Here is a 116,454-nt window from a genome sequence, read left to right as displayed (position 1 = left end):
TGCATCACCTCACACTTTTTATTTATTTATTTTATTTGGAGACACAGCACTGAAACAGGCCCTTCGGCCCACCGAGTCTGTGCCGACCAAGAACCACCCATTTATACTAACCCTACAATAATCCCATATTCCCTACCACCTGCCTACACTAGGGGCAATTTACAATGGCCAATTTACCTATCACCTGCAAGTCTTTGGCGGTGGGAGGAAACCGGAGCACCCGGCGGAAACACACGCAGTCACAGGGAGAACTTGCAAACTCCACACAGGCAGTACCCAAAATTGAACCCGGGTCCCTGGAGCTGTGAAGCTACGGTGCTAACCACTGCACCACTGTGCCGCTCTAATTTCTCAGGGTTAAATTCCATTTGCCTCTACTCTGCCCATCTTACCAGCCCACCTATCTTCTTTGGCCTCCTTGTCTCGAGAGACAATGGGTAAGCGCCTGGAGGTGGTCAGTGGTTTGTGGAGCAGCGCCTGGAGTGGCTATAAAGGCCAATTCTAGAGTGACAGACTCTTCCACAGGCGCTGCAGATAAAATTGGTTGTTGGGGCTGTTACACAGTTGGCTCTCCCCTTGTGCTTCTGTCTTTTTTCCTGCCAACTGCTAAGTCTCTTCGACTCACCACTCTTTAGCCCCGCCTTTATGGCTGTCTGCCAGCTCTGGCGAACGCTGGCAACTGACTCCCACGACTTGTGATCAATGTCACAGGACTTCAAGTCGCGTTTGCAGACGTCTTTAAAGCGGAGACATTGTCGGCCGTTGGGTCTGATACCAGTGACGAGCTCGCTGTACAATGTGTCTTTGGTGATCCTGGCATCTGCCATGTGACTCACATGGCCAAGCCATCTCAAGCGCCGCTGGCTCAGTAGGGTGTATATGCTGGGGATGTTGGCCGCCTCGAGGACGTCTGTGTTGGAGATACGGTCCTGCCACCTGATGCCAAGGATTCTCCGGAGGCAGCGAAGATGGAATCAATTGAGATGTCACACTTGGCTGACATACGTTGTCCAGGCCTCGCTGCCGTAGAGCAAGGTACCGAGGACACAGGCTTGATACACTCGGACTTTTGTGTTCCTTGTCAGTGTGCCATTTTCCCACACTCTCTTGGCCAGTCTGGACATAGCAGCAGATGTCTTTCCCATGCGCTTGTTGATTTCTGCATCGAGAGACAGGTTACTGGTGATAGTTGAGCCTAGGTAGGTGAACTCTTGAACCACTTCCAGAGCGTGGTCGCCGATATTGATGGATGGAGCATTTCTGACGTCCTGCCCAATGATGTCCGTTTTCTTGAGGCTGATTGTTAGGCTAAATTCGTTGCAGGCAGCCTCAATCCTGTCAATGAGTCTCTGCAGACACTCTTCAGTGTGGGATGTTAATGCAGCATCGTCAGCAAAGAGGAGTTCCCTGATGAGGACTTTCTGTACTTTGGTCTTCGCTCTAAGACGGGCAAGGTTGAACAACCTGCATCTGATCTTGTGTGGAGGAAAATTCCTTCTTCTGAAGTCTTGAACGCATGTGAGAGCAGCAGGGAGAAGAAGATCCCAAACAGTGTAGGTGCGAGAAAACAGCCCTGTTTCACACCACGCAGGTTAGGAAAGGGGTCTGATGAGGTGCCGCTATGTTGAATTGTGCCTTTCATACTGTCATGGCATGAGGTGATGATACTTAGTAGCTTTGGAGGGCATCCGATCTTTGCTAGTAATCTGAAGAGACCACATCTGCTGACGAGGTCAAAGGCTTTGGTGAAATCAATGAAAGCAACATAGAGGGGCATCTGTTGTTCTCGGCATTTCTCCTGTAGCTGACGAAGGGAGAACAGCATGTCAATGGTGGATCTCTCTGCTCGAAAGCCACACTGTGTCTCAGGGTAGACATGCTCAGCCAGCTTCTGGAGCCTGTTTAAAGCGACTCGAGCAAAGACTTTCCCCACTATGCTGAACAGGAAGATTCCACGGTAGTTGTTGCAGTCACCGCGGTCACCCTTGTTCTTATAGAGGGTGATGATATTGACATCGCGCATGTCCTGTGGTACTGCTCCCTCATCCCAGCACAGGCAAAGCAGTTCGTAGAGTGCTGAAAGTATAGCAGGCTTGGCACTCTTGATTATTTCAGGGGTAATGCCGTCCTTCCCAGGGGCTTTTCCGCTGGCTAGAGAATCAATGGCATCACTGAGTTCCGATTTTGTTGGCTGTTCGTCCAGCTCATCCATGACAGGCAGGGACTGGGCTGTATTGAGGACAGTCTCAGTGACAACATTTTCCCTGGAGTACAGTTCTAGGTAGTGCTCAACCCAGCGGTCCATTTGCTTGCGTTGGTCAGTGATCCTGTCCCCTGATTTAGATTTGAGGGGGGCGATCTTCCTTATGGTTGGCCAAAAAGCTCTCTTCATGCCATCATACATTCCTCTGATGTTTCCGGTGTCAGAGGCCAGCTGAATATGACTGCATAGGTGTTGCCAGTCGTTATTTGCACAGCGCCTGGCTGTTCTTTGTGCAGCGCTTCAGGCTACTTTAAGTGCTATGAATGTTAACTCGCTGGGGGCTTTCTTGTATTTCAACAGTGCAGTGCGCTTAGCGGCTATGACAGGTTCCAGCTCTTCAAAGTGAGATTGAAACCAGTCTGCATTCTGCTTCACACGTTTGCCATAGGTGGTCATTGCTGAGTCATAGATGGCGCCTCTGATGTGGGCCCACTTGGTCTCTGCATCCCCTGTAGGAGTGTTTTGAAAGGTGTTTTCAAGTGAATTTAGAAACTTATGTAACAGCTGTAGATAAGAAATTCTGTTAGTGTTGATGTGCGGGCGGCCCTTCCGCTTGGAGTGATGCAGCGTCTTTGGTTTGAGGCTAACCTTGCTGCACACCAGGGAGTGGTCGGTGTCACAGTCCGCCCTGTGGAAGCTGTGTGTGATTTGAACGCTGTTTAAAGAGGCTTACCTTGTGACAATGAGGTCCAGCTGGTGCCAACGACGTGATCTTGGGTGCCTCCAAGAAACTTGGTGACAGGGTTTAGCATGAAAGAACGAGTTGGTGTTGCAGAGGTTGTGATAGGTACACAACTCAAGCAGTCTCTGTCCATTCTCATTCATCCTTCCAATGCCATAGCGCCCAAGGCAGGAGGGCCATGAGTCCCCCGGCAGGAACAAATGTTCGGTATTGGGAATGCTACTAATGATATTATGGAGTTCATTGTAGAACTGGTCTTTAACTTCAGGCAGGGAACAGAGTGTTGGAGCATATATGCTGAGTAGGTGCACTGGACCAGAGGAGGTGAGCAGTCGGATGGACAGTATGTGTTCCGAGCCATTTGAGGGAGGCTCTATCAAGCTGAGCAAAGAGTTTCTGATGGCGAAGCTGTCTTGGTTCTTCAGGATCCCTACCCTGCCAGAAGAAGGTGTAGTCTTGCTCTCTTCGAGATCTGCTCGCAGGGAGGCGAGTCTCCTGAAATGCTGCAATGTCTACATTGAGTCTACTGAGCTCATTGTTAATGATGGTGGTCTTCCGAGAGTCGTTGATTTGTGTAGGGTCTTCCGACAGGCCAGGACACATAGCTCTGGCGTTCCAGCTTGCAAAACAAAGGGCTGGTACCTTCTTTCCTTTTTTTGTTGTGCTGTTTGGTGCGGTGTTACAGTCCACTTGTCGGGCAATGACCCTGAGCTCCAAGCACCCATTGAAGCAGGTGGACTGTGACGGGACAGAACCTTACTGACTGGGGGCTGCCCGGTTTGAGGCGGGCGGGAGCTGTCCAGTGAGATGCGATGACCTCTCCCACCGACAAAGGCAACCTGTGGCACCCAATCTCTACGCCAATTGAGCTGGGCTTATCACCCGTAACTGCTGCCTTGCATGTTGTTTAGGTTGCTGTGAGGTGACTATGGAGTGACCTCTCCATGGCGCACGCCTGGGCGGATGTATGGAGGTTGTGAGTTGCCCAAGCATCAAAATCCCCCTCTCGGCCTTCCTGGTGGGGTCCAAAGGAGTGCAGAGCACAACGTTTGGCACCAGTATGGCTGCAGGAACTGCTGGAAACATGCCAAAGGTGACACATGACCGCCTTCAGGGTTCCGCTCCGGATTTTCTGTTAAGGTTTACTCCCTTAGCCTTGGTCTCTCCCGAGATACCCACAAGGCAGTGGGGTTGTTAGGGCCCCTGCTCAGGGATAGGTGGATGCCGGTGGGAGGAGGTGGGGGGGAAGGAGGTGTGGAGGGGTGCGAGGGGGAGGGGTGTGTGGGGAGGTGGGGGAGGGAACTGGGTGGAAGGAAGGAGCAGTGTGGGGGGATGCAGGGGGGTAGGGGAGGGGGTGCAGGGGAAGGGGGTGCAAGGGGGAGGGGGTACAGGGGAGGGGGGTGCGAGTTGGGAGCTGGGAAGGGGTATCTCGGGTGTTACAATGGCGTCCCCCATCGAGGAAGGAAAGGTAAACCAGTGCAAACCCGGCCCTGCTCCTGGACTCAATATCCAGGGCTGTGTGGCCCATCCTCCGCTGATCCACCATGGCATCAGCGGCTGTGACCGAGCTGAGCCAGAACCCGGAGCAGATCTTCCTGGACGCTTCTGAGTTGCTGCTGCGATATGCCAACAACATCCAACGCCTGCCGACACTGAGCGGCTGCTCATTCGCCTGATCAACTCGCTGCAGTAGACCAGGGAGTGCAAGTGGCTGAGCCTCTGCCTGATGGCTCAGGAGAAGATGGAGCTGGAGCTCCCGGTGCCGCTGGTTCCGTGCGATGGCGGCGGCAGCCTGCGGAGATCCAACAGCGCGCCCATGATCAACGGCTTGAGTGCCCATCTATATCGTCCTGAAATCCAAGGCTTTCCTCCTCACTATTTACGACACCACCAATTTTCATGTCATCTGCAAATTTACTGATCATACCTCCTATATTCACGTCTAAATCATTAATGTACACTACAAACAGCAAGAGTCCCAGCACCGATCCCTGCGGTACACCACTGGTCACAGGCTTCCACTCGCAAAAACAATCCTCGACCATCACCCTCTGCCTCCTGCCACTAAGCCAATTTTGGGTCCACTTTGCCAAATTACTCTGGATCCCATGGGCTCTTACCTTCTTAAGCAATATCGCATGCAGGACCTTATCAAAAGCCTTACTGAAGTCCATGTAGACTACATCAACTGCTTTACCCTCATCTACACATCTAGTTACCGCCTCAAAAAATTCAATCAAGTTGGTTAGACTAGAGGGGTCTCAGGCTCCCCTCTGGCCCCTTTCGAAGCTTGGCCGTAACAGGGTTTAACTTTTAAAACGCAGTGTTTTTAGTTTCACCTCAGTGAGTCCTTGCTTGCTGCTTTCTAACTGTAATTGTAAAGGGACCAATCAGAGAGGCTTTCTCAGACAAGATAGGTTTATTAACTTTAAAACTCTAACTTAGTTGAAACTACTAAAAATACACGACGCAACCCCGCTAGCATGCATACCCGATAAACACACAAACAAATAGATACAGAGGAGGAGAAAGAGTTAAAGGGGAATGTTTGAAGTAGTGGATGAAATTCAGTTACCGTTTTTGGTTTGCATGTAAAGGCCTTGATTGGAGTTAAGTCTTGCAGTTCTGGTTGGGGCCCGGTGCACACTTTTAAACTTGTTTCAGTGATGCCAGAAGACTGCAGGGGTCTTCTGTCTTGAGGCTTAAGTTGCTTTCATCAGTGCCTGGAACTTTGCATGAGAGAGAGAGACAGAGAGAGGCAGAGAGAGACCTTACTTCTCTTTGGTCTTCAATATTGCAGTCTGTCCCAAAACATTTCAGTAATGCACAATTCAATCAATCCCCAGGTTGGCCAGCAGGTTAGTCATGTGACCAGCTCTTTGTTTCACACAGCATCGCCTGTGAGGGTTGTTGATTCTTCAAAGCTTACTAGACACACTGAGTGGGGGTGGGGTGGAGTGCTGGCTCTTACTCAGACAATGACTCCCAATATCTTTTGACACTATTGACAAAATCCATCTGGCAAATTGAATCAGGGAGCACTCTCATTGTCTCTCTATGCAACTGTCTTTAAGAATGAAAATGTGCAGCCATGTTTTCAGCCACTGCTGTCTGGTCATTTTAAACAAATTATGTTCAATGTCCAGTAAAAGTTCAAATAGTGTTCCGTATGCCGAAATTAATATGTTTCCATTTGGCAGGTGTGGTTTCCGTCACATTCTCCTTATTTATTAAAATCCCTCATCAGATTGCACAACACTATTAAATCTTCCCTTAGCCTTTCCTGCTCTAAGGAGAACAATCTCAGCTTCTCCAGTTTCTCAACATAACTGAGGTCCCTCGTCCCTTGTATAATTCTATAAATCTGGTCTGTTGTATTTTGATTGTATTTCAAAGATTTGACACGACAAGGTTAAAGCCTGGGCGTGGAGTAGACCCAAAAAGTTAGACTTTGACATTGATTATCAAAAATAGAAAATCAGACTGTTTATGCCTATATGAAATATAAGATGAAGAAAGAAAGATTTGCATTTACAACCACCAGATGTTCCAAAGCACTTTACAGCCAACAAGTACTCTTTGAAGTGTACTCACTGTTGTAATGTAGGAAATACAGTAGCCAATTTGCACACAGCAAAATCCCACAAACAGCAATGTGATAATGACCAGATAACCATCTTTTGTGATGTTGCTTGAGCGATAAATATTGGCCAGGACAATAGAGATAAATCCCCTGCTCTTCTTCGAAATTGTGTCATGGGACCTTGTACATCAACCCGAGAGGGCAGCTTAGCCCTCAATTTAACATCTCACCTGAAAGATGATACCCCTGACAGTGCAGCAGAATCTCAATACCACACTGGGGTTTGAGCCTTGATTTTTATGTTTAAGTCCTGGAGTGGGATTTGAATCTGGATCCCCATAACTCAGAGGTAAGAGTACTACCAACTGAACCACAGCTGACACCAGGGCCAGGATTTTATCCAGGTGACGGGGGTCTCGACCACCGGCAAAAACGCTGGTTAGAGCCCCGCGTCGCCTACTCTGGGGAAAGCACACTAGATCGTGCCAACTAGGCACTTACAAGGACAGGAGCAGGCTTTTCCAGGATCAGGGATCCCGTGGCAGAAGACCCGCCTGCTGAGAGCTGCTGGCCAATCAGAGGCCAGAAGCTCTTTAACTGAACAGCGCCACCACGGAGGCCATGGCTACTGCCGGTGCAGCACTCACCCGAGGCCCAGGACCCAGGCCACAGGCAAGTCTCAGTGGGAGGGCTTTTGCGGGGTGGGGGTTGTGGGGGAGGGCTGTTTAGGGGGGTCGGCACCAAGGGCAGGGAGGTGGCTCTCAGCAGGCCCTTCTTTCCCGATGCTGGGTTCCTCATTCAGGCACTAAGTCCTTTTTAACGAAGGACCCTCCCTGGAGCAGCCAAGCAACCCACAAGGGTTTACTTGACCTTCTCCCTGTGCGGTGACAGGCCAACCTGCCGCTGGGCTAATTCGACAGCGGCGGGATGAGGCCCTTAATTGGGCAATCGGGCCTTCCCGTCCTGGACTTAATTTGGGTGGAGGCAGGAAGATGGCAGGTCCCCCTGCCACAAGCCCTGACTGATTATATGCTCTCCCCACCTCCAAACCCAATGCGGAAGCGAGCATAAAAATCCCCCCACCCCACCCCCCGAGCTGTGATAAATGATGTATAAATGAGAGGGAAGGAAAGAGAGTGAGGGAGAGAAACAGCCAATGCCACTAACTTCTTATTTGACATCAACAAGCACTGATTCAGATGTGTTATTTGAACTAAGGCTGAGTCATATGGGTTTACTTTCTGAGCAGGAAACATATTTCATTAGAAGAGACAAGGTTATGTGGCCCACCCTGTCAGATTGTTTTAATTTTAACCGTTGAATTTTATTTTTCTACAACACATAATGAAGCCAATATATACAGTTGAAATATCGTTACCAGTAACATCCTTGACAATGAAACAGTAGCTCCATTCGTATGCCCAAATCCTCGGATTCAAAATATTAAACAGAGGAGATGTGGCTCCATGAGTGCTGAAAGTACAAGTCTGTGAATCTCACGGACTGAGGGAGAAACCGTGCAACGAAGCACTAATGACCCTCTTCAGTGAGTACCAATGAAGCATTTATCCAATTTTATATTTCTTTCAGTGCCCAAAAATATCAATGTAATATTCATAGAAAACTAGAACCATCTGTTCTAGAATTTCCATCATATTAACATGGTTTTTCCAAAAAGAAATTTCTGTTTGCAAACCAGAAATTCTGGACAGTACAGTTTTCAATAGTTAAAATTTACCTTAACCATCTGCCCTAACCCTATTGTTACTATTAATCAAACACCATGTTTCTGAAGCATGTAACAATATAGACATTTACACTAACAGCTTTCATATTAATGTGTGTTCCTGTAAATGTTATGCAACCAAAAATATACAGCACATAAAAATCAGAAAATATAACAGCCTGGATTTTGTAGTCAGCAGTGAAGGGATGACATTTACCATCCACATCACGGACAGGTTCCCACACAATTTTTGTGGTTTTTAGAGCAGAGACTTGCTCTCATGCAGCAAATCTTTGAGCACAGTGCTTATACAGAATATCCACGAGCAGGAGAAGAAACAGCAAGGCTGTTCAACCATTCAGATTGAGAATTCTTCACTGAGACACAAAAAGTATAACGCAGGAAATATAAATCAGATTTAAATCAGGTACAGAGAATGAAATAAAAGTTTGAGAATACAGATGGGATTAAGGGAGAGAGATAAAAGACATAGACAGAAAAAAATATTTTTTTTAATTCTCGAACATTACTTATATTCTGAGAGAATGAGACTCCACATTTGTAAAGGAAATTTTTCAGGACCATACAGTAATTTGGCAGTAATTATCACCTAGCAAATTGTTAGAAACTCACTTACTCTTGAAAGCCCCAGCCCTAAATTTCTCAGCTGTCTTTAGTGGGGAACTAGTAGGCAAGTACCCCAAGTTCACACTGTTGCATTTGTTTAATTATCAATCCTATCAGCAAGGACTGCAACAGCATACCTGGTGAGGAGTAGGGTAACTCTGACAGCAGCTTCAGATTTTTTAACTGTCCGTGTGTGTTCTCCAGAAGTTGCTGTCCAACTTAACCCATTATAGCAGTGAATGCTGTTAGCCTCACCTTTTATTCATATTTCAAAATCTGGCCCAATGTTAAATTAAGCACTGAGATGAATTTTTAAGAAAAAATATTGAACGCAACACTAGAGTTGGTTTAAGAATAGCACAGAGAGGCACCCAGTATAGATAAGTAGTTTTTAAAATCCTTTCTTATTCGCAAGCTGAGAAAAGATTTTTCTAATCATGTCAGTCAATGCTGATCTCCCAGACATAGACTGTGTCAGTTCATGCCTGTGAACAGAAGCACTTACTGGTTTGACAAGTTGATTCAGTAAATTACCTTCTTTCCTACAGCCTGAAGTCAAACCATTTGCAATTCTGACCAAAAAAGACAGATTTTCTGGGACTGAAGCTGTTTCCTTCCATGTCCTCTCATTTCCATACTTCCACCACTTTGGGAGCTGACACACGTGCTGACATCAGCTAATTCTAGCAGAATGTAGTGTGTATTTGAAAATGGGCGGAACTCTAACATAGCTGACAAAGTCCACAGATTTCAGCCATCTGCATTGTGACTACATCACTTCTGCCTCTCGACAAATCTCAGAATTTTGGATATCATGTATTTTCTGCCAGCAATGAAATGGGAATTTGAGCAGAAATCTGGGTTTTGACAATTTTCTCCCAGTTTCTGTCTCCAAACCCTGACTATTTGGGCAGAAATGTGTTGTTGCAGAGTCCTGACTGGGATTCACTTAGTGTTAGAGGTCTAGATGGAGCAGAATTTGTAAGGAGCATCCAGGAGGGTTTTCGAGAGCAGTATGTAAATAGTCCAACTCGGGAAGGGGCCATACTGGACCTGGTGTTGGGGAATGAGCCCGGCCAGGTGGTTGAAGTTTCAGTCGAGGACTACTTTGGGAATAGTGATCACAATTCCGTAAGTTTTAGAATACTCATGGACAAAGATGAGAGTGGTCCTAAAGGAAGAGTGCTAAATTGGGGGAAGGTCAACTATACCAAAATTCGGCAGGAGCTGGGGAATGTAGATTGGGAGCAGCTGTTTGAAGATAAATCCACATTTGATATGTGGGAGGCTTTTAAAGAGAGGTTGATTAGCGTGCAGGAGAGACATGTTCCTGTGAAAATGAGGGATAGAAATGGCAAGATTAGGGAACCATGGATGACAGGTGAAATTGTGAAACTAGCTAAGAGGAAAAAGGAAGCATACATAAGGTCTAGGTGGCTGAAGAAAGACGAAGCTTTGAAAGAATATCGGGAATGTAGGACCAATCTGAAACGAGGAATTAAGAGGGCTAAAAGGGGTCATGAAATATCTTTCGCAAACAGGGTTAAGGAATATCCCAAAATAAGGAGCAAGAGGGTAACTAGAGAAAGGATTGGCCCACTCAAGGACAAAGGAGGAAAATTATGCGTGGAGTCAGCGAAAATGGGTGAGATTCTAAACGAGTACTTTGCATCAGTATTCACCAAGGATAGGGACATGACGGATGTTGAGGTTAGGGATAGATGTTTGATTACTCTAGGTCAAGTCGGCATAAGGAGGGAGGAAGTGTTGGGTATTCTGAAAGGCATTAAGGTGGACAAGTCCCCAGGTCCGGATGGGATCTATCCCAGGTTACTGTGGGAAGCGAGAGAGGAAATAGCTGGGGCCTTAACAGATATCTTTGCAGCATCCTTAAACACGGGTGAGGTACCGGAGGACTGGAGAATTGCTAATGTTTTCCCCTTGTTTAAGAAGGGTAGCAGGGAAAATCCAGGTAATTATAGACCGGTGAGCCTGACGTCAGTGGTAGGGAAGCTGCTGGAGAAGATAATGAGGGATAGGATCTATTCCCATTTGGAAGAAAATGGGCTTATCATTGATAGGCAACATGGTTTTGTGCAGGGAAGGTCATGTCTTACCAACTTAATAGAATTCTTTGAGGAAGTGACAAAGTTGATTGATGAGGGAAGGGCTGTAGATGTCATATACATGGACTTCAGTAAGGCGTTTGATAAGGTTCCCCATGGTAGGCTGATGGAGAAAGTGAAGTCGCATGGGGTCCAGGGTGTACTAGCTAGATGGATAAAGAACTGGCTGGGCAACAGGAGACAGAGAGTAGCAGTGGAAGGGAGTTTCTCAAAATGGAGACGTGTGACCAGTGGTGTTCCACAGGGATCCGTGCTGGGACCACTGTTGTTTGTGATATACATAAATGATTTGGAGGAAGGTATAGGTGGTTTGATTAGCAAGTTTGCAGATGACACTAAGATTGGTGGAGTAGCAGATAGTGAAGGGGACTGTCAGAGAATACAGCAGAATATAGATAGATTGGAGAGTTGGGCAGAGAAATGGCAGATGGAGTTCAATCAGGACAAATGCGAGGTGATGCATTTTGGAAGATCCAATTCAAGAGTGAACTATACAGTAAATGGAAAAGTCCTGGGGAAAATTGATGTACAGAGAGATTTGGGTCCATTGTTCCCTGAAGGTGGCAACGCAGGTCAATAGAGTGGTCAAGAAGGCATACGGCATGCTTTCTTTCATCGGACGGGGTATTGAGTACAAGAGTTGGCAGGTCATGTTACAGTTGTATAAGACTTTGGTTCGGCCACATTTGGAATACTGCGTGCAGTTCTGGTCGCCACATTACCAAAAAGATGTAGATGCCTTGGAGAGGGTGCAGAGGAGGTTCACCAGGATGTTGCCTGGTATGGAGGGCGCTAGCTATGAAGAGAGGTTGAGTAGATTAGGATTATTTTCATTAGAAAGACGGAGGTTGAGGGGGACCTGATTGAGGTGTACAAAATCATGAGAGGTATAGACAGGGTGGATAGCAAGAAGCTTTTTCCCAGAGTGGGGGATTCAATTATTAGGGGTCACGAGTTCGAAGTGAGAGGGGAAAAGTTTAGCAGGGATATGTGTGGAAAGTTCTTTACGCAGTGGGTGGTGGGTGCCTGGAACGCATTGCCAGCGGAGGTGGTAGACGCGGGCACGATAGCGTCTTTTAAGATGTATCTAGACAGATACATGAATGGGTAGGAAGCAAAGAGATACAGACCCTTAGAAAATAGGCGACATGTTTAGATAGAGGATCTGGATCGGCGCAGGCTTGGAGGGCCGAAGGGCCTGTTCCTGTGCTGTAATTTTCTTTGTTCTTTGTTCCTGAAATTAAGCAATCACTGAGATAGAGAGCCTATTAGAGCAAGAATTTGTTACGAATCCACCATGGTGAAAGTCTTGCACACATGAGAATTCTGACATATTACCATTAACTCACCATCAGGTATAACGATAAGCAACTTAGAAAGATCCCCTTAATTAGATTAGATTAGAGATACAGCACTGAAACAGGCCCTTCGGGCCACCGAGTCTGTGCTGAACATCAACCACCCATTTATACTAATCCTACACTAATCCCATATTCCTACCAAACATCCCCACCTATCCCTATATTTCCCTACCACCTACCTACACTAGGGGCAATTTATAATTGCCAATTTACCTATCAACCTGCAAGTCTTTTGGCTTGTGGGAGGAAACCGGAGCACCCGGAGAAAACCCACGCAGACACAGGGAGAACTTGCAAACTCCACACAGGCAGTACCCGGAATCGAACCCGGGTCCCTGGAGCTGTGAGGCTGCGGTGCTAACCACTACACCACTGTGTGTGTATTGTTTGCAGGTTTTTATCCTATCATCTGAGGGAATGCTATTTTATGAGATTTTGATAAGGTTTTTATTTGAGGTCAATTCTTCTTCATGTGCAGACTCAATAAAGGAAACTGCCAAATGCTGTCAATGTAATGCTATCAAAGCTGATAAGACACAACAATTACTAGCAAGAAATACTTGAAATGCAAGTCTAAATCTTTTCTATATTTAATCCAGCTGTTAGAGATGATTGGTCATGAAATGATTACTGAATTCTAACAGAGTTCCACTGGTAAGCTGTAGTTAACAGCAGACTGTAAGGGTTATTGTTTCCACTATGCACCTAACTAGCACAGAACATGGTACATACCAGGCAGTTGCCTGTCTTAACATTGTTAACATGGCCTGAATTTTATTCGGGCACCGCGCTCTGCGGCGGTACCCTTTGAACTCGGTGGCATGCCCGCATTCAGTGACTGCCTCCGAGCCCCGATATTACGCGCAGGGGCTCATTAGTATCACTGCAATGAGCCAACCCCCCCCCACCCCCCGCCCCCATATTACGTGGGGAGGGGTGGGACACCCGACGCAGTGAGGAGCCTTTTGACAGCTGTGTAGCAGGGGCTGGGGCCCTATTTAAAGCACAGCAGCACCTGCTTCCTGACAGCTGTCAAAGAAATACTTACCTCACTGTTGAAGAGTGGGGCTGCTGTCAATCTGGCAGCAAAGCAGAAAGTACTGGAGAAACTCAGCTGGTCAGGCAGCATCTGTGGAGAGCGAAGCAGAGTTAACTGTGACCAAGTTCACAGACCTGAAACGTTAACTCTGCTTCTCTCTCCACAGATGCTGCCTGACCCGTTGAGTTTCCCCAGCACTTTCCACTTTGCTGCCACATACTTACCCTGCTGTGCCCCAGTGTCCTGTGAAGTTGCGATCCTCTTCTCCCCATCAAGTGTTAAATTAGTTCTTGTAGGTGTTCCACACCTGGGCAAATAATCTTAATTTTGCACATTTCAGGACGTAAGACTGAAATGGCTAATATGCAGGCTAATATGCATTTGGAATCTGTATTCATTTCTCTGCTAACTGTTATGTGAAAAGACATGTAACTGCAATTAAACAATCTTTGTTAAAAACCAGGAAAATATGTTCATATTCTAGCTGCATTGCTAACTAGAAATATTACACCAATAACTATGATCAGCTGCTTCAGAAGCAAAGCATTCTTGAACATGTATCGATGTGTAATAGTTGAAAAACCATGACAACAGCATAGATTTCCTCACTAGTCCTGCATTGGTTTTCAAACATGTGCAAGACAAACCTCGCAGCCAGAAGTTAGAGCAGTTACACGGTGGAGTCACCTTTGCATTTAAAGGACCACACCAAAAGCCGAGGATGGCAGTGAGGTGCTCTTGGGTGGCCCCACAGTGCAGTGAAGCCTCCCTGCTCACTTTGCTCCAGGCTGTGCGGGCAAGACAAGAGGTCCTTTTCACCAGCAATGATAAGAAGAGGCCCTCCCGCTTGAACACGGCAGCTTGACTGGAGATGGCAGAGGAGGTAGTAGCCATGGGGCCATCCTGTGTCAAAGGGTCCAATGCTGGAAGGGAATGAACGATCACTCTCCCAGCCAGCTGGGGCACTCTCGGCCTCGTGTGCACAGGATACAACCGCCAAAGGGCCATCATATCAGCAGCCTTCCTACAGTCAGGCTGCTAGCGTAGAAGTGGCACTGCATAGGAAAATCCGCAAGCATTTCCAAAAAGCATTGCAACACAAATGGGTCTGCGTGGGTGACACAACACTGTAGAAAAGCCGAAAAAAAACATGTCCGTTGCTTTTACTGTGTGAATGACGTGTGCCAGCATGTACTGATCGTGTCTCCTCCCATTACATCATTGGCCTTTCAGAACTGCCAATGTATGGAATAACATCATTGCCATGCCAGTATCACTCATGTGCATCTCCACGGATGCAGTAATATTGACAATGACTCAGTCTGCTGCTGCCAGTAATGGTGGATGCAAAGATGTTGCAGATGCGGACTGCCACACAACAGGTGAATGAGGGTGCTGTGTGGCATGTAGAGCTTATGGTGGTTCCTATGGCGTAAAGAACCTTTGATCAATGAGGCACTGCCGTGCATCCCTAGCTCGCTGCTCTCCCTGCATGCGGTGCCGGGATTCTCGCTGTCCTCCCATGTGCCTTCCCTGCTGTAAATCCTCAGGGGCCTCATGGTCCTGTTCATGTCTCTCCTCATCCTGCAAGGCCTCCCCCCTACTGAGTGTGTAATTGTGCAGAGCGCAGCAGACAGCAACGATGCGAGCTGCCCTTTCCGGCTCGTACTGCAGGGCACCACCCGATCTATCCAGGCAGAGGAATTGCATTTGAAGCAAGCCGATCGCCTGCTCAATGGTGGCTCTTGTAGCTCCATGGCTGGCATTGTATCTCTCTTCTGCAGCAGTGCTGGGGTGTCTCAGTCGTGTCAGGAGCCTTGTCTGCAAGAAGCCACCCCTCCATCTGAGCCATTTCAGTGAACAGCAATGGCAGCTGGGACTGGCGCAGGATGAAGGCATCATGACAGCTGCCTGGAAAGCAGGCACAGATTTACATGAATCATTTCCGGTGATCACATACAAGCTGCACATCGAGTTGGTGATGCAGAGGTTATGATAGGTACACAACTCAAGCAGCCTCTGTCCATTCTCATCCATCCTTCCAATGCCATAGCGCCCAAGGCAGGAGGGCCATGAGTCATGGTCGGCCCCAACTCTGGCAACTACCAGCAACTATACCCAATTTGGCTTCTGTTACACCCCCCCAAACTTACAGGCTGAACAATTTAACAATGACCTTTGCAGGTAATGCCAACATGCTAATCTCCTGTGACCCACCATCCACAGTACTGCACAGCTGTCAAATTAAAATTCAATATATCATAGTTTTCTTCTTGATGGTTATGACACTGACCTAGTTAATGAGTTTGTCCCAACTTGCTTTCTTGCATATAGATTGTGGCAGAGCTACACATTGCTATCTGTACTTCTTCGACAGTCAGATTCACCGCGGTGTTAGTCAATTGTATATTTTTGGTTTGATTTTTCATCCAGCCTCTAAAGTTTCTGATCAACTCTGAAATGTTCTTTTCCTACTGGGCTCATGACACTCGTTTTCTGCTTGTTAAGGCGCTTCTTTACTGGGTCTGGTTAAGTAGATTTTTATAAACAGTGGGCTGCGTGGGGATGCTCGAGACCATATGTTATTCCGCCTCCTCCTGTACCAAAAGTGGCATTTGGCACTTTCACCAGAAATGATGTGATTAGATTTTCATGTGTCCATAGGCAACGAATGATGGAAAATCATGGATTATACTGTCTGGGATTTTCCATTGCTTAACTGATTGTAAATGCTTTGTTTAGGAAGTAATCCTGTATAAGTTGAAGAAAGAAATAGCAGAAAAGTAAGAGCAAGATCAAAAGCAATAACAGGACTGGGTTTCAGATAAAAGCCCACAATTTGCTGGGAAACTAATGGCGAGTTTAATGCAGAAGTTATTAGTCTATAATTAACACAATAATTTGTGGTGAGGAAGAGATGTGGCATGGGAAGCGAATCACCACAACTTGCTGGACTATTTGAGCGGTTCCACCATTAATCCCATGACAAGGTGTTCATGCCGTCAATCTGCCAGTGAGTTTCAAGAAAGTTCTGCATTTGTGCTTTTAAACAAACTAAACACACCACAGAAAGTAAGGGCTGGTACTTAATGGCGTGAGGACCCTTGTAATTATGAAATTTATGAGCCTGCAATATCCCTCAACATCTGGGGCAGGAAGAGAACAATTGAAACTGTGGAGTTTTATCCCTGCAGGTAATAAATTGTTCCTAGAGGTTCTTAAAATTTAAATTTTACATCTTTTTTCTTACTTTTGAACTTTCAGGCTGTTTTTCCTCTCTTAATCCAATTTTTCATTCCCTCTCTTTATTTCTCTTTCTGAATCTAATTTGACTCGAATTCACCCTATTTCCTTCTCTGTTATCCCTCTGTTTCTTTCTCTATCCTTAAATCTTATCAGTTAGGGAGTTGCTGGTCCTGTTGTTCATCGATGTCCCGGATGCCTCTCTATCAGCACAGACTTCCAGAATTTTGCAGTGCAAAAATTCTTTGAGTTGAAGAGTGAGGAAAATAATCTAACAAAAGGGATATGCCATAATATGTCCTAATCCAGCAAATTCAGGGCAATTATATAACATCTTCAAATTTCATTCATTATCTTTTTACCTTTCATCAACAAAATTATACCATGAATTTGTCTTAAAGTAGCATCTTTACTCACTTTGTAGAGCACATGTGAGTCAGAGGCCTGTGGGTTCAGGTCTAATCCAGGATTAGAGCACATATTCTAAACTGCCACTTCAGTGTAGGACCAAGGGAGTGCTGCTTTGTTATAGATGCTAGATTTCAGATGAAATGTTAAACTGACCCCCTTCCTCCCATGCTCTCCCAACCCCCACACACCTGCACCTATTCAACTGGCACTATTTAAAGAAAGGCAGCGGGGGGCGGGGGGGGGGTGGGGGGGTTCTCCTGATCTCCTCGCTAACAGTTATTGCTCAACCTCCATCATAAAAAGGGGGTTAATTAGTTATTTATCTCATTGTTGTTTGTGGGACCTTGCTGTACACAAATTGATTGCCCCATTTGCCTACAAGGCAATAGTTACCACACTTCATAAGTATTGCTGAAAATAGAGACATGTTGTCGAAGCTTTTCGTCTTGCACTCATCGGGACAATTCGCAAGAATAATCAATGTAACGGAAAACAACTCACTTGTGCATACTGGAAGCTACATATATTAATACACAGAGCCTTGTTCTTTGCAGACTGAAAGAACATGTACACACATTGTGCCTGTTTCAGCTGAGCAAAATAAGTGACAGCCATTCACTGGTTCATTCTTCAGGGCAATGCCTTGACCAATCAGAGTCAAGCTGCATGGTTTAAATTTCAAACAAAGCTTGGCAGTTAACTGTCAGTCATTGTAAACTGGTGCATTCTCCATGGCAACGCCTCTACCAATCTGAGTTCACTTACCAACCAATCAGTACTTTTTTCTCATGCAGTATAAGTTGTTGTTTTATATTTGTTATTCTTGCGGATTGTCCTGATGAGTACAAGATGAAAAGCTTCGACAACATGTCTCTATTTTCAGCAATACTCAAGCTCTGTACTACTAAATGACTACTTCAAAAGTAATTAACTGACTGTACAGAGCTTTGGAATGTTCTAATAATACAAATTTTCTCATTCGTAAAGTTATTATGATCTTATTAGGAAGTTGTGAAGAGTCAGTCTATAGAATTATAGAGCACAAAGTTTAGCCATTTGGCCCATTGTATCTGTGCTGTCTCTTTGAAAGAGCTATCCAATTATTCCCATTCTAACCACTCTGTCAACTTGTCCTGTTACCTTCAAATATTTCTGAAACAATATTTTGAGATTTCTTTGAGGGTTCTGATGAAAGGTTATCGACCTGAAACGTTAGCTCTGTTTCTCTCCCTGCAGATGCAGCCAGACCTGCTGAGTATTTCCAGCGTTTTCTGTTTTTATGTTTGAGATTTGTTACTGCTTTGACTCATTGACAAACTTTGAACTGTAACAGTTACTGGGCTGCATTTTACGCCACCCCAGCAGGTCAGATGGTGGCGTGGGGGCGGATAGGGGCGGCGTAAAATTGAGTGGGAGCCTCCAGGAGGCCTACCTGCCCTGCTCCTACCTCCGGTTAATTTTTATGGCGGTCGTGTGGGTGGGTGGGGGGGAACGGCCCGCCCGTCCAAAGCCAATCTAGGCCCTTAAATGGCCACTTAACGGCCATTTAAGGGCCCTCACCTACCTCCATGAGTATTTTATCCATGGCAAGCCACCGACCAGTGATAGCTGCCGGCCTTTCCGTGTGCCGGGGGGTGGGGGTCATGGCAGTCGGACACAGAGTGCCCGATTGAGGGCTGCCCGCACCTCCCAACCCACCCCCGGGACCCAAGACGCCCCCACCCCCCCCCCCCCCCCCCAAATGACCACTCTAGGCTCACCAGGGCATGACCGATCCCCTTGGTGAGGCATGCCCAACTTAACTTCCCTCCTAGTTCCCTGGCGTCGGCTGGGCTGCAATCCCAGCAGTGGCTGCTGCTCCCGGTGGTGCTGCTGGAACTAAGAGCTGCCAGCCCGCTGGTTGGCCGGCAGTTCACTGAGGCGGGACTTCCTCCCTCAAACGGGTGGAAGTCCCACCTCGGGACAATTAAAGCCGGGGGACCCATAAAATATGATGGATCCCCAGGCTAGGCGGAAGTGAAGTGGCGGTGAATTCCCGTCCACCTCAGGTAAAATCCAGCCTAATGTCTCTGCCGCATTATTACTTTTTCATTGGGTTTTTAATTTTTCATATCACAATCAGTATTAAAGGGTAAGAACTCAGGCATGATAAATGCTGAGATAACCTCAGTGTGAGTGTTCTGTCATGGAAAGACACTGGTGTAGTGGTAATGTCACTGAACTAGTAATCCAGAGGGCCAGGCTAATGCCATGGGGCAACGGTTCAAATCTCACTCTGACAGCTGGTGGAATTTAAATTCAATTAATTAATAAAAATATGGAATTGAAAACTAGTCTTAGTAATGATGCCATGAAACTATCATTGATTGTTGTAAAAACCTATCTGGTTCACTAATGTCCTTTAGGGAAGGAAATCTGCTGTCCTTACCTGGTCTGGCCTACATGCAAATGCAGACCCACAGCAATGTGGTTGACTCTTAACTGCCCTCTGAAATGGTCCAGCAAGCCACTCGGTTGTCAAGGGTAATTAGGGATGGGCAACAAATGTTGTCCTTGCCAGCAACGCCCACATCCCATGAAAAAATAAAAAGCTCATCCATGCAGAACTAAGGTTGGCTGTCTGATAAACGCATTTATCTTCACTACCCCGTTCTTTCAGAATATAAAATTTCCCACTCAGTAATACCGTACAGATTTCACCACCCGATCTCCATCACAGACTGAGGCAAAGCTCAATAATGTGTTTCGAACACATGTTCTTTGTGCATTGTGTAAGATATTATTTACCCAGAGAATGTTTATTGAGAACACACCCAGTCAATGTTCTGAAACTAATCCTTTAAAGTCTGCAGCAACTTGCAGCAAATCTCAGCAGGTCTGGCAGCATCTGTGGAGAGAGAAGCAGAGTTAACAGCCGGAACTTTAGGCCACCCTAGCGGGTCGGATGGTGGCATGGGGGTGGCGTAAAATTGAGCGGAGGCCTGCCCGTCCCAATTCCGCCTCTGGACAAGTTTACGGAGGCCAGGCGGGGGGAACGGGGGTGGGAAACGGCCGGCCGACCCGAAGTCAATCAAGACCCTTAAGTGGCCACAACGGCCAATTAAGGGCCCTCGCCCACCTCCACGGGTGTGCTGGGGACGTGAAAGGCTGTCCAGTGATAACTATTGGCTTTCCCCCCCCCCCCCCCCCCAGGGCATTGCAGTCGGGCACAGGGTGCTCGATTGAGGGCCGCCCCCGCCTCCCAACCCACCCCCGGGGCCCAAGACACCCCCCCTCCTCCCAAAGGACCACTCCAGCCTCACCAGAGAAGGACCAATCCCCCTGGTGAGTCATGCCCCTACTTACCTTCCCTCCTCGATCCATGGCGTCGGCTTGGCTGCAGTCCCAGCAGTGGCCACTGCTCCCGATGGCACTGCTGGGACTAAGAGCTGCCGGCCCGCTGATTGGCTGGCAGCTCACTGAGGCGGGACCTCCACCCTCAAGTGGGTGGAAGTCCCGCCTCAGGACAATTAATGCATGGGGAACCGTAAAATATGGGACGGATCCCCAGGCTAGGCGGAAGCAGGTTCGCCTCCGACTTTCACGTCAGTGTCTGGCTCCCGTCCATCCACTATAAAATTCCAGCTAACGTTTCAGGTCAGTGACCCTTCTTCAGAACTCAGTGCTGATGAAAGGTCACAGACCTGAAACTTTAACTCTGTTTCTCTCTCCACAGATGCTGCCAGACCTGCTGAGTTTTTCCAGCATTTTCTGTTCTAATTTCAGACTTCCAGCATCCGCAGTATTTTGCTTTTACAGAATTATAAAGAGGCACGCAACAAACTGTGTGGGGTTACATTCGGGAAGGAAAGCCCAGATCCAGTCTTGGCTCATAAATATAAACGGATGATTTAATTTACATTGTGATTTTAAAGTTAAAGGATGAAAATACAAAGTTGAACATGTCTCAGTGAGAGTAGGGGCAGAATTTCACAAGCCCCCAGGAGGTGAGCTGCAAGGCGGGAGTGCCAGTAAAAAGTGGGGAGTTGTGGTGGGATGGCTCCCTGATGCATGGGGAATTTTCCCAGTGATGGGCAGCGAGGTCGATCAGCTGCGCTCTCCAAGAAGCCGGGCAGCTGATTTGCGTAATTAAAGGCCAAATGAAGGGCCATCTTATGGGACCACCAAAATTTTGCCAAAGATCAGACCGCACCCCCCCCCAACCACCTCACCCCTCCGTGTGGGGAGCCTACCAGCTTCAGAGAGGTGGCTTCCATGTGGCAACCCAGAAAGGGGGTTGAGGCCATTGGAGCCAGAGACTCACTGGAGTGCAAAACTAGGAGGTAGTGGATCGACCTCCCCTTACACTCAAAGCCAAGGGGAGGTGACCTGCTACTACGTGTTTTGCCCTCCTTCCTAAGTTAAATTTTACCTGCACACTATTATAAGGCGCTGGCACAGCTATTTAATTCGCCATTTTCAATCCAATTTCTAACATGTCTGAAATAAAATAAGTTGTGGGCCATTCACTACAGCAAATGAAATACATGAATCTCAGCAGCTTTGTAATAATGTTGGAAAGGTAGGATATCTTCCTGCATTAATCTTCACTAGATACAGGGGAGGTGACAGAGGATTGGACAGACCTTTATTTCTGAACCCCAAGCTCCCATGTACTTTGCTAACCACTCTCTCAATATGTCCTGCCACCTTCAAAGATCGATGCACATGCACCCCCAGGTCACTCTATTCCTGTACACTATTTGTACCCCCTGCATGTTCAATTACCTCAGCACCGACACAGCCTCAAAGCATTTACCCTAAACAGTTTGCAACTTTGCCTAGTTACTTTCTAAAATGATATTTCCACAAGTCTAACAACTCAGGACCCATAATACTCCATGGATTATGCCTTTAAAAATTTGGACAGCACAGTTAGCTTACAAGAAAAGTAATGTGATAATTGAGCCTTAAAATAAAAGTTGAATAAATTGTCTTTTAATGACCAATATGAATGATGTTTCTGTGTAAATGTGAGTGTAAGGACATTCCTAGCAACTGCAGGCCGGTTAGTTTAACATCATGGTGGATAAGGTTTTAAAAACAACAATCAGGAAAATTATCAACAGACATTTAGAGAGGTTCGTGTTGATTAAGGAGAGCAGCACAGATTTGTAAAGACAGATCATGCTTGAATAATCTAATTGAATTTTCCGATGAAGTAACAGAGAAGGTTGATGAAAGGAATGTGGTGGATGTTGTCTATATGGATTTTCAGAAAGTGTTTGATAATGTACCACATAAAAGGCTGGTTAACAAAATTGAGGCTCATGGAATAGAAGGGTCAGTGTCCAATTGGATAAAAATATTGGATTAAGGACAGAAAATAGCGAGTCGTGATAAATGGTTGTTTTTCAGACTGGAGGATGGCAGACAGTGGTGTTCCCCAAGGGTCAGTGCTGGGACCACCGTTTTTTTTGCTATATATAAATGTCTTGGATATTAGAATACGGAGGAAAATTTCAAAATTTGCAGAAGATACCAAACTTGGAGGTGTGGCCAACAGTGAAGATGATATGAACCACCTGCAACATGACATAGATAGGTTGGTAGAATGGGCAGACAAGTGGCAGATGGAATTTAATACAGGCAAGTGTGAGTTGCTACATTTTGGCAAAGGGGATAGGGAGAGGTAATATAGACTTAATGGCACAGTTCTAAAGTGTGTGCAGGAACAGAGTGTCCTGGGGGTGCTTGTGAATTGATCTTGAAGGTGTCAGGACATATTGAGAGAGTGCTTAGCAAAGTACATGGGATCTTGAGGTTCAGAAATAAAAGCATAGAGAACAAAAGCACTCTGTCAAGACCCCTCAAGGGCTTATATGTTTCAATCAAGTTGCCTCTTACTCTTCTACACTCCAACAGATACAAGCCTAGCCTGTCCAACCTTTCCTCATAAGACAACCCACCCATTCCAGATATTAGTCTAGGAAACCTTCTCTGAACTGCTTCCAACGCATTTACATCCTTCCTTAAATAAGACCAAACTGTACACAGTACTCCAGTTGTGGTCTCACCAATGCCCTGTATAACTGAAGCATAACCTCCCTACTTTTGTATTCATCTCCCCTTGTAATAAACAGTAATATTCTATAATAAAAGCAAAATACTGCAGATGCTGGAAATCTAAAATAAAAACAAAAAATGCTGGAAATACTCAGCAGGTCTGGCAGTATCTGTGCAGAGAGAAGCAGAGTTAATGTTTCAGGTCAGTGACCCTTCATTAGAACTGGCAGGTATAAGAAATGTAAAAGGTTTTAAGCAAGTAAAGTGGGGGTGGGGCAAGAGATAACAAAGGTAAAGATGTTGATAGGACAGGGTCACAGAGAATAACTGACCAGAAGTAAATTTGCAGATGACACTAAGGTCGGTGGAGTTGTGGATAGTGCCGAAGGATGTTGTAGGGTACAGAGGGACATAGATAGGCTGCAGAGCAGGGCTGAGAGATGGCAAATGGAGTTTAATGCGGAAAAGTGTGAGGTGATTCACTTTGGAAGGAGTAACAGGAATGCAGAGTACTGGGCTAATGGGAAGATTCTTGGTAGTGTAGATGAACAGAGAGATCTTGGTGTCCAGGTGCATAAATCCCTGAAGGTTGCTACCCAGGTTAATAGGGCTGTTAAGAAGGCATATGGTGTGTTAGCTTTTATTAGTAGGGGGATCGAGTTTCGGAGCCACGAGGTCATGCTGCAGCTGTACAAAACTCTGGTGAGACCGCACCTGGAGTATTGCGTGCAGTTCTGGTCACCGCATTATAGGAAGGATGTGGAAGCTATGGAAAGGGTGCAGAGGAGATTTACTAGGATGTTGCCTGGTATGGAGGGAAGGTCTTACGAGGAAAGGCTGAGGGACTTGAGGTTGTTTTCGTTGGAGAGAAGGAGGAGGAGAGGTGACTTAATAGAGACATATAAGATAATCAGAGGGTGAGATAGGGTGGATAGTGAGAGTCTTTTTCCTCGGATGGTGATGGCAAACACGAGGGGACATAGCTTCAAGTTGAGGGGTGATAGATATAGGACAGATGTGAGAGGTAGTTTCTTTACTCAGAGAGTAGTAAGGGCGTGGAACGCCCTGCCTGCAGCAGTAGTAGATTCGCCAACTTTAAGGGCATTTAAGTGGTCATTGGATAGACATATGGATGAAAATGGAATAGTGTAGGTCAGATGGTTTCACAGGTCGGCGCAACATCGAGGGCCGAAGGGCCTGTACTGCGCTGTAATGTTCTAATTCTAATAGAAGGTCATGGAACAAAGGTGAACGGTATGTTAATGGTGTGCTGAAAGACAAAGCATTAGTATAGAGAGGGTGCGAATGACTGTAAAGCACAGAGCACTCCAAGTGCAAACATAAAAAAACACATTAAAAAAACAGTGGGTAAGCACTGTGGAAGCAAACTAAACAAACTGAAAAACCTAAAATAAAATAAAAAACAATAACATTCTATTAGCTTTCCCAATTACGTGCAGTACTTTTTGTGATTCATGCACAAGGATACCCAGATCTTTCTGCATCTCAGAGCTCTGCAATCTCTCACCATTTAGATAATATGCTTCTTTTTTATTCTTCCTGCCAAAATGGACAATTTCACATTTTCCCACATTATACCCCATTTGCCAGGTCTTTGCCCATTCACTTAACCTATCTATATCCCTTTGTAGCCTCCTTATGTGCTATTCACAAGTTACTTTCCTATCTATCTTTGTGTCATCAGCAAATTCAGCAACCATACCTTCGATCCCTTCATCTAAGTCATTTATATGCCCCAGCACAGATCCCTGTGGCACACCACTTGTTACATCTTGCCAAACAGAAAATGACCCATTTATGCCTACTCTATTTCCTGTTAGCTAGCCAATCTTCTATCCATGCCAATATGTTACCCCCTGCGCCATGAGCTTTTATTTTCCACAATAACCTTTGATGTGGCATCTTATCAAATGCCTTCTGGAAATCTAAATACAATACATCCACCGGTTCCCCTTTATCCACAGCTACGAGGATTGAGCAGGGGAGAGAAACTGATTGGATTGCTCCATGAGAGCTGGTGGACTCAATGGACTGCCTGGCCTCTTTTTATGCCATAAATAACTCTATGACTCCATCATATTAAGAATGAGCCTATCTTGGGGTGGAAACTAAGGCAAAAATATAAGCTTTATTCTCCTTCATGTCCAATAAGACCAGTGCATTGAAGCACTTCATATTACTTTTTGAATATTATCAATACAGCATAACACCTTTGACATCCAGATGGATTAACAATGGTTTATTGTTTAAATATGGAACTAAAGAATAATCTTTGCTAAAAATAAGACCCAGATCTGTCAAGAGGCTCAACCCTATTTGTTTCTATATTTTGGTTATTAAATCAAAGAATGAAAGCTCTTCTTAAAGCCTTCAAAAAATCTAATCAACAGTAATGTGTTAGGACAAGCCTTGTACCTTTGGAACTTGGATTGCAACCTTATATAAACAGACAGGAACGAAACTGCACAACACTGGCCTTAAATGTAACCTGCAATAGTGTTTCTCAATTTAGAACATAGAAAATAGAACATAGAACATTACAGCGCAGTACAGGCCCTTCGGCCCTCGATGTTGCGCCGACCTGTGAAACCATCTGACCTACACTATTCCATTTTCATCCATATGTCTATCCAATGACCACTTAAATGCCCTTAAAGTTGGCGAGTCTACTACTGTTGCAGGCAGGGCGTTCCACGCCCCTGCTACTCTCTGAGTAAAGAAACTACCTCTGATATCTGTCCTATATCTATCACCCCTCAACTTAAAGCTATGTCCCCTCGTGTTTGCCATCACCATCCGAGGAAAAAGACTCTCACTATCCACCCTATCTAACCCTCTGATTATCTTATATGTCTCTATTAAGTCACCTCTCCTCCTCCTTCTCTCTAACGAAAACGACCTCAGGTCCCTCAGCCTTTCCTCGTAAGACCTTCCCTCCATACCAGGCAACATCCTAGTAAATCTCCTCTGCACCCTTTCCAAAGCTTCCACATCCTTCCTATAATGCGGTGACCAGAACTGCACGTAATACTCCAGGTGCGGCCGCACCAGAGTTTTGTACAGCTGCAGCATGACCTCGTGGCTCCGAAACTCGATCCCCCTACTAATAAAAGCTAACACACCATATGCCTTCTTAACAGCCCTATTAACCTGGGTGGCAACTTTCAGGGATTTATGTACCTGGACACCAAGATCTCTCTGCTCATCTACACTACCAAGAATCTTCCCATTAGCCCAGTATTCTGCATTCCTGTTACTCCTTCCAAAGTGAATCACCTCACACTTTTCCGCATTAAACTCCATTTGCCATCTCTCAGCCCAGCTCTGCAGCCTATCTATGTCCCTCTGTAACCTACAACATCCTTCGGCACTATCCACAACTCCACCGACCTTCGTGTCATCCGCACATTTACTAACCCACCCTTCTACACCCTCTTCCAGGTCATTTATAAAAATGACAAACAGCAGTGGCCCCAAAACAGATCCTTGCGGTATACCACTAGTAACTAAACTCCAGGATGAACATTTGCCATCAACCACCACCCTCTGTCTTCTTTCAGCTAGCCAATTTCTGATCCAAAGCACTAAATCACCTTCAATCCCATACTTCCGTATTTTCTGCAATAGCCTACCGTGGGGAACCTTATCAAACGCCTTACTGAAATCCATATACACCACATCCACGGCTTTACCCTCATCCACCTGTTTGGTCACCTTCTCGAAAAACTCAATAAGGTTTGTGAGGCACGACCTACCCTTCACAAAACCATGCTGACTATCGCTAATGAACTTATTCTTTTCAAGATGATTATAAATCCTATCTCTTATAACCTTTTCCAACATTTTACCCACAACCGAAGTAAGGCTCACAGGTCTATAATTACCAGGGCTGTCTCTCCTCCCCTTCTTGAACAAGGGGACAACATTTGCTATCCTCCAGTCTTCCGGCACTATTCCTGTCGACAATGACGACATAAAAATCAAGGACAAAGGCAATCTCCTCCCTGGCTTCCCAGAGAATCCTAGGATAAATCCCATCTGGCCCAGGGGACTTATCTATTTTCACACTTTCCAAAATTGCTAACACCTCCTCCTTGTGAACCTCAATCCCATCTAGCCTAGTAGTCTGTATCTCAGTATTCTCCTCGACAACATTTTCTTTCTCTACTGTAAATACTGACGAAAAATATTCATTTAACGCTTCCCCTATCTCCTCTGATTCCACACACAACTTCCCACTAATATCCTTGATTGGCCCTAATCTAACTCTAGTCATTCTTTTATTCCTGATATACCTATAGAAAGCCTTAGGGTTTTCCTTGATCCTATCCACCAATGATTTCTCGTGTCCTCTCCTCGCTCTTCTTAGCTCTCCCTTTAGATCCTTCCTGGCTAGCTTGTAACTCTCAAGCGCCCTAAATTTCCTTTAGATAAACTACAAGAGTAGAGGGAAATACTTGTCTAAGAGTAGGAGTCACTGCGGATCATGCAAAATCCCCAATCTTTCTTTATTTTGTTCCAAAGATTAATGCTTCCAGTGTGACCAGGAAGATATCCCTGATTATAGGAAGCACTGGCTCATATCCTGGTAGAATGAAAGCAGCAATATTTCAATAACATGGGCAGGTCAGGTAATCCAGCCAAGAGGAAGGTGAGTTGCCATGCTGTCTCAGTGTAGAAACATTGTGCCATTAGTTTATCTGAGGTACAGGTTCCAGATTACAGGGTGGTGCAGTGGTTAGCATCGGAGCCTCCCAGCTCCAGTGACCCAGGTTCAGTTCTGGGTACTGCCTGTGTGAGTTTGCAAGTTCTTCCTGTGACCGTGTGGGTTTTCGCCGGGTGCTCCAGTTTCCTCCCACAGCCAAAGACTTGCAGGTTGATAGGTAAATTGGCCATTGTAAATTGCCCCTAGTGTAGGTAGGTGGTAGGAGAATGGTGGGGATGTGGTAGGGAATATGGGATTAATGTAGGATTAGTATAAATGGGTGGTTGTTGGTCAGCACAGACTCGGAGGGCCGAAGGGCCTGTTTCAGTGCTGTATCTCTCTATGACTCTATTACTAGTACTGCGATTAAAAAGAAAAATAGTGAATGCTGGAAATCCAAAATAAAACAGAAAATGTCGGAAGTTGACAAAAGTCAGTCAGCATTTGAAAAAGAAAGATAGGTTGGCATTTAATTATGGGAGCCTTTATCGTGTTTCAAAATAAGTCAGCTTTGAGAGTCACCTCCTGTCCTAGATTTCCATGTAATATGATATTGCTATGATGGTGTGCCCTTCCAGTGTGTTATTGTTGTTTTGCATAGCTGATTAGAAAAGCTCAAAGATACTGATGACAGACACAATGTCAAGGTGTTTCAGTTATTTATCTATAGCAGTAGGTGGGATTTTGGAAGCTGCCAACATTAGTTTGGACATAATTCTTGGGGATGAGCTGAAAAGGGACAAAGGGTCCTTTGGTCTTTATTCAATCACAACAAAGTTCCACTGTGGATATAGCTTGTGGCACAAGGCAAGAATTCAAAGACTCCATCATGTTGATAATTCCAAAATGTGTATGTTGTTAGTGAGAACAGTGTGCAATGGAACTGCTGCCTGGCTTCAGACTTCAGACTTTAACTTTGGCTTCTCTAATACTGTCTCCACCCTATCCTCTGCATACAACCAGGGCTTACAACTCTCTGAATCATTACCATCAATATGTAACTTGAATTACCTCTGTGTCCATTTTTGTGCACATTTTGGCTACCGCTCTACTGCACCCACTACATCTATCTTCTATTTTTCTTTCCTCTTGACCTCTTGCACTATTCTGTTCTCTCGTTCCTGTCACCAAGTCATGCCACCTTTTATTTCTCCCCTCTCAGGTACTTTTCCCTCTCAATCCCTAAGCTCAACCCATCACAACTCCTCTGCCTCCTCATTCTCCTTAGAAAGCCCATAACTATCTTCTGTTCCTTTGTCAGCATTCTCCAAAGGACCCATCAAAGCACCATCTCTACCTCCTTCTGAGAAACCCAAATGCCTCACCCTCCTCTCTTGCTGACTTTCTTGCTGAGGTATATTCTTGCCAACCTCTTTCCTGACCTACCTACCTGCCCCCCTCCTCCCTTATCAACAGGCAAAAAACTTGCTAGCTTTTAGTGTCCACGTTAATGGATGGTCAGAACTGGGCAGGGATTCCAAAGGAATGCAGGGAAACTGAGGGCTGCAGCCTAAAGCCTTAAATTGCATTGATTTTTAATATCTAATAAAGGTCTTGCAGATTCTGTCTGACAGCAAACAACACTTACAACAAACCAATATGCAATTCTGTATAGTACACATTACAAGCAACAAGCCAGCAAATTCAGCAATTCTGGATTTGGAGATCCACATGCAGCCAGTAGCTGTCGGTGGAAATTATCCTATGGAACTTTTATCTTATGGTACACAACTCTTAATGACTCGATAGAATGATTTCCATCCGTCTATGTACAAGATCTAAGACCAAACTACGAGGCTGATTTGTGGCAAATACAGACACTGAGGGAGAGCTCTGGCTTTTATACCAGCTGGAGGGGCTGACAGCCTCATGGCAGTTTCGAAATTTCGAAAGCCCATTTCCTGACTCCCTGTATTGAGCAGTTTCTTGATGAATAAATGTGATGTACAGTGCTGGACTCAGACATCTAGAACATTAAGATGGCTGACATAGTGAAAACTGTCCTATGTAGTACTTTCACCAACTGGAAAGCAGATGTCCTTCCTATAGATGCAGAAACACGGAGGCTTGGGACAACAGCTGCTGGAAGTCTTTTCCTGGGGAAAAGATAGTATGGGAACTGCTCATATCTCCATGTTAGATAACTGGGCATCTCCCCACTTCAGTACAGTATGAATTCCATAACAGGTAAGCAGAAACTCTATATGTGTGGATTTTTCAGTTGCTTGGTTTGGCCACTCTTAACCATGGTGATCGGTTTCCCCAAGTGTCAGACATGTGACTGACAGAAAACAAATGCAAATGATTTTGCTGCACCAGTGTGTATGTCCTGACATTCTGAATGAAAATGGTGTCAGATTTGCATTATGATGCACATGGATGTCATGTTATAAATGATACATTCTCAAAGACAACGCTCTCCCCACCCACATTGTGTTCACTTACACATCCCTCCCACACATTTGCAGTGTTATTTTCAAAGAAATAGGCTGTATGATGATCCAGGGATGAGTCTAGCTGTATACATGTTAGAATATGAATGGGGAAAGCAATTCATAGATCCCTGAATCATGATGCAGTGAGCAGGGTTAGAAAAGTACAGGAAAAAACCAATATAATTATCAATAAGTCTCAAATTGTTCAATCAACTATTTTATCGTAAACCATGAGATATTGTATAACTCCTGGTCATGCGCCCACATTTACGCACAGCATCTTACACACTTGCCAAATAGTGGTTTAATATTTTGGGTGTAGTCACGTCTTTAATCTGAGATTGTCAAACATTTCTGCACATTCTTATCTTGTAAAGAATTTACACAGCTCAGATTTTCCTGCTTATAATTTTTTTACAAGATCTTGTAATATTGTCTAATTTTAAGAACCAGTGGCAGATAAGTAAGATTTTTCTTTCAGTTTATACACAGGGGAAAATATATCCCACAGTGGGTACAATGTGCAAATTTGTTTTTCTGTAAGGTTCTGAAGTTGAATTAAAAAATGTACAGAACAAATTAAATATTTCTGAATTCATAGAATCCTTGGATTCAGTCAAAGAAATGTATTTGCTTTTGATGTCTTTTCTAGAAATGTTACTCCAAATCATCAATTGGTTTATTTTCATCAATTTCTGAATATGGGAAATGAGAACAATTATCAGCTGGAGTGTAAAACAGGCTGTAGATTTGTGATTGTCCATTATGAATGACTGTTAAAGATGAATTTCACCTCAAAGAGTTTGCAGAATTAAAATGTAGAATTTAACATAATTTCAGTTATTTTTATTGTTAAAAGTTTCAAAGCTGTGGTCTTACAATTGATGAGCATTTGATAAATGACAGACCTCTTCAGTTCTCTTAAGACAGTGGATAGAATAGCATAATGGCCTTGTCACTGAGCTTAAGCATTCACATTGTCTGGTGTACATTCTCACTTGCTTTGAGGTGCTGCACTTAAGTGAAAAGGCCAACCTGCTGTTTGAATCATCCTGAAGTATTGTAACCAAAGGCAATAGTAACAAGTTCCCAAAGCAACCCAACTTTGGATTGGTACATTGCTTTTAAACAGTAATATTAAATCTGAACTGTTTACAAACCTTAAAGTAAGTGTTGACTTTGATCGATGGTGTAAAACAGGTGACAGTGCATCAGCAGCCCAGGTTACATATTGTCCCATTTTTATATGCAGTTTACTTTCATTGCTGACTCGCTACTGTCCAATTTATACTATCGCACAGAGTCTTTATGAGAGTTTGAAGAATTGGGATTCGCTGGATTTCACATCTGGAGCTGTATAAGTGAATGAAGGAATCCAACATCGTTTTGTTGTTTTTATAAGAGGTAAACTTTGATATTGTCTAGAAAACATACATTACAAAAAGTGAAGGATGGACACCTCTGAACTGATTGTAAACAGTTAAAGAGATAGAAGCTTGTTCTTGTAATGGGTGTTTTCTGGATGGAAATTGGTATTAAAAAGGACCAATTTTAGGATTACACCTGGTTAGCACCAACGTTACGAGTGCTGCCATATTAGTGTATGTGACTTCACAGGCTTATGCTGTGTTAATTACGACCTAATATCTGTTATAGGACGTCTCTGTAAAATTTGATCATTATGAGCAGAGAAGGTCCTGGTCCTGTCCCATTCAGAATTTTTATCAGCCCCTGTGGCTGGCAACAAATGGTACATTTTTAAACATTTTATTTTTAAAATAACCTTCCTGTGGAGAAGGAGGAGAAGGAGTGTTTCCCTTCAACTTCACAATCGCAATCACTCCCTCCAAATGCTGCTCCACCCCACCAATTGCATGCTCCAACCCCCTCCTGGAGCCTACCTTTAGGCTGCTGCCAGCTTGGCAAGCAGTCCAACATTTAGCACCTGCACTGTGTGATCTTCCTGTGAAGGCGTGACAGGTGGTGACAGCTCCCACATAATGAAGCCTGAGGCCCAATGTTGGGCCATCCCTGGGCCTCCCGGTTGGGGCGTGTGCTGCCTCCACAAATTTCTGTCCTATATCGTCACTGAACACACTCTGATCTGAGAGATTCACTGTCCAGGAGTTTACAGTGAAACTCCACTGTCACCTGTGCCACCAACATACGAAGCTATAATGTCATTCCAATGTCTACAGTCCAATAGTAGATATCATACAGAACATTATACTTGGAGATTGCTGTATTTATTTTGAAATTCATTGCAATTAGTTTGCTTAGAACGTGAATTGTGTGAATAACATTTTATTGTATTTAAAATGTAGGAATTATGAGAAACAATATTATACGATTTATGGTGACAATCTAAGAGGATACATGAAATACAGCCATCAGGGTGGGAGGGATGGGTGGGGGGTGGAATTTCTGCTTGGATTTTTCCTGCACACCTGCTGTGACTTTGGCAGAAGAGTTGCAGAAACTCTGGAAAAATAGCAGTTGAGCTGGAGAAATGGTGCAGAAATACACCCCCATAGAATAAACAGTTAGTTCAGTGGCTGAACAGATTGTCCCATGACTTGGGTGCTATGGAATCTGTTAATGAACAAAGAACAACAAATATATAATGGTATATGGTCAAGGAAAGTGTTGTATATGCAATAATAAGCACCAATGTGGAACTGCTTATGCCTTTTTATAATGTCCAAAATACCTTCCACTTGAAAAATGTTATACCAGTTGATGAAAGCCGAAAGCAATTTTTAATATTAACGTGTTCTTTCTATTTTCCTGCCTTTCGTGAGCTTTTGTTATCATGCAGCCCTTTGGCTGGTGCACAACTTCTCCACAGCTTCCAATCTGATGCTGCAATCGAGTTAAAATCAAACCATAAAGTTCTCTTAGCAAGAAAAGATGCTCCACCAAGAATACAATCTGTTGGTTGTCCCAGCCAACAACAACTTGTGCCATTAACGTCTGAGTAATCAGACAAAAATTGACACTGATCCAAAGAAGGGGATTTTAGGAGGGTTGGGTAAAAGCTTGGTCAAAGAGTTAGATGTTAAGGAGCGTCTTAAAGGAGGAAGGAGAAATGGAGAAGCGGAGAGGTTTAGGGTGGAAAAAGTTTTAAGAAATGTAAATTAAGATAACAGAAAAGGTTTAAGTTTGTAGTTTCACTGTGGTGGAAGAATGATTCCTTAAACTAAAAATCACTATAAAGTAAAAATTATATCTAAAGGAGAAGCAGTAGAAGTGGATCCTGCTCATGTACAAGGGAAACACATTAACGTCAGATTAGCGACATGGTAAACTCAGATACATCAGAATGGGATTTGAAGATAAGTTTACAGCTATAAAATAATCCTGGCATTATGTGTAGTGAAATCTGCAACTCAGGACATCTTGACCTGAAAAGTGGAGAATAAGAATATTGCACGCAAAAATATGGTCAAATAAAGTGGAAAGATTCTGTTTTTGTAAAAGATTGCGTCAAAATTGCAGAACTAATATAAGATGGGGTTTCTGTTGTTAAAGCGCAACGTCAAAATTCCTCCATTCTGGGAATGTCGTCACCATTAACTGGGAGGATGGGAATGGAAATGGAATTTGGGTCAGAATCAATTGTGCTCTCGTTGCCCGATCAGACATTTTGAAGGTTTTGGCGACAGGCTCATCATGTGCTTACCCATTTGTGATGGGCATATTATGACTCCATGCAAATGAGGAAAATACAAAATAGCTTCTTCATTTACACTCTGAGCAATGCTGATAATGGGGATGCTTCTGTACCCTTACACCCAGTGTTGCTAGGGTGGCAGAGGCATTTAAATTTTAAAAGACCCCAGTTTTCCCACTGCAGTCAGTTGGAGAGCAGTCAATTCCAACACAGAAATGCAGACTCTCAAAAAAAAAGGGCCAAATATTGACTTTCAATTTCTTACAGCCAGTTTCATTGTGCTGTGACTTAGCTCTGACAACATCCTTCCTGAGGTGGGTATTCCAGTTGTGCTGTCGATGGTTCAGCTCACATTGATGCAGGATGAAAATTTGCAAAGCATTTTTTGACATCCTCTTGTTAGTTTTGAGGCAATTTTTGATGTTTACTAAGCACACTAAAATCATTTCTCCAATGGCAGAATGGTGTTTAAGTTGGTTTATTCGTACTTGATTTTACATGACCTTATTTCTAAGTAAAAGGAGAATAAAAATGCAAAGATATTTAATTATCTCTGTTAATGGCAGTGGGTGATTGAGGATCAATGTATATGTATAGAATATTCTGCCAGATTTAGACAATGTTTTTGGATCTGTGTTGATGATGTGAAAGATGATGACATTGAAGAATCGAATTCCCCTACATCCCCCACCACCATCCTCATCAAACACTCCTCAGTGAGGCAAAGCACAAAGCAGATACAATGCAAAACTCCAGGAACATTACCCTGATAATATAGCTTATCTGCAGCTTCACCAAGCAGTATATCCCCCAGTTCCACACTGCCTGTGGCCCATGAGGATTATTCAAATTCATGTAACAGGGTTTCTTACTCTGAACTGGGTTGAAACTTGACTCCAGCAATGATTAACACACAATCCCCTCACAGTAAGATATTAAGCATAGGTTTACTGATCAAATTTTGTTTTATTAGTAGTCTATCTGGTTAATTGGTTCCACGTTAGATCAGGAGAGAGAGAATCTTCTGGAATTAATGTTCATTTTAGTCACTCCAATGTGTTTGAGCGGTGTGGAGAGAGTGAATACAGCTTTCAGGGGAATGTCCAAGAGTAAGTCAGACTCCTCCTCGCATTCCTCCAGTCCGTACTTCACATCATCCAACATCTCCTTGTGCTGATGGCAGACCTGCTCCACCTTTAGTCTGTGAATCTCTCTCCTCAGGCAAATGAGCTTTCGGGCTAGCTGATGATCGAAGGACTGCATCTCTCTCTGAAAGAATGATGCAAATCAATGAATAATTACCAATAAAAAATGTATTTACCTTTAAGAGACAAAGTCAAACTGAATGAATAAAATGATAAAATTATTTAATTTGGAAGATGGTTCCATGAACTGTTAGTATTCAGGTACAGCGAGTGATTAGAAAGGTGAATGGAATGTGGTTGTTTATTGCAAGGAGAATGGAATATAAAAGTAGGGAAGTTCTCCTACAGTTGTACAGTGAGTACATCTGGAGTACTGTGTACAGTTTTGGTCTCCTTACTTAAGAAAGGATATAAATGCATTAGAAGCAGTTCAGAGAAGGTTCACTCGACCGATTCCTGGGATAAAGGGGTTATCTTATGAGGAAAGGTTGGACAGTTTGTGCCTGTAACATTTGGAGCTTAGAAGAATGAGAGGTGATCTTATTGAAACATATAAGATCCTGAGGAGACCTAACAGGGTGGATGCTAGAAGGATGTTTCCCCTTGTGGGGGAGTCTAGAGCTAGGGGACACAGTTTGAAAATATGGGGCCTCCCATTTAAGATGAGGAGAAAATCTTTTCACAGAGGGTCATTAGTCTGTGGAATTCTCTTTCCCAGAGAGCAGTGAAGGCAGGGTCCTTGAATATCTTTAAGCCTGGGTTAAATAGATTCTTGATCGACAAGGGAGTCAAAGGGTATCGGGGGTAGACAGGAAAGTAGAGTTGAGGCCACAATCAGATCAGCCATGATCTTATCAAATGGTAGAGCAGGCTTGAGGGGCCGAATGGCCTACTCCTGCTCCTAATTCACATGTTCATATGTTACTGTTTAATTTAGCAGTATCATAACTTTAGTCAAAGCCAGATTAATAATTAATTTAATCTTTTGGAAATCAAAAATACAGATCACTATATCTGTGATCTGCAGTTAGAATGATTGGATTTTAAAGCACAGGAGACCATTTTGTTCGATTTCTCTGTGCTGCCTCTCTGAATATACTAACCACTTAGTTCCATTCTCCTGCTCTTTCCCTATATCCTTTACAAATTATGATTGTTTTGTTTTAATATTTATCCACTTCCCTTTTAAAAACTGTTAGATTTTCTGCCAGGGCATTCTATGTCATAACAAGTCTGCATAAAGAAACATTCTCTTACAACATCAACAATGACAACTTGCATTTATATAGTGCCTTTAACATAATGTCCCAATGTGCTTCATAGGAGTATAAGAACACAGGAAATAGGAGCAGGCATGGGCTATACGGCCCCTCGAGCCTGTTTTGCCATTCAATAAGATCATAGCTGCTCTGATCTTGGTCTCAATTCTACTTAGGTGCCTGTTCCCCATAACTCTTGACCCCCCTATAGTTCAAAAATCTGTCTATCTCAGCTTTCAATAAATTCGTAGGAGCGTAATCAGACAACCATTAACAGCAGGCAAAATAAGGAGACATTAGGGCAGGTGGCCAAAAGCTGGGTAAAAGGGGTCTGTTTTAAGAAGCATCTTAAAGGAAGACAGAGAGGCGAGGCAGAGAGGTTTACAGAGGGAATTCCAGAGCTTAGGGCCTAGATAGTTGAAGGCTTGGCCACCAATGGCAGGGTGAAGAAAATCAGGGATACACAAGAGGCTAGAATTGGAGCAACACAGATTTCTCAGCAGACTATAGGGCAGGAGACAGGGAGGAGTGAGGCCTTGCAGCAACCTCTCCTATTGTTCTTTTGGTAATGATCTTAACTTTATGCTCTCCAGTTATCAACTCATAGACCAGTAAAAATGTTTTTTCTTATTTATGTTATAATTTTGAACGCCTCTACCAGATCATCTCTTAACCTTTATTGTCGAGAAAACAGTCCCAGTTTCTCTAATGTCTCCTATAACTAGAACCTCTCATCCTTGATTTCATCCAAGTAAATTTCTTCTGCATCCTCTCCATGACTTTGACATCTTTCTTAAAATAGAATGCACAAAACAGGGCACAATATACTAACACAACCTATTAATAGATTTAGCATTACTGTTTTGCCTTTGTATTTAATACCCCTATTTAAAATAACGAATCTCATTTTTCAGGACAGCTTTATTCATTTCCCCCACTTTTAAAGGTTTGTGTGAAAGGGTAGAAATCATTTCTACTTCTGGGGAACCAAGAACTAGGGGAAATAACCTTAAAATTAGAACCAGGTCATTCAGGAGTGAAATCAGGAAGTTCTTCTTCACACAAAAGGTAGTACAAATAAGAAGATAAAAAATAGGAGCAGGAGTAGACCATATGGCCCATTGAGCCTGCTCCGCCATTCAATATGATCATGGCTGATCATAGGCTTAAACTCCACTTTCCCGCCTGCTTCCCATATCCTTTGATTCTCTGAGAGACCGAAAATCTGTATATTCCAGCCTTAAATGTATTCAGTGATGACACATCCACAATACTCTGGGGTAGAGAATTCCAAAGTATCACAACTCTTTGAGTGAAGAAATTTCTCCTCATCTCAGTCCTAAATGATCAGCCCCTTATCCTGAAACTGTGCCTCCATGTTCTAGATTCCCCAGCCAGGGGAAGCAATCTCTCAGTGTCTACCCTATCCAGCCCCTTCAGAATCATGTATGTTTCAATGAGATCACCTCTCATTCTTCTAAACTCCAGAGAGTTTAGATCCAATTTACTCAGCCTCTCATTATAGGACAACCCTCTCATCCCAGGGACCAATCTAGTGAACCTTCGCTGTACTGCCTCCAATGTAAGTACATCTTTCCTTAAATATGGAGACCAAAATTTCACACAGTATTCCAGGTGTGATCTCCCCAAAGCCCTGTACAATTGCAATAAGACGACTTTATTCTTGTACTCCAATTTCCTTGCAATAAAGGCCAACTTGTCATTTGCTTTCCTAATTACTTGCTGTACCTGTTTGCTAATTTTTTCTGTGCCTTGTATGAGTACATCCAAGTCTCTATGAACATCAACATTTACAAGTTTCACACATTGTAAAAAATATTCTGCTTTTCTATTCTTATGGTCAAAGTGAATAACCTCACACTGCCTAACATTATAGTCCATCTGCCATTTTGTTGCCCACACACTTAACCTGTCAATATCACTTTGCAGCTCTGTGTGCTCCTCACAAATTACATACCCACCTAGCTTTGTATCACCAGCAAACTGAGCTACAATACCCTGTATCTTCATCTAAGACATTAATATAGATTGTAAATAGCTGAGGCCTTGCAACACTCCACTAGTCACAGCCTGCCAACTTGAAAAATGCTCTATTTATTCCTACTCTCTGCTTCCTGTCCATTAACCAATTCTCTATCCATGTTAATATATCACCCCCAAATCCATGAGCCCTTATTATGTTTATTAACCTTTTGCGTAGCTCCTTATCGAATGCCTTTTGGAAATCCAAGTATATTACATCTTCAATAAACTCTCATAAATTTGTCAATCGGGACTTTCCTTTCCTAAAACCATGTAGACTTGTTCCAATCATATTGTGCTTTTCTAAGTGCATTGTCAATACTTCCCTAATAATAGATTCCAGTACTTTCCCAAGGACTGATGTAAGGCTAACTGGCCTGTAGTTCCCTGTTTCTCCTCCCTCCTTTCTTGAGTAGCAGTGTTACATTTGTTAACTGCCAATCATCTGAAATGTTCGCCCCCAAAACACTATTGTATACAAGAACAATTGAAGCTTTCAAGACAAGACTTTTGTTCAGTAAGAGTATGAAGGGATACAAACCAAAGATGGGAAATTGGAGTTGAGGGGCAGAATGGCCTTCTCTTATTCCGAATTTTCCAATTATCTAAATATCTGAGTCACTCTGCTCTTCTACTCCTTTTAAAGTGTTACAATTGGGGGTATACATCCCCTCTGTATTGTTCCTCTGAAACTATCTCATCACATTTGTCTCTGCAAAAAAGTTCATCCAGCATCCATCAGCTCAATCTAGCAAACTATGTCCTCTAGAAATCATTTTCCGTTCTCCAAGCAGTTAGCCATGCTCCCTACTTAAAGGTTATCTTCACATTCTGAAATTGAACAAATGACAGTCATGTCCAGATTATTTTTATATATTGAAATCAATGATGCTAACACAGATCCTGGGGACACAACTCTTTATATTCATGCAGTCCAGAAAACATACTTTAATCATTGTGTCAGCCAGGGCTCAGTTGGTATCGCTCCTGCCTCAGAGTCAGAAGATTGTAGGTTCATGTTCCATTCCAGAAACTTGAGCACCAAGTCATGGCTGACACTCCAGTGAGGGAGTGCTGCAGTGTCGGAGGTATGGTACTGAGGAACGCTGCACTGTCGGAGATGCGGTACTGAGGAATGCTGCAGTGTCGGAGGTACGGTACTGAGGAAAGCTGCACTGTCGGAGGTACGGTACTGAAGAACGCTGCACTGTCAGAGGTACGGTACTGAGGAACGCCGCACTGTCGGAGGTACGGTACTGAGGAATGCTGCACTGTCAGAGGTACGATACTGAGGAGCGCTGCACTGTCGGAGATGCGGTACTGAGGAAAGCTGCACTGTCGGAGGTACGGTACTGAGGAACGCTGCACTGTCGGAGGTGCAGTACTGAGGAGTGCTGCACTGTCGGAGATGCGGTACTGAGGAAAGCTGCACTGTCGGAGGTACGGTACTGAGGAACGCTGCACTGTCAGAGGTGCAGTACTGAGGAACGCTGCACTGTCGGAAGTACAGTACTGAGGAACGCCGCACTGTCGGAGGTACGGTACTGAGGAGTGCTGCACTGTCGGAGATGCGGTACTGAGGAACGCCGCACTGTCGGAGGTACGGTACTGAGGAACGCTGCACTGTCGGAAGTACGGTACAGAGGAGCGATGCACTGTCGGAGGTACAGTACTGAGGAACGCCGCACTGTCGGAGGTACGGTACTGAGGAATGCCGCACTGTCGGAGGTACGGTACTGAGGAACGCCGCACGGTCGGAGGTGCAGTACTGAGGAGTGCTGCACTGTCGGAGGTGCGGTACTGAGGAATGCTGCACTGTCGGAGATGCGGTACTGAGTAGCGTCGCACTGTCGGAGGTACAGTACTGAGGAACGCCGCACTGTCGGAGGTACGGTACTGAGGAACGCCGCACTGTCGGAGGTACGGTACTGAGGAACGCCGCACTGTCGGAGGTACGGTACTGAGGAACGCCGCACTGTCGGAGGTACGGTACTGAGGAACGCCGCACTGTCGGAGGTACGGTACTGAGTAGCGCCGCACTGTCGGAGGTACGGTACTGAGGAACGCCGCACTGTCGGAGGTACGGTACTGAGGAACGCCGCACTGTCGGAGGTACGGTACTGAGGAACGCCGCACTGTCGGAGGTACGGTACTGAGGAACGCCGCACTGTCGGAGGTACGGTACTGAGGAACGCCGCACTGTCGGAGGTACGGTACTGAGGAATGCCGCACTGTCGGAGGTACGGTACTGAGGACTGCCGCACTGTCGGAGATGCGGTACTGAGTAGCGCCGCACTGTCGGAGGTACGGTACTGAGGAACGCTGCACTGTCGGAAGTACGGTACTGAGGAACGCCGCACTGTCGGAGGTACGGTACTGAGGAATGCCGCACTGTCGGAGGTACGGTACTGAGTAGCGCCGCACTGTCGGAGATGCGGTACTGAGGAACGCCGCACTGTCGGAGGTACGGTACTGAGGAACGCCGCACTGTCGGAGGTACGGTACTGAGGAACGCTGCACTGTCGGAAGTACGGTACTGAGGAACGCTGCACTGTCGGAGGTACAGTACTGAGGAACGCTGCACTGTCGGAAGTACGGTACTGAGGAATGCCGCACTGTCGGAGGTACGGTAGTGAGTAGCGTCGCACTGTCGGAGGTGCGGTACTGAGGAACGCCGCACTGTCGGAGGTACGGTACTGAAGAACGCTGCACTGTCAGAGGTACGGTACTGAGGAACGCTGCACTGTCGGAGATGCGGTACTGAGGAATGCTGCACTGTCGGAGGTACGGTACTGAGGAGCGCTGCACTGTCGGAGGTACGGTACTGAGGAGCGCTGCACTGTCAGAGGTACGGTACCGAGGAACGCTGCCCTGTCGGAGATGCGGTACTGAGGAACGCTGCACTGTCGGAGGTACGGTACTGAGGAGCGCTGCACTGTCAGAGGTGCAGTACCGAGGAACGCTGCACTGTCGGAGATGTGGTACTGAGGAGTGCTGCACTGTCGGAGATGCGGTACTGAGGAACGCTGCACTGTCGGAGATGTGGTACTGGGGAGTGCTGCACTGTCGGAGATGCGGTACTGAGGAACGCTGCACTGTCGGAGATGCGGTACTGAGGAGTGCTGCACTGTTGGAGATGCGGTACTGAGGAACGCTGCACTGTCGGAGATGCGGTACTGAGGAGCGATGCACTGTCGGAGATGCGGTACTGAGGAACGCTGCACTGTCGGAGGTACGGTACTGAGGAGCGCTGCACTGTCAGAGGTGCAGTACCGAGGAACGCTGCACTGTCGGAGATGTGGTACTGAGGAGTGCTGCACTGTCGGAGATGCGGTACTGAGGAACGCTGCACTGTCGGAGATGTGGTACTGGGGAGTGCTGCACTGTCGGAGATGCGGTACTGAGGAACGCTGCACTGTCGGAGATGCGGTACTGAGGAGTGCTGCACTGTTGGAGATGCGGTACTGAGGAACGCTGCACTGTCGGAGATGCGGTACTGAGGAGCGATGCACTGTCGGAGATGCCGTACTGAGGAACGCCGCACTGTCGGAGATGCGGTACTGAGGAGCGATGCACTGTCGGAGATGCGGTACTGAGGAACGCCGCACTGTCGGAGATACGGTACTGAGGAACGCTGCACTGTCGGAGGTACGGTACTGAGGAACGCCGCACTGTCGGAGATACGGTACTGAGGAACGCTGCACTGTCGGAGGTACAGTACCGAGGAACGCTGCACTGTCGGAGATGCGGTACTGAGGAACGCCGCACTGTCGGAGATACGATACTGAGGAACGCTGCACTGTCGGAGGTACAGTACCGAGGAATGCTGCACTGTCGGAGATGCGGTACTGAGGAACGCTGCACTGTCGGAGGTACAGTACCGAGGAACGCTGCACTGTCGGAGATGCGGTACTGAGGAACGCCGCACTGTCGGAGATACGATACTGAGGAACGCTGCACTGTCGGAGGTACAGTACCGAGGAATGCTGCACTGTCGGAGATGCGGTACTGAGGAACGCTGCACTGTCGGAGGTACGGTACCGAGGAACGCTGCATTGTCGGAGATGCGGTACTCAGGAACGCTGCACTGTCGGAGGTACGGTACTGAGGAACGCTGCACTGTCGGAGGTACGGTACTGAGGAGTGATGCACTGTCGGAGATGCGGTACTGAGGAACGCCGCACTGTCGGAGATGCGATACTGAGGAATGCCGCACTGTCGGAGATGCGGTACTGAGGAACGCCGCACTGTCGGAGGTACGGTACTGAGGAATGCTCCACTGTCGGAGGTACGGTACTGAGGAACGCTGCACTGTCGGAGATGCGGTACTGAGGAATGCTGCACTGTCGGAGGTACGGTACTGAGGAACGCCGCACTGTCGGAGATGCGGTACTGAGGAATGCTGCACTGTCGGAGATGCGGTACTGAGGAACGCTGCACTGTCGGTGATGCGGTACTGAGGAACGCTGCACTGTCGGAGATGCGGTACTGAGGAATGCTGCACTGTCGGAGATGCGGTACTGAGGAACGCTGCACTGTCGGAGGTACGGTACTGTGGAACGCCGCACTGTCGGAGATGCGGTACTGAGGAATGCTGCACTGTCGGAGATGCAGTACTGAGGAACGCCGCACTGTCGGAGGTACGGTACTTAGGAATGCTCCACTGTCGGAGGTACGGTACTGAGGAACGCTGCACTGTCGGAGATGCGGTACTGAGGAATGCTGCACTGTCGGAGGTACGTTACTGAGGAACGCCGCACTGTCGGAGATGCGGTACTGAGGAACGCTGCACTGTCGGTGATGCGGTACTGAAGAACGCTGCACTGTCGGAGATGCGGTACTGAGGAATGCTGCACTGTCGGAGGTACGGTACTGAGGAACGCCGCACTGTCGGAGGTACGGTACTGAGGAACGCCGCACTGTCGGAGATGTGGTACTGAGGAACGCTGCACTGTCGGAAGTAAGGTACTGAGGAATGCTGCACTGTCGGAGATGCGGTACTGAGGAATGCTGCACTGTCGGAGGTGCAATCTTCCATGTGAGGCATTAAACTGAGATCTGCCCTCTCAGGTGGATGTAAAAGATCCTATTGCACTATTTCAGAGGAAGTTTCTCTCTGGTGTCCTGGATCCATTATTTATCCCTCAACCAACATCAGAAAAACAGATTAACTGGTCATTAACCCATTACTGTTTGTGACACCTGGCTTTGTGCAAATTGGCTGCTGTGTTTCCCACACTTCAAAAGTGTTTTGTTGGCTGAAAGGTGCTATATAAATGCAAGTCTTTATTTGCTTGCTTTCACTTATCCAACTTGCTGCCAATGCTGCCAATTTCCCTTTCATTTATTTTTATTATTGAGAACCCTGTGGAATAATCTAAGAAAGATCAACAATATCATATTAATTATATGGTTTCTTATTGATGGTCAGAAAGTGCAACAATGGAATGGAGGAAGGGGGAGAAAAACTGAATCTTAGGAAAAGAACCCCACAATAACCATCCCTTGCCCAGAGTCTAACTGTGATCACTCTGTTTCTCCTGCTTCCATATTTACTCTGATCTTAACCGTGTTCAGGTCATTAAATTAGAACAATTATCAGCAGCCAATGCAAAAAAAATCTCGGCATTCCTGACAGTTTATATCGATGGTACATCTCATGTTCTGTATACCTGCACCTGCTCAATGCAAATCACTATTCAATGTTACAACCTATTTAATACAAGTGTTCACTACAAGTGTGTACTGACCTCCTAAAATATACCTGGGACTGTACAAATGTTAATAATAAAAACAATATTAAAAGGTAGAGTTAGCTTTGCAAACCTCACATGAAGCATAAACTGACTGGAGATACTGCCTTGATCTGCTGAGTGTCTGCAACATGTCCTTGGAGAGATCATTTTTGTTCGAGCTCAGGATGGATTGGGTACTGGGATGTCTCACTGCCATTCATGCACCAGCATGCCTGCATTTGATACTGACAACTGGAATTTTTGTTACTTGGTCCAGCAAAATTCAAGCCTCTCTCCTCTCAGAGCTGTTGCTAAGAAACATAAGAAAAATAAAAATTGGAGCAGAAGGTGACCTTATGGCCCCTCAAGCATCCTGCATCATTTAAGATCATAGCTGGCGTTCTACACCAACTCCACTTCATGCCCTTGATTTCCTTACAGTCCAAAAATCTATCAATCTCCACCTTGAATATACTCATCGACTAAGAATCCACAGCCTTCTGGGGTAGAGAATTCTTAGAACTGACATCCCTCTAAGTGAAGAAAGTTCTCCTCATCTCAGCTCAAAACGGCCAACCCCTTATCATGAAACTATTGCCCTGATTTTAACTCTGTCTAAGTGAATGGGTTATGAGTAAATTAAAATCTTGTCCATATTATGACCCCTAGTTCTAGACTCCCCAGGCGGCGGAAATATCGCCCCAGCATCTACACTGTCAAGTCCTCTCACCTCTCATTCTTCTAAACTCCAGACAGTCTCGGCCAGTTCTGCTCAGTTAATGGAAGCAGTCCTGGCCTCTGCGTATTGTAGGTGGGAATTTTTGCAAGGGCACGAATTCCTGCTTGTTTTTTGTAGCAAATAGAATCACTTTCAGCAAAATTTGATGAGAAGCAACTCAAAGAGGAGTGGGATGAAGAAGGGATGAATGGATAGCAAAGAAACAGCATGAGGAGAGGGCAGAAATCGGGAGTTGTGTTTGGAGTGAGGGAGAAAGGAGAGTGTAAGTAAAGGGAAAGAAAGTGGCAACATGAAGTGCAGTTGGAGGAGCAGTGTCAGCACAAACTAACGGGGACAGGAAATGAAAGGTTACAGACTTGAAACATTAACTCTGCTTTTCTCTCCACTGATGCTGCCATACCTGCTGAGTATTTCCAGCACTTTCTGTTTTTATTATAGATGAAAGCCAGCTTGAATTGAGAATATTGGAGAGGGAAATGAGTGTGGACTTGAGCTGGGTGGAGAAGGAGAACGCTGCCAACATCAATGTGACAGAAGGAATAAGATTGCCAGTTTGAATTGTGCTCAAAATGTCCCCTCCACTGTAAATCTAAACCAGTATCAAATCATGGATTCACATCAGATTATCTGAAGGCTCAAGTATCAGGTGCACTGAATAAATAAGCAAGACCATACACCCATTCTGAATGTTATCTGAATTAATAATATGGGAGTTGGCACTCGGCAATCTAATAACAATAATGCTGATTTAAAGGATTTGACAAAAGCTTTCGTGAATCATACATTAAAACTCAACTTTAGCGGGCATGAAAAGCTCCTGTTATATACCCCAATACCCAGCCTGGTGTAAAGCTCCTGTTATATACCCCAATACCCAATACCGAAAGCCATTTCCCTTTCTATGAAAGTCATTGGAATGGAGAATCGGGCGGGTGTATGACAGGGGGCAGATCTGCTACTGCCTGTCCACACCATACCAAAGTTGAATTTTACCCCAATGCTCTCTTGCATTGGTAGAGGAGATAGGATTCAATGGTAATCATTCTTTTACCCATTGAGATGTTAAACTGGTTGAATGCAGCCAGTCTCTGAACGCTGTGCCAAACACAGCAGGAATTTGGAAGATTGGTAGCTATTCAATGGGCACTAGAGACTTCATTCCCAACTTCTCTGTAACTGAAGAAACACAATTGTCAATACTCCTTCCCTTCATCTTATAACTACATCCTATCCCAGTTAGTCAATCTGTCGCCTCTGAATCACAAGGTTCTGGGTTCAAGTACCACTCTAGGGCTTGAGCACACTCTAGTGCAGTTCTGAGTAAGTGCTACTCTATCAGAGGAGAGGTTAAACCAAGGCCCCATCTACTTGCTCGGGTGGATGTAAAACATCCCATAGCACTATTTTGAAGAAGAGCAGGGGAGTTCTCCCTGGTGTCAGAGTCAATATTTATCATTCAACCAACATCACTTAAACAGATTATCTGTTCATTATCACATTGCTGTTTGTGGGATCTTGCTGTGCACAAACTGGCTGCCACATTTCCTACAACATCAAAAAGTACTTTATTGTATGAAAAGTGCTTTGAGGTGTCCGGTGGTCATGAAAGGCGCTATATAAATGCAAATCTTTTCTTTTATTCCCTCCAAGCTTTGATTTTCTTGTTAAATGAGCGGCTGTTACAGCCTCGTTATCCGGGGACTCCTGTAAGTGTGCGGAGATCAAAGAAGAATCAAACACAGCAGTTAAACAGCCCTTAACAGCAACTGAAAAGAGAAAGAAAAAGAAATTCAGAAATGATACTGAGATGCAGGCAGTTTGGAAATGTCCCAGAAGTGAACACACAGTGGGTCCACATATAGTCAAAAAAAATCAAAGTGCCAAGTGACGGTATAACTTCGGGTTCAAACCCTGATCTGAGTCAGCGACCTCTTGAGCCCTTTTATAAAACTTAGGGTGTTTCTTTAAGAGTGTTGAGAATTCTGAAAGCTCTCAAATGCGCTTTTAAAATCCTCTGAAAAGCAACTGGGAGCAGAGTTGTGGGATTGTGTGTGTGGAGAACTCTCTCCTGACCCACACCAAGTAGCAACCTGCAAACCACAATGGAACTGCATTGACATCAGACTAAACAGTAACAGCAGTGTGTGTGAATCAGTGTGCAAAACAGAGATAGATTTACAAATGACAAAGATTTGTCTGGCTGGGGAAAGACAATGAGATTATTCATTTCCCACTGATGTTCCAACAGGTAGGATATGAAAAGGTGCAGACACATTGTGTGAATGCTGGAATAGGGCAGATACAAAGATACTGCAAAGGTTTAGTTTTTAAAAGTTTTTTTAAAAATCAAACGCCTTCAGAAAGATTATTAGGTTCCAGGTTAGTAAATCCTATTCCCACTTTCATAAAATAATACTTTTCCCAAAGTCACAATGGGTAATGTTATCGCATTACTTACAAGTTCTTTTCTAAGCCAATCTAAAGCTTCACCAATGTTTGCAAAACCACAGATTTTAGTGAGAGAGATGTCACTTTTGTTGCTGACACTCTGTCCCAGTGACAGGTTAATATTTCGGTCACTTGGTGTTCCCGAGTGAGGCTCATATCCCTCAGCCACTTTCCAGGGTTGACTCTCCAGCTTTTCTTTCCATTCTGTGAACGAAGGTCTCCTGGTCTGAAGTTTTAATTTTGCTGTCAGTGCTTTCACTCGGCTGAGGTGATCGTCCGGCTCCAAATCCGCCTCGTCCCTTCCCGCAGGTTCAGGATTGAGTGCTAGAGACATCAGCCGCTGGAAACAGGCTTGTTGTATTGGTGTTGGAGATTGTCAGAATGATGAGAAAGCTGAGACCCGGCTACACTTTTATAGCTGTCTGTTATTATTTAACAGAGCCGCCCAGTCATCTTAAAGGGACCATGCAGAGTCTTTGTAGCGTGTAACCAGCACCAAATAAAGATTCATAAAGAAATCATATAATTTTACCTTCGATTTTCTATACTAACCCGATCATTTTTCTGGCATTTGTTCCAAAAATCCGGTCCTCACTTTTCCTTCTTTCTCTCTTATGTTTCTGTTTTGTTTGTCACCAAAATTTGTCACCATTTGCATTTCATATTCAAATAATTTATTCACCACTTATCTCTTATATATCCCCCCCCCCCCCTTTGGTTAAGCATGTTACTGTATTTTTAGTGAAATATTGAATATCTTAGTCCAATTTTATGTGATTTCCTTCTACAATGAGCTGTAACCAAATAATGTCGGAAATATTCCTCATTAAATTATCCAGTTTATGTTTTATCCTCCATCTGATTTTAGGAGTTGACAGGTGAGTGATGCTGTCTCCCTTCCACTCTCAGTCTCCCACACAGTTTACCCACTAACTTGGTCACTAAATGGAGATCAGCTTTTTTTAATTCATTCATTGGTTGTTGGGTATCACTGGCAAGGCCAGCATTTGTTGTCCATCTCTAACTGCCCTGGAGAAGATGGTTGGGTGCCGCCTTCTTGAACCGCTGCAGTCCGTCTGATATAGGTACACCCACAGTGTTGTTAGGGAGGGAGTTCCAGGATTTTGACCCAGCGACAGTGAAGCAACGGTGATATTGTTCCAAGTCAGCATGGTGTGAGGCCTGGAGGGGAACTTGCAGGTGGTGGTGTTCCCATGCATCTGCTGCCCTTGTCCTTCTAGGTGGTAGAGGTCATGGGTTTGGAAGGTGCTGTCAAAGGAGCCTTGGTGAGTTGCTGCAGTGCATCTTGTAAATGGTACACACTGCTGCCACTGTGCGTCAGTGGTGGAGGGAGTGAATGTTAAAGGTGATGGATAGAGTGCCAATCAAGTGGGCTACTATGTCCAGGATGACGTCGATCTTCGTGAGTGTTGTTGGAGCTGCAGAAGTGCGAAGAGAAAACAAAGGAGAAATAACCGCATGTGAGCCGCCAATAACAAATCCTGAACCAAGTCAGTAGCTCGGATCTGCTCCAAGTCATCTTGGCTTTATTGGGGAATTATGGAATCCAGTCCAGTACTTTTTACAAGATGGTGTTAGATGCACCTGGTACAAGCAACACACAACGGGCAGTGCATTTGCTCACCAAGCATTTAGAGGAGCTGATTTTCCTAAGCTAACTTTAGCTTTTCTGCAGCCCCCGGCAAACTGTCTGAACAATGGGCTTAGATGCAGATTCTGCACAGTTCTAAAATTGATCCTGTTTCCACTTGATGAACTTTCATTCACTATCAGCTTCACAGCTACTTATGTAGAAGAGCAGGTAAAGATTAAATTTGGTTAAAATGAGTCAGTGCTCCAAACTGATCTCAGCCAAAGTGATTATGGGTACATTATAATTGGACTCAGTGCCCAGGACTAGCGAGAAGAAAAATTATCCTGAAAGCTCTTCCCCTGACAGCCAACATTTCCCAACTTCATGTGACAACCTCAATGAGCAGCCAATTCCCTGGAATGTCTGCTTGTGACTAGAAAACATTCTGTTTCTATGACAACTCTCCTTTGATCCTGGGATTATAAAAATGTTACAATGGTTGTCTGAAGCACTCACATCCATATTGACAGTGCTTCCTTAAAATGATAACAGAATATTGAAATAACTGAATAATGCAGAGCATTTGAGAGACTTTCCACCTGAACTTGTAAATACAGAGCTGTCATCAGCTGAAGGATCTCTATGTACAATGGCAATCAGTCAGTATCTGTGATTATATACTTATAACAAATCTCTCGTTACAAAAAGATGCTTTTAGTAAAATGTCAGGTAGCAATGGAGTTTACATCTTGGCAAGACGGATGCCTGACTGTTCAAACTTTATTACTGTATACAGAATATACTTAACAGTAACATTCCAATATCGCGTGAAATGTTCCATTTCATCAATTGAGCAAATACTATATTATGTATAGACTATGAACCAGTGTGTATGGAAAGTCCCCTTTTAAATTAGGGCTCTCATTAGTCAGATATCCCTTAACGTATGAGACACTAAGCAGGTTTAGATTTTGTGCAGTTGAAAGAATTCTGACAGTTTATAAACTTAAATTAAATAGATTACTGCATGTACTCACAGGAAATGAAACAGATTCTCTCTCACTCTCTCTCTCTCTCTCTCTCTCTCTCATATATCCATGTATCCACATACAGGATTGGAACAGTGAGAGCAATGTGCAACACATCAATGCTTTTGTAAAGCTCACCAAAACCATACTGCTACTGCCAAAGGAAGAAAGGTGACCACATCTCCACATCTATGGACACCGAGCACTCACACTAATCAGACCACGGACACTGACTGTGGACAATCACCATGGACACTGACCATGGAGACTGACCATGGAGACTGACTACAAAGACTACAAAGACTATAACCACATTTTTCTCTACCACTAGCCAAACTGGAGTAATATCTCGCACCCTGCAACATAGCAATAACATGGAAAGACACTCAGAGACAGCAAAGTACCATGGAAACACATCAACATCACAGGATCGAGATGCCACCCAGTCAAAGTTAAATAATAAATGATATTTGACCTACATGGAGACTTTACACTATAGTTAAATTAATCAAATTTAGGGGAAATGTTGCTGCTGGTGATGTTTTCCATTGTCTGGAATAATGGAATCAGGAAGCACTATTCCCCTGTAATTTGCAATGAAATAAACTAAACACTACTTCTGTTCGAATCACAAGGTCAGGTTAATGCAGCAAGCAGTCACTACTATCTGGAAGGACACCAACCACTGCAAAAAGAAAACATCTTGCAAAAACAGAACAGAACAACCCTGCAAATTGTGCCTGTTCATATTATAAAGCACTTAAATGTATTTACATTTAAAATTTATTGTTACACTAGTATTGGCATGTACAACATTCTGCTTTATCACAGAATGTAGAATATAAATCTTTCTTGCCTCTTTTATGTGCCTCCAAGTGCTATAAATCATTAACTAAATACTGCAGATGCTGGAAATCTGAAACAAGAACAGAAAACACTGGAAATACTCAGCAGGTCAGGCAACATCTGTGGAGAAAGAAACAGAGTTTATGTTTCAGGTCAATGACTTTTTCAAGTTCTGATGAAAGGTCATCAACCTGAAATATTAACTCTGTTTCTCTCCACAGATGCTGCCTGACCTGCTGAGTATTTACAGCATTTTCTGCTTTTATGGTATAAATCACTCCCAGGTTGCGAAGCTAGGCAGCACCCAGAACCCCACATCCTGCCCACCCATGCTTCCAACAATGTGATGCCTGAACTGGTACCCTAGTGTAGGCCAACACATTTATTACAATTTGCTTGTGGACAGTACCTCCATTCCTAGACACCCCGCTGATGGCACAACCTATGTTGGGTACTCAGTTTTTGGAATCATAGGCATCAATCTGGCCAAAGCTCATTATTTCAGCAATACATGGTGCCACCATCAAATTCTAATGCTTAAATTCTACAATGGGGCTTTTATAGAAATACATTGAACCACATTCATTCCTTATTTCAAAATTCAGGGTGATAGCCCTCCAAAACTGAGGTATGGTAACATAGTGGTTATGTTACTGCACTAGTAATCTAGAGACCTGAATGAATGAGCTGGAGACATGAGCTCAAATCCCACCACAGCATCTGGGGAATTTTAATTCAGTTAATTAAATAAATCTGGAATAAAAAGCTAGTCTCAGTAATGCTAACCATGAAACTACCGAATTGTCATAAAAACCCATCTGGTTCACTAATGTCCTTTAGGGAAGGAAATCTGCCGTCCTTACTTGGCCTGGTTTACATGTGACTCCAGAACCTCAGCAATGTGGTTGGCTCTTAACTACCCTCTGAAATGGCCTAGCAAGCCACTCAGTTGTATCTCAAGGGCAATAGGGATGGTTAACCTTGCCAACGACACACAATCCCGTGAATGCGTTTTTTTAAAAATCTTGTTATATTTTGATTCTAATACAGAAATGTTACTGGAGACTGTAAAATGTTACATCACATTCTGAATAAACTAGAAAATCTTTATTCTTGCGATTGTCAGGAAAAACCCTATATGCCAAATGGGAAATATTAATTTCAGCGGTTGGAAACTTGCCTTAGACTTTTAATGGAAAAAAACCCGACCAGTAACTTCTAAAAAACTAGCAGCCAAGATGGCCACTGTCATTTACATCTGAAATTCCAGGAGATTGGACTGGAAACAAAGTCTAACAAGAAGCCCAGCCAGGACAATGGCTTGCTCTAAGAGATTGAATTATCTAGAATGGCTTCATTACCACGGCCATCAAGGCCATCCTCACCCATTGACTTTGAAAGACCCAACCCCCTCCAGGTGTGAATGGACGTTCTGGGGCATGTAAAACCTTGAATTTCATTCAAAGATTCCAGAAAAACCTCATTAGAAACAAAGGGGATTGAGAAGAACCATCTGACCGCCTGTTTATCTCTGAAGAAACAAGTTTTGTTATACAGACAAGAGACAGGCAGTAACTGAGTGTACAGCAGAACAGAAGGCTGCTGCTCCCCTGTCTCTCTCTCTCTCTCCAGAAAACACCAAGTGAAACCCGTCTGCACCTGGGGGACCCTCCAAGCCTACAGACTGCGACAGCCAGTGACAAGGGGAAGAGAGTCAACTGCAATTCTGCCTTCAAGCAACCCTGAGCAAAGCAGGCCAATCAAAGTGCACTTTCACCAGCGAGGACTTCAAGAATACAGCTTCAGCCGAGGACTACTGGATTTACAGACTGTATTTAAGTTCCATTTATTCTGGGCTTTAATCCAACCACCAAATCTGTTTCCCTCTGTAATCTATTTGTGTGTGTGTAATTCTTGTGTGAATGTGTGTGTGAATGTGTAGCGTATTTTTAGCATTTTTAAATCTGGTTAGAGTGGTAAGAATAATAAACTTACCTCTTTCTTGTTTAAACTCAAGAAAACTGTATCTCTGTTTTTCTGTATTTCAGTGCTGTATCTCTGATCTAAAAAACCTATCTGATTGGTTATTTCGCAATCATGGTCAAGGAAAAAAGATAAAGCACTCACAGAGGTGGTAAGCACAACCACTGTTTAAAAGGAATAAACCCTGTTACAGTCAAATATGAGAAAGGGGCAAGAGGGGAGCCTGAGACCCCCTCCTCACCTGGCCGTAACACAATTTAAAAGGAATTGATAAAAATTTTCAATGACCACCTTGAAAAGGAAACATTTAAATACATTATTTATGGTCAAAGATGTTTGTTTCAACAATGCTCAAGAATGCAAATGAAGTATAAAATAAAAATATCATATGAAGTACTGGTTTAAGACAAATGTAATATTGTATCTCACACAAGGTCTGTGCCACGAGAGAAATTCTTAGCAGGCTGATTGTTTCACTCATATGTAAGCCGCAGTATGTTGTGGATATAAAGGACTCTACACAGAGTCCTATGTGATACCACTTTTAAAGAAGCTGCTGAAAGGGCATAGCATGAGCGATGAAGTTGCAAGTGAGTTATTTACCATTTTGTTCAATAGTTTTTTAAGCTGTCATATCACACCAAGATCATGTTACTCTCTTTGTACAATGTCAAATTATGGAATCATAGAATTGTTACAGCACAGAAGGCCATTCAGTCCATTGTGCACATGACATCTTTATGGAAGAGCAAATCAGCTAGTCCCACTCCACAGCCTTTTCCCTGTAGCCCTGCAAAAAAATTTTCTCTTCAGTTAAATATTCAATTCCCTTTTGAAAGCCACAATTGAACCTGCTTCCACCACATTCTCAGACAGTGCATTTCAGATCCTAACGTAAAACAGTTTTTCCTCATGTCACCACTGGTTCTTTAGCCATTCACCTTAAATCGGTGTCCTCTGGTTCTTGGTCCCTCCGCCAATGGGAACAGTTTCTCTCTATCTACTCTGTCCAGACCCCTCATGATTTTTGAACACTTCTATCAAATCTCCTCTCAACCTTCTCTTCTCTAAGGCAAACAACCCCAGCTTCTCCAATCTATCCATGTTACTGAAGTCTCTTGCCTCCAGAACCATTCTCCTAAATCTTTTCTGCACCCTCTCCAATGCCTTCACATCCTTTCTAAAGTGTGGTGCCCAGAATTAGACACAATGCTCCAGTTGAGGCCGAACCAGTGTTTTATAAATGTTCATCAAAACTTCCTTGCTTTTGTCCTCTATGTCCCTATTTATAAAGCCCAGAATCCTATATGCCTTTTTAGCTGCTTTTTCATCTGCCCTGCCACCTTTAATGATGTGTGCACATGTACCCCCAGGTCTCCCCGATTCTTCACCCCCTTTAGAATTCTATCCTTTAATTAATATTGCCTCTCCTCATTCTTCCTACCATTCTTCTTTACATTCTCTGCATTTAATTTCATCTGCCTCATGTCCATCCATTTAACCAGCCAGTCTATGTCCTTTTGAAGTGCACATGGACTGCAGTGGTTCAAGAAGACGGCTCACCACCACCTGTTCAAGAGCGATTAGGAATGGGCAGTAAATGCTGGCAGAAAGTGCCAGAAATGAGTATTTCTGGCACTTTCTGTTTTCATCTCAGAGTTCCAGCATCTGCGGTATTTTACTCTTAATAAATTCTGGCCTTGCCAGCAACGCTCACATCATAAAAATGAATTTAAAATGTCTATCACTATTCTCCTCACAGTTCACAATACTTCCAAGTTTTAAGACATCTGCAAATTTAAAAATTGTGCCCTTTGCACCCAAATCTAGGCCATTAACATAGAGTCATAGAGTTTTACAGCACAGAATCAAGAAAAGCAGAGGTGCGAATAACCAACGGACTTGTGAGCAAGATTACAGCTCATGGAATAAAAGGGACAGTAGTAACATGGATACGGAATTGGCTAAGTGACAGGAAACAAAGAGTAGTGGTTAATGGATTTTTTTCAGGCTGGAGGAAGGTTTGTAGTGGAATTCCCCAGGGGTCAGTGTTGGGACACTTGCTTTTGTTGATATATATTAATGACCTAGACCTTGGTGTACAGGGCACAATTTCAAAGTTTGCGGATGATACAAAATTGGAAGCATTGTGAACTGTGAGGAGGATAGTGTAGAACTTCAAAAGGACATAGACAAGTTGGTGGAATGGACAGACAGGTGGCAGATGAAGTTCAATGCAGAGAAATGTGAAGTGATTCATTTTGGTAGGAAGAACATGGAGAGACAATATAAAATAAATGGTACAATTCTAAAGGGGGTGCAAGAGCAGAGGGACCTGGGAGTCATACCTCGTGAAAAGGAAGATGGTTGTGGTTCTTGGAGGTCAATCATCTGAGCTCCAGGACATCACTGCAGGAGTTCCTCAGGGTAGTGTCCTAGGCCCAACCATCTTCAGCTGCTTCATCAATGACCTTCCTTTAATCATAAGGTCAGAAGTGGGGATGTTCGCTGCTGATTGCACAATGTTCAGCACCATTCGTGACTCCTCAGATACTGAAGCAGTCCGTGTAGAAATGCAGCAAGACTTGGACAATATCCAGGCTTGGGCTGATAAGTGGCAAGTAACATTCGCGCCACACTAGTGCCAGGCAATGACCATCTCCAACAAGAGAGAATCCAACCATCGCCCCTTGACATTCAAAGGCATTACCATTGCAGAATCCCCCACTATCAACATCCTAGGGGCTACCATTGACAAGAAACTGAACTGGAGTAGCCATATAAATACCGTGGCAACAAGAGCAGGTCAGAGGCTAGGAATCCTGCGGCGAGTAACTCTCCTCCTGACTCCCCAAAGCATGTCCACCATCTACAAGGCACAAGTCAGGAATCTGATGGAATACTCTCCACTTGCCTGGATGGGTGCAGCTCCAACAACACTCAAGAAGCTCAACATCATCCGGGACAAAGCAGCCCGCTTGATTGGCACCCGATCTACAAACATCCACTCCCTCCACCACCGACGCACAGTGGCAGCAATGTGTACCATCTACAAGATGCACTGCAGCCACGCACCAAGGCTCCTTAGACAGCACTTTCCAAACCTACGACCTCTACCACCTAGAAGGACATGGGCAGCAAATGCATGGGACACCACCACCTGCAAGTTCCCCTCCAAGTCACGTGCCATCCTGACTAGGAACTATATCGCCGTTCCTTCACTGTCGCTGGGTCAAAATCCTGGAACTCCCTTCCTTACAGCACTGTGGGTGTACCTACCCCAAATGGACTGCAGCGGTTCAAGAAGGCAGCTCACCACCACCTTCTCAAGGGCAATTAGGGATGGGCAATAAATGCTGGCTTTGCCAGCGATGCCCACATCCCATGAATGAATAAAAAAAGGTGTATAAGTCATTGAAGGTGGAAGGACAGGTTGAGACAGGTAATAAAGCATACAGTGTCCTGGGCTTTATTAATAGGGGCTTAGAGGGGTTGGTTAGTGAGGCCAGAGGGGATGTTGTCGTGGGGACAGCCATTGCTGTCGGGGGCGGGGGCCCTCCATGGGCCACAGAGTCCCCGATTAGGAGGGCCCACAACACCATGCCCTGCACCTACAGGGTGGCCGCCAGGGTTTAGCAGTTGGTCTCCCCATGCAGAGGGTCCATCCACTGCTGATAAAATGCCAGCAGTGGCAGAAAGAGGCCCTTAACTGGCTACTTAACTGGCTCAATTGGCCTCTGGGCTCAAGGGCCATACTCCACCTTCCCAGTCACTGGTAAAAGCCCATGGTGGCAAGAAGGCAACAGTGCCTGTAAAATGGCGAGGGAAGGTGGAGGGGGGAGGGGGGCGGTGGAGTCATAGAGTCATTTATGTCATATAAGGAGGCTATTTGGCCCATCGGGTCCATACTGGCTCTCCGTGGAGCAATCCAGTCATTCCCTCCCCCGCTCGATTCCCGTGGCACTGCAATTTTATTTCCTTCAAGTGCCCATCCAATTTCCTTTTGAAGCCATTGATCGTCTCCACTTCCACCACCCTTGTGGGCAGCGAGTTCCAGGTCATTACCACCCATTGCATAAAAAAGTTCTTCTTCACAACCCCCTGCATCTCTTGCCCAAAACCTTCAATCTGTGTCCCATAGTCATTGTACTATCAGTTAATGGCAATAGTTTTTCCTCGCCTAACTTATCTAAGCCTGTCATAATCATGTACACCTCTATCAAATTTCCCCTCAATCTCCTTTGTTCTAAGGAGAACAACCCCAGCTTCTCCAACCTAACCTTGTAACTAAAATCCTCCATCCCTGGAACCATTCTGGTAAATCTCCTCTGCACCCTCTCAAGGACCCTCACATACTTCGTAAAGTGTGGTGACCAGAACTGGATGCAATACTCTAGTTGGGGCCTAACCAGAGCTTTATAAAGATTCAGCATAACTTCCCTGCTTTTATACTCTGTGCCTGTATCTAAAAATCCCAAGATTCCATATGTTTATTAACCACTCTCTCAATATGTCCTGCCACCTTCAAAGATCGATGCACATGCACCCCCAGGTCCCTCTGTTCCTGCACACACTTTAGAACTATGCCATTAAGTCTATATTGCCTCACCCTAACCCAGGGGTCAGCAACATGTCCACACACAGACACCAGTGTCCGTGGTAAAACATTTTGAGGTCCGCCACTGGTAATGTCAGGGATGAGAAATTTCCCAGTGGCTTCTTCTTTCCATCCCAGACCGTTTTTTAAAATTGCACTGTCCATTTCACAGCAGAATTGGAATTTCTAAGCTCAGATCTTTATCAAATGCTCATTAACACTCCTTTCCATATTCACAGCTGTCAGGTGCTGAGAGCGGGAACAGTGGTTTCCGAACTTCAGACAGATAATATATAATCTATGATCTCCTCCAGTCCCACAACCTCTGAAATGTTGGTGCTCCTCCAATTCTGGCCTCTCAAGCATCCCTGGCATTAATCTCTCCACCATTGGCGGCTGTGCCTTCAGCTCCTAGGCTAAGCACTGGAAATCCCTCCCTACACCTCCCTTTCCCCTTTTAAGTCGCTCATTAAAGCCTACCTCTTTGACCAAGCTTTTGGTCATCTGCACTAATATCACCTTACATGGCTCAGTGTAAAATTTTGCTTTCCAACGCACCTGTGAAGTGCCTTGGGACGTTTTACTCCTTTAAAGGTGCTATATAAAATGCAAGTTATTGTTGTTGACCCAGTCTATGTCAATGTAATTTCCTACATGTGATATATATGATCATCTGATTTGACACATAGCAACCCAGCGCCTCTCGCTGCTGAGTTCTCAGTACTGCTACATTTAGCTCAGTGTCAGCGTCCAACCCCCTCACATCTACTGAGGCATCGTCAAAACAACAAATATTTCAGCCAAAACAATCATTGTAAATGCCACAGCAAAAGGAACTTGAATTCTTCCGTGTTAGGAAATCTGCAAAGCCTGATAATGTTTCAGCAAAGTTCTCAAAGTGTCGGGAAGCGGCACAGGGCAAATGGTGCTTTTGCATGAACTGAGTGAGGTTAACTTTGTCCTGACCAGCAGTGTTCAGACTGACTCTATACCCCGGGCACTGATTTCTGTTTGTTTTCAGTGCCAGCAGTGGGTGGTGCAGTTTATGTTGATTTATTGGGTGGATTTTAAAGGGGCTCTGCCACCTTGGACAGAAATCCAGCAAGACAACTATCTCAATTTCGAAAGGCACATGATGGCGGATAGGATCCTTCTTAAAAAGCAACTTAGCATTTCGGACATTTTAAAGTCCAGTTGAATGAAGTTTGAATTCTGCTCTTCAGACAGAAGAATATCAGCTCAGTTGATTCCAAGCTTTTCTCCGAAGTTCCGCAAGTCGTGAATTTAAAAAAAAATTTAAATTTCAGCAGTGAAAGCATGGCTTTTGTTACAGCCAACCAGGAGAGAGGCAATTACAGAAATAAATACATCGTTTGCTTCTTGTGTTTTGTCTGTTTAAATAGTGGCTTTACAATCCCCTCCTCTGTAAAGGTTTTATTGGTCAGTGGATTTTCTAAACTGTTGACTGGCCAGAGGAACTGTCAATCTTGGGTCCGAAACAAATCGATTTCTTATTTTCTTTTTCTTGTTGCACAAAAGAAATGATCCAACACAGTTTGGGAAATATTATGTATGAATGTTCTTAAAACTTTTGAACGCGTTTAAAACTGTGGAGCAAGAAAATTGGGAGTTAAAGGATTGGGGTTGCAAACATTGTCTTGCAGCAGCTGAGTAGTTAACGGAACAGAGAGTCTGCGATGTATTAAAACAGTCACTTTAATGCACCCGGGAATTTGCAGAACACGACTGATGAATGCGCAATTGATTATTGCGGCCGAGTGCTAATTCCTCACAAACCACTTTAAATATCGCGTCCTATTTGGACCCACCCATTCTTTAGCGAGAGGGAAAAGTTCCGCTACCGTTAAATTCTATCAGCTAAAGGCAGCAAAGCTTAAAAAAAAACTGCCAAACCACTTCCGTGCCATTAATATACATATTTTTTTTCAATTTCTGAACATGTCACTTTGCACAGGGTCACAACAAATCTAAGCTGCCAAATTAGGTCATTTTCAATAGCTTTGTTACGTTGTATTCAAATGAGCTGAAATGTACAGTACATTCCTTTTCCGACCCCTTCATTCAATGAGATGCTGAAGATGGGGTCTGTTGGTTAATTCCCCATCTGCCTGCCTCCTCTGAAATGGAGTTCTCGGAGCTGATCCAAACTTCCAAAGTTGATCATGTCCTTCTTTCTCGCCCGTTCCTGCAGCCTGTTAAAGGGACCCTGTGTATTACCAGCCATCATCTGCTGCTCTCCTCCAGAGCTGGAGAGAAAGAGGAGCTTTGGCTCTTAATGAGGAACATAGATGCCATCGAAAAGAGGTCAGTTTATGAAACCTGCTGCCTAGCTGAGGTTAAACAGAAGTGTACAAATATTTATATAATCAGTCAATAATGCCCAGGAAGATGTTGAACTGAATCTTCTGTAGTTAAAAAAATAATCCTTCCGTGGCTTCAGCTAATTTCTAAAACATAAAGAGGCGGAAAACCAACGCTAAGTTTGATCTTTCCACGGATACTAATAACGAACCTGTCAGAAAACGTGCCTCGTGTTATCTATCAACTTTATTGTAACGATAGGAAATGCATCATTCTGGCTTCCTGCATTGCAGTGTGCTATTTTGAAGATATTTCTGTTACTTGTTTTTCTAGGATTTGCAGCCATCTCAAGGGATTTTTGTATTTTAAAAATATTGCATGTAGAGTTTAACAGAACTGGAACATAATCCGACGCTTTAAACTGTCTTCAAAGGTCCAGTTGTTGGCATAAACCACTGGGACAGTTTATAAATGTGATAGGAACCACAACAGGGATATAACCTCGAACATGCTGTCAGACTTTTTGATGAAATTGTGTAAACTCTACTTGTTCCCATGGGCTACTTTATTCCAGTTTGAGACTTGCCCTATTAGAATTCCCTTTGTTTTTAGCTGTTTCCTAGTTTTGCTTTGATTTACATTTAGCTGCATCTCTGTACAGTCAGATACTGCAGGCACATTTCATTACTGTACAACTTCACATAAGCTCACAGAAAGGAATGGTTTACAAATAATTTATACTAAAGGTTATTTTTAACCAATAAAGAACCAAAATGCATATCCTTCTCATACCAGGATGGGCTTTATTAAATTGTTTGTTTTAGAAAGTAAAAATGAAGGGAATTCTGAAAATGGACAAAAGCTAATTACAGTGAAGATTATTCAGTAAAAAGTGCAAAGATCTGACTCTAAAAACTTGCTTGATTCACAGAAACCACAATGTGGAGTTCCTGATGGATAATGCACATAAGGAGGGAGGAAGTGTTGGGTATCCTAAAAGGCATTAAGGTGGACAAGTCCCCAGGTCCGGATGGGATCTATCCCAGGTTACTGTGGGAAGCGAGAGAGGAAATAGTTGGGGCCTTAACAGATATCTTTGCAACATCCTTAAACACGGGTGAGGTCCTGGAGGACTGGAGAATTGCTAATGTTGTCCCCTTGTTTAAGAAGGGTAGCAGGGATTATCCAGGTAATTATAGACCGGTGAGCCTGACGTCAGTGGTAGGGAAGCTGCTGGAGAAGATACTGAGGGATAGGATCTATTCCCATCTGGAAGAAAATGGGCTTATCAGTGATAGGCAACATGGTTTTGTGCAGGGAAGGTCATGTCTTACCAACTTAATAGAATTCTTTGAGGAAGTGACAAAGTTGATTGATGAGGGAAGGGCTGTAGATGTCGTATACATGGACTTCAGTAAGGCGTTTGATAAGGTTCCCCATGGTAGGCTGATGGAGAAAGTGAAGGCGCATGGGGTCCAAGGTGTACTAGCTAGTTGGATAAAGAACTGGCTGGGCAACAGGAGACAGAGGGTAGCAGTGGAAGGGAGTTTCTCAAAATGGAAACATGTGACCAGTGGTGTTCCACAGGGATCCGTGCTGGGACCACTGTTGTTTGTGATAAACATAAATGATTTGGAGGAAAGTATAGGTGGTTTGATTAGCAAGTTTGCAGACAACACTAAGATTGGTGGAGTAGCAGATAGTGAAGGGGACTGTCAGAGAATACAGCAGAATATAGATAGACTGGAGAGTTGGGCAGAGAAATGGCAGATGGAGTTCAATCAGGGCAAATGCGAGGTGATGCATTTTGGAAGATCCAATTCAAGAGTGAACTATACAGTAAATGGAAAAGTCCTGGGGAAAATTGATGTACAGAGAGATTTGGGTGTTCAGGTCCATTGTTCCCTGAAGGTGGCAACGCAGGTCAATAGAGTGGTCAAGAAGGCATACGGCATGCTTTCCTTCATCGGACGGGGTATTGAGTACAAGAGTTGGCAGGTCATGTTACAGTTGTATAGGACTTTGGTTCGGCCACATTTGGAATACTGCGTGCAGTTCTGGTCGCCACATTACCAAAAGGATGTGGATGCTTTGGAGAGGGTGCAGAGGAGGTTCACCAGGATGTTGCCTGGTATGGAGGGCACTAGCTATGAAGAGAGGTTGAGTAGATTAGGATTATTTTCATTAGAAAGACGGAGGTTGAGGAGGGACCTGATTGAGGTGTACAAAATCATGAGAGGTATAGACAGGGTGGATAGCAAGAAGCTTTTTCCCAGAGTGGGGGATTCAATTACAAGGGGACACGAGTTCAAAGTGAAAGGGGAAAAGTTTAGGGGGGGATATGCGTGGAAAGTTCTTTACGCAGAGGGTGGTGGGTGCATGGAACGCATTGCCAGCGGAGGTGGTAGACGCGGGCACGATAGCATCTTTTAAGATGTATCTAGACAGATACATGAATGGGCAGGAAGTAAAGAGATACAGACCCTTCGAAAATAGGCGACAGGTTTAGATAGAGGATTTGGATCGGCGTAGGCTTGGAGGGCCGAAGGGCCTGTTCCTGTGCTGTAATTTTCTTTGTTCTTTGTTCTTTGTACAGTCTAGTGTTACCCCTGGCTCTTTGTCTTGTTATGCAGTAGTTGCTTTTGTTACCTTGCTGTTCAGAAGGTGATGTGATGTCTTAGCAACCTGCTGCATAACCCTCATCATGAATGCAGTTAAGTCCAGACAAGATTACATTTCATTTCCAAAGCAAGTCTGCTTGGGAGGATTGAGCATCACTGCTTCAACACTCCTTGGTCAGTGAATTGGTGCTTTGTAACTTACACATCATTTAAACATGGTTTGATTGTGCAACGTATTCAATTCGGAATGAATGTCAGAGCACAGTCTGTGTGGGTGAGCTGTTGTATGTCTGACAGAAGTTATACCAATATTGGAAAGGAAGATATCAAGGCTAAAATATATAGTGTTACAACCAGGTGAGAAGGAGTCTAGGGGTTCCCGCTCAGCCTTTGCCTGGTTTAACTGTAACAGGGTTTAATTTTTAAACACTGTGTTTTAGCTCCCCCTTAGTGCATCCTTGTTCACTGCTCCATTTGTCTTTCTTTGGCCTCCTTATCTCGAGAGACAATGGGTAAGCGCCTAGAGGCAGTGGTTTGTGAAGCAGCGCCTGGAGTGGCTATAAAGGCCAATTCTAGAGTGACAGACTCTTCCACAGGCGCTGCAGAAAAAATTGGTTGGCGGGGCTGTTACAGAGTTGGCTCTCTCCTTGCACTTCTGTCTTTTTTCCTGCCAACTGCTAAATCCCTTCGACTCGCCACTCTTTAGCCCCACCTTTATGGCTGTCTGCCAGCTCTGGCGATCACTGGCAACTGACTCCCATGACTTGTGGTCAATGTCACAGGACTTTATGTCATGTTTGCAGACGTCCTTAAAGTGGAGACATGGACAGCCGGTGGGTCTGATACCAGTGACGAGCTCACTGTACAATGTGTCCTTGGGGATCCTGCCATCTTCCATGCGGCTCACATGGCCAAGCCATCTCAAGCGCCACTGGCTCAGTAGGGTGTATATGCTGGGGATGTTGGCCGCCTCGAGGACTTCTGCATTGGAGATACGGTCCTGCCTCCTGATGCCAAGGATTCTCCGGAGGCAGCTAAGATGGAATGAATTGAGACGTCGCTCTTGGCTGACATATGTTGTCCAGGCCTCGCTGCCGCAGAGCAAGGTACTGAGGACACAGGCTTGAAACATTCGGACTTTTGTGTTCCGTGTCAGTGTGCCATTTTCCCACACCCTCTTGGCCAGTCTGGACATAGCAGTGGAAGCCTTTCTCATGCGCTTGTTGATTTCTGCATCGAGAGACAGGTTACTGGTGATAGTTGAGCCTAGGTAGGTGAACTCTTGAACCACTTCCAGAGCGTGGTCATCGATATTGATGGATGGAGCATTTCTGACGTCCTGTCCCATGATGTTCGTTTTCTTGAGGCTGATGGTTAGGCCAAATTCGTTGCAGGCAGTCGCAACCCTGTCGATGAGTCTCTGCAGACACTCTTCAGTGTGGGATGTTAATGCAGCATCGTCAGCAAAGAGGAGTTCCCTGATGAGGACTTTCCGTACTTTGGTCTTCGCTCTTTGCAAGGTTGAACAACCTGCCACCTGATCTTGTGTGGAGGAAATTCCTTCTTCTGAAGGCTCCAATTGTCAGGCAAAGAAATCAAACAGGTTTCCTGAGATTTAAACAAGAAAGGTAGAAGTTTATTAATCTTAAACTGTAAACCAGTTAACGACTACGGATATGCAACAGAACCCTGCTAGCATGCATACACGATAAACACACACATGCAGATAGAGACAGAAAAAGTGGAAGGAATAAAGGGGAAAAGTTTGAGGCAATATCTGGTAGTTACAGTCCTTTAAGTTCAATGTGGAGTCTCTGGTTGCCGTTAAGTCTTGCAATTCGTTGGGGCCCAGTTCACACTTCAACTTGTTCCAATGTAGGAGTTTTTTCTCTCTTGAGGTTTACATGTCTTCCATGGGTCCAGTAGCTTGGGAGAAAGCAAGCGAGAGAGAGACAGCCAGGCGAGAGACTTGCTTGTTTCAGCTTCAGTTGCACACTGCCTTTTGAACTGTTCTGTGGCTAGTTCAGAAAACCTGTTAGTCATGTAACCAGCTGGTTTAACCAGTCCTGGCTCTGTGGATTGTATCATCTTAGCAGGGCCTGAAATGCACTTCCTTATACCTTTCAATGTCTGGTGATCAAAACCCATTTGGGTTAATTGGAGCAGGGAATAGTCCTTTGTCTCCACATGCAGTGTCTCTTAGTATGCAAATGTCCTTCCAGCCCAGTGTCTGGTGATCTTCAAACAAGACATTTCTCCCCTCCAGCAACAGTTTAAAATCAATGTTCATATGACAAAATTAATATGCCTCATTCTTGGCTGGTGGGGGTCTGCATAACAATAGATTCTCTTTTTGAACTGCATTAGTTCTCACTAGGTACCTGTATAGAACTTTACAATAATTCAGATGCCAGTTTTAGGAATTTTAGGAATTAATTGTTTATCTCTATCAGAGGTTCTCAACATTTTTGTTACTGAGGCCCCCCTGCCATGTCATAGAAATTCCACAGACCCCCTGTACCACAACACAAATATCTTTTCTATACAAAAACTTGTTATACAATTAAACATATTTATTATTTTGGTTTTATTTAATGTGAAACTTGTGAGTGAGTGTACAATGCCCACTATTGGTGGGGTTTTATCTGTAGCCTCACACCAAACACCCACAGTAACTCTCTCCATGAACTGCTTCTGTGACCTGTCTCTCTCCACCTTTCTGAGGATGCCTCGGTAAACAACCTGCGCTCAGACAGCCCTGTGAATTTTTTTTAAATTTGTTTCAATGGGATGTGGGCATCACTGGCCAGGCCAACATTTATTGCCCATCCCTAATTACTTTTGAGAAGGTGGCGGTGAGCTGCCTTCTTGAACTGCTGCAGTCCATCTAGTGCGGGTACACCACAGTGTTGTTAGGGAGGGAGTTCCAGGATTTTAATCCAGCAACAGTGAAGGTGTTGACTGCCTGAAAGCTGGCAATATTTTTGCCCAGAATTTAGTTGGCACATGCCTGAGGATTGCAATAATCAGCTGTATTTCCATATGTAGAGTAGAGGGGGTGGGTGTAAGGGTACTGGGACTCAGAGCCTGGTGCCTTTCGCCGCGCCTCACACTGCTGCACCCTGGCCCCCAGCGCCAAATTATGTTCTCTTCGATTTTAATGCACTTTCTCTCTCTGTCTCTCTCACTTTGTGTGTTTCAGCGTACTGCTCTTCAGGTTAATCTGGAGTTAAGCTGTCCAGCTCAGGTTTGGAAAAAATCCCACAGTTATTTTTGGCAGATCCATTGAAACCTCCTCATGGTTGGAGTAGGTGGAAATGTGGAGAAATCAGTTCAGCCATGAACTTATTGAATGGCGGAGCAGGCTCGAAGGGCCGAGTGGCCTCCTCCTGCTCCTAATTCGTATGTTCGTATGGTTGAGAAGGCCTGATCTATATGATAGACCCTCCCCCTTTCACTTGCACTTCATTACAATCCAATTATGATGCTGTTCCCTTAAATCTAATTGATTTAATCCCCCATGTTTTACTTCCCTGGTTAATTTGTGCAGTGATCAATTACAGCTTGTCTTTTTGTCACAATTGCAGTTCTGCTGGCTGTTGGGTTTGTCAGTTAACAGCACTTGCAAGGACATGTTTAGCATATTGCCTTTATAGCCACTCCAGGCGCTGCTTCACAAACCACTGACCACCTCCAGGCGCGTATCCATTGTCTCTCGAGATAAGGAGGCCCAAAAGAAAAAAGAAAGATACTCAGTGAGATCAGTGTGATAAGGAATTTTGTTGCCCCAAATGAGATAAGTACATAACTCAAACAACAGCAAAACAAGTAAGTTAGGGTCAACCTTTTTTTAGTGGAAATTAAAATGAATATCAAGCAGATGGATGTGAAATGTTCGATTTATAGCCATAATGTTATCTTACTTTAAAACAGATCCTGATTTCTAATGGTTTTGTTTAGTGAGAGCTGTGTAAGCTATCCATTAATGTTACTATTTCGTTGTGACAATAAAGTTGCAGAAGTATGATTTTAGTTTCTGTAGTTATGGGATCAGTCCAGTGTTTTAACAATTGATAGCCTCCCAGTGGGACTTGGCAAACTTTGCAGTTTGTGTGTTCTTTATTCCTTGTTTTTTTCTGTACTTTGCTCAGCTGTCACTTTCCCAGGGAATGTGTTATAGACACAAGCACGGTCAGCAACAAGCAATCTAACTGATGTCTGTAACGTCAGATGTCAGAAAATAAATGATTCTTCTTTACTCAAAATGGCAGCCTTGCACCCTCCACCTTCCATAAACTTCAGTTCATCTGAAACCCTGCTCCTCATTTCCTAACCTGCATGTGGTCCCACTCGCCCATTACCCGAATACTTAACCCAGATCCACCGACACTGCCAAATTAGCATTTTCATCCTCGTGTTTGAATTGGTTCTGGGCTTCACCACTGCCTATCTTTGTAGTCTCCTTCAGATCTACAGGTCACCCCGAACTCTACATTCCTCCATCTCTTGCCTCTGGTGCTTTCCCATCTTCCGTTACTCCACCATTCACCGTGCCTTCAGCCATCTAAACCCAAAGCTCTGGAATTCTCTCTCTAAACCACTTTGCCTCTACACCTTTCTGTTCCTTTATGATTTTCCTTAAAACCCATCTCTTTGACCAAGTTTTTAGTCACCCCTCATAATATCTCCTTCTTGGACTTATTGTCCATTTTTCTTTTATTACATTTCTGTGGAGTTCCATGGGGTATTAAAGGTGCTATATAAATGCAAGTTGCTGTTGTTATTGGCTTGAACCAGTTTCCTCAGTTTGTGGAAAGAGTGTCTCAGTTCAGCCTCTGCAAAGGAAAATGTTCAGCCACCTGTACAGGAATTTACAGTGCAGTTAGACCTTTATAGAGTCATTTATGGCATAGAAGGAGGCCGTTCAGCCATCGAGTCCATGCTGACTCTCCACAGAGCAATCCAGTCAGTCCCACTTCCCCACTCTATCCCTGTAGCCCTGCAAGTTTATTTCCCTCAAGTGCCCATCCAATTTCCTTTTGAAATCATTCATTATCTCCACTTCCACCACCCTTGTGGGCAGCGAGTTCCAGGTCATTACCACCCATTGCGTAAAAAGTGATTCCTCATATTCCCCCTGCATCTTTTGCCCAAAACTTTCAACCTGTGTCCCCTTGTCCTTGCACCATTTGTTAATGGGAATAGCTTTTTCTTTATCAAAGCCTGTCATAATCTTGTACACCTCTATTAAATCTCCCCTCAATCTCCTTTGCTCCAAGGAGAACAAACACAGCTTTTCCAACCTAACCTTGTAACTAAAATCCCTCATCCCTGGAACCATTCTGGTAAATTTCCTCTGCACCCTCTCAAGGACCCTCACATCAGTCCTAAAGTGTGGTGACCAGAACTGGATGTAATACTCTATTTGGGGCCTAACCAGAGCTTTATAAAGGTTCAGCATAACTTCCCTGCTTTTGTACTCTATGCCTCTATTTATGAAGCCCAAGATCCCATATGCTTTGCTAACCACTCTCTCAATATGTCCTGCCACCTTCAAAGATCAATGCACATGCACCCCCAGGTCCCTCTGACCCTACACACTCTTTAGAACTGTGCCATTAAGTCTATATTTCCTCTCCCTATCCCTCTGCCAAAATGCATCACCTCATACTTGTCAGTATTAAATTCCATCTGCCACTTGTCTGCCCATCCTGCTAGTCTATCTGTGACCTGTTGCAGGTGGTTCATATCTTCCTCACTGTTTGTTACACCTCCAACTTTGGTATCATCAGTTTCAAAAGAAAATAACTTATGCACTCTTTATGATACCAAGACATTGCAAAACACTTTCAGGCAATGAAACACCTTTAGAATGTAGTCACTGCAGTAATATGGGAAAGACTGTAGCTAATTTGTGCACAGCAAGGTCCAACAAACATCAATGTGATCGTGATTAGATAATGACCCAATTTTGTAGTGAGTGGTGAACAAATGGTGATTGCCAGTCATTGCACTCATTCTTGCTCAGAGACTTTCTGTGGGCTTTTACACTGATTTGTACTAATTGGAGATCTGTGACCTCCTCTACCGGGGGTCTGGGGCCTCTGCAAAAAGCACAAGTAACAGTGCATCGCTTCAACCAATCAGAATGAAGAATCCTCACCAGACACACAAGGTTGAAATTTCAGGCCTCCCCTTCCCCGCACTCCAGGGTGGGAACAGAGGTTGGGTGGGCCCGAAAATAGTGATGCTGGCCAGGTCAGTTTCACAATGCTGTTCCCAGCACTGTCAGTGTTCACCAGGGCAGGGAGGGTGGGACAGAATCTACCTGGACCCCACTCACCTCCTCATTGAGGCCAATAAAAGTAGTTAAAAAGCTCATTAAGGGCTTGTTGTGGGGTGGGGGGCAGGAGGAATTTTGAAGGGGGCACCCGAGTTTCAGGAACTGTCTGTTACAGATCAGCAGAAGGGAGGTGGGTACAGAGTGGGGAGCCAGCCTTGCCTGCCCCAGGGCATCACCCCGGCCCCATAAGAGGGCCAACAGGACAAAGGGGGACTCAGTATTTGCAAAGGAGGTGCCCTGGGCGCTGCACAGCTGGGGGGAGTGGAGCGAGGGGGCAATCAGCACTTGGGCATTGAATGGGGTCATCGTCCCCCTGGTGTTGAGGGGGCAGAAGAGCAGGGGGAAAGGCTGCCAATCACAATAGGACAGTCACCTTTTCAAAAGGAAGGCTGCAGCTGGCAATGGGGGCACGAGTGTCAGATTTTAGGCTGATTGGCGATGAGGGGCAACACGCTCTGCAGGATAGGCAGACCCCCAAGCAGCAGGAGGGTATGGGAAAGGAAACAGGGGCAGGAAGGCAATGGAGACCATACCATCGACACAGAATCTACCTGGAGAGCTACCTGGAGATGCCCGAGACCCAGTGCCACAGGAGACTGCGACTCTCCAGGCAGATGGTCACGGAGATCCATGACCTTGTCACCGAACACCTCACACCTTGCAGCATTGGTCGCCATGGCCTGCGAGTAGTTGTCAAATTCACTGTGGCCTTGAACTTCTTTGCTTCTGTCTGCTTCCAATGATCAGCTTTGACCTTAGTAGCATCTTGTAAATGGCTGCAAACCACTACATCTCGCAGGTTACTTTTTTTTTATTCATTCATGGGATGTGGGCATCGCTGGCCAGGCCAGCATTTATTGCCCATCCCTAATTGCCCTTGAGACGGTGGTGGTGAGCTGCCTTCTTGAACCGCTGCAGTCCGTCTGATATAGGTACACCCACAGTGTTGTTAGGGAGGGAGTTCCAGGATTTTGACCCAGCGACAGTGAAGGAACGGTGATATAGTTCCAAGTCAGCATGGTGTGAGGCCTGGAGGGGAACTTGCAGGTGGTGGTGTTCCCATGCATCTGCTGCCCTTGTCCTTCTAGGTGATAGAGGTCGCGGGTTTGAAGATGTTGTTGAAGGAGCCTTGGTCTTATTTACAATTTAAAAAATTGTAATCAAGTTTTAACAAAAGATTATTTGGGCATTTGGTATTCTTCACTGTGAGGGATGTTAGCATTAGGAAAGGGAACATTTTCAAGCTCAAATGGATGTACAAGAAAGGTTCCTCTGCACTGCTGAAACCGTGTGCTTCAATCCCATCCTCAGAGTAACTCTTACAGCACCTCTGTGACGCCTTTCCAGTTACTGCACCATGCTGCAGCCTAGTTGGTAGAGGTCGCGGGTTTGGAAGGTGCTGTCTAAGGAGCCTTGGTGCATTGCTGCAGTGCATCTTGTAGATGGTACACACTGCTGCCACTGTGCGTCGGTGGTGGAGGGAGTAAATGTTTGTAGATGGGGTGTCAATCAAGTGGGCTGTTTTGTCCTGGATGGTGTCGAGCTTCTTGAGTGTTGTTGGAGCTGCACCCATCCAGGCAAGTGGAGCGTATTCCATCACACTCCTGACTTGTGCCTTGTAGATGGTGGACAGGCTTTGGGGAGTCAGGAGGTGAGTTGCTCGTCTCTGACCTGCTCTTGTAGCCACGGTATTTATATGGCTACTCTAGTATGTCCAATATGTCAGAGCTGGACAATACATTCAATTCATGACAGACGTGGTCTCGAAGGGACAGAGGGCAGTGGGTTTTGCCACCATCCCTGGATTCCCCCAGTGCAGGGCATTATCGATTGCACCCATGTGGCCATCAAGGTAAAGGCCTGCTACCCGACCCGAACCCGACGGGACTCAACAACATGTGTCGGGTTCGGGTCGGGTTGGGCTGCACTTTCGGGTCCAGCATTCGGGCTCGGGTCGGGTTGGGTCGGACACGCTCTATCACAGGTAAGTGGCTCCAATGTTAATTTAATTTTTGGACCAGAAAGGTTGTTTTGTTACAGTTATTTTAAGATTGTGCAGATCAGCAAGAAAGTGAAAAACGTAAGGTAAGTTGGTCGGTCAGGAGGGAAAAAATGGAAGGACTCGGGCTGGGTCAGGCTCGGGTCAGATGTGGTTCTGTCGGGCTCGGGTCGGGGTTTTTTTTTTTGCAGACCCGAGCCGGCCTTTACATCAAGGCACTGAGTGATCAACCAATGGAATTCATCAACAGGAAGGGCTTCCATTCCATCATGGTTGAACTGCTCAGTGACCCACAACAAGATCTTCCTCCATGGGTGCGCTCATTTTCCTGGAAGCTGCCATGACTCCATCCTGTAGTCCAGGCTGCCTCAGATCTTCACTCTAACCCCCAAAGGGTGTGGATAGATCCTAGGGGACAAGGGATATCCCTTGAAGAGATGGCTACTCCCCCTCTATGGCAGCCCCAGACAGAGGCAGGTTGGCAAAACAACTAATGCCACCTGCTCACCACTGAACAGGTCATCAGGCTTCTGAAGATGTGATTCAGGTACCTGGACCAGTCAGGTAGTGCCCTCCAATACCCTCCTGCAAGGGTCTCGCCCATTGTGGTGGTCTGCTGCACTCTCCATAACATGGCCCTCCAGAGAGGTGTGGACCCTAATGACAGTGAGGCCCTGGAAGGAGACAGCTCATCGGGGGAGGAACAACAGGAGGCGAGAGAGAAGGAGGAATTGGAAGCAGTGGAGATGGCGCTGAACAGAGAAGTGCCCTGGCTGCACAATGAGGTGGCCGGGCATGGCTCAGGGCACAAAGGGCCTGTGAGGATGCCATGAATGTCAGGGATCTCCTGATTCTGGAACGTTTCACCTGAGTCCCTCTGACCCAGGTTGAGGGCAATGGCATGGAAGGGAGTCTGAGATACCTACACTAATGCATGCATGGAAAACACAGCCTGGAACATCTAATCACTTACAGCCAATGAAGGAGGCACAGCTAGCCAGAGGCCTTATCCTCACCGTGGAGGATCCCATTACCTCTTTCACCACCTTATACCACTTTTCCTGTTTCGGCAGCAATGAAATGAGTCCCAGACATCTGGCTTAAAGAGTCATCATTTATACAGTGCAAAGAGAGGAAAACAGTAGACAAAGACATTAAGAATAAAAACAAAATACTGCGGATGCTGGAAATCTGAAATAAAAACAGAAAGTGCTGGAAATACTCAGCAGGTCTGGCAGCATCTGTGGAGAGAGAAACAGAGTTAACGTTTCAGGTCTGGGACCTTTCATCAGAACTGTAAGAACACACCCCAGTGCTCGGCGAGACCTGGTGGCCTCCTCCTCTCCCTCATGATCTCCAACATTAGATCCAGGTCGGCATCGATGAAGCAAGGGGCTGCCCTGCCCTGGGTTCCAGCCTCCAGCTCTCCTGTGACATCTCACTTCCCTCTGATGGCTGTGGAAGGTTTTGACACAATCAGCAGATTCCTCCCTCAGGACAGTCAGCAGCCTCAGTGATAACTGCTATGGGGAGTCTAAATAAGTCCCACATTTCATCTAATCCACCCCCATTCCCATCCCCACTGGCTCTAATTGGACAGGAAACCGGTCTTCTTATCAATCAAAGACTCACCCCCACGAAAATCTTAACTTAGAGGAAAAACAAGAAAAAATTCAATTTTTCCGTAGTCATTTAAAGTAATAATTGGTTTTGATGATGGAAATTTATAAAAGTTTACAGAATAAAGGTATACAGTATTTAAAATATATTTTAAATTCAATTTTTATGCTATCTTTTATCCCACTTGTTCGTTTATGTTTCACATACTCCTTACTGCAGCTGTTTTAATATCAGTCAACTACATTCCTGAAGTAGGGTAGAATTTAGCAAGTATCTTTAAAAAAAAATCAAATTTCTGCACTATTTCCGCTCAAAGCTGATGTTCATGAACAGGAAATACTCTCAATAATCTATTCTTTCCAAGTTAGATTTATTGTTAACCAACCAGAAAAGCTGTGGTGTCATTGACAATGGACTGGAGGGAGATGAGAGAAAGTAACTGTTATCTTCAAGAGCATTCAGAAATTTACTGTGAGATGTTCAGGGTGTGGAAAAAGGAGGGGGAAGTAATAAAACAAAGAGTAATTTTAAAACAATCCCGTCTTGCAGGATTAGAAAGCCACATAACATCTGTTGCGCGGTGTCTGTTGTTTTGAAATCTTTTCACAATTTGCTGAATTGTTGTCCTGTCAGAGTTCCTGATGACTGCACTTTCTGTGCTGCAGCTGAAAATGCAACACCAGCAACAAATTATAATAATAATTTATATTAATAGCTAAAAGCATGGTGGAGAAAAGAGCTGAAATGTATTTGAAAAGAAAAATCTAAATTATAACCAGTGTGGTCCATTCAGATATCAATGCCTGATTCTTTTAAAAAAAAAATGGTGCAACAAACACAGAGGAACATAAGCACTGAAGAAATAGCAGGAGTAGGCCACTCAGCCCTTCGAGTCTGCTCTACCACTCAACAAGGTTATGGCTGATCTTCTACCTCAACTCCACCTTCCCACACTATCCTTATAATCCCTAAGTCACTTAGTGTGCAGGAATCTGTCGATTTCTGTCTGGAATGTACTCAACGACTGGGGTAGAGAATTCCAAAGATTCACAACCTTCCGAGTGAACAAACATTTTGCTAGTTTGTGCCTGTACCCTGAAGATTTTATGTTTGATGTGCTGAACTTGGGCTGCAAGCGAGTAACTGAAAAAGCTATCCATATATTTTGCAATTTTTTTCTTTTCCTTTTCTTCCAAAAGCTGTGTCCATTCAATCTCTTGGCGGTCAGGTTGGAGGGAAGTGAAATCTACCCAATCGTCTCCTGTAGCTGGAGGAGGGGAGGCTGCTGAGTTCAGGTAGAAGATGCATCTGGCAATGTAGGAGGAGGTGAGGGAGAGCACTTGAGGGGATGTGTCAGAGTACCCTAGACACTCGCTCCCTCATTACATAACCACCCTGCTGTTTTCAGAGTCTTGGACTGTTAAAGTGTCAAGAGCTTCTGAATCCAATCTGACGGCAAAAATTATGAAAAGAAGACAACCTGAAATGTTATATATCACTTTATCGGATTAACATTACTTTTAGCAGCGAAAGCTAGTGAGATCAATACAATAGGGCCAAAATGAAATATGACATGGGTTAGTATAGCAGATAGATCGGGCACAATTCCCTTATTGTTAATACTGCCATTTCTACTAGTTCTCCAAAAAAGATTTATTTTATTTAGTAGCAGCAGCACAGGAAAATACAGGACAAGAATAGATTCTGCAGTCCATCTGGTGTGTCCCAAAAACTAATATTCCTCCATCACTTAATCCATTAAATATTGATCTAGTTCCCCCTTAAAGTTTTCCACGCTATCTGCCGCCTGTGCTTCCCTGGCAACCTGCTCCATGCACTCAGTGCTCTCTGCATATCGTCAAATCAGTCTTGTCAGTGCATCCATAGGGACAGAGGCATTGATGCACTCACTGCCTTTGGGCCCAAGGCTGCACAGCCTGTTTCTGTGCTGTCCATTCTATGTAATTCAATGTAATTCATTTCACTCCAGATGACTGGTTACCAACTTTTTAACCTAGGCATGCCCTCTCACTCTCAGAGATATAGTTTGGTTTAGCAATGACATAGGGAACTGGCCTGAATTCTCAGCTGTGACTCAGCATGTGTGCACAGGGCCTCATATCGTTAACAGGAAAGCCCCTATTGTAGAAAGAGAAGAAATAATAAAATATACTAAAAGTATAGAAATGTAATTATTGATATTTTAATGCTTTTAGTGTTTTTTGTCTGTTTTTGCAAAGAGGTGACTGTAAATACAAAGGAGATGATCACTGTGCATTGTAGGCAGAAAATGACTGAAACATTTATTATAATTTCTGAAAGTATTTTGTTGTTTTTTCTTCACTTTTTTGGCTTCTTTTTGTCAAACAACTTCCAGAGAAACTAATTTTTTTGCCAGATCTCTTATCAATGCCATGTTATGTTTGCTGCTCAGAGTGGAGCCAGGGTGAATTTCCCTTCGGTGTTTAACCCAATCCATGGGAATATAGTAAATTACCAAATGGAGATATGCAGATTTAAACCCACATTCAGCCATTGCTTAGCATCATGGTGCCGTTAACTGAGAAATCGATTAAAAATGATCAGAACACGTCCATTTGATTACAATGCCATTTTGATGTAATGAAGGTACCATATTCACATTTGTCATATGAAGGAGTGAGAAAGTCACTTGTAGAATAGTGTTTCTGTGTTACATGCTTGAGCTATGTTGTTTTTTATTGGGTTTTAGAAATCTGTAGGCTGTGGAAGATTCAACGGGGTAGAAAATGAGTAAAAGACTAAGCTGGTGGGATGATTGTGGATTTCCCCACAGTGACAGAGGGTGCAGAGAGGAGGACCAGGTGCTGGAAGGTGGGATTAGATTGGGCGGCTAGTTGTTTTGGTCAGCATGGACATGATGAGCTGAATGGCCTCCTTTTATGCTGTAATTTTTCTATGGTTCTGTGGAAGGTTGTGCAGGATGGTGAAGCTCAAGCTTAGGAGGAAAGTTCTGATAAGCAATATGTAATTTATTTCACAGAGGCCTGTTTAAATCAAACTCTGCAGTCCAGTGGATGCCTTCACTGTGGATTCTCTAACACAATGGCAATGCTGATTAATGTTTATTAATTCATAATACTAAAAAGAACTTGCATTAAATGTAGCATCTTCACAACTCAAATTACTTTATAACCAATGAATTATGTTTGAAGGACAGATATGTGGGCAAACACAGTTCCACAAAGCAAGATTCCACCAACAGTAAATAAATCAATACCAGATAATCAATTTCTGGTTGTATTGGATGAGGGAGAAATGTTGTCTAGAATAGTGGGAAAACTCCTTGCTCTGCTTTGAATAATGCAGACAAACTGGTAAGGACCTTGTTTAAAGTATTATTCAAACAATGGCACTGAGTTTCCAGTACTCCCTGAGTGCTACTGCATACAGAAACAAACAGGAAGAAGGTCAAAGCTGCAAGGGATTTTTTTTTCTGTTAAAACCCATGATCAGAATCTCAGAATCCTACAAAAAAAAATTAAAACACAAGAGCCACATTCATACAAAACATGTGGCTGTGTATGGAACCGAATCCTACATTGACTTCAGCAGATCGTGAGGTGCTATTAATAGCGCAGCAAAATACAAAGCTGACAAATCTGCTCACACGTCCCAGATCGGACACTTTATATAAAGAGAGAATTTAGTCCAGCTCGTCTTCACTAACAATATTCTTGATTACTAATATGAAGCAAACACCCCTGAGCTACCCAGTCAAGAAGGTCAGAGCTGCACTTTACAATAACACTGTCATGTAATTGGTTATAAAAATGTGAAACTGAAATCCTCAAAGCTCTATGAAGCAAATGAAAGGGAATTTCCTCAGCCCCTACTGCAGTGTCTAGTTCACACAAACTCCCTTAAATGGGTGTTTTTTTTGGGTTCTGTAAATGAAAAGAAACAGAAAACTCAAATATATCGGCCTGGTTGAATCACATATTTTATCAGGAGTCACCTTCTCTATCAGTGCATCTTTAGGGAGGATAACTGAAAAAATGTTACTCAGCGCTGGTATTTGATGGTACCTTCATAACCCAGGATATCTCATTGATTTTATCGTTTCATCTGCACATATTAATTCAGCAGATTGACAATTGCTATCTCTATAAAACCAATGCCTGTGAGATGTCATCAGCACTTCCAGTTTAAGTCAAAAAATGAGCAGAAATGCACAGAAAACAAAAGGGTGTTAAATGAGGACCAGGATTCTTTGTAACTATTTGATTTTAAAAATAGAATTGTTTGTTGTTGCTTTTATTTGATATTCTTCATCTGCAAAGCTCCTCCATGTAGATGAAAATATTTAGAATCTGGGCAAAGTGGAGGAAACGTCCATTTCGGGAAATCTGTGTGAAACCCACACAGTGGGGTGATGTCAATAATGTTCTCGATGATGAGACTCCCTCTTTAAAGGTTATAGGTGATTTTCTTTTCATTTTATTGACTTTCCAAGGTACTAATGTCTATAGCGCAAAACTCTCCACAAATTGAACATAATAATGGAAAGAAAACAGTGCAAGAAATGGAAATACCATTGAAATGGCCTTCTGGGATTTGGGATTGATATATATTTTCACAGTGTTGAGGAACTCCTTGTGCCATCCCAGCTCTGTCTGAGCCCCAGACTTAGCCTTTGCATGCTCAGCAGAACTCTCGGCCAGTTACCACAGCAAAGCACATGCATGCTGATCTTTGAAGGTAAAGATCACATGCACACTCATATAGACAAATAATATTATATTGACACTGAGATGTTTGGTTACATAGAATGGTTCAAGGTACAACATTGTTTAAATAAAGATTCAGTCCTTTCAATAATTAACTATTGATTAAACATTGTGAAAAATTAAGACAGGATTGCATGATTTTTAAAGTTTACATTAAATTAATGTATAGTCACTGTGGAAGGTTATTATAATGCAGGAGGATCACTTTATTTCTTAATCTCTAGTATATCACCAATCAAAAATACACAGTAACCAAAGGTGAGCAGTGGCTGATCAACTGGGTGTAAATTTCTCTTAAATTTTGACACTTGCAATTATTTGTTGTTAGCCAAGAATCATTTTCAGATTAATGTGGGCCAGTTAATAATTTAATGTCTTTCATTATTAAGGCCACAAACTGGAAAATCATCTTGAACTATTCACAACATTCTGACAGGAAGTTGGAATGACAGGAAGTTAGAATGACAGGAAGTTGGAATGTCCTAGCTCTGAAGGCTAATGTTAAATGGTAAAATATCTGCATCCCTTTCTGTGTATTGCTGCTGTAACTCCAGCAGAGTGTGGCGGAAGGATTGCAAGTTAAGCCAGGACATAGATACTGGATCCCAGTCTTCAGTCAGAGTTTCCTTGCAGCCTTGTAAGGGGCAGAGACCCGCTCACCTTAAACAAGGCCATTGGTAGAAGGGAGTGGGGTCTCCCAGCCTGGGAGTTTCTGCAACCCTGGCCTACACAGGGCACCTTGATCTACAAATTGGCAGCTGGTACATCGGGCGGGACCAGGCGTAATCATCCACTGAATATCAGGAGTGGAGTCCACCTGGCAATCCAGGCCAAGTTATGACCTTGAGCTCTGCAGAGGAGATAGTTTTATAAACAGATTTTGCAGCCACCTTTGAGGGAGTTCTAATCCCATTCTGGGGCTGGAGGTGGTAGGGTTGGGGGCACAAACCCTCTCCACTCTGGAAACAACACATTACCCCATGGGTAGGTGGAGGCCCAAGACAACCCCTTAGTGCTGCAGATGCTCACCCACTAAGGGTTGTTCCTGTAACCCTGTAAACTGGCAATTACACCAGGTAGCTGGATTCACAGATCTTTGACCCAAGAGCATTTTACATCATTCTTAATAATGGAATAGCAACATTAACAATGATCTGATTCCAGTTCTGATGAATGATTCTTCTCTTTCAAAAGCTTACTTCCCTGCTGTGTATTTCTAATATTTCTTCAATTTGAATTCTAAATTTCCATCATTTTTTAACTTTAACCCACAGGAGCCATTCTAACTTGCTGTTGTAACATGATTAGAGGAAGCAGGATTTGTTAAATCTGAACTCAATATTTAACAAATGCTTCTTTCTTTCTGACACTAATATCCCCTGTGTTTGTCTTTTCTCTCTTTTTTTTAAGCAGTGTGCAGAATCTAAGTGGATACCAAAACATCAAACTTGTAAATCAGCAGAACGGGGACAGGTCTGGTATTTAATTGCTGTCAGCCTGCTTCTTTCATGTTAGGCTTAAAAGCTTTGTGCTTTTGCAGATCATTAAATTAAACGTTTCTCCCCTGTGACTTTTAAAGAACTTTTCTTATTTTTCTCCCTCAATTTAACAGAAACTTAAGTGATCCAACTGGTCTTATTGTCTGTCAGTGATTTTTTTAAGTGCCTCAGTTATTGCTAACGCTACGTTGCAAAGCTATTGTTTGTGCATTTCCTGCATCTGTTATATTAAATGCACTCTTTTCTGATGTAATGTGTCTGTAAAGAATATAGAAACAGGAGGAGGCCATTTGGCCCCTCCTTCGAGCCTGTTCTGTCGTTCAGTCAGATCGTGGCTAATCTGTATCTTTACTCCATCTATCCGCCTTGGTACCCTTACCAACAAAAATCTAGCAATCCCTGTTTTAACATTTTTAATTGACCCCCAGCCTCAATAACTTTTCGGGGGAGAGAGTTCCAGATTTCTGCTCCCCTTTGTGTGAAGAAGTGCTTCCTGACATCACCCCTGAACAGCCCTGTCTTATTTTAAGGTTCTGTCCCCATGTTCAGGACTCCCCCCACCAGAGGAAATAGTTTCTCTCTATTGACCCTATCAAAGTTTCACTGTCATGTGGCTTTGTTTACAGTTTCTTGAGCTATGAAATAAGGAAATATTTTCCATCACTGAACCACAAAAGAAATGAAAATCTAGACATAAATGTAGTGATAGCACCTGGGCAAAAGCAGTCAGGCCCTGCATCACATGTACTCTTGGATTTTCAGTTCACATATTTAACTAAGGTAAAGAGAGTCTAATCGAGTCTGTGTACTTGGTGACTGCCATTGGATGGACTCATGTAGCTGCCAAAACAGAAAATGACACAAATCTTTTGGCAGCACCACACATGTACCATCTTCCTGGCCCATCCCTTCCAAACAAGCACATCCTTTTTCAGAGTTCAGATAGAAATCATATTTGTTCCCCTTATCTGCCAGTTTATACCACAGTAAGCCTGATTTTGACACAGGTTCAAATGCACTTATTTGCTTGTTGTTAATCTTAAAGCATTTGACACATGACATTTGTTGCATTATAAGTGTTCTAAGTGCATTACAGTAGATGCTGGAGAGTAACCACCTTTTCTCCAATTCACAAGACTCAAATTCATGTTTTCTTGTGTACTCAGAACCTGTGAGCTTAGAATACCTGGTGACTTGGACAGGGAAATGGAGGGGCAGTGTACACGTGTGCAGCAGATTCCCTGCATTTCTGTGCTTTGCAGAAACAGATTTTCAGTTGATTCTGCCATGCACTAAAAGGGTTTCCTAGAGGAAAGTCAGCAAGCACTAGACAGACTTTCTTCCTGTATTTATTCTTGTGTAAGTAGAGGAGTTGATTGGTACAGGCAGTAACATGAATCGGCTGCAGTCCACATCACTCTTTAACATTTTGCTGTGAATTTGTGATCATTAAAGTTAGTGCTCAGGAATATAACATTAAGGTGTCAGGTATGGCATGATTTGATGCAGAGTAAAGCTCCCTCTACCATGCCTCAATTATGCTTAATGTGTCATTTTCCTGCCATATTTGTATCCCGGTCTTCTTGTTAAAGTAATGCTGCCCAGGGATATAGAACCTCAACTAATTCTCTTGAAAATACTAAACAATCACAGCATGTATTCTGTTATATTCTGACCAAGAAAGTGTGTATGTTTTGTACAAATCAATAAAAGATTTTTTCAAAAATCAAATAGCAGTTACTGGAGTCAGTCACAGACATCATCGTCTACCATTATACATCACTACTAAATCCTACAAATCGATGAGGTGCCAATAGTTCTACTTTTACAGCGGAGGTGCAGCTTCACACTCTTATAGGTACAGGCTACTGCCTCAAAAATACCTACCGGGTATGCCCCTGCTATTTTTCTGTTTAACTCAATAGGGTGTGAACAACCCAGAGTGAATATTGCAATATATTGTTAAAGAAGTTTTTAACGCTGTCAGAATAGACAGTTTTTTCATGGCAGTTGAAGGCATGTGAGAAACCCAGGACTCCACATAACAGAATGTGAGGCTAGAACATAGAACCAAAAACCCACTTGTGATGGTCCTACTCCTGAAAATCAGTAAAAAAAATCTTAATGTGTTTCTGTTTGAATCTGATATATTTGTGTTCTTCAAAGCATTTAAAAAGCACAAAACATTTTCTTTCTTTTACAGATTTGCAGGGTCTTCAGGGATAATAACTGTTAAATGTAAAGACTTGTGTGTTATGTATCTGGAGATACCAGGAATGGAAGAATGTTTGAACATTGCAAAGTCCATTGAGGTAACACATTGAGTGCTAAAATACTTTAGAAATCACTATTCCATTTGTTAAAATAATTAAGAAAATAAAACATTCGGATAGAAGTTCTGCTGCTGTACTCACTAGATCATGATTTTCTCTATTAAATTGACTGGGCAGAAACTTGCAGGTTGGGGGTAGCAGAGGTGGAATTTCAACCCTTCAGATTTAAGATAGGAACTGTTCTATTCACAAGAGAAGTAGGAGAGAATAGGTTGAAATTTCCTGATGTTGTGCTTCCAGCTGGGAGTGATGCCCCCAGCGAGTGTATCACAAGAAATCATTGACACACAGCGATGGAGCTGATGGGCTGAATGGCCTTCTTCGTGCTGTAATGACTCTATGACTATGATTTTCCACATATTAATTTTAGTTCCAGAGAAACACTCCTTTCAAGGACCCTCTCCACTGGAAACCATGGATTGTGAAACCATCCCTATTGTGTTTTCACTTCCAGGATCTGAATGTGAATCCAGTCTAACCCAAAGGGAAGTACCCTTTTGCTAATGGTTAATTGTACAAAGTTTCAAGAACAAGTCCCAGTTCAGGTCACAAAACCACCAACTAATTCTAGAATCCGAAGGGCACATGGATTTTTATAGTGGAGTTCCCCAGAGATCGGTGTTGGGACTCCTGTTTCTCTTGATATATGTTAATGACCTAGACTTGGATATATGGGCAGAATTTCAAAGTTTAGGGATAACACAAAACTTGGAAGAATTATGAACTGTGAGGAGGATCGTGATGGGCTTCAAGAGGACATAGACAGGCTGGTGGAATGGGCAGACAAGTGACAGATGAAATTTAATGCAGAGAAGTGTGAGGTGATTCATTTTGGTAGGAAGAACAAGGAAAGACAATATAAAATAAAGGATACAATTCTAAAGGGGATGCAGGAGCAGAGGGACCTGAGTGTATATGTGCATAAGTCATTGAAGGTGGCAGGACAGGTTGAGAAAGTGGTTAATAAAGCATACAGTATCCTGGGCTTTATAAATAGAGGCATAGAGTACAAGAGCAAGGAAGTTATGATAAACCTGTATAAAATACTAGTTCAGCCTCAGCTGGAGTATTGTGTCCGATTCTGGGCACTGCACTTTAGAAGGATGTGAAGATATTAGAGAGGGTGCAGAAAAGATTCATGGGAATGCTCCCAGGGATGAGGAAATTCAGTTAGCTGGATAGATACGTTGTTCTCCTTGGAGAAGAGAAGATTAAGAGGATATTTGATAGAGGTGTTCAAAATCATGAGGGGTCTGGAAAGAGTAGATAGAGAGAAACTGTTCCTGTTGGTGGAAGGATCCAGAAGGGCGGCACAGTGGCGCAGTGGTTAGCACCGCAGCCTCACAGCTCCAGGGACCCGGGTTCGATTCCGGGTACTGCCTGTGTGGAGTTTGCAAGTTCTCCCTGTGTCTGCGTGGGTTTTCTCCGGGTGCTCCAGTTTCCTCCCACAAGCCAAAAGACTTGCAGGTTGATAGGTAAATTGGCCATTATAAATTGTCACTAGTATAGGTAGGTGGTAGGGAAATATAGGGACAGGTGGGGATGTTTGGTAGGAATATGGGATTAGTGTAGGATTAGTATAAATGGGTGGTTGATGTTCGGCACAGACTCGGTGGGCCGAAGGGCCTGTTTCAGTGCTGTATCTCTAATCTAATCTAACCAGAGGACACCGATATAAGGTGACTGGCAAAAGAAGCAACAGCGGCATGAGGAAAAACATTTTACGCAGCGAGTGGTTAGGATCTGGAATGCACTGCCTGAGCGTGTGGTGGAGGCAGATTCAATCGAGCCATTCTAAAGAGAATTGGATAATTATCTGAAGAGAAATATTTGCAGGGCTATGGGGAAAAGGCGGGGGAGTGGGACTAGGTGAATCTTGTAGAGAACCGGCACGGACACAACAGGTCAAACGGCCACCTGTGCTGTAACCATTCGATGATTCTATGATACTACGTTAAAATAACTCAATGTCCTTCACAGAATGAACTTTTTTAAAGCACAGTGATGACTGTTATGTATTCAGGCATAGAATTGCCAGAAAAATATGCAGTATATAGTGTAGGAAATGTCATGTTTTGAGGTTAATTGTTAGCAGTAAGAATTAACAGTACCAGATCAGAGAGGCCCCACAAATAAAAAACTAATTCATTTTGCACACTGATATCCTTCACTTTAATGCACAGAAACGTTAAGAGAACACTCATGGTAGATCAAGTCAGGTTTCGTTATACGTGTTACTTCTGATCCTTGCAACCAAAATGATAACTCACATATTATTCCAAATCAATTCCAAACTTTAGTGTACAGTGGAATGCTATGTTTAGTGTATCTTTAGTGTACAGTGGAATGCTATGTTTAGTGTATCTTTAGTGTACAGTGGAATGCTATGTTTAGTGTACAGTGGAATGCAATGTTTAGTGTATCTTTAGTGTACAGTGGAATGCTATGTTTAGTGTACAGTGGAATGCTATGTTTAGTGTATCTTTAGTGTACAGTGGAATGCTATGTTTAGTGTACAGTGGAATGCAATGTTTAGTGTATCTTTAGTGTACAGTGGAATGCTGTGTTTAGTGTACAGTGGAATGCTATGTTTAGTGTATCTTTAGTGTACAGTGGAATGCTATGTTTAGTGTACAGTGGAATGCTATGTTTAGTGTATCTTTAGTGTACAGTGGAATGCTATGTTTAGTGTATCTTTAGTGTACAGTGGAATGCTATGTTTAGTGTACAGTGGAATGCTATGTTTAGTGTATCTTTAGTGTACAGTGGAATGCTATGTTTAGTGTATCTTTAGTGTACAGTGGAATGCTATGTTTAGTGTACAGTGGAATGCTATGTTTAGTGTATCTTTAGTGTACAGTGGAATGCTATGTTTAGTGTATCTTTAGTGTACAGTGGAATGCTATGGTTAGTGTACAGTGGAATGCTATGTTTAGTGTATCTTTAGTGTACAGTGGAATGCTATGTTTAGTGTATCTTTAGTGTACAGTGGAATGCTATGTTTAGTGTATCTTTAGTGTACAGTGGAATGCTATCTTTAGTGTACAGTGGAATGCTATGTTTAGTGTACAGTGGAATGCTATGTGGAGCATCGATCACAGTTGGTACTCCACTGGCAATTAATATATTTCATTATTGCCCAGATGAGACATTAATACAATCTAGGTCATCAATAAACCAGGGCAAAAATCACATCATATAGAAGGTAAGTGGATTAACATTTAATGTATATGTGGTCAATATGATTTTCAGGGTTGGCTTTGATCACCTCAGGGGGTCTGAGAGCAGATTGTTCTCCCCTTATTGGTTATGTTTCTTTTCTCCATGTTTTTTGCTTCTCCCAGGATGGGTGTGAGAGAGGGGACGGTTAGGAACTTTCTAGTCATGTTGGTCGGAATTTTGGATTTGGGTTTGGCACATCACCTGTGATGTGGCCAATTAGTGGCCAGGGAGCCCCAATTAGGGGCAGTGGAGGCAGAGTCATCCCACACCTCTGTGTGCCTCAGTACTACTGGCCTGCACTTGCAGTGTGAGTGGCTGCTGCTCATGCTGTTCATCCCCATATCCGAGTAGCTGAGCCCCATCTCCACGTTTGTCCTCCCTTGTCTCCAGAAGTGAGGTCACAGCTGCCTGCACTCCCTGCTATGCACCTGTAGGGTCACTCCCCCACCCGCTCCCCCAAGTGCTCCAGTGCCTACAGTTACCTCTATGTGCCCTTTACACACTCACTGCCACTGTGTGCCACTGCCTGAGCAGCTCTCTGAGCCATTGCACTTTCATTCACTCGTGCTAAATGACTCAGCTCCGTGACTGGCTCCCCACTGCCACCTCTTATTCAGCGATGTGATAACAACCCTTCGTGGTCCCTGTGCCTGAGAACAAAAATACAGAATCACAGAATCGTTACAGTTCATTAACCACTACTCTTTGTTTCCTGTCACTCAGCCAATTTCGTATCCATATTGCTGCCCTCCCTTTTATTCCATGAGCTACAAGTTTGCTCACAAGTCTGTTGTGTGGCACTGTATCAAATGCCTTTTGAAAGTCCATGTACACCACATCAACTGCATTGCCCTCAACAACCATCTCTGTTACCTCATCTAAAAACTCCAGCAAGTTAGTTAAATATGATTTTCCCTTAAGAAATCCATGCTGGCTTTCCTTAATTAACTCACATTTGTCCATGTGACTATTGATTTTGTCCCTAATTATTTTTTCTAGACATTTTCCCACCACCGAAGTTAAACTGACTGGCCTGTAGTTGCTGGGCTTATCTTTACATCTTTTTTTGAACAAGGGTGTAATGTTTGCAATTCTTCAGTCCTCTGGCACCACCCCCGAGTATAAGGAAGACTGAAGAATTATGGCCAGTGCCTCTCCGATTTCCACCCTCACTTCCCTCAGCGTCCTTGGATGCATCTCATCCGGCCCTGGTGTTTTATCCACTTTACGTACAGACAGCTTATCTAATATTTCCTCTTTATCAACATTAAGCCCGTCTAGTGCCCAAATTCTGCTCAAAATGACTAGAAAGTTCCTAACCATCCCCTCTCTCACACCCATCCTCTTTCGACATTACCTGGGTTGCATCTTCTTCTTTGGTAAAGACAGATGCAAAGTATTAATTTAATACCTCAGCTATACCCTCTGCCTCCATGTGTAAATTCCCTTCCTGGTCACTAATCGGCCCCACTCCTCTTTTTACCACCTTTTACCGTTTATATGTCTATAGCAAATATGACACAGGTTTGTATTATAAATCACTTCATATCCCAATTTTATTCCTACCCTTGAAGGGCAAAAATGTTGCATCATTCTGGTCCAACAATGGAACTCGAGACGTTGTCATTGATGTTTCTGGTACATTTGTTTGACAATTTCTGTTTTCTCTGACTTAATGTTCTTTAGGCTTTGTCATCTCTGGAGTCAACCAGTCACATGTACCCTTTCTTCTATCGACCAAAGCAACTGAACCTTCGTGAAGGCTGGGACTTATTTACTCCTGAAGAGTACTTCACTAAGCTGTCTATGCATGTTAGTTTATTATGGTACATTCAACCGATAAAAAAAGTTTCAAGAAAAAAAGAACCATATTTAAATGTATTTAATTGATATTTTCCCATTTCTATTCTTTTCGAGCTCCCCTCCCTTTTGCTGTGGGAGTGAAGGGGAGGGATGAACATTACTAATGCATGGCAAGAATTGTTGTCTCTCTCTTGCACAGCCAAGTCACCGTGTGTGTCCATCTCATTAAAATGACAAACACCACTCAGTAATTAAACCTGTAACCACTGAATTATGAAAAGAATGATTTAAATATGATGTTGCTTTAGATGCTGATGATAAATATTTCAAAAATAGTCATTGCTAGGCAGCCCAGGCTAAATGTTTCTGATGCCCACACAGACATTTTGGGCTGAATTTTGTGAAGGAAGCTGAAGTCCCACCAGGCAGAAAGCAGGAAGAGACCCCACTTCAGCTGGCGGTGGGACCGGGGAGGCAAATTCCCAGTGGTGGTTACTGCCAGGGCTGCCAACCTGCCCCCAAGAATACCGGCCCAATGAGAGGGCTGGCAGCTCAGCATCCTCAGCAGCACCACGATCAGTGGCCATTGCTGAGGCTGCACCTGCAGGATGGGGGCGTATCAATGGCCAGGCACCCTCTAAGCATGGTGAGTAGGGTCTGGGGATGCCTGGCTAGGCAGGCAGGCCCCGGCGATTCGTGAGGGGCGGGGGCGTTGCTGAGGGCAGGCAGTGCCATTGCCGTGGGGGCTGCTCCGTGGGCCATGGATGCCCAAAAATAGGCCCCCACTCCCCCAGAGCCTACTGGAAGCCTCCCAGGTTTCACTGGACAGTCTCCCCACACAGCAGTGGGCCTCCCAACCTCTGGCAAAATGCCCTCAAAGACGGGAAGAGGACCTTAATTGGCTCTTAAGGGGCTCAACTGGGTTCTCGGTGGGCGGCTGTTTGCCAGCTTTCCTGCCACTGGCAAAATGGCATGGTGACAGGAAGAGGTCTGGCACACCCCCTGATGCCTTCCTGCACCATTTTGCCAAACCTCCCACCTCTCAGGCCTTTGCCAAGGGGCTGGTAAAATTCCGGTATTTGTTTGTCTTTTAAAATTCTGATTGCAAAGCCACTAAAAGAAAAGGCTAAAATGATGCTTTTCTTCCAGGCTCCTAGGGAAGAATGTAGCCCATTGTTGTTTGCACACACCTCACATTGATGGCAAATTATTAATGTCCATTCTAAGCTGGTATCCAGGATTGGAACGTGTGCCATTCTCCCTTTCACAGATCAGCCATTTACTGACCCAGCTGTACCTGTATCAACCTTTACATGTCACACTCAAGTTGGTTGCTAGGAGGTGCAAGGTGCATCTTGCTATTGTTCATTGCTCCAATGGGAAAACCCTCTCCCAAGATATCCTGCCTAAGATGGGGGTCTCTCCATGTCAGCAGGAACTTGCAACCCATCATTTCATCTGGCATCCAACTAGTCCCTCATTGTTTTCCACCATTTGGATATCCATTCATTTTCAAAGGAACAAATTCCCTCACTACGAGCATACGTACATACGAATCAGGAACAGGAGTAGGCCACTCGGCCCCTCGAGCCTGCTCCGCCATTCAATAAGATCATGGCTGATCTGATTGTAACCTCAACTCCAAATTCCCGCCTCCCCAACGACCTTTCACCCCCTTGCTTATCAAGAATCTATCTACCTCTGCCTTAAAACATTTAAAAACTCTGCTTCCACCGCCTTTTGAGGAAGAGAATTCTAAACACTCATGACTATCTGAGAGAAAAATTTCGCCTCATCTCTGCCTAAATAGGTGATCCCTTATTTTTACATAGTGACCCCTAGTTCTAGATTTTCCCACATTCTTTCCACAACCACCCTGTCAATTCCCCTCTGTATCTTTTATGTTTCAAATCAATCACTGTTCAATAATTAATTAAAAGTCTGTTAATAGTGTTTTTCTCATGTAGACCGATAATTGGAGGCTGAGTTACGTGAACAAAGACTTCAATGTGTGCACAACCTATCCCGATGCCGTGATTGTTCACAAGTCTATTGATGATGCAGCTCTCAAGACCATTGCCAGTTTTCGTCAAGGTGGTCGATTTCCTCTGTTCAGTTACTACCACAAAAAGACTGGAATGGTAAGAATCCTTATTCTGTCATCATTTACAACATAGCAGTTCAAGATAAAGGCCTGCTACCTGACCCGAAACCGACAGGACACAACGACATGTGTCGGGTTCGGGGTCGGGTCGGGATGCACTTCCGGGTCTGGCATTCGGGCTCGGGTCAGATCGAGTCGGACACGCTCTATCACAGGTAAGTGACTCCAATGTTAATTTAATTTTTGGACTAGAAAGGTGGTTTCGTTACAGTTATTTTAAGCTTATGCAGATCAGCAACAAAGCGAAAAACGGAAGGTAAGTTAACTGATGGTTGGGTCGGGTGGGGTCGGGTCGGGCGCGGGAAAAATTGGAAGGACTCGGGCCGGGACAGGCGAGGTTGGGCTCAAGTTGGATGTGGTTCTGTCGGGCTTGGGTCGGGTTTTTTTTGCAGATCCAAGCCGGCCTTTAGTTCAAGATCTATCACATTCTGATCCATGCAGTTTGTCTGCAGTTCAGTCAGTTCAGTATCTTTTAAACTGCACCTCCTGTAGTCTGCTGGAGTTTTGCTGCACGCCCACCCAGAAAGAAAAAGGCACTAATCTTTTCAAAAATGCTGAATGGTTACACCATACAAGCAACAAATAAGGAGGAGTTAATTTACTTAAGTCTGAGATTCACGTGCTATTCATAAATCACTCACTCTTCCATCATGGTCGATGCCCACTGTCAAACACTTCCGATCTACAATATTATACTTCTACCAGCCAAGCCTCAGCTGCTGAGAGTGCAGATCCAGAAGCTCAGCCTTCACTTGCTGCCATTAAAATAAACGGTTGGATATGTAATGGGTATGAGTGGTTGAATATTTGATTCTTCAGAATTTAATCCCACCCCACCCCCCCCTATCCTGCAGGTTTAAAATCCCCCCTCAAAATGCTGTGGATTGGTACATTATGGCCTTTGCTGCCAACCTGCCCTTGGATCAGCTGGCACCAGACAGAGGGGAAATTGGACACCACAACAGTCACTCCGAATTCTGCAGCACACCTGGTGGGAGCTGGATTAGGAACAGCTTTGGTACAGAACTAGAAACAGGTCATTGATTGGCCCATCTCATTGGGAAACAAAAGATTTGAATTGCATTGAACCAGCAAAACCCTACGGACCTGTGCAATAGTGAACGAATATATAATACATTTCAGTAAAAAGATTGGACACTTAGTTGATTCCATGAGTAAGGAGGACCTTTTAATACACCAGTAGTATATATGTTTGGTTGTGTGTGGGAGAGGCAGTACATGTTTCATTTTTCAGTACAGTTAGTATGTGCTGAATTATAATCAAATTTGGATGGTGCTGTTTTTACAGCTATAAACTGATCTGAAGCTATTGTTACCTGTAGGTAATAATGCGGAGCAGCCAGCCACTGACAGGGGCCAATGGAAAGAAATGTAAAGAGGATGAATGTTTCCTGGCTGCTGTTCTTCAGCCTGATAAGAAAGGTTATATCATTGATACAAGGTCAATACAAGCCGCGCATCAGGCTAAGGTGAAGGGTGGCGGCTTTGAATCGAAAACTAACTACCACAACTGGAAAAGACTGCACAGACACCTGGAGAGGTAAGGACATGAACAGTCTGACAAAACAACCACTCCTGGATTGTTTCTGCTGGAAAACTGTGAGGTGGAGACAATCTGAATTGTAATTTTTGTGTGAATTGTTGTCCATTAGGCACAAGATTAAGACAGTGAAAGTTACTTTTTCTGTTTGACCATTAACAATTAGAAGAGAATTCATACTTTTCACTCTGTCTGTCCTAGAGATCTGTCTGTGCCACCTCCTCTCCCTATCCTACGTGCTGCTTCTTGGTCAGTTCATCCAAATATCAGCAGCTTTTATATGTTTGCTAATGACGCCCAGCTCTATCTCTGGACCCCCCCTGAATCACCTCCATTCTATTAGATTGCCTGCCTAACATGGAAACTTTAAAACTTCCTCCAACTGAATATCTGGAGGGGGTGCGAAGGGGTTGTGGGGTGGGGGGGAGCCCCTCTACCGGGCAGCCTTTGGCTGCACCTGCACCGAGGTTGGCAGGGAGGGCCTCTAGGCCTGCCTGGAGTGCTGGCACCCTAGCCTGCCACTGGGTACCCACCTCCAGGCAGTTGAACTGCCTCCCATTGTGTCAGGAAACAGGAGGCTAACTGGAAAATCCCAGTTGTCCTCCTTTAACTATCGCTAACAAGGCTCTTAATGAGCCTAATTGGTTGCCCACGTCGGGGGTGGGGGTGGGGGGTAAATGGGGGGGTGGGGGAGAGGGCTGTCTTGTCAGGCCCTGAACCCATCTCCCCTAAAATGACCTCAGCGGGGCCTGAATATCCTGCCCCATATCTCTTTCCTCAGCAATCTGCTTAATTCTACCTCTAAAACATAGCCTGCCTTCACTTCTACCACATCCTCTCCCACTGCTGAAACCCTTATCCATGCTTTTTTAAATTTTACGCTCTGTCTCTCTAATATTCTTCTTGCTGGCCTTACATTCCTGACTTCCATAAACTCCAATTTATCCAAAGGTCAGCCACCAAATCCTGTTCCTCACCATGTCCTGTTCACCCATCATCCCCACTCCTCCTGTCTTCACTGACCTACACAGGCCCCATGCCTCTCATTGCGTTAAACATAAAATCTTTGTCTTCATCTTCAAATCCCTCCCCATCCTCATTGCTCCTTACTCTTTAACCTCCTCCAGCTTTGCTTCCCTTCCAGCAGCCTTTGTTCTTCTGACTTTGGCCTTTTATGCATCTCAATATTAAAGATATCAAGGGATATGGGGATAGTGCGGGGAAAATGGCATTGAGGTAGAAGATCAGGCATGATCTGATTGAATGGTGGAGCAGGCTTGAGGGGCCGAATGGCCTACGCCTGCTCCTATTTCCTATGCTCCGATCTCCTCTTTCTCTTGCCTCAGCACTGATGACGGAACCTTTAACCACCTCGAGACTTTCTTTCAATGGAATGGAGAGTGAGAATCTTCAATAATGTACAAGTGATCCATTCTTCCAGTTTACCAGCCTTGCAGTGAAGATCAGATGATCATAGGAAATGAAGATGAAGATTTATCTCACAGGAAGTTCATTAGTGTTGGTTGAAAATTGGCTGCTTTGTATTTATTGGACCGCATTCCAATTCTGCTCTGCTAACTGAGGAGAGAATTGCTATCCCCACACAGTCATACCGTCATTACAATATCATTTGCATATTAGATATAATTTTTAAAGACACAGAGTTATAAAATTTTATTGGCATACGTGATCTTCTTCCAGCATTTGACAGCACTTGATCCTCAAAGATGAAAATTCTTTTCTGTCCTGGCCGTGATGCTTTCAACCATTTGGAGTATTTGACGCTCTAGTTTACCCTGACCCTCTTCATTATTGCTGTATCTTTCTGGGTGTTTGGTTTCGGGGTGTGATTTTAACTGAACTCACTGAGCATAAACAGGCAGGTCCGTTCATTGGAGCATAAAATTGGTTGGGATATAAAATAGCAGTCTGACCTGAACTCATCCTGCTCCTGCTGGGCGGTTCAGGTTAAAGTGACTTCCATAGCTCATTGACCTACTGGCGAACATGAAGAGAATGAAGCATTCACGTCTCTATCTATAGTGTAATAGCAGGAGAGGTGAAGTATAGGTTACTTGATGCATATTATGAATGAAATATCAGGGTAAATGCTCCTGTTCCTGCACTTGGGCATATTGGGTCATCTGGGAATGGTGCAGAGAGGAAAACTGGGCGGGAGAAGAGAACAGGCCCATGGAGGGGCTGCTCAGTTTCCCATCTGTTAATCTAAATGGAAAGAAAGTCAGACAGACACCCTGAAACATGTCTGCTCCTCCCTGTCCAATCTCCTTCTATGAGCTTTGCTCAGGTGATCAAAAACTTCCAGACACTCATCAGGAAAATCCATGCCATTCTTTTTCTAAACTGTCATTGGAAGCTGATAGAAAGACTTGCATTTATATAGCGTTTTCACAACCTCAGGACATCCCAAAATGCTGTACTTTAGAAGTACAGTCACTTTTGTAATGTAGGAAACACAACAGCCAATTTGCACACAGCAAGCTCCCACAAACTGCAATGTGTCAATGGAAAGGTAATCTGTTATGTGATGTTGATTGAGGGATATATGCTGGCCAGCTCACTGGGGAGAGCTCCCTTTGAAATAGTACCATGGCATCCTTTACATCTATCTTAAAGAGCAGACAGGAACTTACCTGAAAGATGCCACCTCTGACATTGCAGCACTCCCTCAATACTGCCCTTCTGTCAGTGCAGACCTGCCCTCTGACATTGCAGCACTCCCTCAATACTGCCCTTCTGTCAGTGCAGACCTGCCCTCTGACAGTGTAGCACTCCCTCAGTACTGCCCCTCTGACAGCGCAGCACTCACTCAACACTGCCCCTTTGTCAGTGTAGCACTCCCTCAGTACTGCCCCTCTGATAGCACAGCACTCCCTCAACACTGCCCCTGTCAGTGCACTACTGCCCTCTAACAGTGTAGCACCGATTAGGCACACTACAGCCTGCCGGACTGAACATTGAGTTCAATAATTTCAGAGCATGACAGCCCCCCATTTTACTTTCATTTTTAGTTATTTTTTCTTCCTTTTTTTTTACATTCCTTTTTACATTTTTTACAATCTTTTTTTGCATTTATTTCATTTCATCTTAGTTTGTTCAGTTTGCTTACCCACTGTTTTTTTCAGGTTGTTTTTCTTCAGGTTTGCACTTGCTGATGTTCAATATTCAGTGTATTTACACCTAATCTGTACTAATGCTTTGTCTTTCAACACACCATTAACATATTGTTTGCCTTTGCTCCATGACCTTTTGGTCAGCTATGTGGCCTGGTCCAATCTGCACCTTCTCCTTTGTTATCTCTTGCCCCACCCCCACCTCACTTGTTTATAATCTGTGACTTTTCTAATATTTGTCAGTTCCGAAGAAGGGTCACTGACCCGAAACGTTAACTCTGCTTCTCTTTCCACAGATGCTGCCAGACCTGCTGAGTGAATCCAGCATTTCTTGTTTTTGTAGCACTCCCTCAGTACTGCCCCTCTGATAGCGCAGCACTTCCTCAACACAGCCCCTCGACAATGCAGCACTCCCTCAACACTGCCCCTCTGACAGTATAGCATTCCCTCAGTACTGCCCCTCTGACAGCGCAATACAGAATCAGTACTGCCCTTCTATAGTGTAGCACTCCCTCAACACTGCCCCTCTGACAGTGTAGCCTTCCCTCAACACTGCCCCTCTGACAGTGTAGCCCTCCCTCAGTACTGACCCTCTGACAGTGCAGCACTCCCTCAACACTGCCCCTCTGACAGTGTAGCACTCCCTCAGTACTGCCCCTCTGACAGCACAGCACTTCCTCAATACTGCCCCTCTGACAGCGCAGCACTCCCTCAATACTGCCCCTCTGACAGCGCAGCACTCCCTCTACACTGAAGAAGGGTCACTGTCCTGAAACGTTAACTCTGCTTCTCTCTCCACAGATGCTGCCAGACCTGCTGAGTTTTTCCAGCATTTCTTGTTATAATTTTACTCCCTCAACACTGCCCCTCTGACAGTGTAGCACTCCCTCAGTACTGCCCCTCTGACAGTGTAGCACTCCCTCAACACTGCCCCTCTGACAGTGTAGCACTCCCTCAATACTGCACAGAAGTGTCAGCCTAACTTTTTGTGCTCAAGTCTCCAGAGTAAAACTTGAACCCACAACCTTCTGACTCAGAGGCAAGGGTGTGGGCCACAATTGATACCTGATGAGAGTTTAGTAATTCTACACAGCTAAGAATATATACTGTTAGCTTTCTCATACAATCCAATTCAGTTCTTGGGAACTGAAATCCAGTAAGACTGCTCTGTTAGTGAGCTGTTTTGTCCTGCCTGATCTGAGGCTGTAATGTGCCAGGACTTTAGTCTGCCCTTGCCATCAGCACACATGAATTAAACAGTTCATTTTTCACTGACAATAAGAGACAGCATGTTCTGGTAATGAATGAGTGCTTCCAGCCTCTAATAATTTTCTGACAATGTGTCGAATATTCAGAGTAGGTACAAATGGTCGAAATCTTTTTCCAAAGTGTATATGCAAGAAAGTCATATACAGGCAAGAAATCACCAGTGCAATTATTTTGTAGCAGTTCCAAATGAGCGGAGAAACAGAACAAATTGTGTTGGGATAGTGTATGAGGCACAGAGTTCCATTGCTGCTGTCTAATTAAAGAAAGGAGATGGGTTTCTGCAGAGTAGGATATCTACACCATGGACCTCTGCATATATACAGACCACCCACCAGGACAAGCACTCAGTTACTCATGGAGATTAAATAGTCCAAGCCTCGGAGAACATTCCCAACTATAACTTTTACGAACGGCATCAAAAGAAGACAAACAAAAGTAAAACATTTTAGTGCTGAAACTGCTGCGTTATATATGGTGTGTAGCCACATCTATACAAATATTAGATTTGTGATGAAGTACTCAATATAAAACTGTGGAAGCTTTTCCAGTCGGCTTCTTCTAATTACTTCTAAGAACGTTATTGTTTTACTATTGTGTTTCAATAAGCTCATATCTATATTTCCCAAGACAGTGTTTTAGGATTACTTTAGTAATTGAAAGGTTTGACTTGTATTTGGTCTTATCTGAGAGGACGAGGAGGAGTATTCTATATTTGCAGAGGTTTAGCGAGGGATGAGTGTAAAGGTTGCATCTGGCTTTGTGTGGCATCAAACATTTTATGGGAGCTTGTAGACCTCCAGTCAGAAGCACAGGCCTAGAAATTGTTCTGTTCTGGGAGGCTGACACAAACTGGGAACAGGGGGCAATCCCTGTGTCAGAGCCGATCAGTCAAGATCCACCTGGTATTTGGCCTCTGGCATCGTTTGGCAGGCTGAGAATGCACGCATCCAGAATCGACTTTTTGGATGCAGTGGTGCCCATTTTACACCTGTGAAATGGCATGATTGAATTTTTAGGCCACAATCTCCGCAACCTAATCTATAGAACTGTAAGGGTAATAAAACAGAAGAGCTTAGCACTGGTTGTCCAGTTCTTTATCATGGATTACTGTCAACAAAACTAAAAGAACTTAAAAAGCTTTTCCTAACCAGTTTCAATATATTTCTTTTATTGCAGAGGCAAAATCCTTCAGGAAAGCCTGATTAAGTTGGTTGATGCTTGCAATGACCAATCCAATAGCATTGACAGATGGTTTAGTAAACTGGAGGCTTCAAAATGGCTGACGCATGTGAAAACCATACTGACAACAGCTTGTCTAGCTGCACAGTGTGTAGACAGGTAATGTACTCTAACTTTAGGGCTCTTTTTGAACATCAGGAACTCCACGCAGTAGGAATTTCCCGACCTTATTTCTCTCCTTGGAGAATGCACTTCATTGGCACCAGTAGCCCTCGATATCTCACCTATGTTGCTATTTTTCCTGTGTGAGGATAAAATATCAGTAGGCTATTTAACTGTGGGGTCATTACCGTCAAACCCATCCGGCCCTAGTCTGATATTCACACAAACACACTTTCCAGCAGGATCACCCGGGAGAAATCAGGAAAAAAAATCTGGCTCAGCATTCCTTTCCCAAACCCAGGAACACTAACACCAGTTCTAGTGACCTAACTGCTACTGCAGCAAAGATTAGTAAATTCAAAACAGAACAGGAACCTCTTTTGATAACTTTATGGATGAATTTTTACAATATTTGGACATCATAAATTTGCTAGTTTATATTCAACATCTGACTATTAGCATTCCTGCAGCAGTGAAGTCTAACTCTGCAGTTCCCGTTTCTTGTTTATACTGTTTATATGGCACTTTGAAATAATTTTCTAAATTAAGGTCCTCTGCTGGGCAACTATTACCATATCCAGAGTGTCAAAAAAGTGGCTGATTACCCAGATATAGAAATATCACTCATAACAGCAACAACATCCTGTATTTATGTAGCACTTTTAAACAGTAAAACATCCCCAGGCACTTCACAGGAGTTCTCAAACAAAGTTGGGCACTGAGGCACATAAAGATATTGGGACAGATGGCCAAAAACTCAGTCAAAGTGGTAGGTTTTAGGGAGCAGCTTAAAGGAGGAGAGAGAGAGGTAGAGGGCGGAAAGGTCCCTGCGCTTAGGCCCATCGCAGCTGAATGTATGGCCATTGATGGTGGAGCCATTAAAATCGGAGATGCACAAAAGGCCAAAATTGAAGGAGTGCAGAGAACTTGGAAAGCCGGGAGATTACAGGAATAGGGAGGGGCAAGGCCATGGAAGGATTTTAAAATCAAGCTGTTACAGACCAGGATCCCATGTAGGTCAGTGAGCACAGGGGTGATGGGTGAATGGGACTTGATGTAAGTTAGGACACTGGCAGCAGAGTTTTGGATGGCTTCAAGTTTGTGGCAGGTAGAACATGGGAAGCCGATCAGGAGTGCAGTGGAATAGTGAAGGCTAGAGATAACACAGCATGGAGGAGGGTTTCAGCAACAGATGAGCTGAGGCAGGGGCAGAGGCGGGCAATGTTGCAGCAGTGGAAAGGGGCAGTCTTTGTGATAGCGGAGACATGTGGTTGGAAGTTCATCTCCGGGTCAAATTGGATGCCAAGGTTGCGAAAGCTCTGGTCCAGCCTCAGAGAGTTGCCAAGGAGAATGACAGAGTCACTAGGGAACAGAGTTTGTGATGGGCCCAAAGACAAAGGCTGCAGTCTTCCCAATATTTATACTAGTGCTCAGTAGAGGCCTGCTACCTGACCCGAATCCAACGGGACCCGACGACGTGTCGGATTCGGGTCAGGTCGGGCCCATCTTTAGGGGCCGGCTTTCGGGCTTGGGTCGGGTCGAGTCTCGATTGAGTCGGGTCGGACACACACGGTAAGTGCTCTGCTGGCGAGTATTAAAAATAAAAAAAGCTTACCTGAGCTGGGAGTCCGGGATGAAACTGAGTCTGCGCAGTGAGTGAGTGACGTCACTGTGACGTCTCGTGCATGCTCTGCAGCTTCTTGCAAGTTCAGTGTCAAGAAGGTAAGTAAATGGATGGTCGGGTTGGGCTCGGGTCGTGGCGGGTTCGGGTCGGGTTCAGGTTGGGTTCAGGTCGGGTTCGAGTCGGGTTCGGGTCGGGTTCAGGTCGGGTTCAGGTCGGGTTCAGGTTGGGTTCGATTCGGGTTCAGGTCGGGTTCGATTCGGGTTCGGGTCGGGTTCGGGTCGGGTTCGTGTCGGGTTCAGGTCGGGTTCGGGTCGGGTTCAGGTTGGGTTCGGGTTGGGTTCAGGTCGGGTCGGGTTCAGGTTGGGTTCAGGTCGGGTTTGATTCAGGTTCGGGTCGGGGTCGGGTTCAGGTTGGGTTCAGGTTGGGTTCAGGTTGGGTTCAGGTCGGGTTCAGGTTGGGTTCGATTCGGGTTCAGGTCGGGTTCAATTCAGGTTCAGGTCGGGTTCGGGTCGGGTTCAGGTCGGGTTCGGGTCGGGTTCAGGTTGAGTTCGGGTTGGGTTCAGGTCGGGTCGGGTTCTTTTCCCCGACCTCAGGCAGGCCTCTAGTACTCAGAACATTAGCCTGATAATCTAAATACCTCAAGATTGCTTGAAGCACAACATAGACTACATTTCAAAATGTAATTCATTGGCCAGGAAGACCTTTGGAATATTTCTTTCTTTTAATGTTGTCTGTTTTCTTGTTTGGAGAAAAAAAATGGACTTTAGCAAAGAATTTGATTACATCAACCCTAAGCATCAAAGTAGTTTAAAGTTAAATTAAGTAACTACAATTAAACCTGAAAAAAATATATAGTTGAATATTTGAATAGACAAGAGAGTTTACTGTCACTCTATACAGGGAAGGAGCATCTGTCCTGATCCATGGCTCTGAGGGGAGAGACACAACACTACAGCTCACATCTCTGGCACAAATCATCTTGGATCCTGACTGCAGGACCATTAGTGGTTTTCAAGCACTTATCGAACGGGAATGGTTACAGGTACGTAACATCAGAAGAAAGCATGATTGAGAAAAGGTCACCGAGCTCACACTTTGTACAGACCATGTACAGTCCATTCTATCTGGGACTCCATCGCGAGGATAAATTCTGCGTGAATACACTCCAATCTGTAAATGTTCTAAAATAACACTCCAGAATATTCACCTTCACATCTCTGATATAACAACAGCAACCTGTATTCATCCTATGCTGCTGCTGTCTACAGGCAATACTGCACCCCAACACCCCCTGAGCAGCAGCAGAGTGTTGCTGCATGAAGCATTTGATCATCTCGTCTGTAACTATCTCTAGGAGCTGGAAAGCTTGAGGGAATTCATTGTTAACATCTAACACTAGCAGTGAAAACAGGTAATCCCATGGCTTCGTTGTAAGAGTATGGGCTTGTGTAGGACTCAGCCACTCACGCAGGAAGGTCCAAGCTGCTCTCAGCCACCATAGTGACATGAGTTTTACAACTGGTGTGGCTAGAAAGGGGAGAAAATCAGCTAGTGGGATTAACTGAATTGCTTTTGCAGACAGCCAGCAAAGACTCGATGGGCTGAATGGCCTCCTTCTGTACTGTACTAGTTTATGATTTTATGTGATTCCAATTTCTGATTGCTATCTGGTGATTCCTGCTGGAAAGTGTGTTTGTGTGTAGATTGCATGGGGATAGGATAATCCTCCGCTGTGATGCCTCATATGGTTGAATGGCCTGCCAGCATGCACTGCCTAGGCTCACAGAATGAAGAAACTAACAATGTTAGCATTTTTTTGAAATGATCTTCAGGGTGCCTCTGACCATGTTACTTATGTCTGATACCTTTGCAGAGGTGAATGGACTGTGGGGTTCATCCTGGAGAGCTCAGTCCCACATTTTGATTTTCCTTTTCTTCAGGCAGGTCATCCTTTTCAACTCCGCTGCGCGAGTTCGGCCTACTCTCATGCCAAGCTGAAGCAAGAGGCCCCAGTCTTCCTCATCTTCCTTGACTGCTGCTGGCAGATAAGCTACCAATTCCCCTGCTCATTCCAGTTCAATGAGCATTTCCTCATCACACTGTTTGAACATGCATACGCCTCCTGCTTTGGGACTTTCCTGTGTAATAATGAAAAGGAACGGTAATGTATGAGAAATCATTTTATCAAAATACACCAAATGTCAAGGTCATTGTCAGTGAATCACTGTTGAGTATTTTACAATAGGAGTCTGAGTAATTGTAATATATTGCCAGGACTTGGCTGCTTCAGGGCTCATTTTTCATGCCTGTTTTATGATGTTTCAAAACTGATAAATGCTTTAAAAATTAAATATGCAGTGTGTGGCATGAATAAAATAAATGTTAACTAACAATGGATTACCAAATATACCCCACTATCCCTGAGATTGGGCAAATCTCATCCACCTGCCTCAATATGAGAGTTCCCTGTTTTTCCTATATATGTGATATCTCTGTATTTGCCTAATGTAGCCCATTATCAATGTAAAAGGATTGTAAAAATGGGAGATATGAGGTTTAGTTTTAACCCTGCACATACAGTAGGAATGGTGCAGGCGGGAGTTTTAAGATTTAAGGGGAGGGGGCATTGTGTATATTCCCAACCCCACCCTCTTAACTGACCCCTGACCAGGCAGAGAATGATTGACTGCCCCAGGCAGCCTACATTACCTGGAGAAATCACGGCTCAGTGACTTGACTGAACTGCAGCCCCATGGTAACTGAAAAGCCCATGAGGCCTGTACAACACCAAACCCGACAGCACATGCTGGCTGGAGACAGCAGCTGGACAAAACACGCTGCGATGAGTATCAAATTTTACTTGTGGCAGCTTTGTGGGCTAGGAGGAAGAGGAATACTTCCCTGAGCTTTGTGATGAATTTTTGGGACTTCCCAACCACAGCCTTACCTCACTCCTAGTGGCAGTCTTTTCATTCAGATCCCCTCCCCAGTATGAACACCCTGGTGGAAGCAAGTGACCTCAACATCTTCATGCTCTCTGCCATCAGCACTGAGGTCCTCCCTCTGGGTTTGAGTAGAAGATGATGCTGCTTTATTCAAATAAGACCCAGAAGTTAAAATGGCCTGGGTCTCACTGAACTCTCCACAGACCATCTGCCCTGACTGCAATCCCACACAATGAGGAGCTCCTGGGTTAAGTCTCTCACTAAAATACCAAGTGATGGAGTCCAAACGTACACTTAACCATTTTGTTGTCTATTTCAATTCCACTTCCTCATTAGATTCCAGGAAAAGGCCCAATGTTCAGTTAACCCCATTTATACGCAACTCAGCTTTGTGAAATTCTAGCTATGTGCAACAAATTCCTTCCTCAGCTTTAGAATAAATTGGCCAACAATCAAAAAAGAATTAATTTCAACAAAAGTTAAGACATAGCTCCCAGCATTCTTGCAAAATCCAGGGAGGATATTTAAAGGATCAGCATTTGCTCTTGATTCCCTTGCTGCAGTATAAAGCTCTGGATAACACAAAGCTTGGCTTCAGTTTTCCAGACAGTGCAGGCTGAGTAACTTCCTTACACCGGTGGAATATCGATTATCCAAGATTCAATCACCTGCACTCTCGAATAACCACCAGTATTTCTGTGGGAATTTTAAGTTAGGACATCAATGGCACTCTGTCTGCCAAAGAGAAAGAAAACTTTTTAGTTCAAAATAAAACAAGATTCATGAGGTATATTTAAAAACCATATTGAAAGGAGATTTGGGAAGTTCTGAAAATCTGCTAATTTCCATTATCCATATTGACCTCCATTATGATGGATAATTCCACAATAATGAAAGATTTTTGTCTCTGAAGTGAGCTGGTTCTCTGGTGGGAGAAGTCATTGTTAACTATTTCTTACTCTAAGCTCCTGGTGTACTAAAAGTCTCCTCCTCCTGCAGTCTTTCAAAGATACATCAGAGGAAGTTGTCTCCATGGTGGAACTCAGATCAGTTCTTTCACACTGACTGAGAACACTGATTCAGAATTCACCATCTTCAGAAAGAAAGAGGAAATGGTCACGTATTTCAAAATGTGTAGTTATCTCCTATTAGAGATTCAACACATTTCATGTAGCCAAAATTGTGTAGTCCAAAAAAGGTTGTGGAAAATTGTAACTTCAGTTGTATCGGAGAGAAAGGAGATGGCCATTATTTTGATTGCAGTTTGGATCAGGCCATTTTAATGTAGCTCTGCTTATGTGCAGACTGATATGGCAATGATGTTACATAGAAGAGGTTTGGCTGTGCCTATTCTACAGATCTTAAGACACTTTTATATTGATCTCCTGTTATTGGCAGCAAGCCTGTACTATTCCCATTAGCGGCAACTGTACAAATGAGGTGAATTCTATGACCTCACCTGAACAAGGCCTGCCATTAGCTATAAAAATTTAAATGTGCACCAACAGGTGTAACTCAGGGGGCATGCTGCGAGATGGCCCACTCCAGTAAAATCTGATCCTATATCTCAGGTGACCTTCCAGAGATGACTTTTCCTAAGTCCCAAGACTGATCATCAAAGACACAGAAGGCACGGACTGCTTCCTACTGACTCTGCACGAGATCCATGTGAAAAAACCAAGAAGGATATTCAAAGATCCCAGGCCCCTGCCTGAGCCTCACCATCAATATAAAAATCTCTTTGCTTCTCGGGTCTCTTCCTGGCTTTTAGAAAGATCAATGTGTGTAACAATAACAGAGTTGTTACTTAGTAAGGAATTTAATTCTAATTGATGTGTAAATAGGAAGATTTACATAGTGTTGATGAATGCAATCTGGCATAAAACCTAACGTGGTATCACCTAATGATCAAAGATAAATTAGCAGATTTAACATATCTTTGCTCCATGACCTTCTGGTCAGCTATTCTGTGACCTTGTCCTATCTACACCTTCTCCTATGTTATCTCTTGCCCCACCCCCACTTTACTTGCTTATAACCTTTTACATTTCTAATATTTGCCAGTTCTGAAGAAGGGTCACTGACCCGAAATGTTAACTCTGCTTCGCTCTCCACAGATGCTGCCAGACCTGCTGAGTATTTCCAGCATTTCTTGTTTTTATTTCAGATTTCCAGCATCCGCAGTATTTTGCTTTTAAATAAATTAGCAGATAATCTGGGACATGAATCATAATCCCAGAAAAGGAAGTTTCAGGCTAATGCCAGCAGATTAGTCACTGTCCAGACTTTGTAGTAAATCGGTTATTGGTGTTAATTGAAAGAAAGTAAAAGAACTTTGTTTTATCAGATTTTCCCCTCACCTCCAAGTTTGCAAGGATTGCCAGGAAACATAAAGAAGTAGGTGCAGAAACACTCTATAAAGAACATTCGCTTTCTGAATATTTTCCTTATTGTTATTCGCTCATTGTAGGTTTATTCTGAATGTGAAGGAACAAACAATTTCCATTTGGGCCAAGATGAACAGTCCTTGTGAGCGAAAACAATATGTTAATCCTCTGTATGAAAGAAACAGCCTCACTATATGGCCTTCAGTAGCTCCACAGAGTTTGCAACTTTGGCAAGGTATGTGTAATTAAAATATTCACTACAGACTGCAAACAGACAACCTGCTCCTCTTTTTGTCTGGTCTTCCTGGCTCATCTATCAGCTGGTGATAAAAAGAAGGCAGATGACATGACACAGATTTCAGATGAGACGTTAAACCAGGCCCCGTCTGTCCTCTCAGGTGGATGTAAAACATCGCATGACACTAGTTCAAAAAAAAGCAGAGGAGTTCTCCCAAATATCCTTGCCAATGTTTATCTCCCAACCACCCTCACTAAAAAAACAGGTTAGCTGATCATTAAACCACTGCTTTTTGTGGGATCTTGCTGTGTGCAAATTGACTTCCGTGTTTCCTACATTACAACCGTGACTACACTTCAAAATTATTTCATTACCTGTAGAGTACTTTGAGACATTCTGAGGTTGTAAAAGGTTCTTTATAAATGCATGCTCTTTTTCCCTCTGTCCCTTTCTCTCTTTCTCCCTCTCCCTTTCTCTCTGATTCTCTCTATCTGTCTCTCTCTCTTCTGCCAGTGTCACTGTAGTTTAGATCTTAGGAAGTAAATGGCCAAGATTTTATCCAGGTGATGGGGGCAGGGGTCGGCAACTTGTCTGTATTTGGACACCAGTGTCCGTGGTAAAAATTTTGAGGTTAAAGGCTTGGAGCAAGACATTTATAATTATTAGGAGCAAATGTAATTAGAAAGGATCAGGGCATCGGGTTAGTTCCTACAGCCTGCTAAAGTTTTTATCTGGCCCGCCAATCAAAAGCACGTGCAGTTTGCCTGCGCACGGACCTCTGTCCAATCAGAGCACGGAGAAGGCGGGATTCACTGGGAAGACTGGAGCCATGGTAGAACTGCAGAGGGAAGGCTTCTTTGAGCCAGAACAAGCTGTTCATTTCAGGCAGACGGTCCACATTCTCAGCTCTCCAAACACCCTGGTTTACCTCAGAGTGAGGAGCTGGCACCGAGCGGCAATGTGTTTCCAATCCTGGTGCATGGTGGGCAGAGAGGGAGTAGTGGGGGGGAGAAAGAGAGGGAGAAGGAAGGGGAGAGAGAGAGAGGGAGAGAGGGAGAAGGGGTGAGAGAAAGAGAGGGGGAGAGGGTGGGGAGGGAGAGGGGGAAAGAGAGAAGGAGAGAGAGAGAGGAAGGGGAGAGAGAGGGGGCAGAGTGAGAGAGGGAGAGGGGAAAGAGAGAGGGAGGAGGGAGAGAGAGAAAAGAGAGTGGGGGGGGGAGGGAGAGAGAAGGAAATAGAGGGGGAGAGGGGAAAGGGATGGGGAAGGGAGGGGTGCAAGAGGGGAGAGAGAGATGGGACATAGAGGGAATAGTGGGGGAGAGAGAGGGGGCCACAGAGGGGAGAGTGGGGGGAAAGAGAGGGGAGAGGGCTGGACACAAAGAGAAGAGAGAGAGAGGGATGGAGAGAGAGAAAGAGATCAAGATCATTGCTGACAGATGGACATCTGTCCGAATTCTCTGCATCTCTCATCAGACACTGACTATTTGTGCAAGCAAAAACTATGCCAGGTATCTCACTAAATAGGGAGAAATGTGTTTTAAATCAGACTGTGTTTTGATGGCATTTGATTGGCTATACACTTTATATACAGATAAATTGCCCCCATGTCCATGGCTGAGTAAATAATTTTGTCAAATGTCCGTGGTGCAACATGTTGGTGCCTATCCCTGGATGGGGGGGTCTTGACCTCCAGCAAAAGTGCTGGCGAGAACCCTGTGTTGCCCTTGTGTGGGGTCCCGCCGAATCAAGTGCCAATTAGACACTTCACTGGACAGCGGCAATGGCCCCTGATAGATGAGCACAGTAACTAACCCCAGCCCCAGAAGAAGATGTGTGAATAGTGACTGTACATCAGAATCTCATCATTGCATTGATAATTACTGAAATAATCACAGAATAAGTTTGTTCTATTGCACGATTGTTTTAACACAATAGCATCTATTATCAAATTCACTCTTATCATCAGGTTTCCAGTACAGCCCATTTCCTTCGCACTAGATTGATAATATATATGTTTACAGCAAAATGGAGGCCATTCAGCCAATCAGCTCTGTACCAGCTCTATGATGAAGCAATCATGCAGTTATTATGTCTGATTCCATGCAGGGCTGGGAGGCACGTGTCTTGATTCTGTGATGATGTAAGCCTCAGTGATGTAAGTTACGTGCTGCTCCACTGAGGTATGAATCTATCATGGTGGTACCATCCTTATGGTAGTCCAAGCTGTCTCAGCAGTGTCCTCTGATTCCACAGTCAGCATTTTGGTCACCCCTACCAATGCCCACATAACCCCCACACCTGCCCTCCAACCCCACCACCCACCCAGGATTTACCTTTGGGTCCTTTCTGGAGAGGCAAATGGCCCAACATTCTTCTAAGTAAATGTCTGAGCTGTTTGCGAAGACACGATGGGTTCTAACTATTCACACAGAATATGTCAATGAGGACTTAGGTTTCCTGTTTGAGGTTCACATTGTCTGCTCAGTGCCGATTCTCGCCCAGAAACAGGCCCAGATGAAGTTCCGCCCCAAAACCTGGCATTATTGATGTGGCAGCAACCTGTGATGTTTGATTGGATGACCAGTGCATTGTCAGTAGAGTATTCCAGCAACTGCTCAGTAAAGGTTTTCAGACAAGAAAGGAGAGAAAGAAAAAATTGTAAGTTTTGAGATAAAAGGATAAACATATTTGCAGTTTGTTTCTTAGTGAAGCAAAAACCCATCATGAGCCAACTGGTGAGAACCTCGGTGTTCAAGATGGCCAGAGATTCCTTCAGAGTTGAGCTCAGTGCCAAATTTATTCTGAGGACTAATGGAGGACATCTCGATGATGTTAAAGATACATGCAAAATGTTGTATCGAATTAATTTAGTGATGGACTGGATTTATTCAGTACCTGATTGCTGGGGCCTCTCTATTAAGTTGTTAAACCAGAAAAGTGCACACACTTTTAAATTGCCTCACTTAGTAGGAACAATTGGATGGAGCTCCTTGACTGAGATTTTATCTTGGTGACAGAGTCTCGACTACTGGCTACAGAGCCATCGAGAGCCCTGCATCACCCCCTCTGGGTAAGGCCTACAGATTATATGCCAATTAGACACTTAAGTGGACAGCGGTGGGCCTTCCCTGGGATTAAGACCCTGGTGACGGAGGTCCCGCCTACTGAGAGCTGTCGGCCAATCAGAGACTGGCAGGTCTTTTACTGAGGAGCGCCACCAAGAAGGCTGTGGCTGCTGCAGGTAATGGATTCACTGGAGGCGCTGGACCCAGGCCACAGGTAAGTCAGGACGGGAGGGGTTTCATGGAGTGGGGGTTGCAGGGGAGGCGGCTGTAACTGGTCAGCAGCAAGGGCAGGGGGATGGCTCTCAGCAGGTCCCCCCTTTCCTGATGTCGGGTCCCACAGTCAGGCACTGTGCCTTTTAATGAGGGACCCCCCCCCTCCCTAACCCCCACACTCCCCCTGGAACTGGCAAGCATCCCACATGGGATTGCTTGGCATCCTGCCCGCTGCTGGGCTAATAGCAGCGGTGATGGGATGAAGCCCTTAATTTGGCACTAATTGCCCACTTAAGGGCTTCAGTTGGTGGTGAGACAGGAAGGCTGTTCACAGGCCTTCCCAATCCAGGTTTAATTTGGGTGGAGGTGGGAAGGTGCTGGGGTCCCTCCTGCCACCATCCCGCCTGATTAAATGCTCTTCCCGCCTCCAAACCTGACATGGGGGAGAGCATAAATCATCCCCCCTTGTGCTCCACAGAGGCATCTCATTCAGAAACTCCCTCCCACTGCACTCTCCACTGAAATGGAAGACTGGAAGGCAGAAGCTGTCACTCAAACGTGGGATAGAATTAACATGGAAAGTTAAATCTAAAAATAATAGCAGCCAAAATAAATCTGCCATGTCAGGTTTATAACACAATGGCAGTGCAAAACATAAATCGTGAAATGAAAATATCAGAAGTGATTACAGGCTATCAGCAAAAAAGGGAATAGTGAGAGGAACAAAGATACAAAGCAGCTTCAGCAACCTCATTAAAGAATAATGTCCGCAGGAAGACAGGGAGATCGCTAGCTTTAGAAGCAAGATGAATTAAAAGAGTGGATGAAAAATAACTAAATTCAAAGGACAGTATGTGGATGGCTTATTATTTTCGAATATTCTCCCTGTAGACATTAGCCAGACACCTTTGGATGGAGAATGCTTAAATAAATAAAAAAATATTGAAGAGATTACCAAAAGCTGATCCAAATTGGATATGTTAGATAAGGGAAGTGATTAGTACAAGACAGTAGTTGAAGATTGAAATATGTGAACGTAGAAATATCTCCTCAAAGAACAAAAAGGGAAAGCATTCTAATGAATAAGTACAAACAAATGACCTATAATAAAAGAATCAAACTCAAATGAGATTGTCAGACAAGATGTTTGGGAGCTTTTCAAAGTGTGTGTTGTGTTGCTGAAAATGCTGAGTTACAGACACAACCCAAAACTGGTGAGAGGGGAAGGAATTGTAACTGAATTGACAGCAGTAAAACCACAGATTCACAAGCTGAAAAGGAGAACTTAACTGGGTGCTAATATTTCCCAAATTTGTAGACATCTTTTGTTTAGTAACTCAAAAGTTTTGTAATATAATTAGATTGAAAGTTGGAGAGGAAATTTTAAAAAGCTGTTAACATACAACTTAGATATAACACAAATTTAAGAAGATCCAAAGGAGGAAAGGATGGAGTTGGTCTATTCGCCTACAGCTGGTTTAAAGAGGAGTTAGTATAGGAAGAATATTTTCAATATAAACTGTTTTCCCATCATCAAAGCATTGGAAACAGCAAAAAAGAGTCTCATAGTTGCTGAAAGATAGCCTGATTTAGCCTGTAAATTTTCAGCCTTTTTGTCACCTTACATTTGGGCTCCTCTTAAACAATAAAGCTGCTTTGTTCATGTTGGTAATTCAGGCTAGCACTGCTAAGATTACATGAAAAATTCAGGATAAAGCATTACTCTGTACAGGGTGAAGTAGAAATCGCAATGTTTAAAGGAAGAGCTGGTAGCACATTGCAAAGAAGAGCAGAAGAATGAAGAGAAAGAAAAGGGAAAGAAGATTATGAAAGAGGAAATGGAGGAAAAGAATAATAAAGGAAGTAGGAGATAGAATGAGGAAAATGATTAGAAAAGAAGGGAAGATTAGTGGAAAGAACATGAGGAAGAAGGAAGTCAGTGGAAGAGGGAATAGGTAGAAAGCAAATGAGGAATATGTGAGAAAAGGAGAAAGCAATAAGGAGAAAGGGGTGGTACAAGATAACAAAGTTGAGAGTAGAAGGAAAGAAAGTGAAATAAATAAAGAAGGAAGAAAATGTGGAAAGTTTTCCTTGGTGTAAATGTGAACACTGAATTGGTCCAGTTATTTGGTTCGACGCTCTCCTCAGTGATATTTTGTTGTTTTTGTTTCAGGTTTGTTCCTAAGATGGAAACGATCACCAGAGCATCAGAATGAGGCTTGGGAGCAGATTAATCACATCATGGAACAGAGCAGGAGAAAATCCAATCCAACAAATACAGAACTGTTTGTTCCAAAGGAAGACTATGATAGAAACTAGGAACTTTCAGCACTTGGTACTCAAAGGCCAGTATAAATCTGAATGATTTTCAGAACTTAATAAAATAAATAAACTTCTCAGCCATGTCCTTTTGAAGTCACCACCAGCTGTAGGACTGTAGTAAAGGCAAAATTAAAACTGGGACCTTGTCCCCAAAGAGCTGGACATAGGAAACTATTGATTACTGAGTCGAAAGGAGAGTTGGGGAAAGCAGCTTCTATTCTGGTAAACACAATTATTACTGAATAAAAGTTTTAAAACATTTTTTTTTACTTTATTATTTGCTGTGTTGGTATAAAAACTATGCTGTGAAGACATAATGATGAGTAAGTTTTTTTCAGTATTTCCAAGTAACTCCCATCATAGCCACAGACTATTTAGCCAGCTGACCTAACTTTGTACAGATACTTGTTTCCAATCTGCAGAAATAGAAGTAGGTGCATGGTTTGGGATAATACAATAGGACAGCCAAGTTCTCTGTGGAGCCCCTCCAGTACTGAAACGGGAACAGACAGCACTATCCTTCTGGATGCTATTTTTTTTTAAAATAGAGGTAACGTTATTTTCAGTATAATTGAACAGCTTTGTTATATTTTTGAAAGATTTTCTCTTCTGAAGATATTCTGGGGCAGAGTTTGTTTTTGAGTTGACAATTTCACCATATCAGCAAAATTGCTTTGGTTTATGTAGAGAAGCTCAATAAGGGTTAGCATTAGTATTGGAAGATAATGTTTCAATGCACTGCTATATAGATGATGTGGGCATTTATTTTACTATAGGAGATGTGGAAGTTTTGACCCTCAATAACTATGGGTTTTTTAAGCAACAGAACAGATAGAAATCTTATTCCAGGCTCACTGTCTCAGTAAATCACATTCAATCTGTTTAAGTAGATGTTGCATTATAGTTGAAGACAGTTGAAAGGTTCCAGCAGCAAGAAAAGCAATGCAATGCCATCCAGTGCTGACTATGAAGTATTGCAATAAGATATTTGTGTGACTGGTTCAATGGACATCCTCCGAACCCTCGTCCACCCAATTCATACTAATACTGCACACAGTGAAAAGAGACTGAATTATGAAAGTGAACAGTTTGCCATATATATTAATATATTTCAGGGAATTTATAGTGAAGGTTTCATGTATTCTGTACAGGTTGTTTTAGGGTGGCACAGTGGTGCAGTGGTTAGCACCGCAGCCTCACAGCTCCAGGGACCTGGGTTCGATTCTGGGTACTGCCTGTGTGGAGTTTGCAAATTCTCCCTGTGACCGCGTGGGTTTTTGCCGGGTGCTCCGTTTTCCTCCCACCGCCAAAGACTTGCAGGTGATAGGTAAATTGGCTGTTGTAAATTGCCCCTAGTGTAGGTAGGTGGTAGGGAATATGGGTTTACTGTAGGGTTAGTATAAATGGGTGGTTCTTGGTTGGCACAGACTCGGTGGGCTGAAGGGCCTATTTCAGTGCTGTATCTCTAAATAGAAAATAAATAAATAAATTGAACCTGAAATTTGTTGGTGACAAATAAATGCAGCTTGTTTAACAGAATAATTAATAACAATGGTACTGTTTCATTTTCCTCTCCTTTATAGTTATCATCATAAGGGCAGCGCAGTGGTTAGCACCACACTGCCTGTGTGGAGTTTGCAAGTTCTCCCTGTGTCTGCGTGGGTTTCCTCCCACATGCCAAAGACTTGCAGGTTGATAGGTTAATTGGCCATTATAAATTGCCCCTGGTATAGGTAGGTGGTAGAGAAATATAGGGACAGGTGGAGATGTGGTAGGAATATGGAATTAGTGTAGGATTAGTATAAATGGGTGGTTGATGGTCGGCACAGACTTGGTGGGCCGAAGGGCCTGTTTCAGTGCTGTATCTCTCTCAACTAAACTGAACTAAATTATAATATAATTGAATATCACTTCCCCAAAAGCTTGATCTGTGCTTTACAAAGTGACTAGGAAATGTTGTGTTCATGAGATTAAGACAGGTTTTATTTCGCCTATCAGATCGACATGGGTTTGTTAATTTTGCACAAAGTTTCAAAATGTTTATATTTGTATAAAATCAAAATGTAAATAAAATTTATTAGTACAAAGCTCTGGCATAATAATTGTATTTTTCAATATGCTCAACCTTTGTAAAGTCAAACATTTAAACACAAATTTGTTGTATCTCCTCTTCAACATAATTTCTCCCAGTTTATCATTTTCAGATTTGGCCATCTATGTGTAACTGAACTGATCTAAAACACAGTCAACAATGAATTTGATAGCAGTTAGTGTTGATCATTGTACACATACACCTGTGTGAATTTGATAGCAGTTAGTGTTGATCATTGTACACATACACCTGTGTGTGTTGGAAGTGACGGGAAGGGTTTGGAAGACGGCTGGTAGGATCCTTGGGTAAATCTTCGACTGCCTCCTCTCTCCCTTTCATCTGGTTCTTACACCCCCACTTCAACTGCATCTTTAGAAATTTTGAAGAATATAATGTCTACTTCAAAAGATGTTTTCTCTGTTAACAGAGACCAGTAAAGCAACACAAAGAGCAGATTGTTAATATTGTCAGGGTTGAAGGACTGCAAATGCTGCTTCCCGATTTATTAAAATCCACCAATCAGGAGCCATTCTTTACCAGCCCGAGCGACTTTAGCAGCTGGAAGGTGCTCAAATTGGCTGTGCCTACAAGCATGAGGAAGAAAAGAATTGGAAGGATATTTAGGGGGTATACACAGAATCTCATAGATTGCATTTGACCCATGGGCAGACATTTGGATATCACCACTTTATATGAAACTATGCATCAGGCCATTAAATTATCAGGACTAAGTATCTGTTCATTCAATTTATACTTTTCTATCCTTTAAAAAATCAGCATAGAACCAAAAGTACCCAACAAAGATTCTCAGCAGAGCAAAACCCTGCCCAATTTCAAAGAGGCTATAATGGAAGTCACTAGATTGAGGAAAGTACTCAGTATGGCTGATGGACCAACTGGAAGAGAAGATTGAAATCACAATCCTTACCTGTACAATGGTGTTTCAGCAGGTATAAAGCAAAGAATTTGGTGCACTGTAAATTAAATAGCAGATATTGTCTGTGTACCTATCACGTGCTGAAGCAGGAACATATGTCTTTTTTGTTTTGTAAAAGGAATAAAGACTGACTTGCTTTTTTTTTATTTTTTCGTGGGATCTGAGCATTTCCGGCTAGGTCAACATTTGTTATCCATCTTTAGCTGCCCTTGAGAAGGTGGTGGTGAGCCGCCTTCTTGAACCACTGCAGTCCTTGGGGTGTAGGTACACCCACAGCGCTGTTAGGGAGCGACTTACTGGATTTTGACCCAGCAACAGTGAAATAAATGGTGATACAGTTCCGAGTCAGAGTGATGTGTGGCTTGGAGGGGAACTTGCAAGTGGTGGTGTTTATATAGCACTTTTCACAACCACCAGACATCTCTAAACACCTCACAGCCACTGAAGCACTTTTGAAGTGTTGTAATGCAGGAAATTTGTTGCATTTATGCCAAAACTATGAGAGCAGCAAGCCAGCCCCTAACAGCTATGCGCCTCACTGCAGTCTTCTGCATTCATCATCATGGCTTAAAGAAACCACTATCAGCTCAGAGAGACACACAGCAGAGGTTTTCTCAGATTTAAAGAAAAAGTTACATTTTACATGGAAGGGTCAACGATGCACTGCTGAGCTGAGGCCAGGTTCCCTACTGAACGTCTTTGTTATTCAGATCCCACAGGACTGCCTGTGAAATGGATGATACTTCAAGAGCTCCACCAGCCATTCTTTTCATTGCAAAACCTGATGTAGACTGGGTCTGCTACAGATGCTACCCAGTGGTTGATATTTGAACCAAAGATTGTTCTGCAGACTGCTATTCAATAACATGGAGCATCAGTGGCATCTACAGAGGAAACATTAACTACATGGGCAGCCACAGTTGAAAAATACCACACTATTACTCCAACTGATGATGCTGAGATTTGGAGGTTTGCATTCCATGGCACAATGATGGTCAACTTCAATAACCAAAATCCATGAAAGCACTAGTTTTGATGCAACCTGATATTCTAAACTAGGCAGACATGTAGCCTACAGTCAGAAAATATTGAAGGTAAAATGCTAAATTTCAGTGACTTAAGAAGGAACTTGGCACAAGCAGATTGGAAAAGGCAATCGTAAGGTGAAGCAGTAACAGACCAATGGAGGGCATTCAGGGAAGAGATAGTTCAGATACAAACTGGGCATGTTCCTTTGATGCTGCCTGACCAGCTGAGTGTTTTCAATAATTTAAGGGAGTTGGACAGGTACTTGAGGATGAGGAACATACAGGGTTACGGACAAAAAGCGGGGGTGGGGTTTCATAGAGTCATTTATGGCATAGAAGGAGTCCATTCGGCCCATCGAGTCCATGCCAGCTCTCTGTACAGCAACCCAATCAGTCCCATTACCCAGCTCTATCCCTGTAGCCCTGTAAGTTTATTTAACTCAACTGTACATCCAATTTCCTTTTGAAATCATTTATTGTCTCCACTTCCGCCACCCTTGTGGGCAGCAAGTTCCAGGTCATTACCACCCGCTGTGTAAAAATGTTCTTCCTCATATTCCCTCTGCATCTCTTGTCCAAAACCTTCAATCTGTGTCCCCTAGTCCTTGTATCATCAGTTAATGGGGACAGGTTTTCTTTGCCTAACTTATCTAAGCCTGTCATAATCTTGTACACCTCTATCAAATCTCCCCTCTTTTGCTCCAAGGAGAACAACCCCAGCTTCTCCAACCTAACCTTGTAACTAAAATTCCTCATCCCTGGAACCATTCTGGTAAATCTCCTCTGCACCCTCTCAAAAACAGAGCTAAGTTGCTCTTCCAAGAGCCAGTAGAGGCATGACAGCCTGAATGACCACCTTTTGTGCTGTAAGATTTTAAGATTGTACTCAAGAGTCTGTAGTAAACGGGCTTTTGAATTCAACTGAGATACTCTGCATGAACCTGTAATGTATTAAAATTCCTGTCTACCAAACCTCACGTTCTATTGTCACATCCTTTTCATACTTTTCTCAACATGGAAACTGTCTATGTAGCCTGTAATGCACCTTCCTGCCAGTGATGATGCCAGAATACCTCAGTTTGAGTCTCCTCAACCTGGAACCTTCTCTGCTGGTCAGATTTGCTATTTAATGATAAATAATATCAAATCAAAGTGTTATATAAAATTAAGTGCAGAATTTATGATTTTAAAACAGGGACTGCACGTGTATAACTATCCATGTATTTTATTTAAAAATATGACTTTTTCCCACCACATCCAATTTTCATCACCTTTTTATCCTCACTTCACTCCCCATGTGTAACTCCAGAGAAGATAGATTCAGGTTTTAATGAAGTAAATGGGGTGAAGAATGGAGCATTTGAAATGTTCTTAAGGTGCATTTAAAAGTTGTTTTATTTTATAATACTTGCCTTAGAAATATTGTTAAAGTATTTATATTAATATGTTGTTATTGGTATGTTCAAATCCCTATTCTGTCCTTAAATCGCACCTGAAATCTGCACAGTTATTGTCGAGTAAATGTACAAGTTACCAGTGAAGTTGGTTGAACACAGAATGATAGAAAGCCTGGCAAGGAAAGGAATACAATCAGGATTGGAAGATGCTGCAATGGGAATCTCGCATTCTGTCTTTTTAAAGGGTATTTTTATTATTTTTCTCGCCCCCTCCAGTAGAATAGTCCTTCTATTTTCATCAAATTCACAGGAAGACGTCAAGTGACCTTTGACTATTTCCAGCAGGTACATAATCCATAAAAACGTACTTATTTATTTTATTCTTAAGAGACAGCTAATTTTTTTAAAACTCCACTTTTAAAACCAATTACCATTATCTTTGAATGTATGCATGTGAATGGGGGAGTTAGATTAAAATAAGAAGTTATAAGGTCTTTAGACATAGGTTTATCTTAATAGTGTTTAAGATTTAGTTTTTTAATAAATAGTTAATTTGTTGCTGTGTCTAAAGATACCTGCTTTGGTCTATTTCATCCTGGGGTTGCTAGAGTGTTTAATTTGGCTGTTTTTCTGATTGGGTATGAAAGCTTAATAATATGCTGCGACCTGTGGAGTGACGGGACTGAATTGACAGTGCTTTGCTCCCGCTGCGGTCATAACATATTTAATTGTATTAACATATTAATATGTTAATGTAAATGCATTGGAGCGGGGTGATTACATGGGGCAAAGCTCTGCACACTTGAAGGTAATTGGGAGGTGGAGTGCGACTACTGGAGGCAAAGCTCTGTAGGTAAGAAGGGAGGGATTGCGTACCCTCCCTCCATGAATGGTGTCCGCTCTGCGTCATTGTATGTTTGTGTGTGTGAAGGAGCAATGGCACTCTCATCACCCTGTGTGTGGGGAGGGTGCCAGAACAGGCAGGAGTGTAAAGGTTACCTGGCTGGTGGGGGCAATTGATGCAGCTGGTAGAATCTTCATGTGGTCATGCTGTGCCACTCTTAATAAGAACAGAGATGGACGATGCCATGTCACGCCACATAGTTGATCCATGAAAGCATCTGATGTACCCGTCGACAACAATGCCTGCCCTGTTAGGAGCCCCGATTAAGTGAAGGAAACAACTTTATGTATCACATGGAAATGGGTATGGCTCATCCTAGATTGTGTGATCCCCTTCTCCTGAAGATCCGTAGTCGCCGGAGGCAAAATCAACAGGCAGGTGCGTCCACGTAGAGGCCCCCGTTCATAAGCAGCAGCCCCCAAGGAGAGCTCGCCATTTCATTTGTCATGCATCTACAGGCCCCACATGATATGCCATCGGATGTCCGAGCACCAGTGTCAGGGGCGATTGCACATGTAGAGAAGGTGGTGATACGTCTCTGTGCCCTACTCAATGATGACCTGCAGCCCATGGGCTTCGGTGGACATCCTATGCCTGCGGTCCTTATTGTGGCAGCAGTTCTTAAGTTTGACGCCTATGCAGCATTTCAGGGGCCCACCAGAGACCTTTGTGGGGTCACACAGTCAGCAGTGCACCGCTGCATCAGGGAGGTCACCGATGTCCTGCACCGGAGGACCAGTGCGTATGTCCACTTCAGGATGGACTCTCACTGCCAGGCCCAGAGGGCCATCGGTTTCAACAACATATGGAACTCAGAGAGGAATTTCAACCTCGTGTATTTCAGGAAAACATATTTTCTTTCTACCAGCTGCCATTGAGCTGTGCAATACTTTTACAAATAATGTATCCGAACATGAGAATGTACAATATTGTTAGTGTAAAATTTGGTATTGGTATGCATCCTTTAGGAGTGCTGATTCGGAGATGGAATCATTGGTACAGTGGATACATGTCTCCTCTACCTGAGCTGCAAAATAAAATAAAATAAATATTGGCTCCATAACCAACAGCTCAAATATTGATTTCTCTGCTATGATGAGAATGCAGCTTGCCCAGTTCATGCAGGCTCCCTCTGTAGATTCCAGCACAGATGTGAGACAATAGACAAGGTTGTGTACTGTAATTGGAGTGAGTGGAAGGGTTTGATTTTATTTCTCAGCTACGGGGTGGCATCAGCTTTATTTCTTCACTAGCATTTTTTCTGCTTTTTCTCCCCTCCTCCTGCAGGCACTGACTCCTTGCTTGGATATGGCTCCAAAAGTATTGAATGCTGGCACCTTACCCAAATTATCCTTATTCAAGACACATACAAGCACCTTGCCATTGATTGTCAGTGGACCATTTGATTGTGCTGTACGTCACAGCCATTCCCATCCAAAGTGAACTCACAGCTGCCAACAGGAGGTCACTGAAGTGCAGTCAAGAACAGGAACACTGATTGATTTTCCCCTTCATAACCCACGATTTTAGGAGTAATTTAGTCGAGATCAGCTAGCTTAGCACAAGCTGAGGATTGAGCGTGGCACATTCTGGTCTCTGAAACATTTCTGCTTGCTGATAAATTTGCTGAGCCATCAACAAAGTCCACAAGATTGATTTTTTAAAATCTGGATGCGGTCTAACTAAATCTTATTTCAAAAGGGACTTAAAATTATTGAGTTAACAAAACCAAGAAATTTAGTAAAGTCTCACTAATTCTGTGAAAACAGCATAATTTCCAACCCCAAAATAAAATCTAAAATCATTTATTAAAGAGTTCTGAGGTGAGGTACATAAGACAAAGTTTTGTCTATAAAATTATCTGAACACATCATTATAGATAATATAGTAAATTTGCACTTTAGATTCATAAGTCATACCATCAGTTTTAGGCCATTGGCTTTCTCCC

General features: G+C 43.9%; 2 protein-coding genes across 9 annotated transcripts; one reads left to right on the top strand and one right to left on the bottom strand.

Annotated features, from left to right (window-relative positions):
• Nucleotides 1-34,886: 34,886 nt before the first annotated feature.
• fam167b (family with sequence similarity 167 member B) lies at nucleotides 34,887-47,679 on the bottom strand. Its single transcript, XM_068011023.1, has 2 exons — nucleotides 47,320-47,679; nucleotides 34,887-35,209 (listed from the first exon to the last, which is right to left on the bottom strand). Exons 1-2 carry the CDS (start codon nucleotides 47,641-47,643, stop codon nucleotides 34,946-34,948), a joined length of 588 nt encoding a protein of 195 aa, XP_067867124.1. The 5' UTR covers nucleotides 47,644-47,679; the 3' UTR covers nucleotides 34,887-34,945.
• An 11,741-nt stretch (nucleotides 47,680-59,420) lies between these two features.
• On the top strand, nucleotides 59,421-110,228 carry LOC137347331 (myotubularin-related protein 9-like). Of its 8 annotated transcripts, none has more exons than XM_068011768.1 (12): nucleotides 59,423-59,682; nucleotides 73,462-73,557; nucleotides 78,445-78,504; nucleotides 80,734-80,842; nucleotides 85,772-85,897; nucleotides 87,856-88,029; nucleotides 89,396-89,613; nucleotides 95,193-95,354; nucleotides 97,882-98,023; nucleotides 98,922-99,142; nucleotides 102,397-102,548; nucleotides 108,000-110,228. In XM_068011768.1, exons 1-12 carry the CDS (start codon nucleotides 59,501-59,503, stop codon nucleotides 108,143-108,145), a joined length of 1,788 nt encoding a protein of 595 aa, XP_067867869.1. In that variant the 5' UTR covers nucleotides 59,423-59,500; the 3' UTR covers nucleotides 108,146-110,228. The 8 variants fall into 8 exon arrangements, with proteins under 8 accessions (XP_067867875.1, XP_067867872.1, XP_067867869.1 ...); XM_068011767.1 differs by having other exon boundaries at nucleotides 78,442-78,504; XM_068011771.1 differs by lacking the exon at nucleotides 85,772-85,897 and having other exon boundaries at nucleotides 59,422-59,682; nucleotides 78,442-78,504.
• Nucleotides 110,229-116,454: the final 6,226 nt, after the last annotated feature.

Source organism: Heterodontus francisci, chromosome 31, assembly GCF_036365525.1.
Source record: "Heterodontus francisci isolate sHetFra1 chromosome 31, sHetFra1.hap1, whole genome shotgun sequence".
NCBI classification, from domain to species: Eukaryota; Metazoa; Chordata; class Chondrichthyes; order Heterodontiformes; family Heterodontidae; genus Heterodontus; species Heterodontus francisci.
This window is presented reverse-complemented; position numbering and strand designations above follow the sequence as displayed.

Bases quoted from the DNA above. Each gene is read 5' to 3' on its own strand.
- fam167b (XM_068011023.1), bottom strand. From the start codon at position 47,643: ATGTCTCTAGCACTCAATCCTGAACCTGCGGGAAGGGACGAGGCGGAT. The intron at 35,210-47,319 runs GTAAGTAATGCG...TCATTCTTTCAG, and splicing joins ATTGGCTTAGAAAAGAACTT to AGAGAGATGCAGTCCTTCGA.
- LOC137347331 (XM_068011767.1), top strand. From the start codon at position 59,501: ATGGAGTTCTCGGAGCTGATCCAAACTTCCAAAGTTGATCATGTCCTT. The intron at 59,683-73,461 runs GTCAGTTTATGA...TTCTTCCAAAAG, and splicing joins ATAGATGCCATCGAAAAGAG to CTGTGTCCATTCAATCTCTT. The intron at 80,843-85,771 runs GTAACACATTGA...AATGTTCTTTAG, and splicing joins ACATTGCAAAGTCCATTGAG to GCTTTGTCATCTCTGGAGTC.